We start from the raw sequence: 142625 nt of genomic DNA, 5'->3' as shown, positions 1-142625 counted from the left end.
GTGGCCCTATAGGTTTCCTAAACCTTTTCTTTAAGGGGGAGATCAATATTAGCAGTGCCCAATTCAGACAGTATGCTATCCTAGACCAAATAGCTCCTATGAGGACATTAACAATATTGTCATAATAAACAGAATGAGTTCAAATATTATCTTCAGTATAACAAACAGATTTGCAATAAGGTTTGCAGTTTCTAATGGAGGACAAAGAGGATGCAGAGGGATGTAGGACGTAGCTGTTAATGGGATAAGAAAAGAATATACAGAAGTTCTAGATAATAGAAAGGGTGAGAGTATAATCAAAAGAAATTGGTTGTTAGCATGCAAAAAGGGAGAAAGAGACTCTGAGGGAACAGGTAAACAAAAGGAAAAGAGAGCAAGAAAAGTAAAGAAATAAAAACTTCAAATTGTTCAAAAAAGAGAAAAAAGAAAATCTACTCTATAACAGTCATATAGTATTCAAACCTCCCAGTGTTCAGTAGCCTGATACATGAGAGGTACCTGGCAATGAGCTTCAAGTCTCCAGCAGGCATCTCAGGATAGGATTTGCCCCATCTAAAGATCAGAGCTATGGCTTCCAGGATTATCCAAGATGGCTACTCTGGCTTTCAAATGTGTTGGCAAATGGGGAGCTGCAGTGTGGGGTGTGGGCGTGGTTGGCTGGAGGTCCTAGAGACGGGGTGCGGTTGGTCAGGCAGGGTGTGTTTGGTATGGTTGTGGGATCCTGGAAGCAGGGTGCAATCAGTCGGTTTGGGGGTCCTGGTAGCAGGGAGCAGTCAGTGGATGTGAGGGCCCCGGAAGCAGGGAGTGATCACTTGGGCTGAGGGATCCTGGAGATGGGGCTCAGTCTGGCCAGGGGCCCTGCGGGGCCTGGCTGTTGTCTCAAAATGGCGGCAGCCACGTGTAACCAAACCTGCAGGTACCATAGCAGTGACCTTCCAGGTAGCAGCAGGCAACTGGCGCTCCGCTAGCAGTCGGCAACCAGTTTGCTGACTGCCTTTGGATGATCGGGAGGTGAACTTCAGGCGGTGGGTGATGGGTAGGTGTAAGGCAGGCGATGGATAGGCAACAGGGAAGCAAATGGTGGATAATAGGCACCTGACAGTGAGCAATCTGAAGAAATCCGACTCTTACGTGGAATTATTATGTACTCCAGGAGTCTGCTTTTTGTCTGTGACCAAAATATCCAACAAGAACACTTAGAGGGAGAAATCTTTATTTTGGCTCATAGTTTTAGAGGTTCAATCTATGGTCAGCTGATCCATTGCTCTGGGCACCAGGTGAGGCAGAACATCATGGCAGAAGAGGTTGGTGGAGGAAGCTACTCAGCTCATGGTAGTCAGGAAACAGAAAGAAAGCATGAGGTGCCAGGGACAAAATACAAACCCAAAGGCATGCCTCCAATGGCCTACTTCCTCCAACCACACCCTACCTGCCTACAGTTATCACCCAGTACAGAGGCCAGTCAGATTATCAATCACTCAAATGCATCGTATCCACTGATTAGGTTATAGCCCTCATAATCTAATCATGAGCCTTCAGGGAAAACCTCATATCCAAACCACAACATGCACCAACTTAAAAATTGTGAAAGTAAATAAATGTTTTAAAAAATTAAAAATGTGTCCGTAAGTGAAGATAATATTTCAAAGATGTTTCACTGGTAATCATAGAAATATACATCTAAGCCATTTCATACCCATTAGATTGGTACAAACAAGCTTAAAGTTGAAAAACGCCAAGTGTGATGATGATATAGATCAACACAACTCTAAACCCCTCTGTGGGTTAAAGCAGGGACTCCTGAGCCATTGTGCTTGGTATCAAGTCCCGTCTCTGCCTGCTGTGTACCCCAGAAAGGTGCTTCCCAGAAGCACTTGACTTTGGTCAAGTTATGTATTGTCTTGATGTCATTCATAAAATCTGAGTGATGATATAAGATCCTTCCTCCAGAGGACTAATGTGAGTATTGATAACATAACATTCTATATTATTTGCTGTTATTATTAAAACAGAACAACCACTTTAGAGAGCAAATTCATTAGTGCTAGTAAAGTCGAAGCTGTGCATAGCACACTCAGCAATTTTACTTTAGTTGCACACCTTAGAAAAGTTTTTAGAGGTGCATACAGGAAGCATTTACATTGAAAAGTTTTTAGAGGTGCATACAGGAGGCAAGAATTTACATTGTAGCATTGTTTATAAATGGAAAACTAGAAACAGTGAAAATATCCATCTGTGGATGCTTAGGAAAAACCCAATCTTAGTGTATTAGAACTGACCATCAGGAGGTTTCAAGATGGCGGCCTAGAGGGTGGCTGCATTTCATGTTGCTCCAAGACTCAGGATTCAAAAGAGGAGATATTGAGAGACTTGGGACCAACTCAAAGCAGCCGAGTGAGTCTCTCCCGTTGGGGAGGCGTCCCGGATGGGACGGTCGTCCCGGAACGCAGGAAACTTTGTGAAGTAGAGCTGCCCGGCGAGACTCCCCTCCCCCCGCTGGAGCAGTGAACTCGGACAACTGGGGAGGAGGCCGCTCAGCATAGCGCTGGGACTCGGAGGAACCACTGGGGCTCCGGTGGCTGCCCAGGGGAGGAGCAGCAAGGAGAGCTGTGTGGACTCAGAACACTGGGGCCTGCCCTGAGGAGGAGGAGGAGGAGCGCAGCCACTTGGATTCGGAGTGACTACACCAGAGCTACAGGCGATTGCCAGAGGAGGAGCTGCGCGGCGAGCTGTTTGGACTCAGACCACTTCTGAACACTGGGGCCTGCCTGGAGGAGTAGGAGGAGGAGGAGGAGGAGCGCGGCAGGGCCTTTGGACTCGCGGTGACTGCATTAGAGCTCCAGGCGGCTGCTTAGAGGAGGAGGCAATTGGTGAGTTGTTTGAACTTAAAGCGACCGCTCCTGAACACCGGGGGGCTGCCTGGAGGAGGAGCGCGGTGGGTCGCTTGGTCTCGAGTGGCCGCACCAGAGCTCCGGGCGGCTGCCCAGAGGAGGCATGCAGCGGGTCACGTGGATTCAGAGCCACTCAGAGCGGCCGCTCCTGAACACCCGGGGGGTTACCTGGAGGAGGAGGAGGAACGGGGCAGGTCACTTCAACTCGGAGTGATTGCCCAGGGCTACGGGCGGCTGTCTGGAGGAAGAGGCGTGCGGCGGGTCTCTGGGACTCAGAGTGATTGTACGGGGCCCCAGGTGGCTGCTCAGAGGAGGGGCCGCATAGCCAGGCGATTAGGTGCAGAGCAGGGTCCAGGACCTAGGAGGCTTGTTGGTGGAAGAGCCGCACAGAGACACACTTAGGGGCAGAGCAAAGGTTCCAGGACTGCGGGCAGATTCTCTGAGGAGGGGCACCCTAAGGAGATTCATCTGCGAAGGGTGAGGCTCCCAGGCCCAGGAGGTAGGGCCGGGCCCCTGGGAACTTTGCAGAGGAAGGCAGCCCAACCCAGGCGGTAGCTGTAAATTGAGGGGAACCTCTAGGAGAGGAACTGACCAGCGAGACCTCCCCACCGGGTGAGTCTTCCCTGCCGGGTGAGGTTTCCCCAAAAGGACGGTAGAACTAGAGACACAGGCCCAAACAGGCCTTGCCTCAGGCCGCAGCCTAGTTCCCCTTTGGATGACCATTGGTCAACAAGTGGAGGCACCTCTGCCCACTAGCAGGGAATATACCCCACCTGAAGGCCACCAGTCCTAGAGAGGCAGCTTCCTTGTGGAGCACTGCATTATCAACTTCCTCCAAGACTTCAGCCTACTGAAGGCTAAGAGGGGATATATATATAGAAATCTTCAAGGACATTGTAAGTCAATAGAGGAAATCTGCAACATCTCAGCGGTCCACTGATACCTGAACAATATGAGAAAACAAGGAAAGAAAATGCCGCAAACAAATCTAGATGTTACATCAATAAAACCCAATGACAGCATGGCAGAAGAAATGACAGAAAAGGAGTTCAGAATGTACATAATTAAAATGATCAGGGAAGCAAACGATGAGATGAAAGAGCAAATGCAAGCATTGAATGATCACACCAATCAACAGTTAAAAGAGCAAATACAGGAAGCAAAAGATCATTTCAATAAAGAGTTAGAGATATTGAAAAAATACCAAACAAAAATCCTTGAAATGAAGGAAACAATAAACCAAATTAAGAACTCCATAGAAAGCATATTCAGTAGGATAGAACACCTGGAAGACAGAACCTCAGACATTGAAGACAAAATATTTAACCTTGAAAACAAAGTTGAACAAACAGAGAAGATGGTAAGAAATCATGAACAGAATCTTCAAGAACTATGGGATATCATGAAAAGGCCAAATTTAAGAATTATTGGGATTGAGGAAGGCCTAGAGAAACAAACCAAAGGAATGAACTATCTATTCAATGAAATAATATCAGAAAATTTCCCAAATCTGAAGAATGAAATGGAAAATCAAGTTCAAGAGGCTTATAGGACTCCAAATACACAAAATTACAACAGACCCACACCAAGGCACATTATAATGAAAATATCTAACATACAAAATAAAGACAGAATTTTAAAGGCTGTGAGAGAAAAGAACCAAATTACATTCAGGGGGAAACCAATACGGATATCAGCAGATTTTTCAATCCAGACCCTAAAAGCTAGAAGGGCCTGGAACAACATATACCAAGCCCTGAAAGAAAATGGATGCCAACCAAGAATCTTATACCCAGCAAAACTTACCTTCAAATTTGATAATGAAATAAAATCCTTCCATGATAAACAAAAGCTAAAAGAATTTACCTAAAGGAAGCCAGCATTACAGAACATTCTCAGCAAAATATTCCATGAGGAAGAGATGAAAAACAAAGAAGCAAATCAGCAAAGGGAGGAATTATCCTAAAGGAATTGTCAAATAAAGGAGGAACCAAGTAGTGTCAAATAAATAAATAAAATTTAAAAAATGAACCATATGACTGGGAAATCAAATCATATCTCAATAATAACCCTGAATGTTAATGGCCTGAATTCATCAATCAAAAGACATAGACTGGCAGATTGGATTAAAAAGAAGGATCCAACAATATGTTGCCTACAAGAGACTCACCTCATAGAAAAAGATACTCATAGACTAAAGGTGAAAGGATGGGGAAAACATACCATGCACATGGACTCAGCAAAAAAGCTGGAGTATCCATCCTCATTTCAGATAATGTGGACTTCAAGCCAAAGTTAGTCAGAAGGGATAAAGAAGGACATTTCATACTGCTTAAGGGAAGCATAAATCAGCAAGATATAACAATCATAAACATCTATGCCCCAAACAGTGGCTCATCCTTGTATGTCAAACAAATCCTTCTCAATTTCAGAAACCAAATAGACCATAACACAATAATACTAGGTGATTTTAACACGCCTCTCTCACCACTGGACAGATCTTCCAGACAAAAATTGAACAAAGAAACCATAGATCTCAATAACACAATCAATAATTTAGACTTAACGGACATTTATAGAATATACCATCCAACCAAGAGTGAATACACTTTCTTCTCAGCAGCACATGGATCCTTCTCTAAAATAGACCATATATTATGCCACAAAGCTGATGTTAGCAAATACAAGAAGATAGAGACACTACCTTGTATTCTATCAGATCATAATGGATTGAAGTTAGAAATAAATGACAGAGTAAAACACAGAAACTATTCCAACATCTGGAGATTAAACAATATGCTATTATATGATGAATGGATAACAGAAGATATTAGGAAGGAAATTAAAAAATTCTTAGAGGTAAATGAGAACAAAGAAACATCATATCAAAATCTCTGGGACACTATGAAAGCAGTACTTAGAGGGAAATTTATTTCATGGAGCGCATTTAATAAAAGAAGTAAAACTCAACAAATAAACGACCTAACACTACAGCTCAAAGCCCTAGAAAAAGAAGAACAGAACAGCACCAAAAGTAGTAGAAGACAGGAAATAGTTAAACTCAGAGCTGAAATCAATGAAATTGAAACAAAAGAAACAATACAAAAAATTGACAAAATAAATAGTTGGTTCTTCGAAAAAATAAACAAAATTGATAAACCTTTAGCCACACTAACAAAGAGAAGACGAGAGAAAACCCAAATCACTAAAATTCGGAATGAACAAGGAAATATCACAACAGACAGGATTGAAATACAAAACATGATTAGAAGCTATTTTGAAAAATCTATAGTCCAACAAAATAGAAAATCTCGAAGACATCAACAGGTTTCTAGAGACATATGAATTGCCTAAACTGAACGAGGAGGACATACACAATTTAAATAGACCAATTTCAAGAACTGACCATCAAAAGTGGAAAGTGTTGTAAGTCCAAAGAAAAAGGCAGAGAGATGCAGAATTGCACAATGTGAACTTTATTAGGGACTTAAGAGAAGTGTGACTTCAGTGGCAGCAAGGCAGCAGGATCCCTCCACCCCAAGTCATGAGGAAGGGGTGTATATGCTAAGCTAGGCAAAGATGGGTTATGGTCAACCAGAATCTGATTTTTCTCAAAATCTATTAAATTAAACATCAATTAAGAAACCATCTGAGTTGATAAAACCCATTAAGGCAACTATCCTAACCGACTTTGTGGTGAGTGCTACTGTCACCTGGTGGGCAAAAGTGTGGTTATAACCAAGATGACTAGCTATGTCAAGATGGATCCCTACTGTAGGATAATGGATTTATCAAAATCTGTGGTATATTCTTATAACAGAATACTGTATAGCCGTGAAAAGTAATGTTATTGCAGTGGTTCTTGAACTTTAAACGTATTAGAATCACCTGGAGAATACAGGGTACTGGACCCCACTTCCAGAGTTTCTGATTCGGTAAAACTGTGGGGACACCCAGGGATTTGCATTTCTTAAGTGATGTTGATGCTGCTGATCCAGGACTTCACTTTAAAAATTCACTGAACTGAACCTTCATTAATCAATATGGACAGATCTTACAAAGAGAATGTTGAGTGGAAAAAGCAAGTTGCAAGACAATGCATATACTTTGATACCATATATGTAATTTTAAAACATCCAAATATAATTTTACCACATGTGTATATGTAGTGATAATCACAGGTCTAGAATTGAAACTCTAGTTGTATGGACCTAAACGCCATTCATTCCTCACCACAAGCTTATTAACAAGAGGCATCCTTCCCCTTTCAGAAACAACAGACCTATGTAGATTTCATGTAAAGAATAGCAAAAGAAAATCAGTTAACATTTAGCCTAGCATAGTTATCAGGAAATCGGCAACGATTTCTTACAATTTTAAGCCCCACCTTACCTTTGTATCATTTATTTCTTTTCTAAATATATAGTAAAAATCGCATGGCTACATGCTTTGGGGAATCTGGAGAAAAGACTAATTAGAGGAGCAGGAGGGAACCACTATTATTTTCTTCTATTAGGAAATGAGTCCACAGAAGATGTGTCCGGTGGTGAATACCAGGCAGAAAAGGCAAGCAAGCACTGCCCTGGAGTCCTGGGTAAAATCGTGGTGCCTCCAAAGCTGTACTGGGGGAAATCTGGAGGGTAAGGTCTATTTCTGATTTGTCTGTGAATTCTCAGCACTTGCACATAGTTAGATTTTATATATAAAGAAGAAAGGAGGAAGCTTCAAATACTGCCAGTTCAGCAGTAAACTAAAGGGTCACCACCCGAGTGCAAGGAACTCGGTCCAAGGCCTGGTAGTCTTCGAGGGCGCTGGAACTGCCAACAAAGGGCGCGGCTCCGGGGGCGCGGCTACTTCCGGAGCCGCGCCGGAACCTCTTGCGGGAATTCGCGCGTTTCGGCGGGAAGGATTTGGGGAAAGGACCACTTCCTGCTTCTAGTGAGGGGCGGGTACGGGGAAAGGAAATAGTTCGAAGAGCGGCATCCTGCCTGCGCTAGCGGCGGCGGAGGCGGAGGCGGAGCGGAGAGGAGGGCGGCGGAGGCGGAGGAGGCGGAGGAGGCTGCGGCAGAGAAGAAAGTGTCAGAGCCGGTAAGTGAGCTGCCTCAGAGTCGCGGACCGAGGGCGGCGCACCAGGTCTCGCTTTGCAAACGCGTGGTCCCAAGTTGCCGAGCTGCCCGCCCGGGTCAAGCCAGAGCTCGTCGGCCGCCTGTCAGTCGGCGCCGAGGAGCGGCTGCTGGGGCGCCGGGGCCGGGCCTCGCTGGGCACCGGGCTGCGCTCTCGCTGGCTGACAGCCCTGTCCCGAGGCCGGGGGAGGCGCCGGCCGTCCTGCCTGGGCGCTGGGGTTCCCGCCCTGGACAGCTGCCTCCGACCGTGTTCGGAGTTCGGGGAAGGAAGTGAGCGCCCTGCGTCCCGTCCAACCCTCGGTCCTGGCGAGATCCTGCCAGGCGGGTGGTGGGGCCGAGGGAAGGGCCGGTAAGCAGCGCTGGTCGGGAGCCACCCTGTCTCTGCCCGGTGCAGGCTCCCGGGGCTTCGGAACGGGGCTCTTGGTTAAAGGCTGCGCCTCTTCCTGTGCGGGTCACTTCGGCAAGTCACCCACCTTCAGATCCGTGGTTAAACCAGCCTGCTTCCTACCCGGCCGTCGTGGGTTTCGGGTGATTGCTCTGTAAATGTACTTGTTGGCGAAGGCAGAATCGTGTCTCTAAGCAGTTTCGAAGGGAAACGAGACTTACCTAGCAGTCAGGACTGTTCAGCGCGCTTTCCCACACCTTCGCAGGTAAGCGGCTTAGCCCCGGAGTAAGACAGTCGTCTTACCGCTCTGGACTCCGTTATGGTTTTGCGTCTGCAAAAAGCCTGTGGTACATTATTATATAAAATTCTTGATTACTGACAAAGTGAACGAAATGATTTACAAAAGTTTTTGCTGGAAAAATCGGAAATAGCTTTTATTAAGTTACTGTTTTTTGGGTTTTTTTTTTTAGGTTCGGCTTTAGAGTGTGGTGAAGGATACTTTTCATGGTGCATGGAAGGAAAGCCAATGCGCAGGTAGGCATTAGGAAGAAGACCATTAGTTACACTGAATGAAATTCAGCATGTAATAATTCAAGGCTTCGTTGAAATATATTTTTAAAATGTTCTCAAATCTTATTAAATTCTGCTTAGAACAAATGGTTCTTGTTCTAAAATAAATCAAATTCTTCTTTGTCCAAACTCATTTTATAGTTACTGAACTCTGTTTAACCATTTGTTATTTAACAGCAAAGATAACTCTTGGAGCCCTTTTTAAGGGACTCATTTCATGATGAGGATATGACTAAGCGCTAGGAGCTAGAATCAGAATATATTTCCTTTTCCAGATCTGTTATTATCAATGGACCTTAAGCTGTTCACCCCCGTGGCCCAGTTTCCTTCTCTAGTATATCTGACGAGGATATTGGGAATTCATGAATGTTTGCATATGCTTTGATATTACCAAATGATGTTGTGGAAGTGACACATTCTGTTTTCTTATGTATATCTTTCTCTACCATAGAAATATTTGACTGTAAAGTGTATAAAGAAACATTAAATGCTTCATCACTTCATTTTCTAATTTTGCAAAAACCACTGATTACCTCTCTTCCTCATCTGCCATAAATATCTTATGTGATTGCTAAAATTAAGACTTTTTTAAAGGAAAGGCAGAGTGTGTGGGAATGTTTTTGGTTTATTAGTAATTTCCATATAAAATATTCACTTAATTTCTCTTATCTGTTCTTTTTTTCTTGCTTTATTACATAATACCGTCAGGTATTCAGACTCACATTGGATGATTCCAGTGCCATTGTTAAATAACCGCTCTTTCTTCATCACTCTCACATGCCCAGAGGCTGGCCTGCCTGTTGCTCCATTGTCTTACTTTTACCTGCTGCCTACTTAGTTACAGTCACACTTCCCTACCTGTCTTTGTTTGGCTGTCATTGTTTTAGCTGCATCCCAGAAGGTAGTCTCTGTAAAATAACATTGGGTTCATACTCAGCTGCTATTAAAGAAGCTTTGGATGAGAAGTAACTTTATTGAGATTATTCAAATACATGTTCATTCTCCCTGTTAGATTGTGAGCTAAGTTTCATAGATCTTCATATGTTTGCACCCCTAAACAACTAATGATTACTAAATAATTGAATGAACAGCTTCTGCAGACATTTTGGTAGGGGTTATGAAAAAGAAAAGATTGAGCCACACACAGTGATTCAGATATCCCAGCTATCAAGAGGCTGAGGAAGATGGATGACAAGTTTGAGGCCCTCAGCAACTTAGCAAGACCTGTCTCAAAATAAAATTTCGAGAGCTAGGGGTATAGCTCAGAGGCAGAGTGCTCCTGGGTTTAAACCCCTGTACCATACGCATAAAACACACATACACGCACACAAGATTCAAATTATTGTTAAAGGTATTCTTTTTGTGTGCTTTTTTCCCACTCAGAATTATTTTTAGTTGTTCATATTTATGAAGTACAATGCAATAAATCAGTACATATATACAAAGTATAATGGTTCAATCAAGGTAATTAGCATTTCCATCTTCTAACATAAATTAGTACAGCCATTATGGAAAACATTATGGAAGTTTTTCAAAAACCAAAAACTACTGTATATTCAACTATCTCATTTGAGGTATGTATCCAAAGGAAATCAGTATATCAAAGAAATACCTGCATTCCCATGTTTATTACAGCACTATTTATAATAGCTAAGCCATGGAATCATCTGAAGTATCTATGGGTGAATAGATTCAGAAAATGTGATAAACACTTGTGCACACACAGGAATATTATGTAGCTATAAAAAAGAATAGATGGATGAATAGATACATAAATGTGATAAACGCTTGTGTACACACAGGAATATTATGTAGCCATAGAAAAGAATGGACTCTTGTCATTTACAGCCATCTCGATGGAACTAGAGGACATTATGTTAATGAGATAAGCCAGGTAACACTGCATATTCTCATTCAAACGTAGAAGCTAAAAAAAAGTTGATTTCATAGAAGTAGAGAATAGAATAGTGTGACTAGTTTTGCTGTTTCGTGTTTTAGCTGCCTTTTTTTTTATGTGAGAATGTTTGGGGCTGAACGTAATACAAAGTCTTGATGCAGCCTGGCTTCATCAAAATGGAATCTTATTTGCAGCAAGACCAGAGGTAGGGAGAGCTTCAGGGTTGGTTCATACCATTGCTTGATGATACCATTTGGACCCAAATTCCTTCCTTCTCTCTCATGTACCTCTTATCCCATTAGTTTCTTCCTGGCTTAAAATTAGCCCCCTTTCTACCACTTTCTTGTTAATGCCCAGCAAAATAACCTCTCCCTGAATCATGGAATGTAAGTCCTTTCCTGTAGGTTAACTGCTGTCTTAGGTAAGGGAATGCCATCAGTTCATGATTTAAGAGAATTGAGAATTCATCCTTAAAATTGGGTATGTAGTCAGTTTTCCTTGAAGCCTATGGTGGGGTAGAAGAATAAAATCAAAATTATTTTAAAGCTTGAAATAATTGTTGGTAAAATATGTGATTACTGGAATTTATCTTGAAGTTATGTTTTTCATAAATTCTAAGAGTGTTCAATATCTGCTGACACTGCCATTAGTAGATTTTATTCCCTTTGATTTTAAAAAGACTGATTCTTTCACAAACCTGAAAGAGTTCTTTTATGGGAGAAGGCAAAAGCTCTATTTGATTTACCTAGTTTGTCAACTGTGAATCAGGCCCAGAATAATCCTTTTACTTGCCTTCTGCAATTTTAAAATACATGTAGATTAGGCTAGCAAATTAAGTTAATAAAAATGTTATTTGAATTTAGTGTCTTTTTTTTTTTTTTTTTTTTTTTTTAGTGCTGGGGATTGAACCCAGGGCCTTGTGCTTACAAGGCAAGCACTCTACCAACTGAGCTATATCCTCAGCCCTTCCTTTATTTTTTTAATGTCATTAATTCAGTTTTTGAATAGAAATTCACAGATTAAAAATGCAAGTAATTTGAGACCCCATGGTTTCCCTAGTTGAATTTTTACTTGAACAATAAAGCTTACTCCCTCAAGCCATTAATGACATCTTTACTAGGATTCTCCTCCATCCTGGGGAGCAGTTAAAGCTTCAGTTCCCCTCCTCACCCCTCATCTTTAGAACATTTATTCAGACTCTAAACAAAGAAGTTGTGAACATAGATGTGGCAAGGTGTGAACACAGTCTATTTCTAGGTCGCTCATTATAATTTCCCTTCAAAGGCACCTAGAAAAACATACAGAAAAAAATTGCTTTCTACCAGTAAAAGCCTCTGGACATGACGAGAATGATGAAAGGTGTGAGCTTAGATTTTTTGAAATATGCATTTATAGCCAGGCATGCTGGTGCATACCTGTAATCCCAGCAATTCAGGAGGCTGAGGCAGGAGGATCCCAAATTCAAGGCCAGCCTCAGCAACTATGCAAGACTCAGTCTCAAAATAAAAAATGGGAGCTGGGGTTATAACTCAGTGGTAGAGCACTTGCCTAACATGTGAGGACTGGGTTTAATACTTAGCACCACATATAAATAAAACAAAAGTATTGTGCCCATCTACAACTAAAAATGTATATATTAAAAAATTTTTTACATTAAAAAAAAAAAAAGAACTAAGTGTGTAGCTCAGTGGTAATGTGCCCCTGGGCTCAGTTCCCAGTACAAAAAAAAAAAAAAGTGCATTTACAAAGGTGAGTAGCACAAATACAGGAAAAAATAACTTACTGTATAGAATTAAATACAACTTCCTAGAATATTTAAAATGAGTGCCTCTTAAAATTTTAGCATACCGGTGGTCCCTGTTCTTGTGCCCTCATTTTCCTAAAGAGTAGTATGGTCCAGTCATGTGGCTATGTGCTTGCCTTTTCTCCCATCTGAGAATAATAGCCACATAGACCAGATGTCTAGGTCATTTCCGTTTTAAATACTTGGTCCCCTTGCCTAAGAGAGCTGGGGATAATAAAGCACAGAATTTTATAACTAAACCTAGTCTCTATATATAACACTCTCCAAACCTCTAAACTGCCAACATAAATCAAACCTCTGGAAGCTACTCATTTATAAATTGAAGAGTGCATATGGGCCTATTCTCTTCTCCTGTGATCAGAGTAAAGCCTCACTGATTCAGACTGATTTAGCAGGAGCAATTTGACCTATGTGGTTTTTTGTTTGTTCTGGTTTTTGTAGTGGGGATTGAACCCAAGGGTGCTACACCACTAAGCCCATCCCCAGCCCTTCTTATTTTATTTTTTTATTTTGAAACAGGTTCTCACTAAGTTGCCCATGCTGGCTTCTAACTTGGGATCTCCTTCTGAGCCTCCAAGTCACCGGGATCACAGGCTGCGCCACGGTGCCCAGCTCCTATGGAGTACTTTTACATTAGGCCTGTTGTCATGTTCCGTATTTCCAGACCCAAATGAGTCTCAAAGAATCTTGCTCTATGGGCTCTTCTTTTAAAATATTTTAGTTGTAGATAGACACAGTACCTTTATTTATTTATTTATTTATTGTTATGTGCCTCACACATGCCGGCAAGTGCTCTTCCGCTGAGCCACCACTCTATAGGCTCTTAAGAGTCCTGCTAAATAAATTAATACTTCCCAGCCATCTTCTTCACTATTTTAATTTTCATAAATTTTGAAGAAAGGATTTACAAGGAAAGATGAACTTCAGTCTAGGCTTCCAGATTTGTTGTTAATTCAAAATTTATTTAAATTTTTTTTTTTTTTTTTTTTTTTTTGCGGTGTTGGGGATCGAACCCAGGGCCTTGTGCATGCAAGGCAAGCACTCTGCCGACTGAGCTATTTCCCCAGTCCCTAATTTTTAATATGGATAAGTATAACCACCTTATTTTGAAAATAATGTAGTTTTATTAATATAGTAGCTAAAATTTCAAAATGGTTACTATGTAGCAAACACTGAAGTGAAAGTTTCCGTTTGTGTCTGGTTTAATTTTATTTTATAAGGTAGATCTCCATTAAAGAACTTGTTTCTGAGCTATTTGGAGGCAGAGACAGGAGGATCACAGGCTTGAAGCCAGCCTAGACAAGTTGGCAAGACTCTGTCTCAAAATAAAGGGCTGGGGATTTAGTTCAGTGGTGGAGTGCATGGGACACTCCATATGGGCATGAGGGCAGTGGAGAAGGAGAAAGAAAAACAGTGAAAGCAAGTCTGGAGTTAAACCAGATTTAGGAATTAAACTGCATAGGTTCAATTTGTGCAGAGACAATCATTTGCACATTTTTTTGGTAAATTTTTTAATGTTGTAGGAGATGTGCCCTAAGACAGTCTGATACTTTCTCATTCTGGGTTGAAGAAGAATGACCCTTTATTTTATGGGACTGCATAGTAACAGTGCTCCAACTTGGAATTAAAACCATTCATCCTTTAAGAGCCTTTGAGGAAGTTTGAGTTCTAGCGTTCTTAGAAAAGGAGTTCTTTGAGTGTGTGCTACTTTCAGTAACTGCAGGTTTCCTTACGTCTTGACTTAGGAACACTTTAGTTAGGGCAGAAGAGAGCTTCTAATAATTGTCACCTTCTCTCCCCGCTACCCCCCATCGCTGTAGGTGTACCAGCATTCGCCCAGGAGAGACTGGAATGGACGTAACAAGCCGCTGCACCCTTGGAGACCCCAACAAACTGCCAGAAGGGGTTCCCCAACCTGCCCGCATGCCCTATATCTCAGACAAGCACCCTCGACAAACCCTGGAGGTGATTAACCTGCTGAGAAAGCACCGGGAGCTGTGCGATGTGGTGCTAGTTGTGGGCGCCAAGAAGATATATGCACATCGAGTCATTTTGTCAGCCTGTAGTCCCTACTTCCGAGCTATGTTCACGGGAGAATTGGCAGAGAGCCGACAGACCGAAGTCGTGATCCGAGACATTGATGAGAGGGCCATGGAACTTCTGATTGACTTTGCGTACACCTCCCAGATCACTGTAGAAGAAGGCAACGTTCAGACCCTTTTGCCAGCTGCCTGCCTCCTCCAGCTAGCAGAAATACAGGAAGCCTGCTGTGAATTCTTAAAGAGACAATTAGATCCTTCTAACTGCCTGGGCATTCGGGCTTTTGCCGACACACATTCTTGCCGTGAGTTGCTACGGATAGCAGACAAGTTCACCCAACATAACTTTCAAGAGGTGAGTTGTACATGGTGGTTTGAATGCGTTCTTATTGTCAGAAGGGCAATATGGGTTCATATTCTCCTATAAATGACATCTGCTTGGGTATTTACTATTGGTTCTCATTCATAACATCAAGTCGTTTTAAATTCTAAATCTGGGTTTTTTTTGTTGTTTTGTTTTTTTGGTACTGGGGATTGAACCCAGCAGAGCTTAGCCACTGAACCACATCCCCAGATCCCTTTTTATTTTTTATTTTGCTACAGGGTCTCGCTCAGTTGCTGAGCTGGCCTCAAACTTGCAATCTTCCTACCTTGGCCTCCCCACTTGCTGGGGTTTCAGGCATGTGCCGTGGTACCTGGCTAAACCTGGTTTTTACTTTAAAAGCCAATGTTGTGTTTTACCAGTAAAAGTCATTTCTCACTAGCCATATTCATTAAGGGCTAATTTATAAACAAAAATACAGTTCGTTAGTTCCCTAGAGGATCCCATGGCCTGATAGAATGACTGCAGTCACTCACTCACTCAAGGCATTTTCTTCCTGATTATGTGAATTATTCAGCAGAATAAATTATAGACTAGAGGTTATTTTTGAGTAACCAAAATACCAAACAATAATCAAGAAAAATTTAGATGACATCAAAAGAATTTTCAGTGAACACGATTTTTCACTTATTCATTTAACAGATCTTTATAAAGCTATTGTGTTTCATCCGCTGTGCTTAGGAGCATAGGCTATGTAGTAGTAAACAAAAACCCATAGTCTGTACTCATGGGGTTTATGATTTAGCTAATCTAGATGGCTATTGTGGGCCTGTTACACAAATAATAATCATCACTGGAGTCTACAGAGAAGGAAGCCTTGGGTGATTTGGAAGTGTATAGAAATATTTACTTCGGTTCTGGGACAGCTCGTGCAAAATTCTGAGACAATACAAGCATAACTAGTTTGAAGAACTGAAAACAAAGCAAACGAAAACCCACTCAAGACCTAGAGATTTGGGGTAGGATGTTACCTCATGATTTCAGAAAAGGAAGAAGGCCTAGTCATTCAGAGTTGATAGACGATGTGAAGAATTGGAGACTTAATCTTCAGAGTAATGAAGTTTTAATTTGCATTTCTCTTAAGAAAGTTGATCATCTTTCATGTATTTAAGTATCATTTTTTATAATTCTTATGAATTATGTTGTGTTATCTTTTGCCATTATTCTATTAGATTTTGGGTTTTTCCCCCTATTAAAAATGATCATCTTATCAAATATCAATTATCAAATATATCTGTGATATATTTTTTCCAGTTTACATTTGTTTTTCCACTTTGCTTATCATATTTTTGTTCATGCAGAAGTTTTGATTTGGTTTTTTGGTTCTTTTTTTTTTTTTTTTTTTTTTTTAATATCCTGGATTGAACCCAGGGATGCTTACCCACTGAGTCACATCCCCAGCGCTGTTTATTTTTCATTTTGAGACAGGGTCTTGCTAGGTTTCATACAGCCTCACTAAATTGCTAAGGCTGACTTAAAACCTGCAGTCCTCTTGCCTTAGCCTCCTGAGCAGATGGGATTACAGACATGTGCCACCACACCCAATAGTTTTTGCTTTTTATTTTAATGTTGTCATATGTATTGGTCTTATATTTAAAATTTCAAAACAGAATTGAAAAGCCTTCCCCTATACTCAAGTTACCAAAAAATTCACACAAATTTTTTTCTACTGTGTGTGGTCTGTTTATCTTGTGTGTGGTGTGAAATACAAGTCTAATTTTGTCTTTTTCAAATGGTCAGTTAGTAGAGTGGGGTAGAATGTAACTCAAGGTAACATCTTTATTATGTACTAGATTTATTTATGTATTTGCTTTGGTACCTTTATATTTGACAATGTACTTCACTGTTTTTTGTAATGGTTTATTTATTAAGGCTTTGCAATGTATTTTAATATGTGATAGGCCTAGTTTCCAGTGGTTTCCTAGTTTTCTTGCTTGTCTACTCGTGCCCCCGACCCCCGACACCACCACCCTGCAGTGCTGGGCCTTGAACCCAGAGCTTCCTGCATGCTAGGCTATGCATGCTGGGAAGTGCTTTTGTACCCCAGCACCTTGTGCATGTTTATTTTTCCAGGTGAACTTTAATATTACTTTATCCAACTCTAAGAAAAAAACTTGTTGGGATATTTATGGGAGCATATTAATCTAAAAGTTAAAGCAGTCTTGTTTTTGATGTCATATTAAAGAACAAGATTTCATTTCTTTAACTATTTTGTATCACTCAGGATCATTCTATAGTTTTCTTCGTGTAGATTTTACAGATTTCTTTTTAAGTATATTTCTCAAGTAGATTTATTTTTGTCCTCCTGTATAGTTTTTCTCCTCCACTGTATCTTCTAATTGGTATCATTAATGTATATGAAAGTTACTTAAACTGGGAATTGAACTCAGGCACACTCTGCCACTGAGCTATAATCCCCAACCCTTTTTTGAGAGACGGTCTCACTGAGTTGCCCAGACTGGCCTCAACCTTGTGATCTTCCTCCTTTAGCCTCCTGAGTAGCTGGGCTTATTGGCATGTGCCCCTAATACAGTGTTAAAATAGTAATGAGCTGCTCAGTAGTCTGAGGCAGGAGGTTCGTGAGTTCAAAGTAAGCCTCAGCAACTTAGCAAGACCCTGTGTCAGAATAAAAAATGGAAAGGACTGGGGATGTGGCTCAGTGGTTAAGTGCCCCTGGGTTCAATCCCTAGTACTGAAAAGAAAAGCATTCTCTGCATTAGAACCTTTTGGGGTGCCGGAAATGTTCTATATCTTGATTATAATCATGGTTCTTACCTGAGCATAAAATTTATCAAAACTCATTGCACTGTACTATTAAAACAAGTTTATTTTTTTAAGTTATACTTTAACCATAACTTTGTCTTAGATCTGAAGAATATTATTTATAAAGAAAATTCTGTAGTCTCTTCTAGTTCTGAACTTGCCTTCCAAGGGAATTTGATGCATACCATAATGAAATTGCAGTGTGTTGGTTCACATAGGTGCAAAACAGGGATAACCATTTGGGGGTTAACACTTTAAGACATTTAAATTACTTTTGAATTTTATCAAGTCTGTCCTTAATTTCCTTCTATTTCATTAGACCTTAATGCATATAGTGCCACTCTTATTAAAAAACATACATTTTTAAAATTGGCTTTAAAATCAGCAGCACAAGGTTCACCATATACTTCAGTTAGAAAAACTCTAGATGACTTTGCTTATTTACTCTGCTTGTTTTTAACTTTATTCATTTCTCAAATGGTATCTGCATTCATCTGAAGAAACAGAAAGTAAACCAATTGCCGCAATAGTGTGGGTCTTAAAATTCACACTCCTCTAAACTCTTAGTTAAGAACAGATATTTTTAATTATATTTTCTTAACCTGGTCATTTGGTTCAAGGATAGATTTCAGTGCTAGATTTACCCTAATGGTATATTTCTAATATCTATTTCTGGTTGGTGAAAAAAAAGTGGCATTGTAACCAGACTTTGTCTATCACAAGTGTTATTTTTTACTTTCTGCTCTTATTTTGTGCCAGATATATTTTTACACAAATTTTCATGCCTTCCTGCTGTGTCATGTTTCTGTTAAATAATTGTTAGTATCATAGCAGTTTATTCACAAACTTTAAACCTGCTGATCATTGATATTTCAATAACATTTCATTTTTAATCTTACACTTTGAAAAGATCTTAAAAGATGTTAAGGCACTTAAAAAGATACGTGATACCATACTTGTACTTAAGAGAGGACATCAGAAAATAAAAACAGGGAAAGGAAGATTCAGCTGTGGCTAAAGTTGTGTTTGACATGAAGCCAACACACTTAGAGCTAGACTCCAAACGTCTCTGGATGGTATAGTCCACCCCCACATCCCAACACAGGGTAGCCAGGTGAAATACAGTGCTCCCAGTTAAATTTAAACTCCAGACAAGCAACAAATAACTTTTAGTATAAGAATGTGCTATATTTTTATTTGTTACATCTGGCAACCCTACCCCAGAGAATAGAATGCAACCATTCTAATTGCTGTTGCCTGACTAAGCAGCCTCGGCTACTATTTAATCTATTTCCTGAGCCCTGGAAAGTCTCTCACACAGATAGCTTGAAAACTTGTGCTATTTAAAGGTATAGTCAGCACAGTGGCACCTGCCTATAATCCCAGCAGCTCAGGAAGCTGAGGCAGGAGGATCACAAGTTCAAAGCCAGCCTCAGCAAAAGCGAGGTACTAAGCAACTCTGTGAGACCCTGTCTCTAAATAAAATACAAAATAGGGCTGGGGGTGTGGCTCAGTGGTTGAGTGACCCTGAGTTAATCCCTGGTACCCAAAATATAAATTAATATAAAAAAAAGGTATAACTGACCTAATGGCCCTTAACTGTTTTATTTTGAGATTTGCATTTTTTTCTAATGTGTTTGAGGAAAACACTTTATATATCCTGCTAAATAGTCTGACTTTGATGAGGATGAAAATAACCCAGTCTCAAGAGTACCCTTTGTCTGCCTCAGGCAGCACAGTGGGAACCCAACTCTTGGCCAGTCCTGCCACATCAGCAGAGGTCCCAGGTAACCCGGTCTTGAGGGATAGAGCAGTGGCTGCTGCCTTCTCCAGTGCACCCTACCCTTAGTCACACCCTGAGGAGTAACCTCAGGAGGGCTTGGAACCCGGGGCTGGCTGCGCCTCCATCTGACACTGCACCAGGCTGTTTGCAGTTCTCAGCAGAATATGTGTCGGCCTAGTGTGGTCCTCAGAGGTGTCCGCAGGTCTCCTCATACTCAAGCTTGCAGAATTTCAGACGGCCTCCATCTTTTTTTTTTTTTTTAAACTGACCCCTTGGTATTTCCACCCTAAATACTGCTTTTTATCAACTAATCTTCCTCTGAAAGCTTTTCCTGACTCTTTATGTGCCTCTGACATTTCTGGGATTTTAGTTGGATGTAGTTAATTTGGCTTTTTTTGAATGTGATCTTTATTTTAATATTTAAGGAAGAAAGATGTCATTTTTCTTAAATTGCTTAAGTCGCAAATGATTATTTTCATAAAATTTTAATTGTGTACTCTATGCTTTATTTTTAAAGTCTACTTCAGGTATTATTTAAACTTAAGTTCCACTGCAGGATAGTATTACCCAATAACCCTGAAGAAAAATTAAATCGAATGTGCTCATAAGTTTTCTTTTTTTTTTTTTTTTTTTTTCTTTCATTCTTACTTAACTTTGAACAGGTAATGGAGAGTGAAGAGTTCATGTTACTTCCAGCCAATCAACTCATTGATATCATATCTAGTGATGAGCTGAATGTTCGCAGTGAAGAGCAAGTGTTCAATGCAGTGATGGCATGGGTCAAATACAGTATTCAGGAAAGACGCCCTCAGTTGCCCCAGGTAATACTAGAAGCACATCTCTAAGAAACTGTTTTGTACCAAAAGAAACAGTATGCACTTGTCTTGCAAAAATGAAACAGTTGTATTAGGCATTCTACCTGTTTCCAAGGAAGTAAGTGTTTAGAAGCATTTGACTGCTTATCATTGTGAACTTTTTAGTCTTTACCTCCCTTCTGTTTTGGACTCTACTTTTGAGCTGTAGCACAATTCAAAATCTAAACTTTATAAAATGAAAAAAAAATTCAAGGATACTTTTCCTATAGCTTGGAAATCCTACCACACTTTAAATAATAAAGGATGAATTGGGACAGAAGTGATCACAGAATGAAATGTTCAAGATCCATTCTTGTTATGACTGTACAGTAGTCCCCTTTTATCTGCAGGGGATAAGATCAGATAGATACCTGAAACATACAAACCCAATGTATGCTGAATTTTTTCCTATACATTGCTTACCTGTGGTGAAGTTAAATTTATAAATTAGGCAATGTAAGAAATTAACGACAATAGTAACAATTATAGCAATATATGGTGATTAAAGTTATTTAAAACTTATGAATTGTTTATTTCTGGAATTTTCCATTTAAAATTTTCTGACCAGGATTGACTGAAACCTACTAAAAATTACTTTATTCTTTAGCAATTTAACAGAATATTTTTTCAGATTGTTAGTTAATATGAGTCCGTTACAGAAGAGCTTACAATATATGGTTAAAGTTTAAAGTAACAGTAGAGTGATATTAGTGTGTTTACATCATTTTATATTTTTGATTTGTTAGAATAAGTCTAATTTAGTTTTAGTGTTTATGCCTGCCATCCGTCTTCCTTATTTATCATGTTCAACGAGATCCCGTAACACTTGGAAGCACAGCAGGGGAGCATGGGACAGGTGTTCCTTTGACTCTCTTATGGATGGCCCTGGTGCATTTACAATCAATAGTGTTTATTTTCTCCTAGGTGCTGCAGCATGTCCGTTTGCCCTTGCTTAGTCCCAAGTTCCTGGTGGGCACAGTAGGCTCTGATCCGCTCATTAAAAGTGATGAAGAATGCAGGTATGAGTGGCCCTAGAGGAGAAAAATAAACATTAATAGTTTCTTTTAATCTCTTTTTACTTCTAAAATATTGTGTTTCTTAGGGCTGGAACTGGGGCAGTATTTAACAGGTTTTTCTTCTGGGCTAGGGTCAAGAGGAAGACAATGAAGAAGCGAGGACTGAGCTTCCAGTATCCCATTCCATTAGTTTTTTATGTGTGGTGCTAATTGGTGTAGAAGTGGCAATAAAGAGGTAGATTTCTAAGATTTTAATGCAAGCTTGAATTTGAAGAGGCAATCTCTGCTTTTTTCTCTTGAGATAAAGTGAACAATGCTGTGAACTCTGTGTTAGTGAGCATTCTTTCATTCCATCACATATGTCTTGTTGGGAAATAGGACCAGACTTGCTTTCTAAGATTGTGGACAGAGTTAAAGGCCTGCTGACTCCTAAAGTAACTTTGAAAAGATTTCCACTGGAGCTAGTTTCCAAGTGGTTTTTGACTAAAACAAAACAACAAAAAAACTATTTTACTAGATTGTCTCTGTAATTGAACAAATTAATTTCCCAGTTTGAAATATTTTAAGATTTAGATTGAAATCTAAAACCACCTGGCATTTGTAATGATTTTTTTCCCTTAGAATTTTACACATATAAAGGCAGAAGAACAAGTCAGTACTTGGAACTCCTTAAAACAACACTAACTTCTGTGGCTCCCTCGGTGATTAAAGAAACTTGGAGTTCACAATGATTCTAGAACAGGGGTAGGACATGCAGATTCACTGCATTTCTTCTATGATCCAAAGCCTGTTCATTTAATAGGAGATGCTACAGGGGATTTTAAGATATTTATCTTTTAAATTTTTATCTTAATTAATTCCCCTAAATATTTGCAACAGCCCCTTATGAATTATATGCACTGAAATTTGAAGAAACAATACACAGATTACCTTCCTCCTTCATTAAGCATAAATCAGATTATGTAGAAATTAAAGATGCTTGTGAAATCATTTTTAAAAGAAGAGCCTTCCTTATATCCTAACCTTATAATTTACTAATTTCATGACCTTCAGCAAGTTACTTTAGCCTCTCTCTGCTAGTTTCTTCATCCATAAAGTAGGATAATAATAGTGCCTATTCCATAGGGTTGCTGTAAAAATTAAATGAGTTAATATATATTAAACATGTAAAATAGGAACCAGCGTGTAGCTACTTTGTTGTTACTGTTAATTTTGCATTGGCTTCCTTAGTGTTAGCCCTGTAGCGCTCTTTCGAGGAACCCTTGACTGACTTAAAAACTGGCTATTAGGAGATCAAAGTCTTTTAAGTATGGGAAGCTAGAAAAAACTTGATCATTAACTTTTGGGGGTGTTTATTTTGTTTGTTTGTTTTTGGGTTTGTTGTTGTTCGCTTGTTTTTTGATTATTGGTAGGTTTTTGTTTTTGTTTTGTTTTTCACCAGGGATTGAACTCAGAGGGGCTTTACCACTGAGCTACATCCCTATCCCTTTTTATTTTTTATTTTTTTATTTTAAGACAGGGTCCAGCTAAGTTGCTTAGGTCCTCAGTAAGTTGTTGAGGCTGACTTTGAACCTGTGATTCCTCCTACCTCAACCTCCCAAATCTGGGATTACAGGTGTGCACCATTGCTCCTGGCTTTTTTGTTGTTAATTTTTGTTTTTAGGATAGATAAAGTCAGAAGGAGCCTAAACAAAAGCTTGTGTTGGAAAGTGCATTATTGGGTAATACCTGGAACCCAATTAACAGGAATAAATTACTCTTTGTAACATAAATAACAAGAGCAATCAAAATATAGAGTGTTTCAGGCAACACTTTGAGTTGAGGAAGAACAGAAGAACAGAATTTGCAATAAGAAGGCATTGGATCACCTGAAGGACTCAAGTGAAATAAGTACACACACTAACGGTTTGTCTTAGGGTATTCTATTCACAAGCATAAGTACCAGGTTCTTCTCTTAAAGTAACATAATTTGAAGAAATTTTTAATCATCTTATTGGACTTGTTAAGATTAAATCATTCATATGGTACCAGATAATAAATTAGTACTAAGTGACTCTAGACTATTTCTTTTTAGCAATCCAATATTTGACCCAATTCTATTTAATTAATATAGCAAGTATCTAGTGCCCTGGCTAATGTACTGCTTTTCCAGAATTCTGTAGAATCTAATAAAACTCATTAGACAGTAGTAACTATGCAAGCTGGTAATTGAGTTGTGATTTTTAGTTTTTCATAAATTATTGTTGACTGTAAGCATGTTGAGCTTTAGGCTAAATCCTCATGAGATATTAAGTCATGATGGAAATCTAATAAATCCACAATTCATAGTGTGACTGGCATCACTGCTTCCATGTTTGTGCCAACTTAATATTGGCTGGCATTCATGATTTGGTTTGATTTATACTTATTCCTCTTTGCCAACATATATATATTCCTAAACCATATTGGGACTTGACTAACAATGTTATTTCAACTTTAGAATAAAGGCAAAATCTTTTTTCTACAGAGACTTGGTGGATGAGGCTAAAAACTACCTCTTGTTGCCTCAAGAACGACCACTAATGCAAGGACCAAGGACGAGACCACGGAAACCTATCCGATGTGGAGAAGTACTCTTCGCAGGTTCAAATTTTAATATTCCCATAACTAAGCCAAGTATTTTCCCATGTGATTTGAATAATCATTTGAACAATTGTGATGTCCACTGTCATAAGGAATATGTAATAAATCAAAAGGTAGCTTAACTCTGAACCCATAATCTAACAGTATCCAAAAGAGTGATTTGTTTTTTAAATTTTTTTTAGATGTCCATAGGCCTTTATTTTATTTATTTATTTTTGCATGGTGCTGAGAGTCAAACCCAGTGCCTCACACATGCTAGGCAAGCAAGCACTCTACCACTGAGCCACAACTCCAGCCCCAGGAGTGACATGTTTTTGCTGGGCAAGGTGATACACACCTGTAAATTCAGCTCCTTAGGAGGTTTAGGCAGAAGGATGGCAAGTTCAAAGCCAGCCTGGACAAATTAGCTAGACCTTATCTCAAAAAATAAAAATAAAAAGGACTGGGAATATAGCTCAGTGGTAGAGTGCCCTGACTTTAGTCCTCAGTACTGAAGGAAAGAAAGAATGCTCTATTTTTATACTTCTAAAAATATCATGCAGTGTATGTTTTGTTGAAATGAGTCACATGTATTAATTTATATACCAATGTGTATGCATCACCTCATAATTTCATGGAGTTGCCAAAAAACATAACCTTATATGACACAGACTCTTTCTTGGCTCTGTCATCCTAAGTTGAGCCCAAGACAGCATGCTATATTATTTTACTCCTTGTTTCTGCCCCTGTATCTTCCAATTTCATGTCTTCAGTTCTGCCCATGTAAATTCAGCTCCCGTACCCACGTGAACAGCAGCTTTCTAACTGTTTAGTTCAACTTCTTACATGTCGAGTATCCTTAATCCAAAGCCAAAAAAAAAAAAAAATGCTCCAAAGTCATGTCAGTACTTACACTGTTTTATATTTTGGCACACATTCAGATTTCAGATTTTCAGATTAAGTATGCTCAGCTGGTAGTCTATGCAAATACTTCAAAATCTGAAACACTTCTGGTTCCAAACATTTCATGTAAGGGATACTCAACCTGCACTAATTCATTCTCCAAAATTTTTTCAAATCCTGATTCATCAAGCTGGTTGCAATGTATTATGGTCTTTATATTTACGCTTCCGAATTTCAGTGATTCCATGCTCCTAGATATGGCCTTCCTCTGATTCTGCTCTTCCATGTTGACACATGGAGTGATCTCTTCTTCTCATCAGAGAATTTTATGCAGTCTCTGGGACCCTTTCCTTCCTTCATTCCTTCCTTCCTTCCCCTGCCCCCCTTGTTAATGGGGATTGAACCCAGGGACACTATACCACTGAACTACATCCCCAGCTTTTTTAATTTTTAATTTTAAGGCAGGGTTTTGCTAAGTTGCTAAGTCTGGCTCGAACTTGTGATCCTCCTGCCAGAGTTACTGGGATCATAGGTGTGCTCTACAGACTGGGTGACAAGTTTTTTCTGTGTGTGATTCTCCTTAATAAAATCTCATTTGCCTCTTGATTACATCATGATGTTGATGAAGCTACACTCACTTAACCTTCTTCAGAAGCCTGATAAATTAGATCTGCTTCATCGTCTCGTAGTTGGTTATTGCTGATTTGGTGTCTGGTTCCTCCACTGTATTATTAAGTATTGAGGTCAAGGACCATTTCTAATTTGGCTTTGTAGTTTCCAGGTTGTGTATTAATCTTGTCAGAGTAGGCACTCCCTGAAGAATAACTGCATGCAAGGAACTCTTACTGGAAATTAGCCCTGATCCATCAAAAGTAATGGAAAAAGAAAAACCAAAGCCATGTTCTGGCAGCAGTAGTGATTTATGAATTCACTTGTATATGAAAGATGGCCTATTTTTGTAGGTTTTTTCCTTTTTCTGCAGTGCTGCAATCAGATAACCTACTTTTAAATGACACTTTTTTTCTTGCAATAGAAGTAAATATATAGGTAGTATAGAAATTTTGATTAGCACAGAAAAATATAAAGTAGAAAAGTAGAATCATCTGTCACCTTTCTTACACTACTCAGGTTTCATTTGTGGAGAAGAGCCATTAGCTCTTCCCTTTACCACCAGCATGGGTTTTCCCAACTCTATTCTTTGTTTTTTTTTTTTTTGGTAACAGGGATTGAACCCAGGGGCAGTTAAGCACTGAGCCACATCCCCAGCCCTATATTTATAGTTATATTTATATTTATATTTATATTTAGAGACAGGGTCTCGCTGAGTTGCATAGGGCCTTGCCGGGGCTAGATTTGAACTCATGATCCTCCTGCCTCCTGAACTGCTAGGATTACAGGTGTGTACCACCATGCCCAGCTTAACTCTGTTCTTGACAAATGCTATTCACCAACATAATTTTAGATCAGGACCCATATGTTTCTGATGTTCAGTTTGCTTTGGGTTTTTTGTTTGTTGTTTTTTTGTTTTGTTTTTTCCTTCTGTTTTGTTTATTTTTATGTGGTGCTGAGGATCAAACCCAGTGCCTCATACATGCTAGGCAAGCGCTCTACCACAGCCAGATTCCAGCCCCTGCTTTAGTTTTTATTGCTTTTTAAAAAATCTTTGAAATGCCAAGTCACTAATTCTCATTTAACCTTGGAAAATGGAGTTTTTCTTCATTACTCTGTGGAAATAAACCCTGGAAGCCTAAGATCAGACTGTAATTTTAGCAGTTTTTGACTCAGGAGCCTTTTACTCCTATTGATATCTTTATTTTTAACTTTTCCTCTTATTTTCTCCTAGTCTTATTGATATCTGTCAATTTTCACTTGCTTTCTTTAATGTAACACTTTTGGACCAAATCTTTGTGAAGTGATTCTTTTTAGTCAACATCTCATACATATAAAACTGTATATCCCCTTCCCCAGTGTTTCTCCTTAGGGATTCTGCTTAACACAAATTGAGAGTCCCAGGACAGGGACTTGGGTTTCACTAACTACAGTGTGCAAGTCTTGGGCTACCACAACAAAGTGCCGTAGCCTAGGTAGCTTAAACAATAGAGGTTTATTTTCCTTACAGTTCTGGAAGCTGGAGGCCTAAAATCAAGGTGTGGGCAGGGTTGGCTTCTGGGGAGGCCTCTCTCTTCGGATTCCAGAGGGTGCCTCTGTCTCCTCATGTGGTGTGCAGAGGTGGAAAGAGGACTTTGATGTCCCCTCGTCCTACATGGACCCCAGTCTTAGCAGATAAGGGCCCACCTGTATGACCTCATTTAACCTCGGAAACTTCCTGAAAGGCAATTACAGTGGCAATGGGGCTTTGGCTTCAGCTTGTGAATTTTGAGGTGACAGTCCATGACACCCATTATGTCATCAGTTGCTGCCTTGGAAATCATAATGCACAAAGTAAATCGCCATGAGGCAGTGGAATTTAACAGACCTTTTCTTGCTTTCCTAAGTCACAGAAAAGATTTAATTTGGTTTCCTAAATGCCTATTTTTTTCCTTTGGTATTGAACAACACCATTTATGAAATATTTATTTGATTTGGAACTGTATAATCCAGTGAACAGCTGTTTAGGTTATTTGATAGGTCTCAAGTGTTGTAAACCCTCATATTTCCAGTCTGGCTTTATTTTAGAGTTAAGGATGTTTTTCCTGATACTAAAATTCCTGGTATATATTTAGTTATAGAATTCAAATTTAACAATTTAATGTGCAAAAAACTTGCTGCTAATTAGTATTAGTTGTATATTCTGGTTTAAATGAAACCATAATAAAATAAAATTTACGTCACATTGAAATTTGAAATAAGAAAAGTAAACTTTTAGATTCATCTAGAAGATGGCTAGGAACATTATTGCCTTGGTAGTCTGGCTCAGGAATTTTCTGGAGACAGTAGAAACCAGTAGTTTCAAAGGTTTAGAGGTTACTATACACTGACACTTTATTTTTTTTAAGAAGATAGCTCTTATTTTGGATTGAAATAGAGATGGTTATAAAGAAAAACATATTAAGCAGGGCATAGTGGTACACACTTATAATCCCAGAACCTCAGGAAGCTAAGGCAAGAGGATCACAACAGCCCCTGCAACTTAGTAAGGCCCTGTCTTAAAAAATAAAAAGGGTGGGGCTGAGGCTATAACTCAGTAGCAGATCACTTGCCTAGCATGTGTGAGACACTGGGTTTGAGCCTTAGCACCACATAAAAGTAAACAAAGACATTCTGTCCATCTACAAGTACAAAAAAAAGAAGGATTAGTTGTTAAAAAAAAAAATTTAAAATGGCTGGGAATGTGACTCAGTGGTAGAGCACCCCTAGGGTTCAATCCCTGGTTTTAAAAAATGCAAATTAAGCTTTCCTACCATAACTGCACCTTGTTTTCAGTGGTCATTTAGAGAAGCTTAATGGAACTCAGTTTGAAACTCTTATTTTGAACACTTCCTACTGTATTAATATGTTCAGTCTGCCATAACCAAATACTGGGTAATTTAAACAAAAAGAAATTTACCCTCTCACAGTTGCAAAGAATAGAAATCCACAATCAAGGTCCAAGCCAACTATGTCCAGTGGCCGTAATTTACATTTTAACCAGCTTCTAGAGACATTTGGTTAGTCCGTGCTTCAGGTCACAGTGCGGCTAGCAGTGATACGTTCTCTGTTTAGGACAGGTTCTCTCTTAACCATCTCTGTTACTCCCAGTTGGTGGTTGGTGCAGTGGAGATGCCATATCCAGTGTTGAGCGATATGACCCACAGACCAACGAATGGCGAATGGTGGCTTCAATGAGCAAAAGGAGATGTGGAGTTGGGGTCAGTGTTCTTGATGACCTGTTATATGCAGTAGGAGGCCACGATGGCTCCTCTTACCTCAATAGTGTTGAAAGGTGAGTGAGATCAATTTGAAATCTTTTCATTTTAGATGTCAATTCAGATGTGACTTCTGTAATATTACCCTGTGGCACCAGCTAGCAACCTAGACCACTTAGCATGACATACAAGCCCTTGGTGACCCCACCTCCCTTGCTTGTCTAGTCTCTGGTTGTCATTGCCATTCTCTACACCTGCTGCTGCAGATCCAGCAAGTTCCTTGCAGTCCTTGGGACATGCTGTTTTTCATCCCTTTTCCCTACATGTAAGCATGCTGTTCTTTCTTCCCTGGAATATCTCTGCCCCTTAGGCTTAGAAATCCTTCAAAACTCAACTATTTTTTCCTATATAAAACTTTCTCTGACTATACAGAAGAGTTCATTTCCTGCTCTTCCATAAGTGTTTTATACATGTGTGTACGTATCACCTTGTGCTGTAATCATGTGGTAAAATGTCTTTTCCCGTATCATTCACAATGCCTGGCACATGGAAAGCTGTGTTTGAGTAACTTCTTATTCTCACACACCCTTTTCATTCTACCATGTTGATTTATTGTGTTTTTTTTATATTTCCATAATACATCTATGAAACCCTGTAGCATATCAAGTTCTAGATATATAGATGATATAGCTGGGACAGAGGGAACAGGGGACTTGGTTCCACAGAATGAGGCAGATTGGCAGGGAAGAACTCTTGAAAAATAAATGGATGAATAAAAGAAATCAGAGTAGAAAGGACTAACTATAACAACAGTTAAGCCTGTGCATGTTAAAATATATAGAATGTAACTAAGGTGGTACTCAGAGGCAAAGTTAAATGACTGTTAGCTTATATCCATTCATACAACTTAATGCTTTTGAAAATAAGACATGAAAAGTCCTGTGTTTAAATCAAGATGTTATACAAAAAGCAACAAAACAAAAAAATTAATGAGAAAATATTAATAAAATTGAAAAAACTAAAATTGAGATAACCATAAAAAGAGCAATTTGATAGTATTTTGGGGTGTTTGGGCTTTGTTTTTGTGTTCCTAGGGATGAAAGCCAGGGCCTTCAAGTTCTCTCCCACTGAACTACACCTCCAGCCTGATAATTATTGGTTTTCGTAGCAAAAATGTCTGAAACAGCCTACGGTACATCAGTAGGAATGTGAATAAATAATGGATGGCACATACTGTATAATAAAATAGTTCAAAGGAAGAAATCTAGAGTTACATTAGCATAAGTAAATGTCGAAAATTATTGAGAGAAAAAACAGTGCCTACTATGTGGTATTATTTTATGTAAAGAAACCATGCTTGCATGTAAAGAAATACATATATGGTACATATTTGCCTATATAAAAGCATTTTAATAGAAAGTCTCAAAGGATATATGCCAGTTCAAACTGGATAGAGAACAGATTTCAGGTGGAACTCAGAGGGGATCAAGGCTTTATCAATAACATTCTGATTTTTCAAAAAAGAAATTCATATATAACTTGTTTAAGTAAACAATTTCAGAAGACAAAACTATAGATTTTCAAATTATTAATCAGCCCACATTTTAAAAAACTTTTTTTTAGTTGTAGATGGACACAGTGTCTTTATTTTTGTGTGGTACCGAGGATCGAGCCCAGTGCCTCACACATGCAAGGCAAGTGCTCTACCACTGAGCTACAGCCCAGCCTTATAGGCCCATATTTCGGGAAAGGATATATAATAAAAAGCCTTTGATTTGAAATATGTAAACATATCCAAGCTTCCATTATGCACTACAAGCTCTGCTCTTGCTGTGTTCTTTACAGATATGACCCCAAAACAAACCAATGGAGCAGTGACGTGGCCCCTACGAGCACCTGTAGGACCAGTGTGGGTGTGGCCGTCCTGGGAGGCTTCCTCTATGCTGTGGGGGGCCAGGATGGTGTGTCTTGCCTCAACATTGTTGAGAGGTGATTTTTTTTTTTTTTTTTTTGTCATTTTCAATTTAAAAAGTTTCAGCTGAATTTAGGACACTAGTGGATCTGCTATTCAATAGATTTCCCATATGCGTTCAGGATAATGTTTTTAGTTGATCTTAAAGTCTACAAAAGTGAAAGATACAAAAAAGATTTTTAAATTTAACTTTTAGTCAACAGATTATATAAGTTCATAGTGAACAACATGATATTTTGATATTTGCATACCATGTAGAAGAGCCAGTCAAGCTGGCTAGCATACATATTACCCCACATCCTTAGCATGTTTTGTGGCGAATGCACTTAAAACCTCATAGCAGTTTTCAAGCATATGGTATATTATTATGAACTATAGTCAATGTTGTTGAATGTTGAGTCTCTTGAACTTATTCCTGAAATTCTGTGTCCTTTGACCAGCATCTTCCCAATGCTGCCAACCCAGAAGAGAGCAGAGCACATTCTACTCTCTGCTTCTGAGTTAGACTTTTAGATTTCACACATAAGCAAACTTGCGTAGAATTTATTTTTCTTTGCCTGGTTTATTTCACATAATGTAATTTCCTCCAGATTCAACCATGTTGTCACAAATGACAAGATTTTTCTTTTTTAAGAGTGAATGCTATTGTGTGTGTGTGTGTGTGTCTTTTTTTTAAACTGTAGCAAATTTAAATATCCAGTATAATCTTAGTGTGATTTCAGACGTTATGGAAACAGCCCAACTAGGAACATGCACATCCTGGTCTCTGTCACCACAGGTATGACCCAAAGGAGAACAAGTGGACTCGGGTAGCGTCAATGAGCACCAGAAGACTTGGTGTGGCCGTAGCTGTGTTGGGAGGGTTCTTGTATGCTGTAGGTGGCTCTGACGGGACATCACCACTCAACACAGGTTAGTCTGTCCCAAAGACCTTTTGGCTCCCCCCAAGCAGCACATTTTCCTGAGGAGACTCCCCCCTACAAAAACTGCTCAACATCCAGGTTGTACTCTCATTTAATAGGAAGACGTTTTCTTTTCATTCTAGGAGGACGCAGCTCTTAGCTCCCCTGCAGCCATACTCTTCTAATACATTCCCCCTCAGCTTCACAAGCTGCTAAAAATTTATAATGAATAAAAACTACTTTCTGAATAATTCTTTTCAACCTCCCCCCACAATCACCACTTCTCAAAAACAAATAAAAAGATAAAAGAATATTACAGTCTGAGAATAAATAAATAAAATCTTAGAACCAGAAACGTGTGTCGTCCTCTCTACTTAGAGACAGTGGGTGTCTCTGCCTCAGAACCCGTCAGTGGCACTCCTGTCAGACTTGTCGTCACGTACTGTGTCTTCTGTTCAGTGGCTTAAGCTATACTGGGCTGTAAGCAAGGGAGGTTGTCTCTGCAAAAATAATTAGTGTGAATGGCACTTAAGAATTATATTCCAGTCCCCTCATTTAAGGGTAAGGAGAGCGAGGCTGGGGCTACCCTAAGCTAATCAGTGGTAGCCAGCACTGGAGCTTGAGTTTCTTGACTCAACACATGCCCTTTCCACTCTAACCCACCTGAAGAACAGTCTGTCGAGAGCAGAAGTGGTATTGTTCAAAGTCCACAAGTCCTTCTCAGAAGCAAATATCAGATTGCTTATTGGAAATGTTGTTATCACAGTTCCAGTGGCTATGAGGAAAACTTGCTAAGAGAGGAAGCCATTGAATGGTCACTTCTTGGTCTTTTCCTACAGTGGAGCGCTACAGTCCTCAGGAGAACAGATGGCACACCATAGCCCCTATGGGGACCCGGAGGAAGCACCTGGGCTGTGCAGTGTATCAGGACATGATCTATGCCGTGGGCGGGAGAGATGACACAACAGAGCTTAGCAGCGCTGAGAGATACAACCCCAGGACTAACCAGTGGTCTCCGGTGGTGGCCATGACGTCACGCCGCAGTGGAGTAAGTGCCCAGCTGCAGGGGCTTTGAGCTGTGAAAACAAGGCCCCAGGAGAGCACTGGACAGAAGGGCACTCTGGTCTGTGCAATCCACTGTGCTTGGACAGGGGGGAGGTGACTTGCTGGTGCCTACATGTTTTATTCTAATTTTATACCAAAAAAAATTTCTTTTGATTGCTTTCAACTCTAATAATTATATCCATTCACATCTTTAATTAGAAATTAGTTTTTTCTAATTTACTTTGAATTAGTTGCTTCTCTGGAAGTTGTCTCCTTAGATTACTGTTACTTTCTCTAACTTAATATCTGTTAGAGCTAAGTATTCCTACATAACATATTTCTAGCTAGTAGTTCAAAAAATTCACATACCAATGCAAATATTCAGGCAAAAATATAGCTGGCCCTTCCACCAGTCTCTATACCTGGTTTAAGTCAGTCCCACCCATAGTGTGGGCCAGATCTGGCTGACCCATGTCATGCTCTAAACCATTAATGACCGCTGGCTGTGAGCGGCTTCCAGAGTGGCGTACAGATTCATCCACCCTGGAGCCACGTGCACTAGTGCCTGCTTGCCATTCCAGCAACTTGGAAGGCTGAGGCAGGAAGATTGCAAGCTTGAGGCCAGCCTGGGCAATTTAGCAAGACCCTGTCTCAAAATAAAAAGGGCTGAGAATGTAGCCCAGTGGTAGAGTGCCCCTTGGTTCAGTTCCCAGCACCAAAAAAAAAAAAAAAAAAAAAAAAAACTAAATTAGAACTCATCCATCCTGAAACATTTGGCTTAATGAAATGTAAGCCATTAACCACTGATCATGTCAGGAGTCCATCAGTGTAGGACACAGCCACAACAAAGGACTGAAGCTTCTATAATCTGAGGATAAAATGAATTCAGGTTTGCAGAAATCGAGGCACACCACTGGGAGGTATCAACAAATCAGAGCATTTGTGTGTGGCTTTTTATTACTGGTGACTCAACAGCCTCTTTGTCACATTCCTGTTATTTTCACTGCTACATCCTGTTGATTATATTTTCCCTCATTTAGCAAGAATTTATTAAGTGCTCACTGTGCTAAAAAGCAAAGCAATATGACATGATACTTCTCAAGCAACTCCTAGTTTAAGGAAAGAAATTGAAACATTTGGAGCTGACTAATGAACAGACACTACAGTGCTTTAGGAGAGCATGGCTGGACGTGTGGGTAGTACAGAGCCCACCAGAGGTAGTCCACGTAATTATGCTGGGTCATGAAGAAAGGTTTTCTAGAAGAGGGACAGAAAACCTAGCAACAAACAACATGTAAAAGCCTGGGAGGTGTAAAAATGTACTTTGAGAGACTAGCAGTTCATCCAGTATTTCTGCAGCATGCGTCGTTGAGAGGAAGAAGTGGATGGTACAGGAGGCATGGTGTACAGTGGCCTACAGTGGGTTCCTGAAAGGCCCAAGTCGCATAGTAAGGACTTTAAACTTATCTTTAGGTGGAAGCGAGGCTTATGAAGTTTTTGAAAAGGATAACAAGATTAGATTTCTGCTTTTAAGAGAGAACGTTAGAGTCAGATGTGGAAGTGCATGCCTGCAATCCCAGTGCCTTAGGAGGCAGAGGCAGGATTCCAAGTTGGAACAGTCTGAGCAACTTAGCAAGACCCTGTCTCAAAATAAAAAATAAATTAAAAAAAAGGACTGGAGATGTAGCTCAGTGGTAGAGGGCCCCTCGTTTCAATCTCCAGTACCATAAAAGAGAATTTTAGTTAACAGTTTAGAAAGTGCCTTGGAGTAGTCAAATACCAGAGGAAGTTAGAGCAGTTCAGGGGTTCGTGCTTTCTCCTAATGAATGTTCCTTCTAAAGTTTAAGAAATATGTTTTGACTCTACAAATATTGTAATTGAATATATGATTTTACAGTTCCCATATTTCATAGATTTTCATGGTTACTTTTTTTCCTCTGTGTCCAAGTAAACCAGAATGTAAAACCATAAAGAACTAAAGAAATATATGTAGAAGCCAGTCTAAAGTCTCCGGGTAATTGTCTGGATCTTCAGCAGCCACTGTGCTCTGGTTCTGCAGGTGGGCCTGGCCGTGGTCAATGGACAGCTTATGGCCGTGGGAGGTTTTGATGGCACGACCTACCTGAAGACCATTGAAGTGTTTGACCCCGATGCCAACACCTGGAGGTAACCCAAGCTGTGTGCAGCGCTCCTCACCCTGACCGAGGTCCTTGCAGTCAGGTGGTCAGTGCTTTGAGCTCCCTGCCAGGGTGCTCCAAAGAGGCTGAAGTGGTCCAGATCTGACAGCGTCTTTTGACAACTGGTCTAATGTGGCTGATGCCTTAAAATCCTCCTTGCAATTAGAAAAGGGAAGAACTGGAAAAAAAACACCCTTTCTGTCCCAGTCACATTCACCTGAGGAAACCAGGGCACCAGGAATAAGTGTTAGGATTAGAACTGGGCACTTTGGCCCCAGGTCTGTCACTGCACGTTTTGTTTATTTTGTGGAAAGAAAGTCTTATGCCTGGGATTTTAAAAAATAAAAAGTTGCAGGTACCTTTTAAAAAATATTTCATTTAAAACCATGTTTTCCTAGAACTTTTAAAACCTACTTAGATAGATCATTCTTTTATTTTGCAATCTAGTAATTTTAAACCACATTTAGGGAGGAGAGTGTCTCATGTAAGAGGGGTTAGCAGTGTTGAACTTCACTTGTAGGTTTTCTTTTACGTTACCTTTAAACCCTTAACCGCAGGCTGGAGATGCAGCTCAGTGGTAGAGCCTGGCAGGCAGTGCCTGGCTCCGTCCCCCACACCCAGAGCCAGTGTTCACTTGTCTAACGAACCCTTCCTAAGTACTTACCTGTTTCTTACAGATTCACATCAGTCAAGTGACTTCCAGTTATTTAAATATTCAGAACTTTTATAAACTTAGCAAAATTCTTTTAGATCTTTAAAGATAATCATTAAGTCTAAATCTTCACTTAATTTTATATTTTATATTGGACTCAAAAACAAATATGATAGAGGCCGTAAAATGCCAAATTCTCTTAAACATTACAAGAACTCAAAATGTGAAATATATAGTTAGTTCTCAAACTTAACAAAAAAATATTTTTTAACTATACTTAATTCTAATTCTTCCAATACCTGGGTTTGGTGGTACACGCCTGTGATCCCAGCAACTCAGCAGGCTGAGGCAGGAGGATCCAAGTTCAAGGCCAGCCAGGGCAGTCGAGCAAGAATCTGTCTCGAAATTTTAAAAGGGCTGGGGAAGTAGCTCAGTGGTAGAGCACCCCTGGGTTCAATCCTCATACCACAAAAAAATAAAATAAAATAGAAATAAATTAGGGCTGAGGTTGTGGCTCAGTGGTAGAGCACTTGCCTAGCATGTACAAGGCACTGGGTTCGATCATCAGTACCACATAAAATTATATAAATAAAATAAAGGTATTGTGTCCATCTACAACTAAAAAAAAAAAAAAAAAAAATTAGTCTTCCAAGAAAACAAATTCACCTTCCAAGCAATTAAGGGTGCTCTTCTGCACAAATTGAGCTTCTTTGCCTCAGCAGACCTGAGGTTTCCAGCTCAGTGACCGAGGCTGAACATCCAACAGGGTGATCAGTGTGAACACAGGACCTCAGGCAGCATGCTCTGGGAGGTTTTCTCATGGTCCCTCATGAAAGCCGAGCTGAACTCCACTTGGAGTCCATTCCCGCTGAATCCCAGTGAATCACTTCATAATGTGGAGCGTACAGCCAACTGCCAAAGTTTGTTCATCTCCCTGTTAGATCAACTAATACGTTTACTGAGTTGTCCTTACAGTCTTCACCTCCGACTGACTTGCTTTACTGCGTGGCTCTCAGCTCTGTGAGCTTAGTGGCCACAGTACTAAGCCAGGCAATGACACTGTAGTACTTTTTGCTCCAAACTTCACATTTTTATCACCCTGTTCATTAAAGATTTACTGAGTGTTCTAGGCCTTGGGGACACAAAAGTAAACTAAACAAAACAAAGTTCATCGCCCTCCTGGAGCTGGCATTGTGCTGAGGGAGACAGGGCCACACTGGGGAGTGGAAGTTCAGGGGACAGCAGAGCAGGACAGTCAGGAGCTCCAGGAGGTGGCTGCTGTCCAGGGCCAGCGAAGGCCTCACTGACAAGGAAACATTTTGGCAAAACCCAGTACAGGCAAAGTGTGGGGTGGCAAGTTTCCATGAATGGAAGCTCCTATTTGTGGGATATTTACTTCCATGTATTTTTTTGTATTTTTTATAAGAATTTTGAGTAAGAATAATTTGAGAAGACAGCCAAATTTACTTTTGCCACTTAATGAGTTATAAGCCCGTTTACGTAAGGACTTGCTTCTCAGTAGCCACCACTATGAATTGTGGTTATAGTATTGTAACGTATGATGACATCAGTCCTGAAATTGTTGAGGATCGTCTGTAGAGACATTAATGTCATATTGCAGTGACAAGTCGCCAGCTTAAAACCAACTTCGCCTCCCTGCTAACTGAAGATTTGGTGTTATCCCTGAAAATCTTCAGTGTTGAAGGTGATCTTGTTCATGTGCCGCATCCTGGATGCCAACACTCTTTGCTTGAATCTAGTTGTGTCCTACGTAGGATTTGAGGAGAGTTAGGAGGGTGCATGGAAGACAGAGAGATAAAAATGAACAACTGAAGTAGTTCAGCCAAAGGGAAAGGGGATGGGAAAGTAGCATAACCAGGGGCCAGCTAGACACAAGGTGCAGGGCAGAGAGAAGACTGCCTATCATTGTTGGGTTTTGTTTTTTAAAATTTTTTTCTGTACAATTTTTCGAAGTCATTCTACATGTAAAGTTGTAAAGTTCTGATGCAAAAAGTAAATACAGTGCTCTTTACTCTTTAAATAGCCTATGAGCAAGAGCTTTTCAGTAAGTGTCTGAAGTAATTTTGCTACTTGCCAGTGCCCAACGCTGGCTCCTAGAAATCTTTGAGGAGTTGTATGAAGCTGAAAATAATAGTTGTGATGTAAAACATATACACGTTTGACTTGTGATTATAGTAGAAGCGGTGCTTTTTCTAACTAGAAAATCTGATTTTGTTTCTGTCTTCGCAGGTTATATGGCGGGATGAATTATCGTCGGCTAGGAGGGGGCGTAGGAGTTATTAAGATGACACATTGTGAATCCCACATATGGTGAACATGTAGAAGACTGTCTTGAACCTACTTCTCTATATTCTGGAGAGCTTTGACTTTGAAGCTTTGTACAGCTTGAGAAAACATTAGAACAAATTTTATTCTTTGCCGGTGCCTCAACATACGGGAATGCAAATCTGATGACAGTGCTTCACCTGCAAGACGCCACCTTTGCACAGTAATTTTCAACTCTTTGCAGAAGAATATTTATTTTTGGTTTTAATTTATCATGATGTTTTGGTTTGGGGGTGTTTGGGGCTTTGGTTTTTGTTTTTGTTTTTACTTATCCTTCCTCCCAAGGAAAAGACAACGACTAAAGTTTCAAGCAACAAAATTACTTTGATTTTTAATGTAGTGACTTAATTTTGAAAATACAAATACTGATAAGGGCAGAAGGGCTACTCTGGTCTGGTTGTATCTACTGGACACTCCATCCACATACTCCACCACTTACAAGGATTTCCAGTGATAGAGAAGGGGATGCACGGTGTGTTAGCTACTCGTCATTCTTGCACTAAGCACCATAAGACTTGAAAATCTATGATAAAAAGAAACATCTCATATTAAATAGTACAATTCAGAAGGAGTATTAAATCATCAAAAGCAGGACTCTAATGCTGCAGTTTTCATCAGTGGAAGTTCGTATCTTATTTCCTTCTAAGTGAACTTGTTTTCAACTCTAGTTAAAGTCTTTTTTTTTTTTTTTAATCATAATATTCTCATAGAGTTTCTGCTAGACCTAGAACTTTGATCAGTGCCTCTTATAAAAATGAGAATGCATCTCATTTGCTGTCCTGAGACTCCCCCAACCATGTGCACCTCTGCACGAGTTTTCACTCACAGATGTTACCAATGGAAACTACTTCCCTTGCTGTTCCCTCTTTGCTGCCCAGGATAGCAGGGAGAAATGTCCTCTCCCCGGCAGTGAATTCTGTTGTGCAGTTTACCCTTAATACTCAGGCCTGGTGAAGCTGAGGCTTACCTTTAATAATGGCCTCCAGAGGAATGAAGTCTTCAGTTCATGTAATCAGCTGAAGCATTTTATCAATATCTGGATTATTTTATGCAAACTATATATTATTAGCTTCACCCTTTAAGGCCACTGTTACTATTTCTCTCAAACTGCACTTTCTGGTGAAAAGTTAAAACTTTTAAGGAAATAAATGATAATTTAGTGGGTTTTTTTTTTTCCCTCATTATATTCATAGACCAATTTTTTTCAATTATTTTGCAGGAAAACTTTTAAATAAGACTTTAACTGCACACTGGACATGGTGGTATGCATCTATAATCCCAGCTACTCGAGAGGCTGAGGCAGGAGGATTGCAAGTTGGAGGCTACCTGAGCAACTTAGCAAGACCCTGTCTCAAAATAAAAAGGCTGGGGCTGTAGTTCAGTGGTGGAGTGCTTACCTAGTGCAAGGTCCTGGGTTCAGTCACCATCATCCACAGCAAAAAAAAAAAAAGGACTTTAACTGCAACCAAATGGAAGAAACTTTGCTTTCTCCCCTACAATAAAAAAAAAGAATAACCTTCACTTTCTCCCCTACAATAAAAAGTTTGGCAACTTTTGTGTTTACATTTAAAGATCATTTGCACCTTTTTCAAGGAAAAAAAGTATTTGGTAAATAATTGTTTACATGTATCATTTATGCTTTTTTCTAGCATGTATAACTTTTTTAAATAAAGGTAGTATTTACCATAAATTCTGATGGTTGATTTTTAGTGCTTTTAATACCTTTGCAATTTAATTTGGGTTTTCTTTTTCTGTATCATTTGTGGTACTTTTATGTAAAGTTGGTTATAAGAGTGTTCAACTTGAAAAAACAGGTTGCCAGCTAGAATTAGCACTTATATTTTATATTACCTACTCTATATATTTTCTGATGTAAAACAGAATCATACAGTTAAAAAGACAGTCATTTGGTCTAGACCCATTTATTACACTGATCTAAATCTGAAAACCAAGTAAGTCTGCCTAAAATTCATTAATGATACGACTGACATTAGCTATCAGCTTTCCAGACCCCCACCCCATCTCCAGATGCCACCCTGCCACTACAGGCTTACCAGAAACACGGCCTGGAACAGAATACTAACAGACGCTGTAGTTTGGATCTGAAATTTCCCCACCCCGGGTAGGAGGGGAAGGTGATGGAATCGTGGTCATTGGAGGTGAGTTCTGAAGGGATATCGGGACCCTGGCCCCTCCTCTCTTCCCATGAGGTGAACGCCATCTTCCGCCATGTGCTCCCGCCATCGAGTGCCGTGTCTCAACCGACCATGGGCTGAAACCCCAAGCAATTATAATAATCCTTGTTTCCCTTCCCTCGTCCTAAAGGGGAACAGGATTACCTTTCTTCCCCAAGGTAGGCAGAATTATCTGTCCTTGAGCACACACCCACCACAGCACCAAAGTAATTCATACTTGGGGATGGCACCAGAGGATCTCAGAAATGACAGTCGCCCAAATTAATAAGTGAATTACAGCTCTGACAGAGAACGTGTGGAATGTAGCCTTTGAATTGCCTCTTTAAAAAGCCCCTGTTTGAGCACAGAATACACAGAGACAAAGCCACATACAGTTCTCTCATCCTAGAAAGGGGCCATGCACACACTGGAGAAAAGAGCCTTTTCAACAAATGGTGCTGGGAAAACTGAAAATCCATATGTAGAAGAATGATGTTTAATCCCTCTCACCCCGCACAAAGGTGAACTCAGAATGGATCAAGGACATCGGCTTCAGACCAGAGACCCTGCACCTACGAGAAGAAAATACAGTCTCAACTCTCCATCATGTCAGCTTAGGAACTGACTTCCTCAAAAAACACTCCTAAAGCACAAGAAGTCAAGAATCAATAAATTGGATGATATCAAACTAAAGAGCTTCTTCACAGCAAAGGAAATAAGAACATGAAGACAGAGCCTGCAGAATCAGAAAAGCTTTACCACCTACCTCTACCTCAGCTACAGCATTGATCTGCAGGATACACAAAGAACTTACACACACACACACACACACACAAAAACACCAATCAATGGGCAAAAAAATGGACAGTCAGTCACAGAAGAAATACATATGGCCAACAAATACATGAAAAAATGTTCAACATCTCTAGCAATTAGAGAAATGCAAATCAAAATTACACTAAGATTTCATCTCACTCCAGTCAAAATGGCAATTACCAAGAATACAAGTAACAATAAATGTTGGTGAGGATGTGGGGGAAAAGGCATACTCATACGAATTTGCTGGTGGGACTGCAAATTAGTGCAACCAATCTGGAAAACAGTATGGAGATTCCTTAGAAAACTTGGAATGGAACCACCATTTGACCTAGCTATCCCACTGTTTGGTAGATACCCAAAGGACTTAAAATCAGCATATTACAGTGATGCAGCCACATCAATGTTTAGAGCAGCTCAATTCACAATAGCTAAGCTATGGAACCAACCTAGGTGCCCTTCAACAGATGAATGAATAAAGAAAATGTGGCCTATATACACAATGGAATATTACTGAGCTATAAAGAAGTATGAAGTTTTGGCATTTGCTAGTAAATGAATGGAACTGGAAAATATCATGTTAAGTGAAGTAAGCCAATCCCAAAAAAAAACAAATGTTCTGTCTGATATGCAGATGCTAACACACAATCAGGGTGTAGGGGAGAAGGAAGAATAGAAGTGCGTGGTATTAGACAAAGGGGAATGAAGGAAAGGGAGGGGGGATGAGAACAGGAAAGACAGTAGAATGAATTGGACATAACTTTCCTGTGTCTGTATATGAATACACGACCAGTGTAACCCCACATTGTGCAACCGAAAGAATGGGAAGTTTTACATGTCCATGTATGTATAAGTCAAAATACACTTACTGTCATGTATATATGAAAAGAATAAATTTTTTTAAAGAATTTTAAGAGTTTGAAAAAAAAAACAAAAACCCTATTCCCACTAATGGGCAGAATCACAACCTCTGGGACAGGATTCCCCTGTTTCTCCTTTGCTAGCAAAGTAATAAAATCTTTTCCTTTTTCTTAAAAAAAAAAATTAAAAAATAAAACAGTGGAGCTATTTGGGCTGAAGAGGTGGCTCAGTGGTAGAGCACTTGCCTAGCATGGCCAAGGTCCTGGGTTTGATCCCCAGCACAGAAGGGGGCAGGGGGCGGGGAAAGAGACCCAGAACTGCACACCGGCTTTTCACTGGGGCTCTTAAGGGTTTTTCTTCTTCACTGAAGTCACTCCAGTTTTACAATTAAGTGGAAATGTACTCTGTGGAGCAGAATGTTTAGAAGCCTGCCTGCACAATGATTTCCATAACTGTAAAGGAAGCTTAGGATGGCGGCTGTGGGACGTTCGTCTTCGCTTTGTGAGTGGGTCCACTGAGGCCTAGAAGTTAGGTGACCGGTGGGAGCTGGCCTCACACGTGCACCCCTGCTCTGAGCCCTCTGCCCTGTGCTGCTCTCCACATTCCTATTTCTGATACGATGTTTTCCCCACAATTCTTCACCTTCAGGTATCCACTCTGCAGATGATACCACTTAACCACCGAAGAAGGCCCTCCGGAACAGGGTGTGAGTCGGGGTAAAAGTCTTCCAAACTTTGGTAGGAAATAGAAGGGGCAAGGAAACAAAGATGAATAGGGAAAGAAATACAGGAAAAGAGAGAGACAAGCAGAAGGTGGTTGAGTACTTTGGACAATTGGCTTTGTAAGTCTAGGGCTCCTTTATTCTGGAAATGATTGGTAAGAGCAGCCCCTAGCAATGACAAAACCCTTCAATCAAAGTGTCTTATGGATTCTTAGTATTTTAGTTATTTAGCCCCTTAAGATTCTTTTGTTTGTATTGTGTGCGGTGCTGGGGATTGAACCAGGGCCTTGTGCATGCTAGGAAGCACTCCACCACTGTGCCATATCCCCCCACCCAGATTCTTACATGTAAAGAGGAGATAGTACTTATTGTACCAACATGAAATAGTCTGGGTTATTACAGTAACAATAACCTGTGAACCTTATCCTAGAAAGATGTATAAGAACGTTTCATTAGGTTTCAATTCCCAGGCAAAGAGGATACAGATTCACAGTGTGATTTTAGATCGATGAACATGTGGACTTCTGCTGAGCAGGAGTAATAGTCCCTTATCTTTGAAAAGCTCGTAGTTGCAAACTTAAGGTTCATCAAGCCTCTAGATCAGTGGTTCTCAAAGTGTGATCTGAGGACCCCTGAAGTTCCCCAGGTTCTTCGAAAGCATCCATGAGTCAACGTGATCTTAATGACACGAAGACATCTTGCCTTTTTTATTGTGGTGATATTTGATGGTACAAAAGTAGGTGAGACTGCTAGAGCCTTAGCACAAATCAAGGCAGTGGCACCAAAATGTACAATTGGTTAGAGTATCCTTCACCACTGTGGACACAATAAACAAAATATTTTTTTGCTTAAGAATGTCCTTGAGGAGCTGGGATCATGGCTCAGTGATAGAGCATTTGCCTGGCACTACCTACCAAGCACTATGAGCCACTGGGTTCGATTCTCAGCACTGCATGTAAGTAACTGAATAAAATAATGAAGGTCTATCAATATCTAAAAAACATAAAAATAAAAAAACTTTGTGAATTATTTTAAAAAAAGAATGTCCTTGATTAAGCAATAAAAATTAATTTTTCTCAATCCTCAGAAACATATCTTTTCTAATATTCTGTATGACAAGATAAAAGCATGTATAAAATAATTGCTGCAAACCAAAGTTCAGTGGTTGTCCCAAGAAAAATCTTGTACAATTGTATTGTTACAAGCTGAACTAGAACTGAAACACAAACTAATGTTATTTTGACTTAATTGCCACTTAGAGGCAGACATTTTCTCTGAAATAATAAAAAAAAAAAAAAGAGGTCATCATATCAAGGAAATGACCATTATTTATCGCCAATGGTAAAATTCAAACTGTCAAGAGAAAATTAGCATTTTGGAAAACTTGCATTGACCATGAGCTTAACAGCTAATTAAAGATTTTTATGATGAGATTAGTGATGACATTGTTGAATGTAGTTATTTTTAAAAACTACAGAATGTGTCAACGTGTGGAAGATTTGCATAATTCATGGAACCAGTTTTTATAAATGACTAAAGCCCATTCTAAGTGCAAGATAGACCAATAGCTCTTAAGGGAACAGTATGAAAGGGCCATTGATATGGTTTCAGACTTCAACAAACACTTGTCAAGTTTCGATGTAGTATCAAGTATCCATAATTGTCAGGAAGACTGTTAAAATACTCCCTGCTTCCACTTCATGTTTGTGTGAGCCATACTTTCTTCATATACTTCATCAAAATAATATATTGCAAAAGATTGAATGCAGATGCAGATATGAGAACCTATTTGCCTTCTTTTAGGCCAGAAATTAAAGGGAAGTATAAAAAAGTAAAAGAATGTAACTCATCCCTAATTTTGTTTTTTAAAAAAATTATTTTAAAACTATGTTAATATATAGTAAGTTTATTTTTTGATACACTAATTTTTTTAAATTTCTCAGTTTTAAATCCTAGTATGATAGACATAACTAGATAAAATCCTCATAACCAAAAGCTCTTTAGCGTCCTCAGTAGTTTTTTTTTTTTTTTTTTTGGCGGGCTGGTGATCGAACCCAGGGCCTCCTGCTCTCGAGGCAAGCACTCTACCGACTGAGCTATCTCCCCAGCCCCCCCTCAGTAGTTTTTGAGACTACAAAAGAATCTCAGTGAAAAAGTGAGAACTATGGTTCAAATTCTTCCAGTTTATAGGAAACAGAGGAGTGTGTTAACTTCACAGGAATTCAATGAACAAAATCCAGAATGTGGGAAACTTCACAAATAACTCAGTTTCTCTAAAAAAGTGAATTGTAAGAAAAAAAAAAAAAGTGGAGAGGAAGAAAAAGGAACATAAGGCTCAAAGCAACTAAATACAGTATACAAACCTTATTTGGATGTTTCAAACAAATCAATAACAAAAATTTTCAATTTTTTTTTTAGTTTTCAATGGACATTTATTTATTTATTTATTTATATGCTGTGCTGAGAATCGAACCCAGTGCTTCACACATGCCAGGCAAGTGCTCTAACACTGAGCCACAACCCCAGACCACAAAAATTTTGGGTTAAAGAAATTTTCTTTCTGGATATTTGACATTCAAGGATTACTGAAAAATGTTTCAGGGATGTTAGTATTGTGATTATGTTATTTTAAGTCCTTATCTTTTACAGATGCATGTGAAATATTTGTGGGCTAAATAATTTTGAAATTTAGAGAGGTAGAAAGAGACAGGAATATGGATGAAATAAGAAGGTTGAGTATTGGTCATTGCTAGCCTATGAATACAATAGCATTAGTTATATTTTGGTATATGTTTGAAATTTTGCATTTAAAAAATATTTTTGAAAAAAAATCTTCATTTATGAGTCAGGCAATTTGAAAAGTAATGTATTACAGTATAAAACATGCAATGTCCTAATTATTTAGCCCAGGAGTGACTCAACGGTCACCTGATGTGGATTGAAAGAGCCATCAGATAAAAAGTTGAGCCTGAGAATATCTGAAAGACAGCAGTTTTGTTAAGTGGACAAGAGTGGCAAGGACATGCCTGGAAGATAATGTGCCTCAAGTAAATTATACAGAATAAAGGGCATGAGAAAGCACAGGGCATTAAGGGAAATCAAAGATGTCTGCTTCCAGATTGAAGTACAAAAAGGCCATTGTGCAGAAATAAGACAGGAGAAGCAGCAGTAACCATCATCCAGGCCTCTCAACTCAGCAGTCCTCAGTTTTCTTTGCTGATGCTTTATTGCAATAAGTCTTTGGTTCTGTTATGGCGTGGTGCCAACCTCCTAGTATTCCTGCCCGTGTGCAGCCCTCCCCCACTGCACCACAGCTGGTCAGGTCCGTGTGCTGCACAAGTGACGGTCTGCACTCTGGTAGGAGAGGTAGATAAGGAAGGAGGTTAGCATGTCGGGGAGGGGGCGTATGAGAAATGCCTGCACCTTCCACTAAAGTTTGCTGTGAAACAAAACAGCTTTAAAAATAAGGTCTATTTCTAAAGTGGGGAGAACAGTATAGGGTCATAAAAAACTAGCTTTCATTCTGGGTGTTTTTTTCTCTCATCTTTCACGTTCTGGAAGAATTAAATACATGGAAATATGAAATAAACACATGAGCCTCCATGTACCCATCATCTAGTTTCAAAAATTATCAGCATTTTGCTAATCCTTTAACTATTCTCCCACTCTTTTCCCCGACTAATGTAATTTCAGTCATGTTATTTCATCCACACTTGAATATTTAATTTCCATAGAACTATATTATTATCACTCTTGATAATATTATAATTCCTTAATATCATCTAATACCAATAATATTAAAAGTTCCTTAATTAAAGCTTATGCTCCCTGATCAGTGGTGGGGACTGCAGTCGCCATTGCCCTCACAAGAGCTCTGGTCTGGACTGTGCCCCAGCCTCAGAGCCTCCTTAGTACAGGAGTTCAGACTGCAGGCAGCGTGATGGCTGCAGAACAGAACCCCGGATGGGCTGCTCTGGGAAGCTTTGCTGATTTGCAGCAGTTGGACAATGTTCCTCATTAACACCAATCAACATAGTCATGACATTATTTCACAAATACACAGAGAAAAAGACCCTGAATCCCAGTCTTTCGGTGGTTTCAAGACAACCTGCTCTTGGGGCCTAGTGGGTCTCTAAGAAAAATGTCCCTGGCCATGGGGATGTGCCACCAGGCATTCAGCTCTGATAACCACCTCGAGATCCCATGCCCAAGCCTCTTCCATCAGACATGGAGAGCATGTCTGGGAAGCCAGTGATTCCAGAGCACAAGGATCATTACCTTGCCAAGGCAAAGGAGGAGAAAGCCAGCATATCTTTCTGCCCTGAACTGTTAGTCAACAGTAACTGACAGTACAGACAAGGTCCCAGTGGTGGAGGTTAAAGCTACCCATGTCTTCTTGAATTCTCTATCACCAAACAGACCCAGGACAGCATTTTCAGCAATAGGCAGGGATAAGAGGTGCTGGCTACATACCTGACAATGGCCTTACACTGAGGATACCATGTACCTCCAAGTGGCAGAAAGAGGTACCACTGCTTAGGGTACCTCTTCCCCTAAGCAGAGGCCCAGAAGCTGGTTCACTTCTGGTTCTTCTACAGTCTCACCTGGCCTGAATCCTAGCATCATGAATCCTGGAAGTGGGGAGTATCAGAACTCATCAGATATATGGAGCCTCTGATTCTGGAGGTCTTGCCATCCAGACCTATAAAAGAAAAGCCCTCTCCCATGGAGCTGATCCATGCCCAGGCCAGCCCAACGACTGAAGATCCAGCAACCTTCAAGCCACCCAAGGTGGATGTCCCACGATCGAAGAGAAGAAACGACTGCTGGGGACCCAAAATCTCAAGCCCGGGACTTGAATGTGTTCCCCTTCCAGCTTCTAGAATGCTTTCTATCCAGGGACACTGGGTGGAGGGTTTCTTGCTCCTCACTCCACCCCATGAGATAAAAATGGTATGTTTAAAAAAAAAAAAAAAAAAAAAAAATCTCTTACCTGAAGCTAGAGCTAGGAACATAATTGGTTTTAAGATTGGTGCAAAGCTTGCCCTTAAGTGGAAGAAATCATTTTGAAATTGCTTTAAGATCACACACACACAGAAAAAAAAAAAAAAAAAAAAAAAAAAAAAATCTCAGCAGTGGCTTGAGGCCCTCATTACCTATTATTATTTACTCTAGACCAGAACTTTGATCTTTGCTTACTAGGTGAGCTATTGTAAAACCCAGTCTTCTTGATTTTCTCACCCGTGTCAGCATGCGTGTGGAGACACCTGCTGAGTTTGGGTGCCTTTGGCCTTGACTCTGCCAATGCTGTGCTCCAGCCTTGTCAGTTAGGGAGACCTAAGACCTGTTTCGGGTCTGGGCTTAGTTAACAGCCAGACTTGGCAGGGGTTCTTCTTTCTAGGCTGAAACTGAAGTCTCCTTGCTTTTTGGTTAACTTTGTCCTGCAGCCAGTTCTTCATTCCTCCTGGTACCCCTTGGGTCACTGCTGTTGGAGGAATGCTTTCTCTTTTACATGTCACAGAACAAACACTTGTCTTGCATACCCTTCCCTGCACTTTAAAGTGACAGTGTTTAACTCCTGGGTAGAAACATCTTAAGAGAAAAAATTAAGTCTACAGATTTGATGATGATGAATGGATGTTAAGTTTTGTTTTATGCTGCTGGGGATCAAACCCAGGGCCTCACACATCAAGCAAGTGTTTTACCACTGAGCTGCACCCCAGATCCCAGATGTTCAACTTTTTTAGAATAAAGATGGTAAGTACAGTTACAGACTTAAGGTTCATGTGAAATTAGTGATAATTTGATTTCTTTGTCCTGGTCAGGGCCTGAAACTTTTTTGGAGGGGAGCTGGAAGAATTTAAGTTTTCTCTAACAAAAGCATTTTCACCAAGATGATTCTCATACCTTTAGTGCAACACATATCCTAACTAAGAAAAGGAAACTGAGAAACTTTTTTTCCTCCTCCCTATACATGTCCATTGTCTTTTAACACTCTCTCAAAATACTTGCTGCTTTTTGTTTTGGATAGCATTTTGCTCACATAAGGAGCAGTCATTCACCTAGAGAAGCACTGGAGTCTAAAACGGTCAGAACACCTAACATGTGTCTTCTGTTATCTCGTTTTGACAATTCTTACCATGTTCTCAAAAAATGAAACAAAGAATTGTCCTTAATCACCTTCTTATTTGATGTTTACTATTTGGTTTTCTTTTTTCCTTTCCTTTTGCTCCCTTAATCAAATGTTTTTGTTCCTTTGCCCTATCATCTTGAACATTTTTTCTATATTCTCTATTAGAGTTTTATGTGTGTGTGTGTCTCCATTGTAAGAGACGTGGTTAAACCCGTATTTCTTCCAGGCATAGTGGTGCACGCCTGTAATCCCAGTTGACTCAGGAGGCTGAGGCAGGAGGCTCACAAGTTCAAGGTCGGCCTTGGCAACTTGGGCAGACCCTGTGTCAAAATAAAAAATAAAAAGTCTGGGGAGGTAGGTCAATGGTAAAGCATTTTCCTAACATACTGTTCAATCACTAGTATCACCAAAAAAAGGAAAAAGAAGACCCATATTTTTCTCTTAAATGTTCAAATTTTGTTTAAAAATTAAAGAAGATTCAAATTAAATAATTATAGAAATAGTTCATAGGCATTCTCCCATTGTGTCAATCACAGCATGTTACCTGGACGTCCATGTTAGAGGAACTGAGCACGAGCAGTGGGTTCAGGTGTTACCAGCTGTATCTATCATAAAGTACTCTGATCTACTAATTTTCACAGATATTAATAATGATTGATGCTTAGATATACTGTTTCATTGGAAGTTACAAAATATCTTTTCAGTCATTCCTTTGCATTTATCAGCTGAAATACATCTAAAAAGAAAAACTTCCCTTAACCATTTATCTTAAAATATAATGTATTAGAAAAACAGCACCCCTTCAACTTACCAATTTTCAAAAGTTATTCCATAGCAACCTCCAAGGGCAAAGCATGAGTTTGTAAGATGGTATTTATTATAGTATGAGCTCAATTTTTATATATTCAATATTTGAAAATTATCTTTTTGATAATCATGTTGGCATCTATCCTTGACACACTTTTAGATAGCTACCTTGCTTAAAATATGTTCCACATTTCTTGTTCCAAACCTGAAATCAGCCTTTCTTCAAGAAACCCCAGGGGCTGGGGATGTAGCTCAGTGGTAAAGCACTTGCCTAGCATGTTGACAGTCTGGGGTTCAATCCCAGCACTACACACACATACTCCTCTTAATGGGAAATACTTGGAGGCCACAATCTGAGCATTAGTAATACTCACTGCTAACGAGCTTTCACTGCTTCCTGGTCTGCCCAGTAGAGAACTAGCAATATGTGATTCTAAGCAAAAGAAAAAATAAACCATAAAGCATCTCAATGAATGATTTTTTTTGGTCAAAAAATTTTGACAAGGTCATGATCAAAACCCTCAAAAAACTAGCAAAGGGAACTTCCTTAACCTAATAAAGGGCATCTGTGAAAAAACATACAGTTAACATCACATTTAATGGTTAAAAAAAGACTTACTGCCTTCCCACTAAGATCAGGAAGGAGATAAGAATGCACACCCTCTGCACTTGTTTGCCACTGTACTTCAAGGCAATTTGGAAAGAAAAAGAAATATTGAAAATTAAGAAGTAAAACTCTCTTTATTCATAGAACAAGCAAATCTTGTACACAGAAAATCCTAAGGAATTCAATGAAAAAACTACCAGAATAAGCAAGGTTAACAAGTTCACAGGCTATAACAGCAATACACAAACTCAAGTGTATTTCTATATATTACCAATGAACAATATGAAAATGAAACTAAGAAAACTCATTCTCAAGATCATCAAAAATAACAAAACATTAGCTAAGCACGGTGGCACATGCCTGTCATCCTAGCAGCTTGGAAGGCTGAAGCAGCAGAATCACAAGTTTAAATCCAGCCTCAGCAACTTAGCAAGGCCCTGAGCAACTCAGCAAGGCCCTAAGCAACTCAGCTAGACCCTGTCTCTAATAAAAATATAATATAATTATATAAAACACTTATATGATTACACACTATAACCAAAGCACCTCTGGGTTTGATCCCTGATACAAAAAAAGAAAGAAAAAAAAAACAGACTAGAACACTTAGGAATAAATTTAACAACAACAAAAAAGTGCAATATTGGGCTGGGGTTATGGCTCAGTGGTAGAGCTCTTGCCTAGCATGTGTGAGGCATTATGTTTGATCCTCAGCATCAAATATAAATAAAATAAAGGTTCAGCAACAACTGGAAAAAAAAAAAGTGCAGTACTTCTACACAGAAAAATGGAAAAACTTTTTTGAAAGAAATTACAGACGTAAGTAAATGGAAAGACGTGTTCATAGATTGGAAGACAATATCATTATAATGACAATATTCCCTAAAGTGATCTGCAGATTCTTCAACAGTCGCTCAAAATTCCATTTAACTTTTCTGCAGAGATTCCAAACTAATTCTAAAATTCTTACGGACATGCAAAAGACCCAGAACAGTCAGAACAACCATGAAAAAAATGTTGAAGTTGGAGAACTCACAAATGGTTTCAAAACTCATTACAATGGTACAGTAATCAAAACTATGATTCTGGCACAAACATGTAATAGGATTCAAAGTTCAGAAAGAAACCCAAACATCTAAAGCCAACTGATTTTTTCATATGACAATAATTTTTTCAACAGATGGTGCTAGAACAACTGAATGTCGACTTACAAAAGGATGAACTGAACCCCTACCTCACACCATACACAAAAGTTAGCCCAAAGTGAATAAAACCTAAATATAAGAATTAAAATTATAAAATCCTTAGAAGAAAACATAGGAGCAGTCAGACATGGTGGAGCACACCTGCAATCCCAGCCTTGGAAGGCTGAGGCAGGAGGACCACAAGTTCAAGGCCAGCCTTAGCAACTTAGCAAACCATGTCTCTAAAATTAAAAGGTTGGGGTTGTAGTGCAATGGTACAGCATCCTTTGGGGTAAATACCAGTACCATGGGGGTAAGGGGGGCATTGCCTTGTTTTTTCCTTTTGGATCTAATATTGTTTCATAATTTATTTATTTATTTGATATTTCAGTATTGGAGATTGAACTCAGGGTCTCAAGCATGCACGGCAAGTAACATCCCAGTCCTTGTTTCATAATTATATAAAACACATGATTGTAAACTATATCCAAAGAACATTCAGGTGAGTCTTAACTTCTATTATTGTCGCCTCTACCCAGTTCCTTCCTTTCCTCTGCAAACACATTTATCAGTTATTTTGGTTTATTTCTCCATTGTTGTTTGTTTTGCAATACTGGGGACTGAACCCAGGGATGCTTTACCACTGAGGTATATTCCCAGGCCTTATTTCTTTATTTTGAGAAAAGGTCTCACTAAATTGCCCAGGTTGTCCTCAAACTTATGATCTCGTCTCTGCCTCCCTGCTGGGATCACAGGCATGCACCATCACAGCTGGCTCTTCCCATTGTTTTTGAAAACATGAGGAAATAAACATATATACTCATATTTCCCTCAGCCCTTACATAACTGTAGCATACCATACACTATGTACACCATATACAATATGCCTGGAGATCACTCCATAAGAGCATGTAGATTATCTTCTTCACTCTTTTTTATAGTTACATCATAGTAATTGATTTTGCAATTATATCATAATTTATTCAAACAGGCCCAGCTGATGGGCATTTTAATTGTTTTCATTGTTGCTATCACAAATACTGTGTTGTAATAAATAATCCTTCTTTTGCATTATTATCATTATTTTGCTGGTGAAATTTTAGGATAGAATTTTAGATGTGGAATTGCTGATCAAAACGTAAATGCAAACATAATTTTGCAAGATATTGCTAACTTCTCCTTAAGGGTTGTATCGTTTGAATAATTGTTTGTGTGTGTGGCACTGGAAATTAAACCAGGTTCTTGCACATACTAGGCAAGCACTCTACCACTGAGCTACGGCTTTCAGCTTTGTTTTTTTTTTTTTGGAGACAGGCTCTTACCAAGTTGCCCAGCCAGTTTCAAATTTGCAATCCTCCTGCCTCAGGCTTCAGAGTGGCTGGGATTTTACAAACATGTGCTACCATGCTTGGCTATAAGAATCTTTAATTCATTTTTCCCTTTTTCTACTCTTGTTCACCTACAACTCATTTTTCCTCTTATAAAATATTCCAAAATACAAATTAAGTCATATTACTCTCCTCTTGATCCTTCAGTGGTTCCCCATCACATTTAGAATATAACTGACCTCTTCACAGTACCTATAAAAACTTAGGTCATGGAGATCTTGCCTCTGTATCAAATTAGAATTAGATTTGGCTATGAGCAACAGAGACCCAAAATAACCAGCTTAAACTAGACAGAAATTTGCTTCCCTGACAAATAAGCCTGGAGGAAGACCATCCAAAGCTTGGTGTTCAGCTTCACGAAGTTTTCAGGACACAAGAGGTCATGCTCCGCCATCCCTGAGATCTGACCCTCATCCCCATGACCTAATCGAGTAGCCAGAATACCAGTTGTTTTATCAACATTCTAGGAAGCAAAGTTGGAAGGAAGGAGTGCATGCCACTGTTCTGCTGGAGTACTAGGGAAGAAACCCCAGGGTCTCACACATGCTAGGCAAGCACTCTACTATGGAGCTACATCCCCATGGCCCCCATGTCGCTTACGCTTTAAGAAAGATCCTTAGAAGCTCTACATGACACTTCCATTTATAGCCCACGGCTCAGAACTTACTTACAGACTACACCTAACTATAATGAAAGCTGGAACACGTCTTTATTCTGGGCAGCCAGGTGTCCCCGTCAAAACCTGGCTTAGAACACCAGGGAAATCTGCGGCATACCTGGCCCACTTCATCCCACTGCTCCACATGCCTTGCTCACTGAGCTCCAGCTGCAGGCTCTGTCCTCAATCAGCCAAGCTCTGACCTACCTCAAAGCCTTTTCTGTTTCACCTGCCACCTCTACCCCTCCCAGACCATCACGTGCTGGTTCCTGCTCATGCTTGGGACTCATTTCCTCAGACTGTCTGAACACGGTGTGTAGAGAAGGCCGCGGCCAGCCACACTTCTCCACACCGCGCTGCCTGCCTGCCTTCCTTCGCAGCATTTGTCTCCCTCTGAATTTCTTTATCCTTTGCCTTCTTTCACTGGAATATAATTCCCACAGGACAGGAACCCGTTTTGTCTTCTTCACACTATTTCTCTACTACCCAATGCAATTCTAAGCACGTGGTGGGAACTTCATATTAGCTGAATAAATGAATGTCTGGCTCCCAAACCCAGGCTTTTCCCACTTTCTTGCTATTTCTAGTATATCTGAAATAATACCCCATTCCAGAAGTTAATTTTTTATTGTGAAATGACATCTATCAAAGTTAGTTTCTTTCAAACAAGATTTTAAAAAATAATGTTTCTAAAGTAAACCAAATCTCACACTCAGTAAATAAGGAGTTTTAGATATATTATCATGGGAAAGTCTCTTGGGTTGCTTGATCTGTTTTCATATTTAAAATGGAAGTGTTGATTAAAATTCATTTAATCCAGTTATTTACCAAGCACTGTGCTAAACTAGGGACATAAAGCCTAACTAAGATCATTTCTGCCCTTAGTTTGCCTTTCAACCCTACAATTTGCCTGATTCTACATAATTGTTGGTTTGTATCCCTTGTGCTACAGAAAAAGCCTAACACTCCCTGTACTGCTTCTGAGACATGAATTAAAAGATGTCATAAAGATACTGAGAGACACACTGCTTAATTTTAAAAGTGAATATTTAATTCAATGCTGCTATAAGAATTGAACAGTATTAAAAACAGAAGCATTTTAGTGACTTAAAAAAAAAAGTCTATTAATCTTTATTTTCCTTTTGAGAGGGTTTGGGTTTTGTTTTGTTTTTAGTATCAGGGATCAAACCCAGGGCGCTAACCACTGTGCAACATCCCCAGCACTCTTCATTTTTAACTTTGAGACAGGGTCTTGCTAAGTTACCTAGGGCCTCACTAAATTGCTGAAGCTGGTTTTGAACTGCGATCATCCTGCCTCAGCCTCCCAAGCTGCTGGGATCACAGGCATATGCCACTATATCTGGCATTTTTGAGAGGACTTTGACGGCCTGTTCTCTACAGCAAAATAATGCTAGCAAAATGTCTTTAGAAGACAAAAATTCTCTGACTGCAAGTCTAAAATGCTTTAAAGGGATTAAAGGTTTTAAAGACCTAAATCAAAAATACCCAATATTAGATATCATTTTGAATCCTAAAAGTTTGACATAAAAACATTTTTTTAAAAAAGATAACCAACGAATTAACAACTCAGCATTTTTCCTAGGCACTGGCATCTCAAGTCATCATGACCAGTATAAGCACATGGCTGTGGCTCACCCCCCGCCAGTCCTTGTTCTTCTAAATCCTTCTTGGCTTTCATCTCGGCAACTCCAAAGGCACCACGAGGAAAGCAAAGGCAGATATAGACACCCATTTCTCTTGCAGACTCTCTCAGCAAATAACCAAATAATCAGTGAGAAAGGGCTTATGATCCATAACTTATTGTTCACACAGGACTCATTCAACTTGAAAAATTGCCAGTTCTGTCAAATATGCCAACACACCAATAAGGTATTTATGACACAGAATCTGTAAAAAAAAATTAAAAAGAAATTTAAAATTAGAATAATAGTATAACAAGGCAGTTTGATATTTGAATGATCAGTGTTACACTGGTCTAATTTCTAGATTTAGTTCATTAAACTTGGCACATTCAATACACTATCATTTTTATATCTTCAATTTCTTTCCTTTTTAATGCTAATCTCTTATCAAAATTATTTCCCAGTACCATTACATTGCAGCCTCCATTCTGAAAAAGATGAATTATAGAAATCTGTGCTCTTAGAACCTAAAAGAGTTCAAACCTTGACTCTTCTCCTTACTAACTTATCTTCCATGTATCACTTAAACTTAGCTTGACCTGTTTTCTTATTTTAAAATAAAATGTGGATAAAAACACCTAGCTAAGGCACAGTGGTATACACCTGTAATTCCAGCTACACAGGAGGCTGAGGCAGGAGGATCAAAAGTTAAAGGCCAGCTGGGTGCAATGGCACACACTGGGCAACTTAGCATGACTGTCTTAAAATAAAAAATAAAAGGGCTGGGAATGTAGTTCAGTGGCAGAGTACCATTGGGTTCAATCCCCATAAAACACATACACACAAAATTAAGGTCCACTAGACACAGAAAGACAAATATAACCTCTTCACCTGTGGAAGCCAAAAAAAAAGTTCATCTTATATAAAAAGAGAACAGTGGTCACTAGAAGCTAAGAAGGACAGAGGTAAGAGGGGACAGAGAGAGATTAGATAATGAGTATCAAAACACAATGTTCTGCAGCAAGTAGGGTAACTATAGTCTACAACTATTTATTATATATTTCAAAAAAACTAGAAGAGTCTGAAGGTTCCCACACATAGAAAGGATAAATGTTGGAAGAAATGGAAATGCTGATTACTGTGATTTGATCACCACACATTGTATACACATCATAATCATACTGTACCCCATGAATACATACAAATATGTATTATTTTAAAAAACAAACAAAAAAAAAGAATTAAGGTCTGTTAAACTTCTAATAATAACAAAATGATAGGAAACATTCACTGAGAGTACATCATGGCTGTATATTTAAATATGCTTTAGGGACCAACTCTATTTCTGATGTTTTTTGTAATAAGCACTTCATAAAAAGCAAAACAATGTGTCTATTAGTTCTTTCCAATGGGGATAGAAAAGCATAAAATATAAAGGTGACACCTTTTCTGCATTTCTGGTTATACATTTCTTTCTAACATATGAAATCTTCTATAACTTTCATAATTATTTAAAAATTTTATAAGAAATAATTTTGAAAGAACTATAACACATATTATTATGGAATAACAACTCATTATTACCCAAGTCTAAAGTAAACACATATAATGTTCTTCCATTACAGAGCTGCACATAGAAGGTTGAAGACTTTGGTAAATCATTTATAAAGCATAAAATAGGGGGCTAGGGAGATAGCTCAATTGGTAGAGTGCTTGTTTTGCAAGCACAAGGCCCTGGGTTCGATCCCCAGTACCGCCAAAAAAAAAAAAAAAAAAAAAAAAAAAAAGCAAAAAGTCTCTTTACTATCTTCAATTGGCATATGTTCAAATGTGTTTCTTCAATGTGAAGAATTGAGCCACCACGCATGCTGAAAACCTGGCAACAATAAGAAAAAAATTACTTAACTAGATTTGTTCAAACTAACCTTTATTTTTCCATCAGTATGTGCAGAAGCTACGGACGTTGAAACACGAACCAATCTTGTGGCTGACAAATGAATTTTGAAATGCCTATGGAAATGTGAATAAAGGCAGTCCATAAATAAGTCAACTTCCTCCTGGGTAACCTCCCCAGGTGTTTTGTGGACACTGTCCCACAGAGCTTTTGCATCCTCTGGATGAATTGCATAAGAAATGTCCAGACTTTGAGGGCTACAGGGAACAGACCAAAGAAATTCAGTGGTAGCCATATAGCGGTCCATTTTACATGCAGTCCACATAGCAGCCATCCAGGAAAGATTAAATGCATTGATTGCTAAAGGACTGAAATGACAGTCAAAAGTCTTCTGAAACCAAGTCCTGATTATGGCTGTATTAGACTCTGCTCCATTTGCAAGGAATAAGGGTAGACAAGTAAAATCTTGTGAAACAGTCTCCAGGAGACTATCTCCAAATATGCAGCAGAACCAACCAGTCCATAACACTTTACCTTCTCTGTTCTCAGATGGCATTTGAGATTTTGACAGAATCTACAAAGGAAAATAAAACAAATTCATTAAGTTCACAAGTACATTTGTTCCTAAATTATATCTTCCCAAAATTAGTGAGTACATTAAAAATAAGATGACATTGTCCAAAAGACAGAAAAGGAATAGTTTTGCTAGTCATTATTAGGGTTTATAAAAAATAATTGACCCTTTTAATATTTTATACAGTAGAGATACGTTACATGGCAAGATCTTGGTGCAATGAAAATGCCAAAGAAGAGATGGCTATATAGAATAATCAAGTACAGAATCTTGAGAAAAAAAGTCTCAACTTCAGAAGGGACTGTAAGGTCACCAAATACAATCTGTTGAATTCTCCCACTGAGGAAGATACAAAACATTTTCTAAGGCAACTCCTTCTATCAACTTAAAATGCAATTGCGTATGTCAAGCCCTACAGTTTCCACTGAATGGTCCTTTATAGGCATGTAAAATAAATCAAAGCTAATCTCTCTTCCACAGGAAAAGTCCTCCAACTATTTCATGGTCTCTACCACATATACTTCAAGTTCAACATATCCAGTTTCTTTTGTGGGAGCAGTGTGGTGGGGGGTGGGGGGGCTGGGTCACTTTACCACTGAGCAACATCTCCAGCCCTTTTTAATTTTATTTTGAGGCAGGATCCAAGTTACTGAGGTTAACCCCAAACTTATGATCCTCCTGCCTCAGCCTCCCAAGTTGCTAGGATTACAGGCATGAGCCACCATGCCTGGCTCACATCCAGTTTCTTCAATCATTTTTCCTAAATAGATTCACATTCTCTCACTATTCTGGACACTCTTCTCTGGAATTCTTACGCATGAGTCATTCATAAGTTAACATAATTATTTCAAAAGAGATCTAATTACAAGATTATCATCTTTGATCTATGTTACATTTCTATTAGTGTAATATCAGATTACAGTTTTCTGACTTTTAGTAGACAGTTCTATATAAATTAGCCCTACATATTCAATTTTGCTGTTAATAGGTAAATCTCCCCAGATAAGACTGAGATGTAAACTTACTTCTAAAATTTTAAGTTCTTTCAATTTAGCCCATTGTACCAATCCATTCGGATCGAGGATCTTGATTATATTCCCAGCTTAGTGACTAATCCCTCAAACTTTGTAACATAATAAACATATTCAAGATTTGTTTAAGTATTGACCAAGCCAAGATCACATCTCTTTGGAGATGATTGTTTAAGCAGTTTCTTTTACCATATTTCTCCTTCTTACTTAAGAGATTATGAGAGACTCTTACATACCTTGAAACTCAGATATGCTATGTTTATCAGACTTTCATAACTTAAGAGTTCTATCACTCTGTCATGAAATCAAAATTTACCAGGCTGGAGTTGTAGCTCAGTGGCAGAGTGCTTGCCTAGTATATATGAGGCACTGGGTTTGATCCTCAGAACCAGATATAAATAAATAAATAAAATAAAGGTATTGTGTCCATCTACAACTAAAACAATATTAAAAAAAAAAGAAATTAAATTTACTTTGAGAACTATCAGAACACTGTGCCAGGAATTCAGGTCATTTCTAATCCTAATGAGAACATCTACTTGACTTTTGATATGCAAGTCACAAAATGTCTCTGACATCAGTTATTTTACTTAACAAAGACTGCTGTCTACTTGGTATCCATTTTTCCTTCTGCGATAAAATGGTCCCTTTACTTACAGTCGCAAAGCGCCCACTAAAAAAGAAAATTTTTCTAGCTTCCTTTCCAACTAGGATGTACAGAAGTTGCTGGATCTCAGCAAGATTCACTCTGCCAGGTCTCCCGTTTGTCCCTCTCATCTTCCTCCTACCTCCTGCTTGAAACTTAAATACAATGTCCATACCTCCAGGAGCCACCTTAGACCATAAGGTGACGGTTAAGTGGAAACCATCCTCTATGGATGGCAGAGAAGACAGACAATAGGAACTGGGTTGTTGGTGACTTCACTTGTGGCACATCGTGCCAGCCGTGGACAGTTTGTCTCCATTAGCCCTCTCTCTTCTGAAAGACGAGGAGCCTATCTTTTCTAGTCCACTGCTACTCAGGCTTTATGCTACATACAATTGAACCCAATTCTCGAACACCTTGAGATCTTTCCTAATACCATGACCTATACCAGAATTGGCAAACTTTTTCTGTAAAGGGACAGATAATAAATATTTTGAGCTTTGCAGGTCATGTGGTTGTAACTATTTAACTCTGCTATCATAGCCCCAAAGCAGCAATACACAAGACATAATCGTGTGAAAGAGGTACGTTCCAATAAAACCTTATTTACAAAACAAGGAACAGGTCAGACCGTATTGATTTATATAAACAAATAATTCCACTCGTCAATTGTTTGAGGATTTCATTTTTTAAAGTTTTTTTTAGTTGTAGATGGACACAATATTTTTATTTTATTTATTTATATTTATGTGGTACTAAGGATCAAACCCAGTGCCTCACACATGTGAAGCTAACACTCTACCACTGAGCTATAACCCCAGCCTGAGGATTTCATTTTCTTATGAATGATTAAAATTAATAAACTCAAAAGACTTTATTACAAATAACAAAATAAGTCTGTGTTTTTAATTCATCAAAAGACAGCCTTACTTTTTTGGGGGGATATGGATATTGAACCCAGGGGTGTTTAATCACTGAGCCACATCCCCTGATCCACATCTCAGCCAATCACTGAGCTCTTTTTTTTATATTTTATTAGGAACAGCATCTCACTAAGTTGCTTAGGGCCTTGCCAAGATACTGAGGCTGACTTTGAACTTGGGATGCTCCCGCCTCAGCCTCCTGAGCTGCTGGGATTACAGACTCGGGCCACCACACCTGGCTAACCTTACTTTTATAAGCTACTTATAGAAAAGAATGTAAAACATCACATTTCTGAGAGTAACATGGCATGATCTATCACTACATGGAATGTTATATATTTTACTAAAATTCTACTTACAGGAATTGAATCTTCATAAAAATCATAGAATCATATAGCTATATCTATATTATCTACAATGTCAATTGGTAAAAATGCCATAAATTTTAACTGTGATTTATTTTTATTTTTTTGGCACTGGGGATTAAACCCAGGGGTACTCTACAACTGAGTTATATCTCCAGTCCTTTTCATTTTTTGAGATGGGGGTCTCACTAAAAATTGCTGAAGGTCTCGCCAGGTTGCCAAGGCTGACCTTGAACTGTGATCCTCCTGCTTCAAGCTCTTGAGGTTGCTGGGGTTACAGGCATGTGCCACTGCTCCAGGCTTAACTATGATCATTAACTTTCTTTGTACTTTTACATATTTTCAAAGTTTTATAAAATTAACATGATTTTACACACACTTATGCACTTCCTATACATGTAAGAAAAAAAATTCTTAGTTGGCCATACTCTTATTATTACAATTTGGTAAAACAGGACATAAAATACATTAAAAATCACAAGGTTAGGAACTTAAAAAACGGTAAGAAAATACCACAATTTCCAAACCAAGAAAATGCTGCTGGCCCTAGCAGTGCACACCTATAATCCTAACCATTTGGCAGGCTGAAACAGGAGGATAACATGTTTAAGGCCAGACTCAGTAACCTAGCAAGAGCCCGTTTTAGAATTTTAAAAAACGGCTGGGGATGTAGCTCAACGGTAGAAAGTTTGCCTAGTATGTGCAAGCCCTGGGTTCAATCCCCAGTACTACAAAATTTTAATAAAGAACAGAACAAAAACAAAATGCAATCTCTTTTCCCTAGGAAACAAGAATTGCTTATATACTGTACTTGGACAAGAAACGCTTCCGGGTCCCTTTGTGTTCCTTTCATTCCCAGGAGAGTAGAGAAAATCACTTTAATGTTGAAGTCTTCTCCCACTTCCACAGCAAGCCCTTTTTGCTTTTCAGCAGCAATAAATGCATTCAGAAGTCTAGCATACTCTCTGAGGTTACTATAGGAGAATTGATACAGGGGAGTTACACTATATAAAGTCCATTGTTTATGCAGGAAGAAAGCAACCTTGTGAGGATCAACATCTTCCTAAAAAAAAAAAGAGACAAAAAAAGTTTAAAAATTAACAAACATACATTAGTAAGAAAGAATCATACTATTTAAGAATTTATACACATCTATAACCGGGACCCATATCTTTGCACTCCCAAAGATCAAACTTAAAGTGGGGTTTGCAGTTTTTTTTGTTTTTTTTTTTTTTTTTTGCAGATCCTTGAACAGGCTCCTGCATTTGCTGAACCTTCCCTTCTAGAATGCTCTTCTCCTGGGAGTTCACATGGCATTTTCCTTCACTTCATTCTGGTCTCTTCCCAAATGCCACCCAAGAGTCTACCTGACTAAAGTAGTCCTGCACCCACTCCAACTTGGTCACTCTGTATCTACTGATCCTGCTTTCTTTTTCTTCACAGCACTTACTACCTGATGATAAAATATTGCCTGATTTTTATTGTCTGTTTTCCCCAGTAGAGGCCACACTTTCTGGTATTGTCTCATAGCTCCATCTATTTTTTGAAACTTTCACTACAGTGGTCTACTTGGGAAAAATATTTGTTTTGGCTAGAACATTTACTGAAACAATTACACACTTTTTTCTTACAGTTATCAAAATACAAGGCAAAATTATTATAAAGGTGAAGAGTACAGAATAGGACATTCCAATCTTTACATAAAATTTGTTTTCTGGCTAAAAACTAGCACTTTCATTACCAGCATTAGTAGTTTTTTAAAGAAAGTTGTTACAAAAATGCAAAACTGACTCCTATTCCAAGAGATACTAGGCACGCAACACTGATAAAACTGAGGAATGAAGGTCACAACTGCACTTATGCAGTCTTCCAGCAAAGAAGATGACTTCATTCTCGTCCAAGGAAACATCAGACAAATTCAAAATGAGCAATATTCTATTTAAAAAGGGGAGAAAAGACTGCATTTTAAAAAAGACAAAGAAATAAAAAAAAAACACAAAGAAAAATACTGCAGAAATGATCCAGATTAAGGAGATAAAAGACAAGATATAGTGGTGATACTGTAAAATTATTTAACTGTTTCTCTTTATTTTATTAGCAGAGAAGTTAAGAAGATACTAAAAATAGTAATAAAAATTGAAGCATTTTGTTCAGATAGTCTCAATTACTGACTATCTCAAAGGAACAAAAAGCATACCTGTAACTGTGAACACTGGGGAATTTTCCTTCGAGGCGGGGTTGGGACAAATGAAGTCTGCTTCCTAACTGACTCCAATCGTTTCTGCAGAGGGGTGGCACCTATAAGGTAATCTTTAAGATGTGAGGATGCACTTTGTCTAGGAGTCGATTCAGGTGTTGATTCTGATGCATCATAAGGATCCATGGTCTACATTGGAGGGAAAAAAAAATGACAGAATTCTAAAGATTAAAAGGTTAACTCTTATTCACAGTTCCACAGATGCCTCCCCCCACTATAAAAGAATTCTTTATTTCCTTCCCCTTTGTCACCTTTTTCATGAACTGCTATATTTCTCGTCGGCTACAATTATACATATGAATATCTTATAGATACTGCAAATGGTATGTGCAAAATTAAATTCAACTCCTCCCTTCCAAAAGCTAACTGGCCCACTTTCAAATTCCTATCAATTTTCTAGGACTTAAATGCTTACAGCTCCCCACCTCCATTCTTTCCGAAGTAGTCATTCAGCACATTCTATCAAGTTCTTCCTTCAACAGCCTTTGTCATACATTCCCAAAGCCATGAGTTGGGCTATATTTTTATTAACACAACTAAGATTCTCTAGGAGTAAAACATTCTTCCAGAAATGGCACTCTATTGTTAGTTGCCAGGGCAAAAACCTTAATCATGACCAGATAAATCCTAAACTCCTCTGCCAAATATTTAAGTCTGTCATAAATCAGCTTCTCCTCCTTCTCCTATCCAACCTAGGACATAAACATTTTCATATCTTTGTGTTTCTGCCTATCAACTACATCACCTGTCTGAAGCGACATTTCCTATTCCACCTCCTTCAAGACCATGTTTGAATGTGACCTCCTTTCAAGTTCCTTTTGAAAAAAAATTTTGTTGCAAAAATTCCTGTTTGCAAATTCAAACAGGAGGGTTTTTTCAAACCTTTTGCCCCTGAAATATCAACCTTGTACACTTCTGTATTAGTGGCTCATTCCTGGAAGCTGTGTGTGTGTGTACAACGAGATCTCATTTCCAAAGGAGTCCAAAGAAAGTCTTCAAGAATGTTCTATAAAATCTTTGGAGGATACAGCAGCCACATAGCTCTCCTCACTAAGTCTGTACCACTCATTGTGGCCCCTGTTCATTTATTTTTTTGGTGTGAATTTTTTGTCTAAACTACCTTGATTGAAATAGTACTTTATAATTCTCTTGCATAACTGCCCTAATAAAAAGCTGAGTGCATTTTGTTAAGTATTGGTTTAATCAAACAAAAGTATTCCATACAGCTCCAAAATGAAAATACAATTTCCATTGAAAGGAATTTAAAAGTTATAATTACTCACTACTGTACAGTTAGTCTTTTAAAAGAGTTTTTCACAAATGAGGTTACATTTACAGTTTCATTTATTTTTGCGGTACTGGGAATTGAACCCAGGGAGCTTCACCACTGAGCTACACCCCGTCCTTATTATTACTTTTTTAAATTTTGGTCTCGCTAAATTGCGGTGGCTGGCCTCCAACTTGCGCTCCTCCTGCCTCAGCCTCCGGAAAAGCTGGGATTACAGGTGTGCGCATCACTGCCTAGACACAGTATTACTATATTTAAATGACATAATATCTAAGTATCGTTTAAATTTCATGACAGCAAAGCAGGACACCCGTAGCTGTCCGTCCTGTGGTTAGTCCGCGGGGGTCGGGGCTTAATCCCTGGGTATACCTCCACCATCCCTAAATTCAACCGCTCAGAAGCCCGAGCTCGGCCGGGCGTCGCCCACTTGGTGCGAAGCACGTCTGGGCTTAAGACAAGGACAGCCACAGGCCAAAGGCCAAGTTCACGGCCAGTCCTGCACCAGCACAAAGCAGCTCACCAATACAACGCAGTGCTGACGCTGTCACCCATTCCGCGTGCACGAGTCATTCTTCAGTCGGCTGCAGAACTGCGTCGGGACTGTAAGCTCCTGAAGTGGAAAGGCCGCCAAAGTGACAGCTGAGGGAGAGGCCCGAGTGCCGCCCGCGCTCCCCGGGAGAGCTCGCCCGGAGCCAAGGCGCCGGCTAGGAGGCCGCCACTCGCTCCTGGCCGCCGGGGGCCGGTAGGAGACAGGAGACCACCGGCTCCGCAGCCGAGCCCTCCTGGGGCAAAGCCAGCTCCGAAAGCCCGCGGCCAAGCCGGTGCAGCTCGGCTCCTAGCGCCCTCCTCAGTTTAAAATCATCTCCCGACTCGCTCTGCGGCCCGACGCAGGACGTCTCCCTGACCCCCCGCCCATTTCGGGTCAGTGAAGCAACCCAAGACTCCATTTTAACTGAGGTCAAGGCCGAACGGCTTAGTCATTGTCAATTGCGCAGCCTGCTTTCCGGTTTTCCGCGGGTGCGAAGCTTTCCCTCTCATTTCCGCCCGTAGTAGGCATGGCGGCCGCACCGTCTTTCTGATTGGTTGAAGGCCTTCTTCTAATCCTGCGCGCTGGCTGGGCGCGCAGAAGGACCATTGGCTTCCCTCCGTGGTGTGTGCGTGGTTTCCGGCCTAGGAGCGCTCGGGTTTGGTTGCCTTCCTCTTGCAGAAAACCCTAGGTCGGCCGCCAGGTCTGCAAGACTTGGCTGTTTCTTCTTGTTTTCCGACTCTGCCCGTGGGAGTCTTGGAGAAGGCGGGAAGAAGGCCGGGTGACGGGCCTTTCCGCGTCTGAGGTCCCGGGCTCGCGCCCGCGCTGCGCTGCAGACTCGCCCTGTGGTCACTTGGCGCGGCGGCATTGATAGAAGTGGAAAGTGATGCACTGAAGCGGGAGAGGGCCTTCCCCTGTCCGCTCACCCATGGACCTCCAGAACCTTGCAGATTTCTGTCGTTGGTAGACGCTCGTACCCGGACCTTCAGCGGAGGAGGGCTTAAATGTTGGAGAAGAGTAGGAACTAGAATTTTAAGGGTCTTCGGTGCATTTCCAAAGCAGAGTTTTGACCACTGTTCAACACCGACAGCGTGGGATTTGTGATCGTCTCCCGTCATCCTGGGGTCTCAACATGTACTTCCCTTCTTGGTTAAGTCAACTATGCAGGGGTTTATCCCGACCCATCGGAAGGACCACCCAGCCAACCTGGGGTTCTTTCTCCCGAAGTCTGGCGCTGAGTTCACAGAGGAGAATTCCAGGTGAAAACGGGGAAGAACCTGTTTTCTGCAGCCATTTCTCCCCAGTCTTGATAGCTGTATGTATGGAGAAGCGGATCATTTCCTCCTTACTTTCCTTATAATGCACTTTTTTTCATTTTTTGTTGTTGTTGTTGTTGTTGTTGTTTTAAGAACATAGAAAGATAACCGCATTGTAGGCTGTTCTACATTTGGTTGATATACAAGTAGGAGGGGGGAAAAAAAACTTTCACATTTTTAATAGTTTTCCTGTGTGCAATTGGCTGTTACACACTAGTTTCATACTACAGCTATACGGTTACTGCACCATCAAACATCTGTAATTCCTAAGATCATATTTCACTTGGGAAAGAAATGTGTAAGATTTAGAATTGGGCAATTAGGATTTTAGGTCAGTGCAAGTGCTAGATCCAAAAGAGCTAGATTTTCTAATGCAAGGCCAAAATTTACATTCAGACAGTTAGTCACTTGGCTTTTGGCACATTTGCAGGTAAATTTAATACTGGATGAATCCACGTGCTCTGACTAATTTTACACATTTTTACCTGAAATGTTTAAGATTCTGTGACTTGAAAATCTTTATTTTTAAGCAATCTGCAAATAATGTATTTTTAATATTGCCTTTTATACTTTTTTTTCTTTTTTCAAGAATTCAGTAGCTTTATTGCCAGAACCAACACATGTGGAGAGTTGCGTTCTTCTCACTTAGGCCAAGAAGTCACCTTGTGTGGATGGATTCAGTATCGAAGGTAAATTGAGGTATAAGAGTATGGTGGGCCAGGATGCAGTGGCATGTGTGTGTAATCCCAGCAACTGGGGAGGCCTCAGCAACTTAGCCAGACCCTATCTCATAATAAAAAAGGGTTGGGGTGTAGCTCTGTAGTAGAGCACCCCTGGGTTAAATCTCCCAATACCACAAAAAAAAAAATGAGTGCATGGTGATTGTTTCCCCAAAGCACTTCCAAACCTTTACTAATGTTTTAAGTGGTCATGAGAATAAAAAGCTTTGATTAACTCCTGCAGGACTCTCAAAATACACTGAATTTTTAGTTTTTGTTTTGAAAGATCTAAATGGTGTCACTCTTAGTAAGTACCAGTACCAGAAGAGAATAAAAATGAAGGTTGATCCACCGTGGACTAAAATAGCCCTGAACTGACTAAATCTGAAGAGTTCCTATGACCAGTAACTGGAAATAGGCCAAAATCCTATAAACCAACTTGGAAGCTCCAGTAGCATAGGGAAAAGAGCTTATTTCATCCTAATATTAGGTAGGGAAAAAAAACCTAAAAGCATCAACAGTGATTTCTTAAGATCAGAGCCCATTTTTTGTTGTTCATCTCTCTATTCCAGACCAATTGTGAGTAGTATGTCCAGGCTAAAGAGATCCAAAATACATAGGCTGTGTAACCTTCCTAAAGTATGTGTCCCAAGTGGGTGGATATTTACCCTATAAATTTGGTGGTTTTGTTACCTGAACCCAAAATCTGAAGAGGTTTTCTGTACCTCTTTCAGGTACTAAAGACAGCATGAAAAGTGTAGATTGAATGTTAAAATGTTGAAATTCCTGGGACCTTTTGATGATTTGTAGAGTTGTTAAATTAGTAGTTGGAACTCTTTCAGGAAATTTCAGATTGTATCTTTTTTTAGGAAGAAAAAAACCTTTACATTGCTATATTTCAGAAATGACCAATCAGATTTCTAATACCTTATTATGTTATGTTTGGATTGCACCATGTAAAAAGTTTCCAAATTTCATAAAATTTTCTTATGAAGAGTTAAGTCAATGAAAGCTTCTTTTAATTTTAAATCTGCTTTTTCTTTAATAAACATCTGTAGAAGATTAGTAGGCTATATAAATAACCAATAAAAGTTGAAACTGAAAAAATCACTTGTTTTCATTAATAAGCAATGTAGATAACAATTACATGAATGTAGTAATGGGAGTACATACTTATTTGTAAAAAAGGAACATGAGATATTGCTTGCGGTTTTTGTTTGTTACTGAACTGATTTTCTCTGCTTAAATTTTGGGCTCAGAGATTTTATCCTCAAATGTTCATTTTCTTTTTCTTCAATCAGGCAAAACATCTTCCTAGTCCTAAGAGATTTCCATGGTCTTGTTCAAGTTGTCATTCCCCAGGATGAGGTAATAGAAAGTGTTCTACTATTAAAAACTTTGATGCTGTGGTTACAGTACACTGAGTAGTTTGATTGATAAGTATGTTTGGGATTTTAAATTCAGGGACTTATTGTTAATAAAAACTAAAAACTACCATAAGCAAGATTAACATGCAAAACTAAAAAAATCTGTGCAACTCATGTCACAGACAAATGGCTTCTCTAGTAGCTAAAAGGCTACTATAACCAGGCATGGTGGTGCATGCCTGTACATCCCAGCGACTCCAGAAGCTGAGGCAGAAGTATCTCAAGTCCAAAGCCAGCCTCAGCAACTTACTGAGGCACTAAGCTACTCAATGAGACCCTGTCTCAAAATAAAATACAGAAAAGGGCTGGGGATGTGGCTCAGTGGCTGAGGGCCCCTGAGTTCAATCTCTGGTACCAAAAAATAAAAATAAAAGATTACTACAAATCAATTAAAAAAAAAAAAAAAAAAAACAGACCAGTGGGCTGGGAATGTAGCTCAGTGGTAGAGCACTTGCCTTGCATGCATAAGGTATTGGGCTCAATCCCCAGCACCAGAAAGGAAAGAAGCAAGCAAGCAAGCAAACAAGCAGGGAGGGAGGGAGGGAGGGGAAGGAAAGGAAAGAAGAAATTTACAGAAAATATAAATGACTTCCAGGCACATACCCAGCCTCACTTATAGGTAGAGCAATGTGAATTAAAACTACTGAGAATTGTTTTTAACACATTGACTGGACAACACACTGTGTTTGGGAAAGCAGGTGCTCATGCATTCTTGGAAGGAGTACAACATCATCACTAGCTGTATGGAAAGCAACTTGACAGTATCAAAATTATAATTGCATATATCCTTTGAACTGTTCATTCCACTTCTGGAAAGTTATTTGACAGTTATCTTACATCTAGACTTACACAGATGCAAAATGTCATACATACAAGGATATTCATTTCAGGATTATTTTTAATAGAAAAAATTTGGGAACAATTTCAGTGTCCTCCAATAAGATACTAGTTTAAAAGACAACGTGCATACTGTACAATGGGATATTCTGTTCAGTCATGGGGAAAAAAATGAATCTCTTTACTAATAAGAAAAAAATCAAAGATGCATTGTTAAATGAACAAAAAAAAAAAAGAAAAGAAAAGAAAACCCACACACACACAACAGGACATAGAAGAGCATGCAGAGTGCTGTTATCCAAAATGAAAACGAGGAAAGAGATGGAATGTGTGTTCACTGCATGTGTGTGTGTTTCTATCCATTGTGAAATGAATATGCTAACATCGGGTGCTTCTGGGGAGGGGAGCTGAGGTCCATGAGGACAAGGATAGGATGGAAACTTCTATTTTTAATCTTTCTATACCCTTACCTTTTTGAGCCCAGTGAAGGGAACACCTGCTCTAACATACTTACTGTTCATATTAGCTAAAAGAACTGCTATCATGCCCATCGGGCACTGCTGGTGCCTAGTTGTGGTAGTTTTTACAAATACTTATATGCCAAAGGAAAGTAAGATTCACTCAGCTAAGTGAAATAAGAACGGTGAACCATTTGGAGAATGAGAGCTTAGAGGTGACTATAGCTAACCTAGACATGTCCATTCACTGTGACCCATTTTTGCTGTTGGATTTAACTTCCCCTTAGACCAACCCTGGAGACAGTTGCCTTTTAAGCATGAGGGAGTTGTTTGCATTACTAATAGTTGTTCTTATTTTCCTTTGAGGAAGTTTTTAAAACTCTTTAACTGATAGTTTTACTTGCTATATTGCATGGAGTCAAAATGAGGGTGCAGTTTACCAAGTGTTACATAAAACAGTCATTTTGTGGGAAGTATTATGGCAGGTAAGCTGTGAATATTAACATTTTTCTAAACCATAAACTTTCAGCTGCTGAAGATACCTGTAAGTTCGTTTTTTTCTTGAAATTGTTTTCCTCTCATGTAGTCAGCTGCCTCTGTAAAGAAGATTTTATGTGAAGCCCCTCTGGAATCTGTGGTGCAAGTCTCTGGAACAGTCATTTCCCGACCTCCAGGACAGGAAAATCCAGTTAGTAGTTTAGAAACTGTTTATATAAATTTTACCTGTTTGCATTTGCAATGTCTTTATATACATTCAGGCATCATAGACCGAGTACCTGTTGGCTATTAGGCACTAAAACCTCAATAAGTTCTACAGATGAACCTATAGATTTCAGCATCTTCGTTACAAACACATCAATATAAATATGGATGCTAAGACATTTGTTAAGTTGACAAAGGCATGGTGATATTTGATGATATCTCAGTATCAGCCATGGATAGGCACAAAAATGTCAAAGCTGTGCACAGACATACATGCTTTTATACTATACACTCTAAGCACCTACACATTTTACATCTATAAATAAATGCACGTGTTTTGTAAATGTGTATTGTGTACATGTCCTGATCAGTGATTTTTAAACTAGGTCTTTTCTATCTTTAAGAAAATGCCAACAGGTGAAATAGAAATCAAAGTTAAAACAGCTGAGCTTTTGAATTCCTGCAAGAGGTTGCCGTTTGAAATTAAGGACTTTGTGAAGGTACCAACTTCTGTTATTAATAAATGAGAATGTCTGGAAAATGTTGATGACCAGAATTTTCAGAGCTTTTTCATGAAAAAGTTTACCTTCTACAAAATTAAACATCTTACTATTGATGTATCACATATGGTTCTGTTAATTCTATAATTAACAAATTATTCTTAAATAGTAGCAGTTCATTAAACTGTTGCAGTCTGTAAACACCTAGAGTTTTTTCAGACAGGTTGAAATATGAGTCTGTTTTTAAGACTAGAGGTGTTAAAATAAGTTTTTTGTTACTCTTTAACATTTCAAAAGAAAATTTATATCTATCTTGGAAATTGTCAAATGGTATAGGGGAATCCTGCACCTATTAAATTTAAGCCTTTAGCAGTGATAAAATTGTGGTTAGAGCAACTTCCCAAGCCCAAACATAAAGAGAATCACTATAATTTAGGAATTCTTTGTCGAAGTTTGAGGGGTCATGGGTGCTAGCCAGCACTGGGTAGGTGTACCCAGGTGATTTTCAGCTGGGTCACAATTACAGACTTGCATGGACCTCTTTTTTATTTTTCACTATGGTGCTAGGGATTAACCTGGAGGTCTCACATGCCGTGCCAGTGCTCTCCCCAGCCCTACATACCTAATTTTTTTAAAAAATATTTTTAGTTGCTGATGGACACAATACCTTTATTTTATTTTATTTATTTTTATTTATTTTTTGGGGGTGCTGGGGATTGAACCCAGGGCCTTGTGCTTGCAAGGCAAGCACTCTACCGACTGAGCTATCTCCCCAGCCCCTATTTTATTTATTTTTATGTAGTGCTGAGGATCGAACCTAGTGTCTCACATATGCTAGGCAAGCGCTCTACCACCGAGCCACTACCCCAGCCCCAATATATACCTAATTTTAAAGTGATCTATTAAGGAACTTTTAAATAAATTATGTAGCCACTTAGTCTTATATTTAAGTTCTCAGTACTCAGAAAAAGTAATAATTACAGAGTTGACCTTATTATGAAAAAGAAAATATATAGTTTTCCCAAGATAAGTATTTAGAAAGAAGTTAGAGGTGGGCTGGGAATATAGCTCAGTTGGTAGAGTGCTTGCCTTGCAAGCACAAGGCCCTGGGTTCAATCCCCAGCACCCCAGAGTGGGGGTGGGGGGGTATTTCTTACTATTTCTGTTTCTAGTATCTAAGGAAGGAGCTATTCCAGATGGAAAGTACTTTTTTAAAAAGTTGCTCAGCACAAAGAGGGATACAGATTTACAGCCTTGAACATAAGTGTACCTTACCACATTACTGCCAGTACAGCAGAGGAGGCTCCATCTGCCATCCATTTGCATTCCTTATACTTGTAGTCCAGGGTCCATCCAGAAAATAAGTCAGCAGTTTTTGATGTGGTTGGTTTTTTTGTTTGTTCGTTTTTTGTTTTGTTTTTGTACCAGGGATTAAACCCCAAGGGCACTTACCCACTAACCACACTCCCAGCCCTTTTTATTTTTTATTTTGAGACAAGATCTCTCTGAGTTGCTCAGGTTGGCTTTGAACTTTCAATCCTCCTGCCTTAGCCTCCCAAGCCCACTGGGATTACAGACATGTTCCACCACACTCAATTGATATGTCTTTTTAAAAGATCTTCAAACACTTAAAATTTTGTTTCACAAGTCAACTGTGGGCTTTAATGAATGGATAAGTGTTTAATAAAATAGGTAAGTTTCAATTAGTGAAGGGTGATGTTAATACTCATAAATGGTAAGAAACGTGAAATCTGTACTAGTAACAAAGTTAGAAGTTGTAGGAGTTGAGACTAGAAGGTGTACACGAGTGCAGACAGCATGTTGTAGGCTACCTGGTGATCGAAGCTGAAGACAGAGCTTAAGATAACACCTGTAAACATTCAAAAAATAAACAGAAATCTTTTCATTCGTTAGAAAACAGAAGCTCTTCGTTTGCAGTATCGCTACTTAGACCTGCGTAGTTTCCAAATGCAGTACAACCTGCGACTGAGGTCCCAGGTGGTCATGAAAATGCGGGAATATCTTTGTAATCTGCATGGTAAGGTAAAGTCTGGATATCCTTTGGGGCTTTTTAGCATCTCTTAGGTTTTATTCAGTTTTATTTTATCCTCCTCCTATCATGGGTCAGGTATTGGCAGAAGTTTGGAATTAACTCCGTGTGTAGTTTTTGAAGAAAAGTTCATATACAGGTGTTATACCCTAGAGCATGATTTAGTCACCAGTTGTTCATGGATCACAGATATATCCTTTTAAAGGTAGTAATGCCTATTACATTGTTTAGCCTAGCATTCTCCATCACTATTGAAGGCAGGACAGCATTTTGGTTGTTTCTACAGTATAAGTTTGCCTAACTTTTTATTATGCTTATACATCATTTGTTGGAACTTTGGAAATGGCTTGTGTATTTAACTACATGCCTTGATCAATTCTGGGGTTTTTCATGCTGTGTTTTTGTTATTACAGTTGCTATAATAGCAGAACATTTTGAATACCAGAACAGTTTAGTAAACAGGAATTCATCAAATATTTAGGATTATTTCACATCAAAAGTATCAGCTTTATGAACAAAACAGAATCTTTTAGAAAAACTTCAGATTCTTAGACTTGTAAAAACCAATAAAATTAGGCATGATAGCTTATTTTAGCCAAAATTATTAATTAAAGAGGAGCCTCTCATTTGTTGGACTGTAGTATAGACATATTTGACAGATTCATATCTATTAAATTCTGATGTTTCTTTCTTTTTAGGGTTTGTGGATATAGAAACCCCAACATTGTTTAAGAGGACCCCAGGGGTATGTATATTCCTGAAGTAATTCTAATAATGTCCTATTAGTTTTAAACTGGACCACCTTGCTTTTATATTTACTTGGTCCACTTTTATTTTTATTTTGTTTCATTTTACTTAATGCTACAGGATGGTCACATTAACTAGAGTTTCTTAAGAATTGAGAAAATTTTTGAGTCAGCATTTCCAGTCAGAACTCTTTTATTTCACATGAATTTTATTTCCCTTGCAATTCATAGATGCAAATTATTAATGAATTGGTTCCTTAAAAACAAAATCCTTGTTTGTTAAGAACTGACATTTCAGCCAGGTATGGTAGCACATGCTTATATCCCAGTGACTTGGAAGGCTGAAGCAGGGGGATCACAAGTTCAAGGTCAGCCTCAGCAACTTAGCAAGATTCTGTCTCAAAATGAAATAAAGAACTGGGGATATAGCTCAGTGGTAGTGTCCCTGGATTCAATCCCCAGTACAAAAAAAAAGAAAAATGTAAAAAACAAACTGACATTTCTAATTATGTGTCAACTGAAAATTTTATATGTGTATAAAATTTTATATATACATGCTATCTCTTCTCTGTGCTGGGAGCAACTCTCCTGAAACATATATTGTAGTCCGAGCTTCTCTCCACCCCCATCTTGGTCAGGAGCACTTCTCTGTTGTCTGTATTGGCGCGGAGACAACAGACACTGACAGATGATATCTCAGCAGCTTGCTGGTCCCACATTCCCTGACCTCACTTATCCCTAGCCACAGCTTCCAAGAACATTGTCCCTTTCAAGGAACATTGACGTAGCACCCAGTACATTGGGGAATGTTGCTCTTTAATTTCATCAATGAGCTGAAGTATCAACTTCCATCAGTCAGTTATAGCTTGGGTTTATTTTTTTAATAATGTCTCTCCTCTCCCTCTCTTTAAAAGGGTGCCAAAGAGTTTCTGGTACCATCCAGGGAACCTGGAAAGTTTTATTCTCTCCCTCAGAGTCCTCAACAGTTTAAGCAGCTTCTGATGGTTGGTGGTTTAGACAGGTGAGTTTTTTCTGCTATTAGTTGTCAAAAAATGAAAAGGGGAAAATGAAAGAAAGGGAAGGTAGTAGGCCTGCTCCGGGGTGGCGGTGGCTGGCGGAGAGGAGAGTAGCAATAGCGAGGATGATGGCTGGCAGATCGGGTACCCCAGAAATTAAAAAGGCCGTTGCCAACAGAAGAAGCAACATTCAAGAAGGCGTTGACCACTGGAGATCCTTCCTTAGTGGAGCAGCTCCTGGATTCTGGCATTAGTGTACATTCCAGCTTTCAATATGGACGGACCCCTCTTATGTATGCTGCTAGCGTTGCCAGTGTAGAGATTGTTCGGCTCCTTTTGGACAGAGGTGCTAATGCAAGCTTTGATAAGGCTAAGCAAACTGTTTGGAGGACTGCATGTTCTGCTTGTGGCTCTGAAGAACAGATCTTGAAGTGTGTAGAGCTGCTACTTTCAAGAAATGCTGATCCAAATGTAACTTGTAGGAGACTGATGACTCCCATTATGTACGCTGCACGGGATGGTCATTCTCTCCTGGTTGCACATGGAGCAGAAGTGAACGCCCAGGACAAGAATGGTTATGCTGCTTTAACATGGGCAGCACGTCAAGGTCATAAAAATGTAGTTTTGAAGTTGCTTGAACTTGGAGCTAATAAAATGCTACAAACCAAAGATGGAAAGACACCGAGTGAGATTGCAAAAAGAAACAAACATCTTGAGATCTTCAACTTTCTTTCTTTGACTTTTAATCCATTGGAAGGAAAGCTTCAAGAGCTAACTAAAGAAGAGGCTATTTGTAAACAATTGACAGCAGATTCTGATAAAGGAAAAGATCACATATTTGGTCCATACACAGCATTTGGAGATCTGGAAATATTTTTACATGGTCTTGGACTGGAACAGATGACGGACTTACTAAAGTTTGGGATTACCAATAAAGATCAGCAGAAAATTCTGGCTGCTGTTAAAGAACTGCAGGTAGAAGAGAGAAATTTTGGAGAGTTACCTGAAGTGGCAAAGGTGGAAATTAGCTGCAAAATGAATGGGAAAATGATCCAACTCGTACACCATTAGTGGAAGAAGTATCTACATGGAAGAGTAGAATTTTGAAGAGGACAGCTATTACAATATGTGGATTTGGGCTGATTCTTTTCATTTGCAAGCTAACATTTCAAAGAAAATAACCCTAATATTTGTTTTAAAATTATGTATGCACATCTTATTCAAATTATCCTCATATTGCTTTTAATCACCATCTGTGGTACAATATCATTTCATTCTTTGCCTATACTCCATAGGAAAATTATGATAATATAAAGCAGAGAATTTTTCTTTAGAAAGTGATTTTTCAATTTGAGTTGTAAATATAGTTTATTATATTTTGTTAATTTTGATGAAGCAGTAAATTATACCTAATCATTTAGTTTGAACATACAACTAAATCACATTCAAAATAAAAGTTTCATCTAATATTCTTTTATTTTAAAGTCTATTCATCATAGATAATCTTAGAGACTTTGTAAAGAGTTCATAAGTCAATAACTTTACTTTAGTTCTTATTTACCCCTTCTATTACTACAAAATAAGGACTTTCTTGCTGCATTTTTTGAGTTATATTTTTAGGAAATTATTGATTTTGAAAACATTTCATAAAATGCAAAAGATGAAGGTAGAATGTAAAAGTTTTTAATTGTGGATTAAGTACATAGGAAAAATATTCCAGATGTAAAATACAAAAGCAGAAAATCAGAATAGTGTGAAAAGCATAGAGTACATTAGAATTTTCCATGTAAAGTATTTCTGAAATATAACCAAACATGGGTATAACATTCTGAGGGATATTCTGAAAGTGGAATTTGACATAAATTTTTACACATGTAAAACAAGATTTATTTTATCATAATCAAAATATTGATATTCAGATTTTTAAAATGAAGTGAATAAAAGGAACAGTCCCAATTTAGCAGGCAAAATGGTATTTAAATCTTGCAGACTTAAAGCTGATGCAGTTATTTAAAATTGCTTGAGAAGTAAACATCATGTAAAGGGAAAGAATTCTTGAAAAAATCTGTGATGATTTTAAACTCGTATTTCTGTAACTTTGTTGAAAAATGTGGAAATTGTACTGCTCAAAAGTAAACTGATCATACTGTAAAAAAAAAAAAAAGAAAGAAAGAAAGGGAAAAATTCAAAAAATTGGCCTCTTGAGGTTAGAAAATTTATAGGAGTTCAGAGTACTTATAAAATACCCTGAAAACTTTATAGTAGTCATCATTTAGCAAAAAGTTATTGCCAGGCCCAGTGATGCACACCTGTAATCCCAGCAGTTCAGGAAGCTGAAGCAGGAGGATCACGAGTTCCAGGCCAGCCTCAGCAACTTAGCAAGATCCTGTTTCAGAATAAAAGGCCTAGGGATGTACCTCAGTGGTAAAAAACACCCCAGGGTTCAATCCCCAGTACCAAAAAATATGTTTTTAAAGGTCTGGGAATGTAGTTCAATGGTAGAGCACCTCTGGGTTCAATCCCCATTACTGAAGGCAAAAAAAACTTATTTGGTAGCTACCATGTACAAAGGTCTATGCTAATAGATTTGACAGGGGTTAAAAAGAAAAGGGTTCTGTTGTCATAAGTTAATGAGACTGAATAAAAACAACTGTAAAATAAACCAAAATATAAATGCATGGAAATTTGAAAACTGTGATCTGGACTCAGTGGAGTGAGTCTGTAGTCACAGCTACTTGAGAGGCAGGTCACTTGAGACCATCCAGCCTGAGCAACAGTGAGGCCCTGTCTCAAAGAAAAAAAAATTGGCTGGCAAACTAAGTATGAAGAGGTTTGAAGTTACAGTGAAAGCATTGTGAGCCACACCCTCAGAGACAGCTGCGTTTTAGCAGAGGAGGAGGAGCATTCGATGACACAGAACAGGAAGCCCCCTTGTGTTCTGCAGCAGCGGCACCTCAGCCTGCCAGAGCGGAAGAGTAAAATGCAGAGAAGCACTGACTGGAAGAAAAAGCATCGACTGGTTTGCATGACACTCTAATTATGACTGTCCTAAGGGGCCAGAGAATATTTTAGAAACAATATATAGAATAGTAACTTCTTCTGGATCAGCCGTGTACCCAATTAAAGTATCATAAAAAATAAGTTTCTTATGTCCTTTAGGTAACAGGATTAATTTATTTCATAGCCTGCATTGTGATAAACTTTAGGGAAAGATTATCATGACTCAGTTGATGCTGTCTTTCACTTGTAGATACTTTCAGGTTGCCCGATGTTATCGAGATGAAGGTTCAAGACCAGACAGGCAGCCCGAATTTACTCAGGTACGAAGTTACATGAGCACCAGGGAAGTACCTTTATATACCTTACTTCTCATTACACAGTACCCCATACATACTCACCTGTATCCCCCATATAAACTCACCTGCAGTTGAGGCTCCTGTTATCCAATTTTTGGTCTATTGTATCCTTTTCATGAGGAACATGGTCATCAGCTGAGGAATGCCAGAGGTGCCTACAATGTTGGAATGTTCCTGATATGAAAGTTCTTAAGGCAGATTTCTTGCACATTTAAAAATCTCATAATTCTGTATATTGACATTTAATCTGTCTGTGGACATATCAAAGCCATTATGATTTGGTTTCTGCATGATAGTATATTGATCAGTGTGATAAAGTGCAAAAAATCAAAAGCTATGGAGTTGGACAGACCTGGGATCACATATAGCTTCACAACTTCCTAATGGCAGGTACACAGGCAAATCACCCAGGCTCTCTGAGCCTTAAGCCATGAGTTGGTTGTGGGAACTAAGCAAGTTGATATAAGACATTAGCATGGTGCCTGACTTAAAGCAGATATGCAATAATATTTACACTGTCTCCATATATTGTATTTTTGGTGCAGAATCCTGTGGTAATTTGAAAGCAGAGAAATGTATATATACATATAGTGTGTGTGACTGTTCAAAATAGTTTCCTTGTGTTATTTTGATTTCAGATTGACATAGAAATGTCTTTTGTAGACCAGACTGGGATCCGGAGTTTAATTGAGGGTCTGCTCCAGTATTCCTGGCCCAGTGACAAAAACCCTTTGGTGGTTCCTTTTCCTTCCATGACCTTTGCTGAGGCACTGGCTACCTACGGAACTGATAAACCTGACACTCGCTTTGGGATGAAGGTACTTCTCCACACTTTTCCAGAACCTTGCTCCCAAATAGTTCATTTTAATGAAATTTGCAAGGGTTATACACTGTTAGATCACATTTTTGTTACCTTGTTAGAGAACACAGCAAAAAAGAATAAAATAGCATGTTAGCATTAAATTGCTTTTTTGTTTCTAATGTGTTTCAAGATCCATTTCTAAGAGCAAGATACTTGTTATAAAGTTTTTATTACAGTACTTCCTAGTTGTTGATTATATGGACATGAGTAATAACTTGAAAGAAAAAATAGTATTCTAATTCAATTTTTTTTAAGCCAGAATGGTTGTTGGAAGGCAAATGATCCAGAGTTCTTCATTTTCCTTGGCCAATAAAGAACTCAAACACTTGAAGACATTAATTCAGATTATTAATATCTGTGTGTATGCAAGGACAGGAGTAGAATTTATATAGAGCACTTTCATTACCAGGCCTTTCATTGTTTGCTCTGAGAGAACAATATCCCTTGAACTTTTTAATGCTGGTGACATTTCTGAATCTCAGTTCTTACAAAAATTCCTTAGAAATTGAATTCTGCCTGGTCTTTAAAGTCTGTACTCAGTTCTTAGAATGGAAGATAGGATGCACACAGTCATAACTGTACGTATAGCTACCATTTCTCCCTCATTTCTCCCTTTGTAATATGGAATAGTGGGTCTTAAGTCCCAACTGCTTGGGTTAAATTTTGGCTCTGCCACTTACTGGCTTTGTCATCTTTGACAAGTTACTTCCTTCTCTATGCCTCAGTTTACTCATTTATGAAATGGGGATAGAGTGTCAACCTACTACTCTTGTGTGGATGAAACAAATATTTGTAAAATACATGTTATAGTGTTCAACCCTTGAGCATTGTGCTTAGCCCTCTATGAATGTAAATATTATCCTGATCTGTTTCCTTCTTTGAAATCCTATTTGTTTGTAAAATGTTTTGAGATAAAAATGACTTCATGTTTAATTACCTCTTTTTGTTGCCCTTTTCCCAGATTGTTGATATCAGTAATGCATTCAGAAACACAGAGGTCAGATTTCTTCAAGATGCACTTAGTAAGCCCCAAGGAACTGTCAAAGCCATGTGTGTCCGTGAAGGCGCAGTAAGTGAAGCACAGTTCTGTTTTCTCTATTATGTGTGTTTGGGAAGTAAATATGTTTAACACTGGCACATTTAAACTTGAGGAAGGACTATTCTTTTTAAACAAAATTATGTATTGAAAAGTACATATTTTTATTCAAAGTCTAACAGTGTCCCTAAAACTTTAAGTAGAGAACAATAAACCTTAAGAATGAGAGTTTATATTCGAGATCTTGGGCCCTTTTTTTGTTCTTTCTTTTAAACAGTGCTGTTGTACTTCATTTGGATAATTTCATCAGAGATACTTTATGAGCATAAACACTGAATAGGATTTAGTATTTCATCCATAATCTCATTTTATCCAAAGGCTCCTTAGCCCCATAGCTGCTCTAGCATAGTCCTCGCCTGTTGATTTTTTTGTGTTCTGAAGATTCTGGCCTCAACAGGCCTCCTTCTCTTTAGAAGGAGGTGGCGCTGAAAAAGCAAAAAGAAAGAGAGGTAGGAGGAGAAAGGAGAGCATTTGGGCTGAGCATGCACCACCTGTAAAGTGATAGAACACGTCTGTTTACTGTATTCATTCCAGAAGTTTCTTGAATCAGAACTATTTTCAAAGACTGTACTCATTTGGATACATAAGTATATTAGTATATTTAGAATGGGGAAAGAACTGTGTCTCATTACTATTTATTCACTTCCTGTGTTCAGTGGAAAATAATTTGGTATCCTACTGTAGTTTGGATAACAAGTTATGTTCAGGTAAGCAAAGGATAACTTATTGCCTGTTGGTATTATTCACCGTGTTTTAAGTGTGTCTTTTCTTCCCTAAGTAGACCTGGGACCTACAGGAGTACATATCATTTTTTCTTTGTATCTCTTGTTCCTAATGAAATGCCCCATGAGAATAGCTGATGATGACAGTGTCTCACTTAGAAAGACATTGACATAATTTGAAGTAAGATGCAAAGAATTATAAGAAACTGGGGCTGGGGAGATAGCTTAGTCGGTAGAGTGCTTGCCTTGTAAGCACGAGGTCCTGGGTTCAATCCCCAGCACCCCCCCAAAAAAAAAAAAAATTATAAGAAACTTAATCCAGTTTAGAAAAAGCAAGATATAAAGAATTTTTAAGAAACCTGAAATACAAGAATGGAGGAAGGAGGGACTGTATAGAGGGAAAAGAGGGGTGGGGAGGAAGGGAAAAAAAATAACAGAATGAGTCAAAAACTATTACCCTATGTAAATGTATGATTACACAAATGGTATGTCTCTACTTCATGTACAAACAGAGAAATAAGATGTATCCCATTTGTTTACAATAAAAATGAATTTTAAAAAAATAAATAAAAAAAGAAAAAATTTTTAAAAAAAACTAAAATAAATTCTGAATCCTTTTGTGGGTGTGAAAATTTTTTTCTTGCACAATTCAGTTGTATTTTAATTATTTAGCCTTCATATTCCATATCCAAAGCCTTCTGTGGAATACAGACAAGCTATTTCCAATGAGACCTGCATAATTGGGAAAAATAAGATCTGTAATAAGCTTTAAAAACATGTCATATAGCCGGGCATGGTGGTGCTTACCTCCCAGTGGCTTGGGAGTCTAAGGCAGGAGGACCACAAGTTGAAAGCCAGCCTCAGCACTAAGCGAGGCACTAAGCAACTCAGTGAGACCCTGTCTCCAAATAAAATACAAAAAAGGACTGGGATGCGGCTCAGTATTCAAGTGCCCCTGAGTTTAATCCCCAGTACCCACCTCCTCCCAAAAGAAAGGTATCATTTAGAAGCCTCTTGAAGTGGTGCATGCCTGTAAGCTCAGCTACTCGGTGGACTAAGGCAAGTTTGAGGCCAGCCTTAGCAACTTAGTTAGGCCCTGTCTCAAAAAATAATATTTTAAAGAAGGACTGGGAATGTAGCTCAGATGTAGAACACTCCTGAGTTCAATCCTTCATACTGAAAAAGAAAAAGAAATTTTTTGTCATTTAGAGAGTTCCAGTGGCTTTGGTGGGGTTGGGTGAGGTTAAGGCAGATGAGATGGGGCATCTGGGACCTGGTTTTCTGTACCTCTTCCTGCTCCAGTGTGGGTCCTCCTAAAGGACAGGGTCAGCCCGAAAGATGGCAGGAAAATTTATCCTTTAGTAGCAGAAATTAAATTTTTATTAAATCCCACTACTGCAATGAAAAAACACAAATATATTTGTGTTCCATTGATGTCGTAAACATGTTTATGAAGCTAGAGTGTTATATTGATGAGTTCACTTTTATTTTTCATCAGAACTACTTAAAAAGGAAAGACATTGAATCCATTAGAAAATTTGCAGCTGACCATTTTAATGAGGTAAGAAATTAATTAGAACTGATTTTTTTTTCCTTTTGGGAATTCAGTATTTTTAACTGATTGCTTGAACTTTTAAGATATCATTAATTTTGGGGGTCTTGTTATTTCAGATCACTCTTCTACTTTTTTTTCTATTTATCTTTTAAGTTATGTTTCCCCAGGGTGTAACTCTTAAGACTTCAATTTAATTGGATTAACATTAATCAGAGTATGAAAGCTCAACCAACCACTCTCTTTTTAAATAAAGGTATTTTCATTCAATTCAGAAAATACATAGAACCCTATGTGCTCTATGTATAACAAAAAGCATCACAAGCGTGAATGATCTCCAATATTTAGGTTCTTCCTATACCTGTTTTAAAACTCTGTGTATACCTTTGACAGACACATCTTGTGTTCGAGACCCACCTGCCAACACATTGAGACCTCACCTTCAGACAATCTCATTTATCTCCTGTTTGTTTATACCCTATACCTTTTGCTTCAGCCATATCAACATTCTTCCAAGCCTGGCATGGTGGTGCAGCCTATAATCCCAGCTACTCATGAGACTAGGCAGGAGGATTCCAAGTTTGAGGCCAGCTTGGACAAAACTCTACCTCAAAAGAAAATAAAAGCATCGATCGGAGATCTTTCTCAGTGGTAGAGTGCTTGCTTAACATGTTTGAGGCCCTGGGTCAATCCCCAAGCACCAACAAAAAACAACCACAACAACAAAAAAATAACCTTGCAAAATTCCAGTTCTTTTTGAGGAGGATTGCTTTGAAACAGCATCTCAATATGGTGCCCAGGCTGGTCTCAAACTCATGGGCTCAAGTGATCCTCTTGCCTAAGCTCCCAAATAACTAGGACTACAGGATGTGCTGCTGTTATTTTAGTTGAAATTAAATAGCCATACCACATGGCCATGATTATTTCTTCTCCCATCTGCTGTTACTGATGAGAAGTTTGTTGCTTGTGTAGATTTTTTTCTTTAGAGCAGACATCATTGTTTATTTTTTCTTCTTTGGAAGTTTTCAGCCTCCTGGTCCTTTTTTTTTTTTTTTTTTTTTAATGGTGCTGGGGATTGAACCCAGGGAATCGTGCATGCGAGGCAAGTGCCCTAATGCTGAGCAACGCCAGGCCCTCCTGAATCTTGATGTTCTGAAATTTCAAGTTTGTACAGCTTTGAATCACTTTTTTTGATACCAGGGATTAAACCCAGGGGTGCTTAACCACTGAGCCACATCCCCAGCCCTTTTTATTTTTTATTTTGAGACAGGGTGTTGCTGAGTAGCTGAGGCTGGCTCTGAACTTGCTATCCTCCTGCCTCAGCCTCCCAAACAGCTGCGATTACAGGTGTGCCACACCATGCCCAGCCTGGAGCATATTTTTACTCAAGTGTTGCACACTTGAAGGGCCCTTTCAGTATGAAAGCTCATGTCTCCATCTGGGGAAATTTCTTTTACTATTTTATTATTTTGTTGGATTGTTTTGTTTTGTTTCTAGGGCTAGGGACTGGATCCAGAGACTTATACATGCTGCATACCAACTCTACAACTGACCAGCTCTTATTATTTTGATATCCTCCTTTTTCCTGATTTCTTTTTAGCATTTCTACTAGTTGTATGTTGAACCCTTTCAGGTAGTTTATATCGCTTTTTTCCCCACGTCTTTTCCTATCTTTTTCCCTATCCTTTATTCTGTTTTCTAGAAGTCCTCAAGTCTTCTGTTGAACTTTTCTTTTTTTCATATTTGTATTTCCAGTAGCCCTTTTTCATTCTATTTTATTCTGGTTTTACTGATTTTTTTTTTTTTTTTTTTTTAAATACTGCAGAATTTCAATTGTGGTGACTCCTGTGCATGTTTAAGAATAAGGCATTCTGAAAGCTGATTAGAAATGCAGGGCCATGTGAATGGGTAGGTTTTGGGTGAGCAGCAAGGATACTGGCTGTTACCCTAGGGGCTCTAGGTGTAGAGTCCTTGGCCTTTCCAGGATTCTGCTGGGTAAAATCCGTTCCTTCCTGTGCTGAGGCTGCCTCCATTCCTCCCAAGGCCAGAGCCTCCTGCATCTTGCTTCTTCAGTCACTCCTATACCATTCACTTGGAATCTACCAGAAATTTGCAGAAATTTCTCATCTACTGATATTATACCCTACACTTCATTCCCCCCGCCTTCTTTTTTTTTTTTTTTTTTTTTTCACTGTGGTGAAATTACTTTTTAAAAATTCCTTTCTGGCTGGGGATATAGCTCAGTTGGTAGAGTGCTTGCCTTGCAAGCACAAGGCCCTGGGTTCAATCCCCAGTACCGCAAAAAAAATAAAAACGAAATAAAAATTCCTTTCATGCCATGCTCAGTGGTGCACACCTATAGTCCCAGCTACTCAGGAGGCTGAGGTAGGAAGATCACAAGTTGAAGACTAGCCTCAGCAATTTAGCAAGACACTGTCTCAAATGAAACAGGATGGGGGATATAGCTTGTTTGTGATAGAGTTCCCCTGAGTTCAGCCCCCAATACCACGAAAAATAAAATTCCTTTCTTATCATTTTGAAAGGATTTAGGGAGGAGAATCGTGGTAGTCTCATTTAAATTCCACTGGGAGCAAGAAATCTTTGTACTATGAGAAAATAAATCAATCTCACTTTTTAAAAAAAATATGAATAAGGATTATAGATGTAGTTTAGTGGCAGAGCATTTGCCTAGTACACACAAGGGCCTGGGTTCAGTACCCAGTATCTCACACACATACACACACACACACTCACACACACACACAAAATAAGTGATTAAGTCTTTTTCTTTTTCACAGGAAGTCTTACCTGTATTCCTAAAAGCCAAGGAAAACTGGAATTCACCAGTTGCCAAATTCATACTGGAGAAACAAAGATTGGAATTAATTAGACTAATGGAGATTCAAGAAGATGATGTGGTCCTACTAACTGCTGGAGAACACAAGAAAGCAGTAAGAAAAGTTACCTCCAGGCATCTGTGCTACCAATGCTGAATGTTGCCTCTCTTCTCCTTTCTATATGCACATTTAAAATGACCTGTTGATTTCATGAGATGGAGCTGCATCCACTGTTATGTGTCTTTCAGAATTTTTAATGCACCGTATGAAGACTGCAGTCTTTTCATCAGCTGCCAGCCTCCACTGGCATTGTCACACAAAATAGATCTGACTCAGATTAGGAAATCCACCTGAGTAGAGGGTTAATGGTTTTAGTTACATAACCATGAAACACTTTACATTTTTAAGGTCTTGCAGATGAAGGAAATTTAGTAGTTGCTGACTTTTGTACATAGTACAAAGCTAGCCTGGGCAACATAGTGAGATCCCATGTCAAAAATAAATAAATAAGGGCTGGGGATATAGCTCAGTTGGTAGAGTGCTTGCCTTGCAAGCACTAGGCAAATGCTCTTGCAAGCACAAGGCCCTGAGTTCAATCCCCAGCACCGCAAAAAAAAATAAATAAATAAATAAATAAGATCACAGTAGTCTCTAGGGTTAGATATATTTATCCCCATATTCATCCCTTCTATGATAAGGGCACAAAGCAGCATCTGCTGCTTACCATCAAGAAAGCTAACTTAGGGCTGGGGAGATAGCTCAGTTGGTAGAGTGCTTGCCTTGCAAGCCCAAGGCCCTGGGTTCAATCCCCAGCACCGCAAAAAAAAAAAAAAAAAAAAAAAAGCAAGCAAGCTAATTCAAATGTGTCTTCTGTTTGCAGTGTTCTCTGTTGGGAAAATTACGACTAGCATGTGCTGACCTTCTGGAAATGAAGGGTATGGTGCTTCGTGACCCAGCCCAGTTCTCCTTCCTTTGGGTGGTAGATTTCCCACTCTTTCTTCCCAAGGAGGAAAATCCCATGGAGCTGGAGTCAGCCCACCACCCATTTACTGCTCCCCACCCTGGTGACATTCACCTCCTGTACACTGAACCTGAAAAGGTACTATATTTCTATACTGCCAAATAAAAAGGACACATGTAAATAAGGACAAAGAACTTCAAAGTTTATAGTCTAAAGATAGCTATGACCCAGTTCTGGAAGTTCCAAGAGAAATTGAGCCAGTGGTTAATACATTGTCTAAATAGCTACAGTGTCTTTATCTGTAGAACAGAAAGCTAGAAGTTTTTCCTAACATAAAGACTCTGAATCTAGGTTCGCAGCCAACACTATGATTTGGTTTTAAATGGCACTGAGATTGGAGGAGGTTCCATCCGAATTCACGATGCAGAGCTACAGCATTACATCCTGGCAACACTACTGAAGGTAACATACCATCTAACCTAGCCTCACTGTTTTGTCCTCAGTTTCGTTAAACATATCATGATTATTTGCTAGATACAAAATAGTCTAGCTTATCTCTTTATCTTTAGTGTAGGAATTGAAAAAGCAAGTAAAAGGGTAACATTAATGCTTACAATATGCCTGTAACTGTTTTATGTACTTTCTATGCATTAATGTATTTAATCCTCATAGTAATCTCATGAGATAGATACCTTTATTCTTTGAAATTTCAGAGATGAGAAACAGAGGCAGATAAAGTACCTTGACCATAGTCGCATAGCACAGAGATAAGTAGAGCCAGGAATTAAAGACTGGCTCTTGAGCTCAAGTTGCTAACCACTACACTACTTGAAAGTCACTTCCAAGTCAGGCACAGTTTCTATAATTCCAGTGCCTGGAGGTTGAGGCAGGTAGATTACAAGTTCAAGGCTAGCCTCAACAATTTAGCAAGACCCTCAGCAACTTAGCGAGACCCTGTATAAAATTAAAAATGTTTTAAGTGGGCTGGGGATGTAGCTCACAGGTAATGCACCCTGGGTTAAATCCCCATTACCATCCCCCAAAAAAAAGTCACTTCCAGTAACTGAAAATGTTGAGAGAGTGAAAAAATTTTATCCCTTTTAAAAGATACTTGAGCTGTATGTAAGGTAGGATATATTTTAGTGATATAGAGAGTCCGATAGTCAGTATTTTAAAAATTGAAAAAAAAGGGTCTATTCCGTTGCAGACATGAGAATTTGCAGTTTGTCAGCGATTCTCTAGAAGGATAGGGTAAGTTTCATGAAGGAAACCATCCAGATATCTGGTCCTATACACTAGTTTTGTGGGATTAAGGAACAGGTATGAAGTAGATGTGAGAGTAGAACTCAAAACATCAGCGGCCCTCTTTGATTTTAAGGACGTTGTGAAACCTGTGCCCTTTTCTGCCCAAAGCTTCCAGTCGTCAGTTTCCAGCCTACCTTTTCATTCCTTTCACTGTCAAGCTTCTCAGAAGAGCAGGAGTACACTGCTTCTGCTTCTTCCTTACACTCAGCTGGTTCTCAGCCCTGCTCTACTGCCCATTAGAACAGAATCATCTGGCTGGAGCTAGTGGCTCATGCCTATAATCCCAGCTACTCGGAAGGCCGAGGCAGGAGGATCATAGGCTCTAGGCCGACCAATTTAGTGAGACCCTGTTTTAAAGAAGGCTGGGGGTGTGGTTCAGTGATAGAGTGCTTGCCTGGTATGTGCAAGGACTTGGGTTCAATCCCTAGTACTGAAAAAGAAAAAATAAAATTGAACCACCTTTCCAGCATTAAAATAAAACCCCAATTCCTGGGCCCCACATAAATAAAATGCTGTAGGCATGAAGCTTGGCACCCATTTTTTGAAACACCCCACTAGATCCTGACCTGTAGTCTGGCTGGAGGATTGTTCTCAGACACTTTGAACACTGCCCCACAAGTTACTCAGCATCATCCATCTGGTGGCCTGTGCTTGGCCTTCAGGCTCTCCTGCTTCCCAGCAGCATTTGACACTGTTGCTTTTCCCTTGGTCCCTGTGACAGGACAGTCCCTGCTGCTCACCCTGCCCTTCTGAGCCTGCACCTCCACTTCCTTGGTCTTACTCTGTTCATATTAGCAGAACAGTGACAGTGGCATTCACCAGGCCCCGGGCATTTTTCTACATGTAGCTGTGATTTGTCTTGTTCCCTTGCTGAACCGTAAACCTCTTGAGTTTTTTTGTTGTTGTTTTAACTTTGCCAATGAATCTTTACGATTACTTAAGTCTCGTCAAGGTATTTTTTCCTAACTCAACTTTATTTTCCCACTAGCACCTAAGCCTTGGATGTGGTACTTAGTGAACCTTCAGTATACCTTTAAATGGAATATCTTTTGAATTTCAGGAAGATGTGAAATTGCTGTCTCATCTGCTCCAGGCTTTAGATTATGGGGCACCCCCTCATGGAGGAATTGCCTTAGGTAAATAACTTGTCCTTTTTTTTTTAATTAAACTTCATTCCATAGCACCATCTCAAATTTGGGCTTTCAGCCTATTGTAAGTAGAGGGTGGAGTTCAGTCCAAGAGTTCTATGAGAATGTAAGTTTGTTTTAATTTCAGTATTTTTATGTATTTAATTTTTGGTGCTGGAGATTGAACCTAGAACTTCACACATGCTAATAAGCACATGTCCTAATTAATATTTTTAAAATATATTTTACCAGTTAAAAATTTGCATTTGAAGATCTTTATGGTCCTGGGAATTGAACCCAGGGGTGCTCTACCACAGAGCTACACCCCTAGCTTTTTTTTTCCCCCCTTGAGGCAGGATCTTGCCAAATTGCCCAGGCTGGCCTCAAACTTGGGATCCTTCAGCCTCAGCCTCCCAAGTCACTGGGATTACAGGCACACACTACTACCACGCCCACCTCAGTTCTTTTAAAAACATGGAAAACTGAGAGATTCTTATTTAGAAGTTCTCTGTAGAATTGTAGTTCAGCATTAGAGTGCTTGCCTAGCATACTTGAGGCCCTAGGTTTGGTCTCCAGTACTACCAAAAATAAAATTCTCTACAACTTTTATAGAAAAACAAAGTAATTGCCAATATTAGATTTCTATATATTTTTCATTTGCTAACTGTATTCTACTCACAGGACTAGACAGACTGATGTGCCTTGTCACTGGAGCTCCAAGCATCAGAGATGTCATAGCCTTCCCAAAATCCTTCCGGGGACATGACCTCATGAGCAATGCCCCAGATTCTGTTCCTCCTCAGGAACTGAAGCCCTATCACATCCAGGTGTCCTGGCCAGCAGACTCAGAAGCAGAAAGGAGCTCATTGAATCATTCACACCATCCAGAAAGTTGAATTTGAGTTTTGTCCTCTATGCTTCACCAAGGCTAGAATCAAATCTGGATCTGTCACTCATCTGAAGTCTGCAGGTGAATGTAACCCAGGCAGGATCCTTCACAATAACATATCCAAATTTGACAATATGCTTTTTCTGTCTGGGACTTTTTTGTAAGTTCCTTTTTACTTAGAGTTTAAATTAAAAAAAAAAAAAAAAAAGACATTGGAGTAATACAGTGGCTTAGTGTTTTCTAATCATGTTTTTTCATGTCCATATGGTAGATTTACTCAGGGCAGGCAATCAAATCATATAGGAAAATGCTTGTCTCTATGGACTCTCAGTTGATGGAGGGTTCCAATTCATCCAGCCCTGATCACATTTCAACCATCAACATAATGCAGTAAAGTAGTATAATTTAATGCACAGTCATAAGTCCGTGTTTCACATTGAGCAAATTATATAGCCCCCCCTTATTTATGTATGTTACTTCATAGGGCTTTAGTAAAAAGAAAAAGGATTTATGAATCAGTATTCTTTATCTCTCAGTTCTTAAGGATAATCATTAGTCCCTGAATATTTTCTTTCAGTTATAAATACCTTAGACCAACCTCAAATATAAAATGTGATTTTAAGTTGATAAAAATAAAAGCTTTAATAATTACAAAATGAGAATAATCTCAGTTCTGAAATTCTGTTTGATCTTCACTTCTGCCTTGAGATTCCTTTGATTTATAGTTTGCAAACACTAAGTTTTATGTCCCTACTTTTCTCAACACTTTAAGCAATACAACACTATAGTACTTGAAAATAGACTCCACCCTAGGTCTAAACTGTGACACCTACAAAGCTATGGAGTGCTGGGCATAGTGGCGCACAGCTGTGACTCGGGAGGCTAAGGCAGGATCACAAGTTCCATGCCAGCCTCAGCAGTCAAGCAAAGAACTTCTCAAAATTAAGTAAAAATGGTTGGAGATGTGGCTCCATGGTAAAGTGGTGCCGGGTTCAGTTCCCAGTAACCGCCACACACACCCAAAAAAAGCTATGAATGTCCTTCCCTACAGCAGCAAATTGATTCACTTTTAGGTAGAGCTTTTCCCGGAACTTTTACCTGTGTGTCCCTCATTTGCTGGTCCTTGCTGGCAGGGTTCCCTTAATGAGGTGTCCAATTCTGTCTGCCCTTTATTGGTAGAATTTCTAGAGATGCCCTTTATTGGGTAGGGAAATAAAATTTTACATCCATCAATGCCATCCAAGGCTATTGGCTTATTTCTAAATACATATTTACTGTTCAATGCCTAACTTTCACCAAACTGTCCTAAAAGCAAGTTGTATACAGAAGAGAATCAAAATCCAGATGATCTTTTCTAGGCTACAAATACCAAAGACCCTAGGTCCCCAGGAGACAGTCCTGCCCTGACATGTCAAACTCACTTTGGGCATTACTCAGCTTTTCTTCAGATCAGAGAGGAAAAAAAAAAAAAAAAAAAAACCACGCACACAAACCTGTCTATTCTGAAATCTAGGGAAGTATTCCTATTTAAGATATTCATCATTGGGGTAAGGCGATATTTGAAATTAAGCATTTTCTTTAAAAAATTAAAAATCACCACAAACAGGACTTTGGAATGCATAAACCATAGACCAGGAACCAAGTTTATTTCAAATCCAATCTCCCCAGCCTCCAAAATAATTTAAATTTTATTCTGTTGCTCAGTAGAGCAAGCCTTTACCTAGTATGTGTAAGGCACCAGGTTCAATCCCCCAGCACTGCCAAAAAAACCAGCATAAGCAGTTTTCAGCCACTGCAGCATAAGTATCATTGGCTGAGAGCTTTGTCCTTGGAGCAATTTCTCCTTGCTGGGAAGACAGGTCAGGTGATGAGGCCGCTGGGCCTGTTCCTGTGTAGGCTTTGGTGGCTTAATACAGTGGATGCATACCACTTCATTTTACCAGTTCTTATCTGAAGCAGATCATGTTCCTTTTTAATACAACTGAAGGATGGCTACCTTAAGGACATCTTTTTCTTATGCCCAAGTATTTAGTAAAAATGTTAGGTGGGGTACTGGGGCTGTAGCTCCCAGGCAGAGATTGCCTGCGACGCATGAGGCACTGGGTTTGATCAACAGCACCACACAAAAACAAAGGCATGCCATCCATCTAGACCAAAAACGTTAGGTGGACGCCTGGGCAACTGCAGGTACAGGCCATGTACTAAATACACATCTAAGTCAGATTTCTGTACTTGACTACTGATTTAAGATTTTAAGATATACCTGGCAAATTCCTGGCTGCTTCATTCCCATATGGTCAAGCAAATCTCTCAATCCATCTAGTTATATGCTGGATTTTTTCTGGATATTGGAGTGTTCTGCCACTGAGCTGCAGCCTCACCCTTCTCATTGGAAACTCGGTCTTGCTCTATTCTAAGTTGATGGGATTACAGGCCACCACTCCTAATTCTCACATCTTAGAGTCCTTATTCTCTAGGAATTAAGAGCTCTCAAACATCAGAGCCAATCTAAAAACCCCAATAAGTGAGGAAAGCTAAATTTAAATTGGCTGTCCTGAAATACTGTAAGGTGGATGCAGAGTATAAGGACACCTTTACTATGGGTGCCCTTAAGATGAACAAGGCAGAAAAATTCAGGGCCAGTCTGTTTAGTAGACAACCAAGTATTATAAGACATAACCACCCCATTATATGACACGAATAGTTTATGAAAGATAATTGCCAGACAGTGGCACACACTTGTGATCACAGCTACTAAAACTGAAGCAGAATAATTCCACATCAGGATTGGTTAACTCTCAAAAAGGATAGGGGGACTGAGAATGCTTACTTAGCACATGCCTAGGCCTTGGGTACAATCCACAATAATGAAACAAATTCATGCAGAGCTAAGGAGTTTGTTCAGGAAACGAGTTAACTGGAAATCCACTCACCCAAGTACATCACTCCAGAAACATTTGCCATTTCCTGGATAGGGTTTTTCAGTAACTTTGAACCCGAGGTAAATGCTCCAGTGCTAAGCAATACCAATCTATTATCTCTTAAGGTAGACCACTTTGACATAACCAGTTATATCCCTATTGTCCACCAATTTCAGCATCAATACTTGCTCAATGAACCCACCAGTTTAAGAATGTTTTTATGTTAAAAGTGGATCTTTTGCACTGGCTTAAACATTCCTTTCTTCACAATTGGTCAAATAAGGATTGCAATGACCTGACAGTCTCAAAAAGCAGATTCCTTTGAGAGGTCTTAACAGTGATAATCCAAATTTTATATTTTCCCTCACCTCAAGTTCTCTCCATGACTACTTTTCAGGTACTTCCCACTGAAAAGCAACTGTCCCAGTCTTAAGCCCCACAGAGAATCCTCCAAACATGACTCATCCTGAGCACATCTTATTTCTGTTGGCACTAAATATGGCATTACTATAGTAATGGCTGTGTGGCAATTTAAGCATAAAACACCCATGTAAAATTAACTGCCTACACAGATAATGAAGCAATACCATAGTTTTTCTTCATGACTTGTGCAAGCCCTTTTTCCACTCAAAATGACAAAGCACAAAAACTTTCCTCAATTACTTTTATTAGGCATATTTATTCCCTTCCCCATCCTACTTGAAATACACTTCATGGGTACAACCCTCAGCCCCAAGAACTTTCAGAAACTGAAGTGATGACGCATTCAATCTTCTATCCCAAGAGAATCCATTCCAGCTGCCTGCAACAAAGACACCACTTTTAGTCAATTTCCACATTACAACTTAAATGGTACTTGGGGAACAGAGAATATCAGATCTTTTACTGTCATCAAGTGATCAGTGAGAGAGTTCAAGCTGGGGTGAGATCATCATGTATTCAGCAATAGGAATAGTGCTAAGTATGTTCAATACTCACCTTTCTAAGGATTGTGATGTGCCTGCAGGTGCCACAAAAGCCCTAAAACCAAAAAGTCTGTATTAATCATAGCAAAAAAAAATTATGTGATGCTTTTCAATGTAGTAACCTCAGAATCAAAATGGAACGGTTTTATAAGTGATATCATTATATTCATTTGGCAGAATCATTACATCACTGGTTACACTCAAAGGTATTACATATACCAAATCGTTACATACCTTAAAGATCTCAGGATTTCACACACCTGTTTGAGGATGGAAAAAAAAATACCCACTTGAAATTTGGTCTGGGTCTGTAGCTCTATGGTAGAGCACATAGATTAGCATTCATGAAGCCCTGGGTTCAATTCCCATCATCCCAAAGTGAATGATAAAGGGCCTACCCACTTTCACCTTAGTGGTACATTTTTATCTTTAAAAAATAGCTAATCACTAATTTGGTGCAATCTGGGTAATTTGTGAATATGCCATAAAAACATCCTAAGAAAATTTAAGCTACTAACCTGCACTTTTCCAATCGTGAGGCAACTATATTGCTTCGGCTGAACCACTGACTCCTGGGCTCAGGCAATGGTTATGCTAATGAAGATGGGATTACAGGCATATAAAAACCTTGCCCAGCTTCACTCCTGCCTTTAAAGGAGAACAGGGTAGGACACATTTAAACAAGATGTAATACTCCAGTTCCTAAACATTTTGTATGGGGACAATAAAAGGCCATTTTCATGAGAATGAGTTGGACTGTTGAGCCAGATACATCAGATAGGAGCGAAAGACATGTTTGCTCATCAGTGAAAGTCTGCTGAACTATGTTATCATCATTGTATCGGCTTTTAGGCCATGTAGTCTGTCCAACTTGAGGCCTAGGGTGCCCACCTAGCATTTGGAAGGCCTTAGTTCACCCCCCCTCACCAAAAACCTTGAGATTGCTATACCTTTGCTTACAACTTCTTACACACTTCTTCACAAGGTGATTCTTTGTACCTGCAGAAATTTAGTGTGATTTAGCAATAGGTAGTTAACAAATAGATTTCTACATACTTTCCAACTACTGTTTCAGTTTTAAATTAATCTTCATTCTCTTTCAGAGAGATTCCCATCTGTTTTAACTTTAAAAGTCATCACTAACAGCACCTTGCACAATAAATATGTAAGATAAATAAGATGCATACCTTTATTTAAAAAGGTCTCCAAACTGGACCTGAAAAAGTTATTTCTTTAGACACTTATTCCCAACAGCTGCATACTAATTTTGAAAACAATTATTTACATTATTTAAAAACTTGCAACCCTTGTTCAAACTGTTATAAAGTCTTCCTTGTACACAGTATATTAATTCTGGTCTACTGGTTTAACAAGAAAGTCCTTAACCCAACAATGTTGGTAAAATCATGTTTCAGAATTATAAGCCTAAGACATCAGGAGTCAAAGAATTTTATTCATAGTCTTACCCAGTCACACCATCCAGATCAAAATGTATGTCCAGTAACTATAATAAAAGAAGGAACTTCATTAATATGTTAAATGTCATCAATTCTTTTCAAACTGTTTATCTTGGGTTCTTCAGTGTAAAACTTGTCAACATGCTCACTTCAGGTCAGACATTTGAACAACATCATTACAAAAACCCCACTCAGCATGCTTAAAGATGCCAAGTTTTCATTGTCAAATATTAACTATGCAACAAGCATGCACTTCACTGGCATTCTCAAGGTGATGGTTTCCAATACTTACTAGAAAAATAAAGCTGGTCCAAACAAATCAGACTCCACCTAATAAATAAGAGTGATTTTAGAATAGCCAAAGATGCAATTTCTCCCAGCCCAAACCAACAATGCCTGCAATCAGCTAGAGCTAATTATAAACTTCACATTCAGTCAGTCATCTGCTTATCATCATCCAGGCCACAACGACAAGTCTTACAAACGGTAGCAGGTAAGGTACTGGTATTTAACTAATTCATCCCTCAGGCATGAGTGCTTACTATGTAAAAATGCAATCCGAAAAAGCCACATGTGCCTTCATTTGACCAGCTACCGATGTTTAGTTGGACTAGTTTTACTCACCATTTCTACTTCTGTTCTATCTAGAACCTACAAAAAAGAATTTTAAGATAAAGTATTAGATCTTAGAGCTACTTACTGGACATTTCTTGTGCTAATTAACAGCAATGCACAACAATCCCAGATACATCAGAAGTGGTTAATGTCTTCATGATTTAAATCTGCTGAACTATGCAACCATCATCGTATCTGCCTCTTCCTCCTCCCCCCAGCAATTTGGATTCACAATTAGAGCAGATCACATTTGAAAAGGGAAAATACAAGATTTTTGTCTACTTTCTAATCCTTAAATTCAAATAATGCATGAGTAGAGTATATAAATGTTTCTAACCTTGTGCCCAGATATTGAGGCTGTTTAGGACCTGGGAAGAAATAATTTCATGTAAACTAGGTGCAATCTCTACAAACCCCAAATCATCATTTTGTGTGCCTCAGTTAGGATAATGGTGGTGTAGACTATCGTCATTCTTGCAGTCAAGAGTAGCAAATAAATGTCATCATTGTAGCACATTAAGTTGTAAGTTTAAATCCCCAAAGAGGAAATTTCAAGTGTCTCACCTCCGTACTCATTCCTTTGGCATATAACTAGAAAACAAAATAGTAAACAGTGAGAAACATCCTTGAATTAAAAATCAGATTCCATGTGAAAATTATTAAAGCCTCAGAATAAATTTTTTTCAGAAACCTCTTCTGTCCACTACTCTTACACCATCATAGGCTTAACACAAAAACCATCTCTAGGCATACTTCATTCTTACCTGTCCACAACATGCCATGTGGAGCCATACTGCTGCTACTCCGGGAAGCTGAAGCATTTCAGAGGACACCCTGTCTCAGAACAAAAACTGTCTGGGTTATGTAGATCAACTGAAGACTGCTCCCGCGTTAAATCCCCATTCTCCATCCCAAAATAACCCACCATGCGTCCCCACCCCGTGCAATTCCTAGTACACGTTAGATTTTTAATCCATTCGTTTCACAATTAAACTAATGTGGTACCAACTATTTAGGGCCGGTAGTTCATTTACTTCCAAGTCAATGATGCACTTCGTGTTGCAAAAAAAAACACTGCAACCAGAGCCACTGATGAAAATCGTGCATGTAGGAACACGCAACAAACACAGCAAATTATGCACCAAAAAAGGGACGGCTGACGAAAAAATGGTGCACTGCGGAATACTGCCACCTAACCAAAGCACGTGCACCCTTATCTGTCCTTCCCTCAGATCGAGCCGCTCGACGCTCGGAGCGCCGTCTTTAGAACAAAGGCCTACTCTGGTGACTCGGCACCCGCCACCTTCAGAGCCGTTGGCATTCTTCAGCACTCTCAGATGTCCCTACCAACACAGGCTTCATCACAGGCAGGGCACTCGAGCCGAGTCTTCCCCATGGTTTAGACCAAAAACCCCAATGGCAGTTTAGCTCGCACCTGTTCCCAACGCACCACCACCTCCCACCACCTCCGCCTTGAGGTCCCTGCAAAAGCACGCCACAGGCCCTGCAAAGCCCTCCAGTTCAGCGATGCCTAACTCCTAAGGGCTGCAAGATCCGAAAGAGAGCGCTTCCAACGACCACAAAGCAAAAGCCTACCTCCCACCCGGCAGACTCGCAGCCCCGAAAGGCCGATATGGCGCCCGAACTCCTGTATAAGAATGTTCTTCTCCGTGACGTCATGACGCACGCTCCTCGCCTGCACCGCCTCAGCCCCGCCCCGCCCCCTCAAGCTCCTCCCCTCCAGCCCCACCTCCTGCCGGCGCCTGAAGCCCCGCCCGGCCTCGTCATTTTGGGCGGGGACGGGACTGCCGGCGTGACGCGAGGCTCCGCCCTCCTCCCGGCAGGGGAGGAAACGCTGAGGGGAGGGGGCGCGAACGGAAAGCGCTGGGGGTGGGGGGCGGTGTAAGGGTGAGTGATTTCCTTCCGGCACGTCGCCCGCTCCGGGGGAGGGGGCGGGGGGTTTCACTTCCGGGACGGTGTTCCGGCCCATTCCGGCCCATTTCCACCCCCGGAGGTAGGTGCTGCTCCTCGACTGGGCTCGGGCCCCGCTCCCGGCCCCGCCGCCCTGCCCCGTGGCCGCCCCGCCCGTCCGAGCCGCAGCCGCTCCCGCGGCGCCCAGGCGCTTCCCCGCACCGCCCCCACGGCACCGGCGACCTTCCGCCCCTTTGGCCCCGGGCCGGCCGAGCCGCAGACCCGCCCCCTCGCGGGGCCCCTCCCTCAAGACCCCGGGTGGGCGGCCCCCTCCCCCGCGCCGCCGGGACACACCCAGATGCACACACCCACCTCCGGCCGCACCCCGCCCGCGACGCACCGCCTGGACCCGGGCCCGGGGCGCCGCCCCCTTCCCAGTGCTCTGCCCTCACCTTTGCGCTGCGCCCGGCTGTAGCCTGGCGCCCCTCTCCTCGTTCCTCCGTGACTTGTCGCCCCGCAGCCCGTTCTCTCTCCCCACGCTTCCCAACGCAGACGAAAGCTGCTCAAGTTCAGAGCGGCCAACCCCATGGCGATCCCGATTCTCCCTCTTGCAGCTCTCACTCCTCCAGTGCCGACGGTAGAGAAAGACTTTACTCCAGGGTCTTCCTCCTCACTGGGGAATTGCCGGAAAGAGCAAACAAAAAAGGCGCTGGTGTAGGCTCCAAAATAAACACATCTGAATTCATGATGGCATCGACAGAGGCTCTTATTGGATTAAAAGTTTCAAAACAAACAATAACGCTTTGGAAAAAGGTCAGATTGGCTAAAGTTGGTTCTTGAAAGCAGTGTATACACTTCCCTGTTTACTGATAAATGTGTTGTCAATGTGGTGCAATGCTGTGAGCTTCTCGGGATAAGTTCCTGGAGGCATATGCAACTATGAGTATAAAGTTATAGATAAATGGAGGTACACTGGACTTAAAGCATTGCCTTCCTTTGGGGATTTATACAAACTGTACTCTAAACTTTTGAAGACAATCGAATGCAGTTGCACTCTTTCTGTGTAAACGTTTTGGTCATACTTGTAAATGTTATATTGTTACCAGCTCTAGGGAACTAAATTTTAGGATCAGAGTATCATCACCACTCTGAAATTCCCAGTTTCAAATTCGAATAGAGGCAGATTTCATAACGTTACCTAACTTTGAGAACTGAACTTTGAAGTTCTCTGCGTTTTGATTTCAGTCCTGACAGTTGCGGGATTTTTCCTAAAGTAGTGTTCACCTCAGAGCCCCATATCCAAGGGCTTACTGTGGAAGGTCTGACTCCTAAACTTAAAAATATTGGCCTACATTCATATGGGATATTAGTCACTTTACAATGTAATAAGCATAACTCATGCAGCATGTTGTAAAATGTTGAGGTGTATCCAGTAAATCTATCCGTATGTAGTTACATTGATTTAAAAAGCTCTCCTCCTCCAAAGAAAGTTTTAACATTGTCATGAGATTTTATATTCCATCTGCAAATACATTACAATTAATGCCCCTGCTCCCTTTTGTTGAATTTGTTTTGCTATTGTATAAAGAAAGCATAATCATAATTTGAATTTTTAGAAGTCTAATGATTGCTTTTTTATTTTAACTGTATCTTTCTGTGAAATAGACTAAAAAAACTGTTGGTAATATGATTTCTGTATCAACATAAGGAAGGTATCTTTTGGTAGTTGGAGATTTTACCAAATAATATATTTTTAAGGATGTTTGAAATAGAAAGCATCAGGGTAATAAAATTATAACTACTAATGAGAATTTGGTTTTTTTCAGCAGGGTTGAATGCCTGCCTGCCCCTTCAGGCACGACCATGGAGAAAGGTGGGAACATACAATTGGAGATTCCTGACTTCAGCAACTCTGTCCTGAGCCATCTGAACCAATTGCGCATGCAGGGCCGTCTCTGTGATATTGTGGTCAATGTGCAAGGACAAGCTTTTCGGGCTCACAAAGTGGTACTGGCTGCCAGCTCCCCCTATTTCCGGGATCACATGTCCTTGAATGAAATGAGTACTGTCTCCATTTCAGTCATCAAGAACCCTACTGTTTTTGAACAACTCCTTTCTTTCTGTTACACGGGGCGGATATGCCTGCAACTGGCAGATATCATCAGCTACCTTACAGCTGCCAGTTTTCTACAAATGCAGCATATTATAGACAAATGTACACAGATCCTAGAGGGCATTCATTTCAAAATTAATGTGGCGGAGGTTGAAGCAGAGTTAAGTCAAACAAGGACAAAGCATCAAGAGAGACCTCCAGAGTCTCACAGGGTTACACCAAATCTAAACCGGTCCCTTAGCCCACGACATAATACCCCAAAGGGAAACCGGCGAGGACAGGTTAGTGCTGTGCTGGATATTAGAGAGCTAAGTCCTCCTGAGGAGTCCACCAGCCCTCAGATAATTGAACCGAGTTCTGATGTAGAAAGCCGGGAGCCCATTCTTCGAATCAACCGAGCAGGACAGTGGTACGTGGAGACAGGAATTGCAGACCGGGGGGGCCGGAGTGATGATGAAGTTAGGGTTCTTGGAGCAGTGCACATCAAAACCGAAAATCTGGAGGAGTGGCTTGGGCCTGAGAATCAGCCTTCTGGAGAAGATGGGAGTAGTGCAGAGGAGGTCACAGCCATGGTGATTGACACCACAGGCCATGGTTCTGTAGGACAGGAGAGTTACACTTTAGGGTCTTCAGGAGCCAAAGTGGCTCGGCCAACAAGCAGTGAAGTTGACAGGTAAGTTCTGGGGTTTTTTCCCTTCTAATGGCTGTTGTACACACATTACTAAAAGGGTCCTCTGTGTGGTTCAGACACATCTTTACCAGATGTTCTTAGCTAGAATAAGTTGATGTTGGGGAATTGAGGTGTCCAAAAGACCTGCATTCTTATTTTTCTAAAGCAGGAAACTCCTAGTCATGATGTATTCACGATGTTGTGAGAACTGTGGTAAAGTTAGACACTTCCGTGAATCAGAATAGCATCTGCAGCCACACTAGGATCAGTCATTGCCAGGGCTTCCTCAAGGTTCCAGGAAGGGAACTGATCATCAACTGGGAACCTGGCAGCACTGCCCTTCCTTGGTGTGTACACAGGTAGGTGGCCTATGCACTTATTTTTGTCCCCAACTACCAAATTAGAGGAAGTATGGTGTCATCAGTGATTGTTCTTTTCGCATTAGTGTCAACACAGTACAGTAATTCCAGAGAAAAGCTTTTTGGATATTCTTCATTCTTATTATCACTTGTCATTTGGTGCTCTCTCACCTGTTATCTTTCACAGATGAATGTTGCTACCACAGACCCTGAGAGTGTCCTTTTTTCACCTGCACTACTGTGGCATGTCTCTAATACATCAAATCTGTTAGAACATTTCTCTTGTGGAACTAGCACTAGTTTTAATCTAAGCCAATTGAAAGAAAGAAAGAATTTAGATTTTAATATTTGTTCTTTTGCCTTTTAAAAATAAATAAAAATTAGCTGGGCACAGTGTGCACATGTAACTCTGGCAACTCAGAAGGCTAAGGCAGGTTTAAAGCCAGCCTCAGCAACTTAGCAAGATCTGTCTCAAAATGAAAATAAAGAAGGGCTCAATGAGTAAGCGCCCCTGGATTCAATCCTGGTGCCAAAAATTTTATTCATTAATTAATTAAAATTGAGCAGCGAAAACTAAGGAAGCTGTTTCTTTGGTGTATAGTTGATCTTAAGAGATAGTACTGTTCCACACATTCAGATAGTATACTGTATCCACTTCAGGTTGAGGTTTTTTTGTTTTGTTCTTTGTTTTTTTGTTTTGTTTTGTTTTGTTTTGTTTTGTTTTGTTTTGGTACCAGAGATTGAACTTATGGGCACTTGACCACTGAGCCAGAACCCCAGCCCTATTTTGTATTTTATTTAGAGACAGGGTCTCAATGAGTTGCTTATCACTTCGCTTTTGCTGAAGCTGGCTTTGAACTTGCAGTCCTCCTGCCTCAGCCTCCCAAGAAGCTGGGATTACAGGTGTGTACCACCGCACCCAGTTCAGGTGGTCTTGATTTGAGTACTTAATAACTATTAAGTGTATCCTTAGTAGTTAAAATATTCTTGAGCATTGAACTTATTGATCCCAGTGTTAGCACTGTGTTTTCCTATGTTAGAACTGTACCAGAAGTAGTATCAACTTAAATGCAAGGATTTTTATTTTCTATGATTTCTATCAACAGTCTGAAATATGCAACAGGTTATAGTGGGGCCTAGGGGAAAGAAAACCAAAAACCCAATAGTTATAGAACCAGTTTTTAGTTATACTTTTACCCCTTTCCCAGTACTTATACAGGGTTATATTTAGCTATAGCTTCACCAGCTCATACGATTCTACTATGTCCTTTTTTTTTTTTTTTTTTTATTTAGTAGGACAGACCTTTCGTCCCTTTCTTCAAACCAGGTCCTACATTGACTCTGAAAGTATCTTTCAGTCATCAGTTGCTTCGTTGTCCCTTCCTCAGCCACCACTTTTCTTTTAGTACCTTTATGCTCCTCTCCAACAGATTCAGCCCCTCCGGCAGTGTTGTCCCCTTGGCTGAGAGACACAGAGCCCGAAGTGAGTCTCCTGGGAGAGTGGATGAGCCCAAGCAGCCAAGCTCCCAGGTACGTTGTTGTGGGCTTACAGCTGCTGTGTAGTTGGAGGAGTTGCCACTGTGTCTGAACAGAATGTAGTAAATAAGAAAGGAAAGATGTAGATGGCAACATTGGCCCTGCCAAATAAATACCATATTTGATTACTTTATTCTTGTTTATGAGCTTGCCAAAAATACATTTTTTACTTCAGTAGAATTTGGGAAGCAAAAAAAAAAAAAAAAATAGCAAGATTGTGATACTCTTTCCTGATTATAGGGGCCAATCCATATCCCTGAGAGTAAAATTAACCCCTAAAAACTACATGCAGGTAATTTAGAACCCAGAATAGAAAGAGTATGATTTTGTGTGCGTGAGAGTATGACACTATACACAGTAGCTAATTTATAACAGTATGTATTTGTAAATAGAATGCTTTATGCATTTTCAAATGTGTGCTATTTTGTATGCATTTATTTTTTTCATTTATTCCAGAATTTTTTGTAAATTTTGTATTGAGAATTGAACCCAAGTGTTCTTTACCAATGAGCTGTGGCCTCAGCTGTTTTATTTTCTATTTTGAGAGAGTCTCGTTATGTTGCTAAGGGTCTCACTCAGTTGCCAAGACTGGCCTCAAACTTGCAATCCTTCTGCCTCAACCTCCAAGTTGCTGGGATTACAGTTGTGCACCACTGTACCCAGCTTCCTGAATCTTTTTTTAGACTAGTATTCTAGAAAGGACAGGAATGATATCTTCTCTTTTCTTTAGCAACTACTATAAGTGAATTAATATTGTCTGTTTTTTTCCTCAAGAATTTCTATCATTGAAGATTGAGCTTTTAGAAAGTGGTAAACTCACCAAATAGAACACAGTAAATTAAATACTTTTGCCTTTTAAAAGAAAGCACTAGTAGATTAAGATTGCATGGATAATATTTTTAAACCTCTGCATTATACTTGTATTTTGTTATTTAAACCACTGGATATTTATGGTGTACATGGTATAGTAATAACAGTTGTTGTAACAAACTAACTTTTTAGTTTTGATAAGGTTTTAGAGAAAATGTGAAGAGCTTGGAGGAAAAATAGTTTACTTTCTTAATTGGGGCCCTTTTTCTTTTTATCTCTCAAATATGGTGTGATAACCATATAAAGGTAATTGGTTAGACAGATAAATACAGTAATGAGACAATTGTAGCAGCTTCAAGGGGGAAGAGATAAGACAGATCAGTGAATACAAAAAAAACACGTATCTATCTAAGACATACATAGACTTCAGTAACAGTTTTCTGGAAATAGTTATACTTAACATCTTAACTAAAATCAGTGTCAAATCAGTTACTAAAATTACCGAAATCAGTAATTTAAGTTTGTTTGAGTCTTTTTGTTTTTTTGTTGTTTTTATTTTTTGTTTTTTATGAGGTGTCTTACTATGTTGCCCAGGCTGGCATCAAACTACTGAACTTAGACAATCCTTCAGCCTCAGCTTCCCAAGTAGGTGAGACTGTAGACACATACCACCCTGCCCAGCTATAGATGCAATTTTTAAAGAAATTAGGAACAGGTAACTTACTCCATTTGTAGATGGGATAAAGATAAGAATTGGATTATGCAAGATTGTTTTACCTGGCTGAAACAAAAGGTATATAGACTATTAAGGAATAGAAAATTTAAGCAGTACTGTCTGGAGATGATATTAAGGGTGATATGGTGATATGTATGCCTGAACATGTATGAAAGCGTATTGAGTCTGCTCCCCAGTTAGTTTAGCCTGCCACAGAGGACCAGAACAGGGCAGGGTTTACATTATGAGAACTTTATTATTTTGTTTTTGTATTTTGTTTTTTGTTTTTTGTTTGGAGGGGGTTGTACTGGAAATTGAACCCAGGAGTGCTTTACTACTGAGCTGTGTCCCCAGCCCTTTTTATTTTTTATATTGAGATAGGCTCTTGCCAAGCCACCCAGACTGACCTCAAACTTGTGATTCTCCTGCCTCAGCCTCCTAAGTAGCTAGGGCTACAGGTATTTACTATTGCACCTGGCATTGAGAACAAATTTTGATAAACTCGAAGGACTTCCTGATTATAGGGATGAATCAACTACAACAGACTACTGAAGTCATTCCTGGGCGAGATGGCACATGCCTATAATCCCAGCAGCTTGGGAGGCTGAAGCAGGAGGATCTCAAGTTGAAACCAGCCTCAGCAAAAAAGAGGTGCTAAGCAACTCAGTGAAAACCTGTCTCTAAATAAAATACAAAATAGGGCTGGGGGTGTGGCTCCATGATCAAGTGCCCCTGAGTTCAATCCCTGGTACTAAAACAACAAATAAAGTCATTCCTTTACTGAAAAACCTTCTGCAGCTTTCTCTTTTTTCTGCCATTGAAAGTTAAAAATACTTGACCTAATTTTCTACATAATTTGTAATCTTTTCAACCCAACAATTCCTACCACTCATCGGCGTTTGCTGTCCATCTCAGTTAATTTCTCTGTGTGTCACAACCCCATCATATTATTTCTTTCACTGTGTGTGTGAGAGCCCTCATTCTTCCTGGGTCCTCATTGAGCTCAACTTCTAGTTCCATCGGCCATAATTAACCCAGTTTTTTATTCTTGCTTAAACCACTATTTAGCATTTACAGAGGGTGCAGTGTAATTCTTCCTACTTCTCATCTGACTCATGTGAGTTGTTCCTTTCTCATTTGCTTTCATAGTGCATCTCCTGTTGAAATCTCCTTGAAAGCACATCTCTGACATTGTTTTATCAGATCTTTATATTAATGGCACTGTTTCTCTGTCAGGAATTTTACCTCTCAGTACAGTAGTGCTTTACTTGGTCATTGTGCACATGTCATAAGGTGGCTGCACCTGCTAAACAGGAGTTATTCAGTTGCTTGTGAAATCCACGATTTGGAAAAAAGATGGAATTCCCAACTTTGGAGATCTTTAAATAACATTAAAGTACAAAGTCATTATTTTCAAAGCCCCTTCAATTCTTTGTGATTACTGTTAATAAAAACATAAGGATGATGAGAGGCTTTGAAGTCCTCGTCAAGCATCTGGACTGATAATGGTTTGTTTTAGAAAATGTGGAAATCAATTACTTATATGGAATATATTCTTTTTATGAAATAATTCACTAAGAAGTAGTTATTGAAGCTGGGCATGGTGCCATACCCCTATATTCTAAGCTACTCAGGAGGCTAAGGCAGGAGGATCATCAGTTCAAGGCCAACCTGGGAATTTAGTGAGACCCTGTCTCAAAGCATAAACTTAAACAGCTGTGGATGTTGCTCTGTAGCAGAGCACTCATGGGTTCAGTCCCCATTATGGAAAGAAAAAAAAAAGTTACTGATTGAATCCCTGTTTGGCAAAGCAGAATGTCCCTATGCATACAGAGTTTACAATCTTAATACAGTATTGCCATGTGGGGGAGTGAAATAATTCACCTTTAAGGGGCATCTTAGAGAACAGGAGACAACCATTTATTGCCATTATCCCTTTTTAAAGTTCAAAGTAAGAAAACTATGAAAGATACATTGCTGCCTGACAAGGACCTAGATAATAATAACTCTAGAGTTTATGTTCATTTATTTTCTCCTATTGCAGCTTTACTGCAATAGCCTTTTAAATGAGATTGATCATAATGAATGATTTTTATGATCATAGCTCATCAGTATTTACTAAAATGCATTACCTTCTGCATGTAGACAATACTTCTTTCCTTAATGTTGGGAAGGATATTTATGGAATCATACTCTCAAGGTTACAAATAATATGAGTTCGAAGTTGGTCAGGTGCTGCTGAGCAAGGAGGAAACAGGTCAGGAAAAAAATATTTTTTCATATATATGCATGTGTATATGCAATGTTTAATAATAACTAATAGTTACTGAGCTACATTAAGCACTTTACTCATTCAGTGCTCAAAGCAGCTTATGAGAGAGATGGTTATTGTTATATTCATTTTGGAGATAAGCAGACTAAGGAATAGAGTAGTTAAATAACTTACTCAAGGTAATATAATAAATGGAACTTGAATTTGAATCCAGGTGTCAGCACCCTTAATTGTATGTAATATTATGTATTCATGCCAGGTGCAGTGGTACATGCCTGTAATTCCGCGGCTCAAAAATATTATGCATTCGAAATATTTCAGGGTAGCTGGGTGTGGTGGCCAGCATCTGGTCCCAATTACATAGGAAGTTGACTTAAGAGGATTGTTTGAGTCTAGGGCAACGTAATGAGACCCTGCCAAAAAATAAATAAATAAGCAAAATTTTAAGAATTTATTCCAGGGTACACTTCCCATGTTTGATTCTCAAGAGAACCTTAAAAGTTGGCAAAGCTTATGAATGGGAGAACTAAGCCTATAGAAGTTATCCTGTGCTTTGTCCTTCATCACCTAAGACTTTTTAGTGGCACAATTCATCTTTCTTTCTGTGATTTTTGTTTTGCTTATCCAGGGAAATGAAACAGAAAGAAATGTTATATAAAACAAATCAGAAATAATCTTAAAACTTTCAGTCTTCCTCTTCAGCCTTTGACTTAACTTGCTGCTTCTCAAACCTGTTAAGAACTGCCTCTGTTGGAAATGCTTTATAAAAAGAGCACTTTCAGCTAACATGAAGAAGGAGACCAAAATGCATGTCTAGAAATTAAAAGACAGGAGATTTGGTTGAGTTGTAGCTCAGTGATAGAGCACTTGTCTACCTTGTCTGAGGCATGGGATTTGATCCTCAGCACCACATAAAAATAAATAAATAAAATAAAGGTATTGTGTTCTTCTACTGTCCCCCCAAAAAATAAATAAAAGGCATGCAATTAATAGGTTAATTGCTAACCAGGAAGACTTTCTCTAGTTAATCTAGAGTCAGCTCTGACATTTTATCCTATTTGCCTTGGTACTCCAGCCTCTGCTAAACATATGTAATTCCTTCCAACATATTTTTTAAGTTTTTTTTAACATAATAACTTTAGAAGTTAACAGGCTAAAAAGTCAGTAATTTCTGAGTGGTGACAGCTTAATATAGAATTTTTTTTTTTTTCTTTTTTGTCTTTTTGCAGTGCTCGGCATTGAACCCAGGGCCTTGTGCTTGCAAGGCAAGCATTCTACCAACTGAGCTATCTCCCCAGCCCTAATATAGAATTTTGAACCAAAAGCATTTATAAATCTAAAACTTTTAAATAATCTCAAAAGGAATATATTCCTACTCCCTCCCAGAAACCTCACTCTAAAGTCAGGTGAACTTTGAGTGATCTTATTTTTTCTTTTTTTAATATATTTTTATTTTATTTATTTTTATGTGGTGCCGAGCACATGCTAGGCAAGCGCTCTACCACTGAGCTACAACCCCAGTCCTTATTTTTGTTTTGTTTTGTTTTTTTGCAGTACTGGGGATTAAACCCTGGGGCACTCTACCACTGAGCTACATCCACAGCCCTTTTTATTTTGTTTTGAAATAGGGTCTCACTAAGTTACCAAGAATGGCCTCCAACTTATAGTTCTCCTGCCTCAGCCTCCCTAGTAACTTGGATTACAGACATGCACCACCATGCCCAACTTGAGTAGTCTTTAGAATTAAGATAATCGGTAGATATGGTATCAAAATATTTTTGGGTAGAAGGGCATACCATCACCTACAAATTTATAAAGTTAGCTGCTGCTGGTTGAAATATGGTAATAATGATGTTATAATTTATATTATGTTTGCTGTTATATATTCTGTACTGTCTGACATCATAACCATTGGCTGCATATCATATGTGGTGTTTGAATTTATATTTTAGTTAATCAGAAAAAACTGGGTGTGGTGGTACATGTCTGTAATCTCAGCTACTCAGAAGATTGAGGCAGGAGGATGACAAGTTGGAGGCCAGCCTTACCAAGACACTATCTCAGAAACTAAAATGTAAGAAAAGAGCCAGGGAAGAAGCTCAGGGGTCAAGCACTTGCCTAGCACTCATGAAGCCCTGGGTTCAATCCCCAGTGCCATTTAAAAAAAATACATATACATACATATATGTATGCACACACACACACACACACACACACACACACACACACACACATACACATATATAAATATATAGAGAATAATATGATTGCTTTTAACATATATGCTTAATAATATGTGTTTGTTCTTGCTTATTTTTCTCTCCTGGCACAGGTAGAAGAATCAGCAATGATGGGAGTAAGTGGCTATGTAGAGTATCTCCGAGAACAGGAAGTATCTGAACGGTGGTTCCGATACAACCCCCGTCTCACCTGCATCTACTGCGCCAAATCTTTTAACCAAAAGGGTAGCCTAGACCGCCATATGCGCCTGCACATGGGGATCACGCCATTTGTCTGCCGCATGTGTGGCAAGAAGTATACCCGGAAAGATCAGCTAGAGTATCATATACGCAAGCACACAGGCAACAAGCCCTTTCACTGTCATGTTTGTGGCAAAAGTTTCCCCTTCCAGGCCATCTTGAATCAGCACTTTCGTAAAAACCACCCTGGCTGTATACCCCTGGAGGGGCCTCACAGCATCTCTCCTGAAACAACTGTCACATCTCGAGGACAAGCCGAAGAAGAGTCACCTTCCCGGGAAGAGACAGTTGCTCCTGGGGAAACTGCCCAGGGCTCTGTGTCCACAACTGGGCCAGATTGAGATATTGAGGGGGAGGGGGCAGACCCTCTTCCCCTTTGGTCCGTAAGCAGCCTGCATCAGGGCCATGGACTCATACTTAGATTCACAAAATGCCACCTCATTAGACCAGAAGATGCTCCCAAGATGTTGCCAAACTAGAGGATCAACAACACACACAGAAGCACTAAAGGCTCCTCCCCTCCTCCTTCCCTCCTCACACTTTGGAAAAAATCAAGCAAATCAACTTTCTAATTCAGGGATCAACAGCCTTGGTTTGTTAACTTTATAAGAAAAACATTTTTTTATCAAAACTATGATAAATGGTCATTTACCTACCAGTTGTGTTTGAACACTGTACTTTGGTCCATATAATCTTGCTGGCTGTAATTGCCCGGATCTGAAAATTGCAAGAGGAGCCTTGGCCATCTGAAGCAGCCAACTACAAGAGAGAAGGAGGTAGTCATGATGGTGCGGAGGAAGAATCTCTCCTCTTCCTTCCCTGCCGGAATGTGCATTTTCACATCAAGAAAAAAAAACGAGTGAATACTGGTGGTTCTTGCTGTTCTGCAAGGTTAGACTTTATCTTTGCCCTGACTAGGCATCTGATACTTTGCCTGTTCAATTCGTGTCCTCAGCCATGTTGGAGCAGTATTCTAGTGGGCAGCCTCACCTGAAGCACTTTAGGCAACTGCAAGTGAAATGAGCAGCAAAGTGTTTGCAGTAGGTACAGCTGCACTTGGGGGCTTGAGTGATGTGTTGAGGAGAAGCAGGGAAGGAAGTATTTTATGTTGAAGAGCACAGAGCCAAACTGCAGCTTCCTGACTGGTATTTGTACAGCATAGTACTCATGCATCCTTTGGTGTTAAGGAAATGGCTCTAGTTCAGATGAATTAACATGTTAGGCTGACTACCAAAGTTTCATCCAGTCTCTTTGGCTCCTAGTTTCACATTACAGCAATATTGTACATCAGAAATGTCACTTTCCAGTGAAATGAACCTGGGTTGTATTTTTAAATCCACAGGTCTTCACATTTGATAACTTTTATATGAAGTTTTAAACACATTTTTTCCTGCAATATTGTGGTTGAAGAGATTCAGCACTATTGTTCTTACTGCAACCACAATTTCATTTACTTCTACATATGTAGTAGTTTATATTTTCAGTCCAATGAAGAACCTCACTTAAATCTATGTCTCGGGTCTGCAAACCTAGAAATTCATAAACCAACCATCAGCAAATTGCTGATGACTCCAAGAACTTTGATTTTTAATAACACACTACAGGGCACTTACCAGAAAACATCATGCACAATCATGTTGCAATAAATGATCAAGGGATCAGTTTTGATCAGGTTTGGTTACTTAATCATTCCTAAGATTTTTAAAACTTCAAGGGACCTTTTTAGTAATTCTGGGTTTTTCCAAGATTCTTAATCCAGCACTGAGAGAAAGAATTTACCAAATGTGTAGAGCTTTTGATGCCCTGTTTTGCACGCAGAGAAAAAAGAAGGAATATTGGAATATTTAGGGATGCAGGCAAAGAGATGCTTAAAACTCACAGTGCAAATAACAAGAGAAAAATCTCTCACCTTTCTTGATTTTTAAAAAAAATATTTAAATATGTAATAGTTTAAGAAATTGTTGTGGTGCAGAGACATAGATGATTGTAAAAGAGATTTGGGGGAAGGCTGGTCATTCCTGCACTGGTGAGCCATTTGTGAGAATGTTAGTTATGTGCTCCTTTCCTGAAGATACTTTGTGGTACATGGAAAGGTGGATAGAAAAGGTTTTTTTGTTTGGTTGGTTGCTTTTTTTGTTTTGTTTTTGTTGTGTGGTTTTTTTTGTCTTGTTTTGTTTTTTGGTTTTTTGTTGGTGATAAATTAGAACACAAAGGGTAGCTTTAAGCAATCTGAGAATTGTACATATGCACACAGCTGCATTCTTTCACTAAAGGAAGGTTTTCTCTTTTGGAAAAGTGTAGAAATTCATTTTTTAGAGGACTGCGATGATGCTGCCATTTAATAAAAGCCTACCCTGGAGGGCAGCATTGAGGTTGTGTCTGCCTTCAGGAGACTCCATGGGGCCTCTCCTCCCTAGCTGGGCAACAGCATGCTAGGGTGAAGGATTGCCTGTGTTCTGTGGCCTAGAAAACATGGAGTTGAGATTAGACTCAAATCTTTAGGGAAGCATCTCAGCTAGCAGTCCAGAGGCTTTCAATGACAGAATTTGCCATGATTTCATAGTTAGGGAGCTGGAAAGGACAGAAGATGGAGCTTATAAGCCTACCAAAAAAGTTTTTAAGTCCCCCATATTTCCAAGAAATAGTATGCTGAAAAATTCTTTAGTGCTTTGTTAATTTCTTAGAATATATATGAGAAAAAAGAGCTTTTAAAGTATTACCAAATTACAAAGGTGAAGTGCAGTAATTTCTGTAACAAGAAACTTTGCAGCATCTGTCAGTGCTCTATCCAGGGTTAGCAAAAATGTCCTGCATGAAGTAGGGTCTAATTGGTGTGGAGATGCTGTGCATTTGCTGGGTTCCCCTCTTCATCCTCTTACTGTGTTGATACTGTGAACGGAGCGCTTCCTGGTTATCTTGGACCACATCAGCACAATCAGGTTCGCTGGTTCTCTACTCTTAGGTCTAGCGAGAGCCATGAAGTTCATGAAAATTCGAGCCAGGCTAGCCTTTAAACAAATTTAAAGCTTCTAAAAGCAATTTCCGTATTTTAGTTAGAAGAGATATTATTCTAAATATCTATCCAGGATTCTTATCCAGGTTCACTGTGATTTTGTCCTACTTCTTAGCTAACATCACTCTAGGGTCATAGGAGTTAGTAAAGTTCTGTCTACATTAATGAATACCTGTATTGGTGGGTGCATGGACAATACCTCTTAAGGACGTACTAAATGGACTGAAAACTCATTACCAAACGTTAACTTGCACGTGTTACCTTGTGAAGGGAATAGCATTAGCAATGAGAGCTGATTCATCATTAAGTGCCAGTGCCATGAAATTGCAAACCCTGGGACTGTTTTCATTTACTGAGTGGCACTTAATAGCAAAGGAGCTATCCAGTGTTCTCAGCAGAAGACGACAAATGGCAACATATTGATGTATTTTCATTCTAGGATATACCTTTCATTCTCTCTTAACTCTGATACTTGTATAAAATGTAGCATTGGCATGCCAGTGACACTGTACTTAGGCAGAAAGGCTCTTTCTGATGACTTGTTCTCTCTGTACTCAGAACCATATGTACCTCTGAACTGAGTTGAATTTTATTTTAGGTAAGTTGCAGGCTACCCAACACCATTTTATTACACTAAAGAGTTAAAGCTAAACTTGAATGTGTAAAAAGTAAGTTAGTTTGTAAAGGATCAAGATAGGAAAAGAAGAGAGATAGCACTTAACACTTTCATGTGTTTTGGCACTTTCTGGTGTTTCGAGTTCCCTCAATCAGTGAAGCAGGACTTTACAAAGGTGGTATGAAAGTAGACCTAGGCTGTTTCCTCATTTCATAGTTGAAGTCTGACTTTGTTTGGTGGAGTGTGAAATTTAGAACTTCCTTTCTTATAGCTGAGTGATCTGTGGATGGGAAATAATTTTTACAAAGTTTTAGCTGTTACATGACACTATGTTTCTTTTAACTGGTGAAAACTTGGATTTGTTTGACTAGAAGATCAAATTTGTTTGACCAGAGGATCAGAAAGGAGTCAGAATCCTAGATGTTCTTGTTTCAGATCCAACAGGCATGATTTTTTTCTCTTCTCAAATGTCCTTCTCCTTATTTGTTCAAAGAATAACAGATGAGTCTTTACTGATCGTAGAACAGTTCTTTACTTATGCCATATGGGAAATTGTTTAAAATATTGAAGTGAGCAGGGTTCAGTGGCACATGCCTATATCCCAACAATTTGAAAAGCTGAGGCAGGAGGACCACAAGTTCAAGGCCAACTTTGGCAATTTAGTGAGACCCTGTCTCAAAATTTAAAAAAAGTCTGGAGATGTAGCTGAATGGTAGATTGCCCCTGAGTTCAATTCCCAGTACTCAAAAAATAAGTTAATGAACTATCAAACTATAAGATTCAGAAACAGGACAATAAGCAATTGTCAGGTAAATTCTAAATTTGAGAACATATCCATTACCAAAGTACATCCCTAGGACTTATAATTTAAGTCAAGGTTCAACAAACCATAGCCCTTGACTCAAATCCTAAGGCCACCTGCTATATGAAGAAAATCATATTGGAACAGGGCCACATCCATTCATCTAGATATGGTTTACAGTTTCTTTCTACTATAATCATGAAGTTGAGTCCATGGCCAGCAAAGCTTGAAGATATTTACTGTCTGGAATTTGACAGAAAAAGTTTGCAGTCTCCTGAATTAGAAGATTTGCTCCCAAAAATTGCTACAATAGTTTGGTTGAGGTTTTTTATTCATACTGTCATGTTAGGTATACATATTTCTTTCTCCTCACCCCCCTCGCAGCTTTCTCTCTTTCTGGGCAGCTTTGGGGACTGAACTCAGGACCTGTACAAGCTTTACTACTGAGCTACATCCCCAACCCCTTTTTAAAAGTTATTTTTAGACAAGCTTTCACTAAGTTGCTGAGGCTGGTCTTAAACTTGCCATCCCCCTGCCTCAGCCTCTTCAGTCACTGGGATTATAAGGCATGCCTCCAGAACCAGCCAATGAACAGGTATTTTGATTCTTATCCAAAGCACTGTTTTCTAGATTAGAAACCTGTACCTTTTTCCTCTTCAGTTTAATTTCCTCAAGTAAACTTCGTCTATTCCTATGTGAAGTGGTAAAAAGCCAAATTTTTCCCCCTTTTTGTTTTTTCTGGATATTTTAAAGTAGTGAAACATTCTTTGACTTGTCTTCCTATCTGTCGTTGTCTGTAATTCTTTTGAGCATATATTGGACCATTACATTTTTGCTTTATGAATCTTCATTCTTAATGTTCAAATAGTTTACCTATATCAGATGGGATAAAATGGAAAATGTGAGGGTGTTAATAAATAGAAATCCATGCAAGAGGAGAATATAATTGCTCCCCATTTGGAAGCAGTATGTGAGCTTCTGAATTTATTTGGACAAAGCGTTCCAAGCTATGCTGAAACAGTACCATGAGTTTGATTTTTTTTTTGGAGGAGCAGGTGCCAGGGAGTGAACTCAGGGGCACTCAACCACTGAACCACATCTCCAGCCCTATTTTATATATATATTTTTTTTTGAGAGGCAAGGTCTCACTGAGTTGCTTAGCACCTCATTTTTGCTGAGGCTGGCTTTGAAGTTGAGATCCTCCAGCCTCAGCCTCCCGAGCCGCTGGAATTACAGGCGTGTGGCACTGCCCCTGACCGAGTTTGATTTTTTGTTGTGAGTCCTACCGGCATATGCGAAGTTCAGGTGAGTGACTATCTCTTATAGGGTACCTTTTCATTCTTAAAGTTGCCTTCTTTCTAATTGGATATTTGTAAGTTTTAATATGACAGAATAATAGATAATCCTCATCAAGTTCCAGAATGTTTGCCTAGATTAGAGCTACCTTGTCTTAGAGCACTTATACCATAGTAATCATGGGTTCTTGGGATTTGGGAGTATTACTTTTCTGATTAACCTGGGATTCTTTTTTTTTTTTTTTTTTTTAATTTTTTAAATTTTTAAATATTTTTAGTTGTAGATGGACATGATATCTTTATTTTATGTGGTGTTGAGGATCGAACCCAGTGCCTCACATGTGCTAGGCAAGCTCTCCACCACTGAGCCACAACCCCAACCCCTAACCTGGGATTCTGATTAATCTGGGATATAGGATTTAAGAGAGAAATTGAAACTGAAAGAAAGCATTGGAGTTTGCTCAACATTGTGACGCCTTTGATAATTTAAAGTCTTCTTCCTTCTTTGCTTTCTACCTTTATTTTTTTCTGGTCTTCAGATTTGTTAATTTATTTTATATTTTATGTTTTGCAGTGGGTGCTGGGATCAAACCCAGGGCCTTGTGCTTTACAGACTTCTTGTTTTCAGTGGTGCTTTTCCCAGGGCCAGTCTCTTTACTTACAAAGTAAGTAGGCTTTCTTGCTCAGGACAAGCTGGAGTTGGATATTATGAGTACTTTTGAGACATCTGAATTTGTTACATTCCAAAGAAAGTAATTATTGATAGGGACTGTGATATCCAACCTGAAAGATGTCTGCACAGACTATCCAGTTCTTTTATGTGGGCAGACTGTCTTTCTTCAACTGTGACACACAACAGGGCTTAGGAAATGTTACTTGAAATTCATTACCTGATAGAGGGTACCTATGTAAATAAACTTATTGTCTCATACCTTTCCCATTACCTGAGTAACAAATACTTCCCATCCTCATCAGCAAAAGGAACCCCACTAGCTCAAGTAGCAGAAATTTTAAATAACAAAGCTATTTGAAAGAGTGCTTAATGGAAAAAAAAAAACCACTTTTCTGATGCTCGTTACTTACATGCCTACTCAGTAGGTCCTGTTGAGAAGGCTAGGATGCACCATCCAGTTAAGAGAGTCGTGTTCAGCATCTTGTATGACCTACACCACAATTTAATATACTGTGAATCTTAGGATCTGAATTAATCCATAATGCCAGAAGTTAAAGTATCTTGTGGGACCCTGTTTCCTATTCTTGGAAATCACTTGTCTTCCATGATGGGTAATATATAGGAGAAACTGTTCCATTAAATAAATATTCAGTACTTTTGGTACCAGGCAGCATGCCTGGAATTTGTATTACAAAGTTGACTTTAGACATAGTTTAAATGTGACTTCCCAGACTTGAGAGTCCTAAACCCACTTGCTTGGAGTCTGGAATACATGCTTTTAAAAAGCCTGCACTTTTCACTACCGAGGTAATAGTTCAAAAAGAAGAGTCCAGAGCACTTTAGTGGCATAACTGCAGTCCATCCTCACAGTAATCCTTCAAGGTGATAACAGTATTAAAAACAGCCAACTGTTTTGCATGCTTGTGTGCCTGGTTCTGTGTGCTTTACCTTACTTAACTCATCCAAGACTTAGGACACTCCCATAGATGGACGTTGCTATTATCCTCATTTTAGAGGAAAAGAGTTGGGCACATCTTCAGCACTACGATCTAACCTGATTCTTAATAGACTGTTACCTCTAGTAGGTAAAATTATAGCACATTTTATAAATGAGGAACCCAGCAGGCCCAAGATTACACACTGGTAAATTGCAGAGCCAGTATTTACCAATCTGATTCCAAAGCCCTGACTGTCTTCACTACTAGCATCACTTGCTTATGAGTTAGGATGAACTGGATTATACACTAGCCAGTGCGGTACTGCTTCTTGTGAACTTGTAATTGAAGAGTAAGTGATTAGAAGAGCTCTTCAAAAGATAATGCCACTGGTCTCTAAGCAGACCTGAATGGTGAATATTTGCTGGGGATACTGCCCACTGATTCAGATTTATCACCCATTTGCTAGGTCTAGTTGTGAGTGTGTAAATTAGTACGAAGGCAAATACTAAAAGATATTTTCCAGTTACCTGTCGCTGTATAACAAACTACACTAAAGCTTAGTGACTTAAAGCAGCCACCATTTTAAATGTCATGATTTTGTGAATCAGAAACTAAGGAAAGGCTTACTGGAAATTTTTCTGCTTCCTGTGGTGATGCCTCAGCTCACTTGGTGGTATTCAGGAGATGTGGACTGGGCTGGAGGGTCCAGGATGATCTCATTCACGTGTGATGCCTTTTGTAGGGAGAGCTGTAAGGCAAGACCTAGTAAGGCTTCTCTCCCTTTTCATTGAGTATCAGGGACTCTCCATTATGTTCCTCGTGAAGGTAGTCAGACACTATGTGGCAGCACAGGCTTCTGAGAGACTGGGCAGGAAGTTCCAGTCCTCTTAAAGGCCAGGTCCATAACTGTCAAGAGTCACCACCATACTGTTGGTCAAAGAAGTCTGGTCAGCTCAGATCTGAAAGTGGAGGAAGTACCCTACCATTTTATGAAAGACAAGTCAGGGATTTGGGACCATCTTTAATCTCTTACATGTAGCATTAGGTTGTTTTGTTGATGTTTTTTCTTGATTCTTCTGTCAGTTGTTAGTGCCATGGAAACCATTTATTGTACCTACTGTTGGTCAGTAAAAGATCTACAAGGAGAATGAGACACCTGGAGCATGTTTCCCTAGCTGCTCACCTCCTGCCAAGTTTAATTTATAGCAAAATTTCCATTTTTTTTTTTTCATTTTGTGCTGTGTTCAAAATTGTATTTGCCTGTATTTGGCTGTAAAGCTACAAAAGTATACATGCTGAGCCAAATAAACTCCAACTTACTGTTGGAGTATTCGACTTATTAGAAATGACAGTCAAATTTTAGATCTACAAATAGGTGAAAAATTCCTATGGCATGGAACAATATGGCTACTAAATTGTTTTTAATAGGAGTTTCCATTGTGTAACTGGATGAATCATACTGTTATAATAGTAAAAGTTTTACCTATTTGTCTTCGTCCCATTTATACCTTCACACCTCTGGCATAATTTTGTGCTTAAAGATGAATTGGTTCATCCTATTCTTACTACCTTTCATACAGGAAAGTCTATTGCCCAGTTTTATATGTCATTAATCTTTATAAATTAGGGATTGCTACCAGCCTCTGTCATTCTAAATAACACATCACTGAAGTTTTGTATTTGGGACTACATCTGTCCAATTTAGAATGCTTTATTTAAACTCCTGCTGATTCATAATAATAAATAGATAAATAATTAGAAAAGAAATGAGACTGTTCCTGCCTTGAGAAGAAATATGGGCAGAGAATGAATTCTATTCCATGAATGATCATCCCCAAATCAATACATGAAAAGATTGAGATTATCCAATCCCTGTGCAGTGGATCCTGGAGAATTAATGGTGGAGTCTTCTTACTGGTCAACTCTGGTTATTACATAGGAGGAGGTCTCTGTCTAAAGTCAGGCCTCAAGAATTGCAAATAAAGGAAATGAAAGAGGTGCTCAGGGCCATAGACTTAATTTCAGGCTCTACAAAATGCTGGAAAGGGAAAAAGACCCCTTGGCATTTGCAGTGGATAACCAGAAAGGGAATGGTTTAAGTTTTTTCTAATCACATTTCAGCGAAGCACAGTAGCACACACCTGTAATCCCAGCAGCTCAAGAGACTGAGGCAGGAGAATTGTGAGTTCCAAGCCAGCCTCAGCAACAGTGAGGCGTTAATCTACTCAGTGAGACCCTGCCTCTAAAAATATACATAAAAGGACTGGGGATGTGGCTCAGTGGTTGAGGGCCCCTGAACCACTGAGTTCAGTCCCTGGTTTTCCACCCCCCAAAAAATAAAGATTAATCACATTTTATCATATTAAGATCAGGGTAGATTTTAATGTAAATAACAGAGTCTTAGAACTTTCTTTTTGATCCTCATTTCCACCATAGCATAATCCACTCAGCTCAAAATCTGCCCTGTGTGACAGTGAAAGCCTTTGAAAACAGTCCCAGGGGATGAAAATCGGCCGTCCTGTAATGTCTCTGGAAACGTCTACGCTTTGTGTTTTAGCTTTGGGTCCTTCTCTAGAGGCTCTGTGAATCTTAAGTTTGAATTCATTTGCTGGTTGTGTGAGAAATAAGCTCTGTGGTCTTGAAATGAAAAACAGAACAAGATCAGAAAAAAGGGAATCCTATAAGATTGACATTATTTTCTTTCTTTTCAGCATCACAAGTCTAAACCATTTCAAGCCAATCACAGCAACCCAAGTGAGTAGAAATTGCTTAAGGTTTAGATGTGTGCTTTTAGCCACTTCTTGAAGCAGATGTTGATGACATATTTGAAGGTGATCCACCAAGTTTCCTATAAAGTCATCAGATCCCAACTCTAGTGGTTAAGAACCACTCAAACAGAAATGCGCTGCAGGGAGCAAAGCTTAAAATGTTTCCTCTGGAAGTCAAGTGCTAAATCAGAGGTTACTAAAAGTGTGGCTAAAATCCACCTCTGAATGGCTATCAGATAGCATAAATATTTAGAATTTATATGGTATTTCTAATATTTTTACAAAAATAATTTTAAATCATGTAACTTGAATTTTTTTTTAAAAATTAGCCTGTTTTCTTTCTGGAAAACTGGCCCAGTAAAAATAGCACTAATATAATTCCAAATGTATATGCATGTGCATTGAACACAGAATGGTATACTAAAGATAGTTCACACAAATAACTTTTATGGGAAGTTTAGCTATTTTCTTAATATCTTTTCATAAATGTTTATAAATATATTTAGTCATCCACCATGACCTTGGTAGCATAGAAGCATTTTGTTAGTTGTCTTATTGATTCTAAAAATTCAATTCTTGGCATAGTAGGCTGTGACAGCTTTTTGTTAACTTTGTATTTGGGCTAACAAAATTATTTCTTGCACTTTCTATTTTCAAAGATGTTATAACACAGTGTACCCACTGAATGCAGCTGATCTTTAGAGACAAAAGATGTAGGCGTTACAGTGAAATATATGTGTTTAGAACCCTGGCAAAAGTAGAGACCTCAGAAAAATAAACTTGGCTTGCATCTACAGATCTGAGGAGGACTGGGGTTGGTGTGAGATTTAGGTGGAAGGAGCAGCAGGCAGGCTTATAGTTGCTGGGAGTGGCAGTGCTGTGAGTCGCCAGCTGTGTGTGTGCAAGTTGTGTGTGTGTGTGTGAGGAAGAGGCATTTAACGAAGACAGGTGAGTTGGTAAGAACATTCTACCTCCCGCTAGAGACTGAGCACATTCAAGATGGCCCTTGGACAGGAGCTGGATTCCCTCAGCCTCTGTCCACCCGCTTCTCTTCCGTAACTCACTTCAGCTCCTCTACCTCTGAGCACTTGGCTGAAGAAAGAGTGGAGCTTTCTGTAGCAAGCAAAGGACAACCAGGCCCAGAACACAGAGGCAGTTGCTGAAATCCTTCTTGTCACGTGCAGGTGATAATATTTGATTTGTTGCCCAAATGAAAAGTGTCAGAACACTGAGGCTTAGTGCTTCTATCCTCTGGCTTCTGCTTGCCAAGAGTAGCCTGCAGAGGTGGGCTCCGTTTGTTTTTGAGGATGCTTTTGAATGAGGTAAAAAATTTGAGTGCCAATTTTCTTTTTTAATTGCCATTTGTGGTCCATTTTGGCAGGACTGGAATATTATCCATATTGTCCTGATAATGAGGCTCTGCCGACGTCTTACATGGACATATGCATGATATGGGTTTTCAGATGAGCTGTTTTGCTTGTTAATCACTCCAAAGAGAAAGAGTCTTGTTTTTAATGCTGATACTGTTGTCATAGTCAAGATGGCTTCACTTGAATGAAATTCAGTTTTAGTAATAGAATGCCATTAGGCAGACCTGATCTTAAAATCCAGTGCAGCGATCAACTGATTTCCTGTCTGGGGCACTAGCACATATCACACTGTCCAGCCGGCCAGCCTACCTGTAGCCGAGGGACTAGGGCTGACCCTGCGACAGTAATCCTCGAGTGCATTCCACTTCTTCATTCCAGTGCTGTGACTGGTGGTGTGGTACCTAAGAAGGACTCTCTAGTTAGGAGTGGAAATGAGGGCATGGTCCATTTCAGATGTTTTAGGGTCACTTTGGGTACTAATGGGTAAGTATTTACTCTGCTGGTGGGCAAGTGGGGAATACAGAGCATGTAAAATTCCAAAGAATAGGTGACAACAGATAGAGTAATTCCTGCTGCAGTATGAATCCTGTGAGGAGATGAGGTGGCAAACTGTGTGAATCTGTTCCCCACAACTGTGTTTTAACTGTAGACTAGTTCTGAACCTAAGAGCCATGCTAACTGCTAGACTCAGGAATTAATTCCTGCTTAGGAAAACTTTTCCCTCTGGCTTATTTGATTGATTGTGCCCCAAGTTTTGTCCCAGGCCTGCTCCCTTATATTTTGCTATGATGCATACTTAAAAGTGCAGACTTAACCTACATCAGTATCTTACTGTTGGCATTGCTGCCTATTCAGGACAAAGGAATTAATTTAAAAAAAAAGAAAAAAAAGGCGAGAAACCGGTGTAGCAGCACACAGCACACCCCTGTAACCCCAGTGGATGGGGAGGCTGAGGCAGGAGGATTGCAAGTTCAAAGCCAGCCTCAGCAATGGTGAGGCAAAAGCAACTCAATGAGACCCTATCTCTAATTAAAATACAAAATAGGGCTGGTGATGTGGCTCAGTGGTCAAGTGCCCCTGAGTTCAATCCCTCGTATCAAAAAAAAAAGTAAGAAATATGTAGGTAATTTCATTGAAGCATATTAAATTCATGAGTCTGGGAGGAGGCCTTAGATTCTTACCTCCCTCTGGCTTGGACGAACACTGGCCTTATGCTTTCTGTTAAGAAACCTGTCACCCTAAGGCAGTAGTTCTTTATCTTGGCTGCATAGTAGAATTGCCTGAGACCCCTTCCAGACATTCACATTTAATTGGATGGTTGTACAGCCTGGGCTTTAAAAAGCTCCCTGCTTTCAGGCATGGAGCGCACACCTGTAATCCCAGCTGTTCCCAAGGCTGAGGCAGGAGGATTGCAGGTTTGAGGCCAGCCTCAGCTACTTAGCAAGACCCTGTTCAAAATAAAAAGGTCTGCAGATATATCTCAGTGGTTGAGCACCCCGAGCATAATCCCCAGTGCCAAGGGAAAAAATTCTGATATGCAGCCAGGGTCAGAATCATTGCCCAGCTGGATGACTTCAAGCTAGTTGTCTTGACATAAACTATCTTGATTGCTATCTTGGCATTATAGTGGGCCAGGGGTCAAATGATAAATGGTTCGTTCATTTCTCCTCAGAGTAATTCTGGAGCGAGATGCTGTGATCCATCCAGCTTCCTCTCTATACCAAATACTGAGTGCCTGAATAAGCAAAGCAGATTTGTAATTTGAATAAAGTTTTGTTTTTTTTTTTTCTTTTGAAACCTTGGATTGAACCCAAGGGGTGCTCAACCACTGAGCTACAGACATCCCCAGCCCTTTTTATTTTTGAGACAGGGTCTCACTGAGTTGTTCAGGGCTTCGCTAAATTGCTGAAGCTGGCTTTGAACTTCCAGTCCTCCTGCCAAAACCGCCCTGAGTCGCTGGGATCACAGACTTGTCGGGGGTGTGAGGGTTGAGTAGAGACTTCTCAACTCTGGTAGCTGAAATAGAGTCCTTGAATGTATTAAAAGAGCTGTGTGTAAAGAGAGAGGTAGCATTGTTAACAGAGAAGAAGGATCCTGCTCGGGCGATCGCGGCACATTTGACTGTCTCGGAGTCTGTCTTCTAAGTGGATTTCTGTGTCAAGTGACTCTCACTCTTCCTTTGCTTTTTTTGTGAATGAAATGAACTAAGGCATAAATATTTCTGAATATTCTGTGAAATATGAAGCGAGTCATTTTAGTGTCTGTGTTCCAGGATGACAAAAGACCCAGCCCAGCCATTCCCACATGAGGCTCCGTGTCTCCCTTCGCTTCACCCCGGTGGTGAAGGTGGTTTCACGGCAGTGAGGTCTGTTACTGCCTACGGCAATCTCACATCTGGTGATGGGGAGGGAGAATTGTTGCATTACCCATAAAAAGTGAGAACCACTGTTCAAATTAACTAGCTACCAAGTGACTTCTAGCTCAAGAAAGAAATTTGTGTTTAAGAGAAGGTTCGAGCATAGCAGTCTGTCTTCTCAGTACTCTCAACACCACAGAAAATTCCATTCATGCATTGCCTGTAACTCCTTGATAATTTGAACTTCAAATGGGTGGTGTGTGCAAGAAAAAGTCAGTTGAGGAAAAAGTTGGTAAGTGCAGAAGACTGGATTAGCATTTGGCTACCAAGTTGGTTTGAAGCGCATTGAGGCCTTCTGTTGCTCAGCTTGTCGATGCCAGAGTGTCAGAGGACAGGCCTTCTGGCCTTAGATTTGCTGAAGTCTTCCTTGGTGGAAAGACAAAAGTGTCAGCCTGTGGGACTCCAAAAAGAGTAGCCCCTGAAGAGCATTGAGGAGTACTGTGAAACGTTGCTGAACCTTATGCAAAGTGCATCACACTGGAATTTTAAGATTTTTGAGCAGGGGAGAGTGGTGGGGAAGGATGGGGAAGTAGTAAAAGGTAACTATATAAACATGTACTATGTTTTAAGCAAGGAATGAAACAAACTCCTTAAAAGGAATTCCGCAGCAGGACTGTGAAGTTAGGTCAACCTAGTGAGTTGGCTTGCTGATCCCTAACCCTCTAGGAAATCCTTCTGAAACAGCTAAGCAGATTCTAGCCCGACCACAGTTCCGCCACTCTGCCCACCCCCTGCCCTCGGCAAAGGAAGACGTTCCTGGACTCCAGGCTACAGAAATGTGGTCTAGCTCAGTCCAGCTTTTCATCTGCCTGGACGTGCATTCGCAGTTTAGCCTGTTGCATTATTTTGTGATCCAATGGCAGAACTTAGAATGGATTCACGGTTCAATCAGGAACATCAGTATCTTTTAAGGTTTCTTTAAAACCTTGAAATGAGAACTCTGGGTTTTTGGCCTGTCAGCCTACTTGAGTGAAGGGAGAAGAATCAAAGAGCATTTAGTTTTCCTGGTTCCTCATAATTTGGGGATGGGACCCACTCATGCACTGCCTCCCAAGAGGCAAAGAGAAGCTTGAGGGTTCCAAGATAGAAAAGCCAGTATAGCAGAAATTTGGCTTCCTTCAGATGGACAGTCTGGAAGAAATCCAGTTGTTCCCTATGGTGCTTACATGATGGGTGACAGCTCTCCCCATCTGCCTGTCCCTGGCACTGTGCCTTCCCACTGGTCACTGTGAAAAGCAGATCACACTGGACTCAGAGGCCAGACCCCAGGACGAGTTCCCCTTCTCATCTTGAACCCATCACTTCTTTGTACAGCGGATTAATGTAGCATTTCCTTCTCTTTGGAAAACTCGGTTCCCCCCCTAGCCACACCAATAAGTGATAAAGCATTGAAAGTAAAATAGAAAATAAGACTCTGGTGGTAGCTGTCAATAAAGAGATCATAGGAAGATTCCATTTCCCTCCAGTTGATTGATAGCAAGAATCAACTGTGCCTGCCTCATCCCTGCATTTCCGAAAGCTACTATAGTATGTATAAGTAACAGATTTAACAACAGTTCTCACAACTTGCTATTCACAACTCGGATTCTTATTAAAACAGACAATCAGTTTCTAAAATGTTACCCTGGAAGGGAATGGGATAGAGTATTTTTAACTCTAAGAACCTACCAATCTGTTTTTTCCCTTTGAAAAACCCTAACGTTTGAGATTTGTGTCTTCCATGGGCAGCAGTTACTCCATTAATAATAAAGATGCACAGAAAGGCCAGCAAGCCAGGATGCCGCTCTACCACTGAGGATGCTGGGCTGGCCTCGTGCATCTTGTTTCCTGAGACTATCTGTTTTTTCATGTCCTTAATTATAAATACCTATATATAGGGTCAGGACTTTCACCCCACCCTCCGTTAATCATAGTCACGTCAGTGTGAATCGCCACCTCTCCCCGTCCCCTTTACTGAAAAATGCACTTTAATCCCTAAGGAGAGTGACTGTTCTGGCCCTGAAGCCGGAGCACGTCAGGAGGAGAGTTGAGGAGGGAGAACTCTTGCCAGACCATAAACTTAACCAAAAGTCTTCTTGTGAACACACAAATAGCATCCGTTTTTAAGCTGCCCCCACCTACTACTCCCTGCCAAAGGGAGAAAGAAACGACCACCACGTAGAAATTGTTCAAAATGCCTACTCTGATTTTGGAAATTTCTCTGGAGGGAAAAAAGAAAAAAAAAAACTAATACTAGGTGATTTTGTCAGCTACCAAATTGTCAGGAACAAAGTTGTTTTGTGGGATGCCAGGGGGTTTTTTGATAAAAATTCAACTGATATGGTCCAGAATTGCATCATCCCTCAGTATCAGGTTGGTTCTCCCTTACTTTGACAGGTGTCCTCACACTCTCCTCCTGCAGACTGTCCTTCCCCAGGTGACAAGCCAATAATTCTGGAGGGGTAGCATGTCTCCTAGAGCCCCAGGAGCCCTGTGGTGTCGGGGAGGGGGGCGGGCAGCAGGGTGGGGGAGGGCAGTTCGCAGAAGAGTCAAGGCGTGGGTTTATATGAACATATTTAAAGCAGTTTAGCAAAAGCTTTCTCGTCGAACAGCTTTAAGAACAATGTGAATGAAATCTTAGCAACTTGGTTAGTAATCTGAAAAGTCTATTAATGTATACTTGAAATTCTGTATGAAAATGCATTTTCCTCTTTATTTTAACACTGTGTAAAAGACTATTATGCATGTGAGTGGTTTGAGAATTAAATGGTTTAATACTCAGATTTGAATCTCTGTCTTTTCTGTATATAGAGATTAATTCGTTTATGGTTTTTTGGAAGTTTTTAACGTGATGGGAATACTGAGGATTCCAATTACCCCTACCTTTTCAGGATATCTATGATCTTTTGTTTTGTTTTGTTTTGTACCAGGGATTGAACCCAGGGATGTTTATCCATCAAACCACATCCCCAACCCTTTTGAGACAGGGTCTCATTAAGTTATTTAGGGCCTCGTTAAGTTCCTGAGGCTGACTTTGAACTTAGGATCCTCCTGCCTCAGTCTTCCCAGTAGCTGGGATTACAGGCATGTGCCACTGTGTCCAGGTTAGTCCTTTAGTCCTTTTGTTTTTGTGCTGGGATTTAACTCAGGGTCACTGCACCACTGAGCCACATCCCCAGCCCTGTTTTGAGTTTTATTTAGAGACAAGGTCTCACCGAGTTGCCTAGCACCTTGCTTGTGCTGAGGCGGACTTTGAACTCATGATCCTCCTGCCTCAGCCTCCTGAGCCACTGGGATCACAGGCTGCACCACCGTGCCTGGCTCAGCTTAGTCCTTTTAAAATTTTATTTCAAGACAGGGTCTGGTTAAGTTGCCCAGGCTGGCCTGGGACCTGCAGCCCTCCTGCCCCAGCTTTCAAGTCACCGAGATTGCAGGCCTGAGCCACTTGCCACCTCTTTCATTTTCTTGACCTAAGATTGGTTATGGGGGAGAAAACAGTTGAAAGCATCATTTTACCAAATGCCCCAATAGCATCTCTTTTTCCTCCCCTTGTCTTCATTTCAGGTGGCAAAGTCCTTTCACAACTGTGAGGTGGGAGCAGCTGTATTTATTTTTACTTCTATTCACAAACCAAACAGGAAGAGAATACGAATACTTCAGTTAACGCAAGGGTTTGCTACTCTCCCCATGAAGATAATAGTGTTCAGAGCAACTTCCCTTATAAGAACGAGGAAGGGCCTGTTGGCCTTGAAGGTCACCCTGTTGGGGTTCAGTGATCGGCCCGCGATGCTGACGGCAGTGCTCGCTGCTGCTTCGCTGCCTTCCTCGTTCACCTGCAAGTCACACAGGAGACAGCGCTGCGTTAGCTGCTCTAGGCCCTCCAGAGGCAGGGCCTCCGTCACAGGCCAGCAGTTCTCGAAAGGCTGTTTGTGTCCCAGTGGTAAGCACAGGGTCAGAGCAACTCCCTCCAGAACCTGCTCTGCTCGCTCTTTGATCCAGTGACTGTGACACACCTCTGTGCCTGCAAGCCTTGCAGGGGTCCCTCCATGCACCCCTGAACCAGCAATCTGAGTGTGCACAGGGTTGTCACGTTTCCGGCTGGCATCATTGAACGTGGTGTCACAAGGTTATTTTGTACTAACTGCCAAGAGAAATTCTGACCAAGATCAGAGCTCTGTGGTTTTAATAGTTCCACTCAGAGCATCAAAGAAGCTCCAGGTGTGACTACCCCGTAACTACCCCAAACAGCCACTCGGGACTCGGCTAGTGGCGAGGGTCCTCTGGCTGGACAAGATAGGTTTTTCTCCAAGTAACAGATTGAGACAAGGGTATTTGAACTTGGTTGATAAACAGAATCACCACTTCTAGAGGGACTTGAGAAAATGTTCCCTGACTGCCCAGAATATCCCTAGCTTTGTCCCTGAGAAGGACTTCAGGTCCCTGAGCTTTGTGGACCCAGTTAGTGATGTTTCTCCCTCTCCTGGTCTTCCCCCTCCTTCCTTCTCCCTTCCTTATCCGCTGTCTCTCCATATTATCTTCTTCACACTCATCCTGGGGCTACACTTTATAGCAGACAGAGCTTTTACTAACAGGTTCCATCTCCTTCCGCCTCCAGACTTCCTCCTGTCCCATGATCCACTTTCCTCACCACCCAACATTTCCTGCTGAGCGTGGAGCCTGGAACCGAGTGTACTGGCACCACGCTCTGAACCTTTCTCTTTGACCACAGCCTCGTTTCTTTTCGGCTTCCTCAGTCCTGGGAACACTGGAACATTGGTCCGTCTCCTTTGCCTCACAGTCTGGCTTCCATGAAGAACGGTCTACACTGGTGGTTCCCAAACCTGATGGTACAGCACAGTCCCCTAAGAGTTTGTAAATAAACAGATTCTCAGGCCCCGGCTCAGGATCTCCAGTGCCGCAGAGCCCCAGATGGCACACTGTCGGTCCCAGGTCACCCTCGGAGCACACAGGCTCACAAGGTGCCCAGAGCCATCATTCTGTCCAATCGCCTCGGTCTGGGGAGCGCAAGTGAAGCAGCGGGGGACCATCTTCTTCAGGAGGGCCTTCTCCGACCTCCGCGTGGCGGTGCGCATGGTGATCTCCCAGGGAGAGGGCCCACCGTTGTGTTTCCTGCAGTGCAGGCCGGTGCTCCAGTTCTCCAGAGCCCACCTCGGGTGATCTACACTCACCGGCCCCCTCTCCCACCTTCCGCTTGCTCTTCCACCAGTGCAAGTGGGCTTGTGCTCCCCGCACACGCACCTCTGTCCAAGTCCCTCAGGAAAAGGTGACTTTCCACTTGCCATCTTCTTGCTAGATGCTGTTTTCTTAAAACTCCTCCTCCTTCTCCTCCTTCTCCTCCTCCTCTGAATTCCTTCACAGTGGCCTTCGATGGCTCCTTTTCCTGTGTCCCCCTCCCCCTAAATGTGTCCCTGAGTGACCTACTGTGGGGAGTGGGCAAGGAGGCGGGGACAGTCCCATCAGAGGAGAGCAGAGCCCAGGGAGGAGAGGTGGACAGGTTGAGCTGAGGGTGTTAGAAGTGCCCCTCCACTCGTCCTGCTTCCTGTGCCCCTGTGCCTGGAGAGCTGGTGCAGCAGCACTGCCCAAGTTACACATGGCAGGAGACACAGATGCATGGAGTGGCAGGAAAGCACACCGGAAGAGAAAGCCAGGGCGGTGGACTCACCTCGAGAAACGCCTTGTGGAACGCATCTGAGACATAGAGGTCGTTCCTGCCGTCTGCAACAATACCTGGGAGCAAGTCCAGAGAAGTCGACTTCAACCCACAAACAGGGACTCAGTTGGAATTAAGAGGTCCTTTGGGACGTTTTGAAAAAGAGAAAGAAATCCTGGGCCTCCAGTGAATACGTGTTAAAAAATAAGGCAGTACTTTGGGTTTGTTCAGCCTGGCTCTTATGGATCTAATCTCATCCTTCAGCTCTTTGGAGAAGGTGGGGAAAGATGGAATTTTTTTTCTCCCCTTGGTACTGGGAATTGAACCCGGGAGTTCTACCACTGAGCTGTATTCCCAACCTTTTAAAATTTTTATTTTGAAACAGTCTCCCTAAATTACTAAAGTTGGCCTTAAACTTGGAATCCTGCTTCAGTCTCCTGAGTAGCTGGGATTATTGTGTGTACCACAGGATCAGAAGGATTCTGTTCTTAAAAAAAAAAAAAAAAAAAAGACCTTCACATTTTGAGGGAATCTTTCTTTTCCATTTAGCCACATTTTTAAAAGATGGGTCGACTTTCAGAAATAGTTTATAGATAGCCCAGTAAAGATAAATCCAATTACCTAACATCTTGTAAACCTCTTTTTTTTTTTTTTTTTTTTTTTTTTTACTGGGGATTGAACCTACAGGTGATTTGCCACTGAGCTCTCCAGCCCTTTTTTTCTTTTTTATTTTGAGACAGGGTCTCACTAAGTTGACAAGGCTGGCCTTGAACTTGCCATCCTCCGCCTCAGCCTCCTGAGTCTGGGATTACAGGTATGTGCTTCGGTGCCTGGCTTCTAATTCCTTTCTTTTCCACTTGGTTCCATCTCCTCTATCAGCTACAGATTCACAGGGTACCAGGGCTGACCGGAAAAGTGGTGATCTGAGAGCAAGTCCCCCCTTTTATAGAAGAAGAAACTGAGGCCCCCAAAGAGGAAGGACCTTCCACAGTCAGCAGAGAGCTGGGGTCAGAATCTAGGCGTCCTGACCCATGGCTTTGTCCTGGTCTTTCTTCAACTCCTCCACTTTTGCCACACCACCTCGGAACAGAGAGAGGAGGAGACTCCCTCCCACACCCACCTGGGAGGCTGGATTTCTCAGGGCTGAACAGATCCACAAGACCCATGTCTTGCAGCTGCTCCTTCAGACTGAAGCTGTCCTCGATGCGGAAGCGGGGCACGTGGGTCACCAGCATCGTCTCCACCAACTCCTCCAGCCACTCCTGCAGGACCTCAGGGGTGAGCTCCTGCTCCACCTTGGCCAGGCTCTTCTCGGGCCTGGGCAGGATGAGCACCATGGTGATGTCATCTCCCTTGAAAGGCAGCTCGAGCACTTGGGTGCCTTCCGCCACCCGCCGGTACCGGAACTTGCCCTCCTGGTACATCATAGACGCTGGGCATGACTTCCCATCGGCCTTGTAGAATGGCTCCTCCCTCGTGTTCTCAGCACTGAACTTTGACTTCCACAGGCCCTGGACCGAGGCCAGGGAAGATGGTCACAAAGCAAGAACAAAAACATTCACAGGAGAATACTTGTGAAACGGGAGCTCTCTTGTTATATTAATAGACGTGAGTGTAATCGTCAGGAAAAACACCGAAGGGGTGGGCAGGAAAGGGTTAATAACAACTGTGTTGAGTGATGGGATTATAAACGGGTTTGGTTCTGTGTGCCTTCCTGTATTTCTCACATTTTCGGCAGTGATTATTGCTTTCACAATCAGAAAAAATAAAAGCTAAAACCAAGAACAACGGTAAGTGTCCTTGCAAGTTCTCAGGTGGAACTCAAGTCGTCTTTTGCTCTCTGCCTCCCACCAGCCTTTCTCCAGGGCCAACCTCCAAAGTCCTGTCTCTGCCCCTGACGAGGAGAGGCCGGACTGAAGACTGAGGGCCACCCCGGTGGTGCCAAGGCAGGGCCTGGGGTCTGGCTGCCTGACTGCACCTTTCCTTGTCACCTTCTGGCTCTTCGCTCTTGAGACAAGTCATTTAACTCTGAATGGCGGCCTCTCTGGGCAGGGTTAGGAGCTGGTGACAGCTGATACCTATAAAATGCTTCCCGTATACAGTACGGGACAGGGGACTACTTCATGCAGTGTACGTGGGTTAATTCGTTCCGTCTCCTCGGTTACCCCGAGGTAGGTGTATCATTATCATCTTTTAGATGCCGAAGTTGCGGCATAGGAAATTCCTGGTGGCTCTCCCAGATTCTTGCACTCGGAAGAGTCAGGATTTGAAACTCATCCACATAAATGAGTTCCTGCTCCACCTCTGCCAGGCTCTTCAGCCAGCCAGACCCCAGGCCCTGCCTTGGCGCCACCGGGGTGGCCCTCAGTCTTCAGTCCGGCCTCTCCTCGTCAGGGGCAGAGACAGGACTTTGGAGGTTGGCCCTGGAGAAAGGCTGGTGGGAGGCAGAGAGCAAAAGACGACTTGAGTTCCACCTGAGAACTTGCAAGGACACTTACCGTTGTTCTTGGTTTTAGCTTTTATTTTTCTGACTGTGAAAGCAATAATCACTGCCGAAAATGTGAGAAATACAGGAAGGCACACAGAACCAAACCCGCAAGTGACCAAGTTCTCTTTTTTAATTATTTTTCTATGTTTTTAGTTGTGGATGGACACAACACCTTTATCTTATTTATTTATTTTTATGTGGTGCTGAGGATCAATCCCAGGGCCTCACGCATACCAGGCAAGCGCTCCACCTCTGAGCCACAGCCAAGCCCCAAGGTCTCTTTTTGATGTTGTATCAAGAGAGCTACAGGTTCTGTCTTCTGTGTTGGATCCTCACTACCTTTAAAATGACAGAACTCTTGGGGGGAAAAAAAGGAGAGAGCAAATAACTGGCAAATTCTGAGACCTTGAGGGGCGACACACATTGCAGAGAGGCCACCTACTCTATTCTTGCGGAGGGGTTCCCCAAGAGACAGTGTGAGTGGCACGGCGGTGACCGGCTAAACCCCTGGGTGGCATGGAGGAAGGAGAGGAGCATGTGTGTGGGGCACATCCCACCTTCCGCTGTGGTCCTCTTGGGAGTCAGGGATCTGTTTGGCTTCTCCTAAATGCAATCTGTTAGGAAGTCTTAGAACTCTCGACTCAGGGGAAGACAAGGCCATCTACACCATCAAATAACGGGGCCTCTGCCCAGTCTGAGGTGAGCCTGGCATGCGGAGGGGAGCTAAGACTCTACACAAGCCACTCCAGACACTGGGAAAAATCTTGTCACTAAGGATCGTCAACAGATGCTGCCATTTTGTTCCAGATTTCAAATGGAGTTAACTGGACAGCAGAAAGTGTCACGTGGGGCTTCCAAGTGTGTCCCCAGGCCTAGGGATTTGACAAAGCCCCCTGGACCTCAGCCCAGCTGCCATGGTCCTAAAAGTTCTGTGCTCCCTGCAAATATGTCTGCCCAGTCCACACAAGAACCGTTTTACAGCTGGGAAACGTCTGCACACGCCCAACAGTGTGAAAGTGGGTGAGCAGAAGTGCCTAGCGTCCCCCCAGGGCCACTCAGTACCTTGAAGTAGATGGTATTGACCAGCACCAGAACAGTGAGCTCGTTGATGGCGTCCGAGGGAATGACATCAGTGATCCGGCCTTCAGTCTTATTGGCCACCCAATTGTTGATGGTCACTCTGGCCTGCTCTGCATTTTCCTAAGGAGATCAGGAAACAAACCTGTGCTGTTCAGTCGCTTCTCCATGGTTCCATGAAGCACTTCATTCTGCTCACCGTCCCTCTGCCCTTTCCCACCATTTGGTTTAGAAGCATCGCTTTTCCCCAAACAGAGCAAATCTCATACATCTAATACAATGCCACCAAGTTTCCACACAGCAAATTAATCTTAAAGAAGGAAAAGGAAACAAAAAGAGGAAGGAAGAAAGGAACAGATAAAAGGAAAAGAGTCTGGGAAAAAGAAGATAAAGTACTATCTTTTCTGACTTTGGAAAACCTGAACTCACACGAGCAGTCTCCACACATGCACATGTGGGAAACAAGGAGGCCTGGCAGGTTGGGAGGATGAGGGGAGGGACTGCCCAGGTGGGAACAGCAGTTGGAGAAATGCTGACAGAGTCCAGCGTTCGTCGCAGAACTCCTCAGAACACCTAACAGCTGATGCACTGGGTGAATCTCTAGGGACGTAAAATGAAAATCATATCCCATGTTATTTGACCAAGGTGATTGTTCACATGAAACAGGTCTCTTATGGGACTGGCATCTCCAGAATAGCCTTTGGTGTATATTTGAACATAGTGAAGGAAGTGAAGAATCGATCATTTATGCAACTTCTCCAGAGCAACCTCTGCAAGCTAAGCCACAGATACCACCGATTTCTGAGGTATAAGTGGAACTATGTATCCCAGGGTACAGACTTGTCCCCCACCAGTCTTTAGCCTGCAGAGCAGAGTTAATTTGGACCCTGCTTTTCTACCTCTTCAGTCTCTGAGTGGAGAGGAAGAACTCAGGTTAGAGATGACACCTGCAACTCACCTTGAAGTTCAAGGGCTGAAGTTTGGCTCCATAGACCACCTCACTGATATCCTGGTAGGTCTCATTGAAGGTCAGAGATTTGTCTCCAAAGAGGCGGTTAGCTGATACCAACTTGGAAGATTTGTTGGCTTTTCGATAGAGTCGGCAGTTCAGTTTGGCAAAGAAGAAGTGGACTTGATCAGATGTTTTCTCAGAAATTGTATCAAACTTAAAAACCTACAGAAGCAAGAGAAGATGCTGGGTTTGGTGGGCAGCCTGGCCGACGTGGGTGGTGAGCACAGCGCGGCCCTGGGTCAGCTACTCTGAGCTCGCGCCTGGCGCAATGTGAATACCCGGCTCATGTTTCTAAAATGAATAAATGAATGAAAGATCAAAGGGCAGGAAGGATAAAAGGAAAGGGAAGGACGGAGACTGGGTGCCACCTACCCTCTCTAAGGGGCACCCACCAACACATGGATGCTTTCCCACCAGAATGGGAAACGTCCTCTTGAAGGTGCTGGACAGAGTGGAGCAGATGACCAGGTCTCTGCTCATGACAGACACTGCCATGGCCGCCTCTGGGACACTGGTTGTGTTAGGGGTGATTCCACCAGCCAGGGGACAGATGGCCCATAATAAGAGTCTCCGAGCCAAGAAGGTCTCAAAGGTTGTCTGTGACAGAACCAGAGCTGTCAGACGCCCAGCCCTGCCTTCACCATTCCAAGGTGAACTGGGGAGGGTGCCCTTTCCCCTCCCGGCCATGCGGTCCTCGGGTGACGAAAGGCCTTTGGTTTTGTCCTCTTTGGTTTACCTGATTCATTCCAGTATGCCCCCACCATTTTTTTTAAAGATTGTTCTTTTGACTAAAATCTGGTGCTGTTTCTCTTTTGTCTAGTGATAGAGCCTGACCCCACTTCTCTAATATGTGGTATCTTGTCTTGGAAGATTTTGTAGAAAGAAGGGCCCAAAGGATTTGGAAACAGTGTTCTGTTTCATTTTTTCTTTTTTTCCCCAGCGCCAGGGGTCAAACCCAGGGCTCTGTGCTAGCCAGGCAGGTGCTCTACAGCTGCAGTGGTACCCCCAGGCCTCGCTCTGGTCTAGTGGGAAGGTTCACATTGAAACTCTCACCTGGGAGAGAGGCAGCCTATAATCTCAGTGACTTGGGAGGCCAAGGCAAGAGGAGTATGAGTTCAAGGCCAGCCTGGGCAGCAAGATTCTACCTTAAAGTTAAAAAGGACTGGGGATGTAGCTCAGTGGTGGAGTGCCCACTGCACCAAAAAAGAAAGCACTGAGAATACTTCATAGGGAAAGGAAAGGAGAGCCGCTTCAGTAGGTCTCTTTTGTGTTGGGAAAACACACAAAAATCAAACCGGAAGGGCTAGAGGTGGAACTCTGCTGTACAAGGCTTTCTTGGCATTCGTGAGATGCTGGGTCCAATCCCCAGTACCGTGAAAAAGAAGAATGAGAAAGGAAGGAAGGCGGGAAGGAAGGAGGGAAGGAAGAAGGGAAGGAGGGGAAGGGGGAGAGAGGAACGAAAAAGAAAACCTGAAGAAAGCCAGCCAGGCACCATGGCGGGATGAAGGATCTAGGGTTCCATCTGCAACCTCTTAGAGTGGTATCAGTGGCTACTTAATTCATGGCTTTTTTTGTTTCTTTTTTTAATCTTTTCCCACTTCCCTCCCCAAAAAAAGCAAAGCCGGGAGACTAAGTCACTACTATGATCGATTTTGCCCAGAGCAAGGATATGTTCTCACACCCTCGAGGTCCCTGGATACCAGGTCTCGAGATAAAATCCTAGAGTCCTTTTTTTTTTTTTTTTGGTACGGGGGATTGAACCCAGGGGCCCTTTACCCCTGAGCCCCATCCTCAGCCCCAACACTAAGTTACTTAGGGCCTCACGAAGTTGCTAAGGCTGACCCTAAGCTTGCAGTCACCCTGCCTCAGCCTTCTAAGTCACTGGGATTGCAGGTTGGGCCACGGTGCCTGGCAAGCCTAGAGTCCTTACCACAGAGCAGAGCCTGAGCTCCCCCCTAGCAGGGCAGGAACTGGGCGTCCACACTTGTGGCCACGTTGTCTGGCACAGAGATAGTGCTGACTATAACATACAGATATGATCGATGACTAAAAAGAAGTTGTAGGAGGGCTGGGGAGATAGCTCAGCTGGTAGAGTGCTTGCCTCGCAAGCACAAGGCCCTGAGTTCAATCCCCAGTACCGCAAAAAAAAAAAGAAAAAAGAAAAAGAAGTTGTAGGAAACCCAGGGCTGCACCCATTTACAAACCCAGAGGAGGAAACGTGGATTTACAGAGCGGTCACCCAAGTAGTGATTCTCAGCGATTCAGGAGGCTGAAGCAGGAGGGTGGCAGATTTAAGACCACTCTGGGCAACTTAGTGAGGCACTGTTTTGAAGTTTTAAAAACTTAGGCAGACTGGAGATGCAGCTTAGTGGCAGAGCACCTGTCTAGCTCGTGCCGGGCCTGGGTTCCCTCTGCAGTACAAAAAAATAAAAAACCAAACAAACGAACAAGAAAACTGAAATTCTGACACATTAAGTGGTGAGTCAAAGGAAATAATCCGAACGAGCTCCCGATGTGTAGGTTTGGGAGCCCAAGGTTCTCCCAGCAGGGAAGCTGAACAGAGGGCTTTGGGTTGTACCTCCATTAGCTGCTTGAGGGTGTCATTGCAGGCACCCAGCTTGGTCATAGCAAAAGCCGTGGAGACACTCAGGGGTGACAGGAAAATGTTGTCGTTGTCATTCTTGGAGTCTGCCAGGTGCTGATAGAAGGCGGTGGCAAAGCGGGAATTGGCCTTGGACAGTTCCCAGACCCGACGGTTGGTGGCCTCAGGGACCTTCTGCTCCAAACCCTCATCCTCAGCCACTTTCTTCTCTGGGGAGCGGTAAATGCACATGGGATTCACGGGAATATCCCGGGGCTTGGCTGTGCAGATGTCCTCCACAGGATTCCCATGGCAGGCCACACGGCCCCAGAGGCCGATGAGCAGCAAAGAGAGAAGACACACTTTCCTACAAGGGACAGAGGCTGTGTCAAGTAGGCTGGGAGCCCCTCCCCACTGGCCACCACAGACCTGCCCCAGGAAAGCTGAGGATGGCAGCCCACCTGGCTGGCCAGGAGGAGGGCTGGGCTCCAACTGAGCACAAGCCCAGTCCATCTAGTCGGGGCCTCCTCAAGTGGACGGTACCACTTGCCTGGACATGGTTGGGCTGCTTGACGCTCAGTGGAGTCAGCTGAGCGGCCATGCCCCTTGCTGGGAGAAACAGAGAATGCAGCTCCTGCAGGGAGACCAGTGCAGGGCTCTGGGGCCTAATGAGGAGTTGGGGCAGTAAGGGAGCCACTAGCCAAGGCTGTTGAGGGAAGCCCTCACAGATGGACAGGTTTACCTGGATCCTGAGGGTGTTTAGGATTCAGAACAAAAGAAAGATGGAGTGGAACCAAGGCAACTTGTGTGTCCTGAAGACTCCCAAGTCTCGCCCCAGCTCCAGCCCTCTGCTGAGCCCCAGTCCCCCTGCTCCCCTCCGTCCTGCGAGTCCCTGTGACCCATGACCCACCGCAGTCTCATTCTCAGGAGCACCTTGTTTCCCTTCCTCGCCTCAGTCAGGGAGTGGGAGCCCCGTGAGCCCCAGGGCCAGAGACCCCAAATCACCTGGATTCCTTCCTTTCACCCTCTTCTCTAGTCAGACCCCAGATGTGAGGACTTCTGCGTCCTTTTCCTCTCACCCCTCACTGCCCTGCCTTAACTCAGACCCTCCTCCTTGTTTGTTTCTTTGCTTTTTCAATCTACAGTTTGTGCCCAGGGCCTTGGTGCATGCTTGGCAAGCACTCTGCCACCGATCTACACCCCCGGCTCTTTTATAAAGTCTTGTTTTGAGACAGGGTCTCACCCCCCGAGTTCCCAGGTTGGCCTTGGACTTTGTGAGCCTCTATCTGAGCCTCCCAGATTGTTGCGATCAGGCCTTCATCCTTTCTTTACCTGAAAATTTTAATAGTCCCAACAGGAGGTCACTAAATGTGAATGAAGCTAATCTCCGTTTTTAGGAAATTTGACAGTGAGACTGGCAAATAAATAAATAAATAGAAAGAATTGGGACACCCAATAAAGTAGACTGAGAGAGAACATCTCATAATATCTCTGTAGATAAGACAGGGGCCAGGGCTTCCTGCTGGGGGTTTGGGGTGCCTGTACAGAAGGGAGTCTGTATCTGGGGACTGAGGTTTCTCAGTGTCCTCCTGGAGAAGAGACAGGCCTGCAGTGCAGAAAGACCCACTGAGGTACTCTGCTGGGCAGGCGGCCAGTGGGGGGCCAGAAGTTGGGAGCAGCTGCTGAGGGCACCTGTCTTTTTGTGTAGTCGGAAGCCATCTCTTCACAATGGGAGAGAGGTGGCGGAAGGAAAGCAGGAAGAACTCCGCTCCACTCCCCAACTCCACTGCCTGCCAGTTCCCGTTCTGTCCTTCGGGTACATTCGAAAGTAGACTGGAAGCTGGGGGCCTTGGAGCTGGGTTAAGCATACGAAACCATGATGAACTGAAGCCCCCTTTACTCCTCGCCTCCAGTGACAATTCAGATCAAGGAGGGACTGCGCGTGGCATGGGGGAGGGGACGTCTCACTGAAGGACAGGATGACAGCCATCGAGTCAAAGAGGACTTAGCGGGCAGGGGAGCTAAGCGGAAGGAGGAGCAAGGAGGGAGCCCGGGAGGTCCTCCTGGGTTGAAGTTGCCCTCTGTTCAGTGCTGGCACCTGGGAAGTCCCCTCTCGCGTCAGCTCTGCAATCTGCAAGGCACCTTGGGCTGACCAGGGTGTGGCTTAGGGAAGGCCTTACCCCAGGAGGCCTGCGGGAGGGAGGAGGGCGCCTGCAATGACGTCTCACAGGCCTCCAGGTAAGGGCCAGCCTGGTCTCCTCAACGGTGGGGCAGGTGGGAAGGCAGCGAGAGCGTGCGAAGGGCAGGCCGGCCCTCTTACCTTGCCCCTGCAGCTGCAGTTCCTGTCCCAGGGGACTCCATGACCAAGGTCCCCACAGGGCGGGCTGGTGGAGACGGTGTGGTCTGAGGCAATCCCTTGGAAAACTGGTTCTTTCCTCTAGATCTGCCTGAGGTTCCAGAGGCCAGGTGGGGGAGGCAGCTGGATAGGAGAGAGGTCTGGGGTCAAAGACTGATGACCGCTTCCCTGGGTTAAGCAAGCATAGGTTCTGGTGATGTTCAATCAGCAGAGAAGCTGAAGCTGTCAGGCCTAGGAAGCTGTGCCACCTTTCTTGCCCACAGTCCCTCTCACGCTTCTCCACCTTTATAGAAGAAGAAAAAGAATGTTCACGAATTCGAACATGGGTAGGAAATACCTGATCTAACTTTGCAGGATTTTTTTTTTTCCTGGTTAATCAGTTCAGGGAGTAAGAATAGGTGAATATAACTACCAAGTTGAATGTCCAGAAACTTCTAGACCTCTCCCTGTTCAGTACATTCCCTCTCTCTCATGGCTTTTGGGAGTGGATACTGTCTGATTTGTGGGGAAAGAGGTACAAGGGGCAGGTCCTGGCCCTAACCAGGACACACTCTGGCTACACCCAAGGCACGATGGGCCCATTCCCCACTCAGCCCCAAAGTGGTGGGAAGGAGACACAAGCACAAGAGCCTCAGGTGCAGCCAAGAGTTTCTCTGAAGAGTAAGGAGCTGGCTGGGAGTACTTAGCAAAATGGCACTGGGGGATTAGGAGACAGTGTGGGGTAGCTGCTGAAGTCCTCCTCTACCTCCTTTTTCTATTTTACACCAAAGGGGATGGAACGAACCCAGGGGCCCAGGGGCCCACTGAGCTACATTCCCACCCATTAGTGGACCTTTATTTTATTTCTTTATAGGAGGTGCTGGGAATCAAACCCAGTGCCTCACACATGCTAGGCAAGCGCTCTACCCCTGAGCCACAGCCCAGGCCCCTGGCTTTGCAACTTTTTAAGCAGTTTTCCTTCTCTTCCCTATTATTTGTTTCCCCAAAAAGGGTTATCACAAAGCCCTTGGAATTAAAAGAGATAAAGATAGACAACACACTGTGGCTAGGTTGTGACAAAATGGGTCTTTCTCTCCATTACTGTTGGAGTAATGCTGCTATGAATCTTTGAAGGGAAATTTGGAAATCCAATATTACAAATGCACTTGCCCCGTGAGCCTGAATTTCATTGTGGGAAATTCATGCTATAGACACATTCGCCTGGGTGTGAACAAGGTCGCAAATTATAACCTGCTTCATAATAGCAAATGATTGGAAATAATTTCCATCTAAAAGGGACTATTTATTTATAATAACTAATGACAACTATTTATTCACAAGGAAACATTAAGGGTACTAACTTCTAAGTGAACCAAGCACCACGATGGAAAAACATACCATTGTCAGAAAGAATGAGGGTTGTTTTTTTTTTTTTTTTTGTGCAACAGGGTCTTGCTATGTTGCTGAGGCTGACCTCAAACTTGCTATCCTCCTGCCTCATTCTCCCAAATAGCTTGGAATACAAGTATGCACCACCACGTTTGGCTGACAGGTGCCATTTTGTAGTACATAGCAGGATCTATGCTAATTGCCTTCTAACGCTCTCTCATGAGCTCTACCATGAAGATATTACTATATCCAGCTTACAGATGAAAAACTGCAATTTACTAGGGTTCATTACTTGTCCCAAATCACAAGGAGAGCAGAGCTGTGAGACTATTTTTCTCTGTTATGAGTGGAAACCAGGTTGGAAGGAGCACAGTCTCCCTGGGCTCTGCTGTTGGGGGTTGGTTTGAGGAGCCATGGAGAAAAAAGAACAATTACTTGGTCACCCTCATTTCCAGAGCTTTCAAGGTAAGACCTCCTTACCTAGCCTGCCACCTGCCTCGTAGTAATTCCCGTGAGCAGGTCATTTCGCTGGTCCTTCCCGGTTGCCTCATATCCTGGGCTGTCGTATTATTTTCTTTGGACCCCAGTGTAAACCCTTGGCGAGAAATAACAGCAGAGCCAAGCTCTTTCTGTGGTTACTGAGTAACTCCAAGCTCAACCCTTCCATGGAATTTGGCAGAACATCAGGCACAAAAAAATGAAGAAGAGTCTCCAACCCCACTGGGTTTCCAGTTTATTAGGTGATGACATTTTAATTAAGATGATTTAAAGTCAATCAAAATAACACCCACATTATCATTTGGCAGCTTTTAGCTGAGACTCAAAGCATCTCACTGGAATTTGTCCCAGTCCTCACAACAGTGAGAAAGTTCAGTTTGGGTTTCAGGGAAATCAAATCAAGACAGTAAATATTTATTGAACACACTCAGTGCACACAGCATGAGGCCTTGAATGTACCAGGTACTCAAAAAACATTGGTGATTGAAGAAATTCAGATCCAGAATGTCCTGTTAACAGAAAAGACATTAAATTCCTCCTAAATGGAAAGTTCAGATTATCGAGTCAGATTAAAAAAAAAAAAAAAGCAAGCAAGCTTACTCATCCAGAGGGCTGTTTGCTCACATGAACAGAAACAATGTGCAAGGGTATTCGTAGAAGGTTGAGCAAGAGGGAGTTGCATGGGGTCAAAGCTCATTGCTTTTATATTAGTTCACGAGTTGAGGGTGGAGGAGACAAGCAGAGCATAGAGGCAGATGTAGTGGAGAAAGTTCCTTGGAGAGAAACAGGAGGCTGTGGACAGAACTAGAAGTAACTTGAAGGAACTCAGAGCAAGCGAGGGTACAGAGTTCTGTTTTTAAATGCAGATCAGATATGTGACTGGAATATCTTCCAGGGCTTGCTGTAGCACAATGTGACCACGTTCGTTTGATGGTTGGGGAGGACATGAGTGTCTGTCTGGGAATGAAAGTGTGGCAGCTTATTTTTATTTATTTTTTGCAGTACTGGGGACTGAAGCTGGGGGCACTCACTGAGCTACATTTCTAGCTCTTTTTTCCCCTATTTTGAGACAGGGATTCGCTAAGTTACTGAGGCTGGTCTCGAACTTGCCATCCTCCTGCTTTGGCCTCCTGAGTCACTAGGATTACAGGCATGTGTCACTGTGCCTGACTCAGTGTGGCAGCTTTGAGCCCTGCCTTTCCAGATGGCCAGGGCTGAAAAACAACAGATGCTGCTTGGGAACAAAAACTAGCATCAGGGCTGGGGTGTGGCTCAGTGGTGGAGCACTCACCTGGCATGCGTGAGGCCCTGGGTTTGAGTCTCAGCACCACATATAAATACACAAATAAACAAAGGTTCATCAACAACTAATAAAAATATTTTTAAAAAACTAGCATCAGGGCTGGGGACGCAGCTCAGTGGTAGAGTGCTTGCCTAGCATGCGTGAGGCCCTGGGTTTGATTCAGTACTGCAAAAAACAAATGTCACCCTAACTTCAGGGATCTTTACCTTGAATGGCTGTGGCAGCTCAGCTAACCAGGAAAGGGGGCTGGGGGCAAAACCCTTTAGCTGCCCCCAGGCAGAGCCAGGCAGTCTGCTCTGGGGAAGCAGACTGTACTCTGTCATGTGTTCTCAGGTTCCCTAACTTGTGGGGAAGCAAAAGCCTGTTATTGACAGAAGTAAGCATAATGACTGAGGAAAGTTAGAGGGGTCCTTTTAGATCACGTGAGCATTTGGGCTTGAGAAGACAAGAGGGTGATGGAAACTGAAGTGACCCCAGGTTTCCTCACACAGAGCAATTCGAAGGGCTTTGGTCCTGGCAATATAGGAACAGATCTAGTGCTTGGTCAGGGGAACCAGAGAAGCAGCTGACTTTGGTACAGCCGCCTGTTTTCCTGTTTGGTAGTGAATTGTGCTTGTGCCATCTGTTTGCACGAACGTGTCCATGTCCTGGTTTAGGCCCCGGGCTTTGTCTAAGCCTATTACAACAAACTTTATTATTATTATTTTTGTATTGGCAATTGAACCCGTGGGCACTCTACCACTGAGCTACATCCCCAGTCCTTTTTATTTTTGATACCAGGGTCTCACTGGCCTCAAATTTGTGATCCTCCTGCCTCAGCCTTCGGAGCCACACATATCACAGGTATGCACCACTGCTTGACCTATTTTTAAAGATAGACCTAACTCCTTTGAGTTCCATAAAAAGGATACTTCTTTAAAAAAATTCTTTTTTAGTTGTCCATGGACTTTATTTATTTAGCTGAGAATTGAACCCAGTGCCTCCACTCTGCCGGTGAGCCACAAGTCCAGCCCCGGGACACATTCTTTTGACTTTACATACATTCCCATAACCCCCCTGGCATTGCCACCCCACCTCTTCATGATGTGAACTCATTTCAGACCCCAGTTCTTCAGATGTAAAAACTTTCTCAATCACCTTGCTCCTCCCATTCCTTTCCCTTTGAAGTCTCCAGAGTCTGCTGTTGTCTTACATATCACTCTTTACTGGAATTTAAGTCCCTGCTAGGCAGAAACAGATCAGATCTCTCTGCTTCTAAAGAACCTGACAATACACATCACATTGAACCTTAGTACCCAGAAGCGTGCTCTTCAACTAAAACCAGCACGGGCACCATCTGCAGCGTGATAACCTTAGCTCCCCCACCCCCGCCTTGCAGACCCACTGAGACAGTCACTGAACTTCACCAAGACCCCAGATGAACAGCATGTGCACCTGGAAGTTTCAGGCATTGACACAGAACCCACTCAAGAACTGTTTCAATAGGCACACATCTCGTCCCGCTGTTCCCCTGCTTACCACCCTTCCTTGCATTTCCTTTACTCTCAGAATAAAAACCAAACATTTTAGCATGGACTACAGGCCTCCATCATCCTGCTCTGCCTCCTCTCAAGCCACTCACTCCTGCTTTAACTGCAACGACGGAAGTTTCAGCTCAGGCTCTTTCTTCCCTCAGAGTTCACACCTCCTATCTTCTCACAGGAGCCTCGCCTCCAACATTCCCTCTGCCTTTCCCCCGATTCCTCAAGTCTTACCTTCAAGGCAACTTCAAGCTGACCAGAAAGCCAGAGTTGTCTTCCTCGTGTAGGCTCAGGGCTCCTTTGCTGATGATGACATGGTTGAGTAACATAGTGATTTGTCACCAATTATTTTAAAACTGTGTACTTGTCAAATTCCACAACGGAAAGTACCTTGAGTGTAGAGGCAGTATTTTCTCTGTCTTCTATATTGTTATCCACATGGAGAATAATCAATAAATTGAAGAGAGTATTCAGGGAGTAGTTGGTAAGTTCACTTCCACATGCTAGTTGTTCCAAAAAATGATGGTAGTCATATGAGCAAACTTGATGGAAAGCAAAGGTTTTACCAGTGCAGATTGCTCGGCACTGGGATTGAAACACTAGTACACACAAGAAGCAAGTCCATACTAGCCTATGTGTTAGCCTAAGAGGTCAGAAAGTGCATTACTGCTTGTGAGCAAGGTAGGCCTAGTGCAAATACAGCAGGCCTGGTTTTGCAATTCCCACTCTTGATTTTTTATCAAAATCCAGGGATGCTGCAGCAAATCTCATATCCTCTAAACTTTCTTTACTCTGGCCCCTTCCCTCAAGGTCAGATATGATACCCCTGGATACCTAACTGCTGAGGGTAGGGTTTATAACCTTCACTGGTGATGTCTAGTATCTTTTTAAAATATTTTAAAGGAAACTCCAGCCATTGTCAGTTCATTGGAGATTGCTTGCCTACCATGCATGAGGCTCTCTGCATTCAATCCCCAGCAGCATCACCAACACCAAAAAAAAAACAAAAAACAAAACAAAACAAAAAAAAAAAAACAAAAACCAAAAAACTATGTTTGTATATTTGTTAGAATTAGGTGCAAAGTTCACATATTATATTTTTAAGTTTTAAAGTTATAATCATCCCTTCTCCCATTT

The 142625-nt window shown here is 40.8% G+C and overlaps 7 protein-coding genes and 1 long non-coding RNA gene across 36 annotated transcripts; 4 read left to right on the top strand and 4 right to left on the bottom strand.

The window, feature by feature from the left end:
- Positions 1-7903: 7903 nt before the first annotated feature.
- KLHL20 (kelch like family member 20) lies at positions 7904-39529 on the top strand. Of its 3 annotated transcripts, none has more exons than XR_013758336.1 (13): positions 7904-7979; positions 8870-8933; positions 14491-15064; positions 20300-20458; positions 21416-21510; positions 24014-24129; positions 28750-28933; positions 30702-30845; positions 31607-31740; positions 32570-32778; positions 34834-34940; positions 37854-38112; positions 39169-39529. XR_013758336.1 is itself a non-coding variant. In XM_079107258.1 (12 exons), exons 2-12 carry the CDS (start codon positions 8911-8913, stop codon positions 37936-37938), a joined length of 1830 nt encoding a protein of 609 aa, XP_078963384.1. In that variant the 5' UTR covers positions 7904-7979; positions 8870-8910; the 3' UTR covers positions 37939-39529. The 3 variants fall into 3 exon arrangements, 1 of the variants encoding a protein (XP_078963384.1); XR_013758337.1 differs by having other exon boundaries at positions 37854-38285; XM_079107258.1 differs by having other exon boundaries at positions 37854-39529.
- A 10618-nt stretch (positions 39530-50147) lies between these two features.
- Positions 50148-64778, bottom strand: CENPL (centromere protein L). 2 transcript variants are annotated; one of them, XM_079106411.1, is made up of 6 exons: positions 64437-64778; positions 62569-62757; positions 61183-61434; positions 57367-57406; positions 56864-56948; positions 50148-55203 (listed from the first exon to the last, which is right to left on the bottom strand). In XM_079106411.1, the coding sequence occupies exons 2-5, from the start codon at positions 62752-62754 to the stop codon at positions 56893-56895; spliced, it is 534 nt and encodes a 177-aa protein (XP_078962537.1). In that variant the 5' UTR covers positions 62755-62757; positions 64437-64778; the 3' UTR covers positions 50148-55203; positions 56864-56892. The 2 variants fall into 2 exon arrangements, with proteins under 2 accessions (XP_078962537.1, XP_078962536.1); XM_079106410.1 differs by having other exon boundaries at positions 50152-55203; positions 56864-57406.
- Positions 64779-65042: 264 nt separating this feature from the next.
- On the top strand, positions 65043-90381 carry DARS2 (aspartyl-tRNA synthetase 2, mitochondrial). The gene is given in 18 exon segments (XM_079106398.1): positions 65043-65701; positions 66348-66447; positions 67779-67845; positions 69786-69887; positions 70306-70401; positions 72316-72439; positions 73150-73196; positions 74112-74218; positions 77464-77533; positions 78208-78387; positions 79393-79500; positions 81748-81810; positions 84600-84752; positions 85519-85737; positions 85951-86061; positions 87965-88040; positions 88713-88892; positions 88895-90381. Coding segments are annotated over 18 exon segments (2028 nt in total). The 5' UTR covers positions 65043-65574; the 3' UTR covers positions 88993-90381.
- Positions 74290-76385, top strand: LOC306641430 (ankyrin repeat, SAM and basic leucine zipper domain-containing protein 1-like; the record flags this gene model as incomplete). Its single annotated transcript, XM_079106488.1, is given in 2 exon segments — positions 74290-74359; positions 74362-76385. Coding segments are annotated over 2 exon segments (993 nt in total), but the record flags the coding sequence as incomplete, so codon positions are not given.
- Positions 90382-92488: 2107 nt separating the features above from the next.
- On the bottom strand, positions 92489-97404 carry LOC306641317 (uncharacterized protein). Of its 19 annotated transcripts, none has more exons than XM_079106446.1 (10): positions 96482-96578; positions 95643-95712; positions 95443-95469; positions 94888-94914; positions 94556-94593; positions 94273-94310; positions 93757-93805; positions 93321-93454; positions 92820-92876; positions 92489-92643 (listed from the first exon to the last, which is right to left on the bottom strand). In XM_079106446.1, the coding sequence occupies exons 1-6, from the start codon at positions 96556-96558 to the stop codon at positions 94277-94279; spliced, it is 273 nt and encodes a 90-aa protein (XP_078962572.1). In that variant the 5' UTR covers positions 96559-96578; the 3' UTR covers positions 92489-92643; positions 92820-92876; positions 93321-93454; positions 93757-93805; positions 94273-94276. The 19 variants fall into 19 exon arrangements, 11 of the variants coding, with proteins under 11 accessions (XP_078962572.1, XP_078962567.1, XP_078962571.1 ...); XM_079106441.1 differs by lacking the exon at positions 94556-94593 and adding an exon at positions 93994-94022; XM_079106445.1 differs by having other exon boundaries at positions 93321-94022.
- ZBTB37 (zinc finger and BTB domain containing 37) lies at positions 96859-121305 on the top strand (the record flags this gene model as incomplete). 8 transcript variants are annotated; one of them, XR_013758116.1, is made up of 6 exons in its annotated part: positions 97464-97602; positions 98619-99575; positions 101362-101461; positions 107597-108635; positions 114045-114135; positions 117793-121305. XR_013758116.1 is itself a non-coding variant. In XM_079106405.1 (4 exons), the coding sequence occupies exons 2-4, from the start codon at positions 98653-98655 to the stop codon at positions 108083-108085; spliced, it is 1512 nt and encodes a 503-aa protein (XP_078962531.1). In that variant the 5' UTR covers positions 96859-96892; positions 98619-98652. The 8 variants fall into 8 exon arrangements, 5 of the variants coding, with proteins under 5 accessions (XP_078962531.1, XP_078962532.1, XP_078962529.1 ...); XR_013758115.1 differs by lacking the exon at positions 114045-114135; XR_013758117.1 differs by having other exon boundaries at positions 107597-114135.
- Positions 121306-124518: 3213 nt separating this feature from the next.
- On the bottom strand, positions 124519-137007 carry SERPINC1 (serpin family C member 1). The gene is made up of 7 exons (XM_079106408.1): positions 136764-137007; positions 134441-134810; positions 131809-132024; positions 130836-130973; positions 128406-128796; positions 127298-127362; positions 124519-125447 (listed from the first exon to the last, which is right to left on the bottom strand). The coding sequence occupies exons 1-7, from the start codon at positions 136802-136804 to the stop codon at positions 125271-125273; spliced, it is 1398 nt and encodes a 465-aa protein (XP_078962534.1). The 5' UTR covers positions 136805-137007; the 3' UTR covers positions 124519-125270.
- On the bottom strand, positions 133512-134428 carry LOC306641331. Its single transcript, XR_013758151.1, has 2 exons — positions 134043-134428; positions 133512-133930 (listed from the first exon to the last, which is right to left on the bottom strand). It is a non-coding gene; the product is annotated as an uncharacterized lncRNA (long non-coding RNA).
- Positions 137008-142625: the final 5618 nt, after the last annotated feature.

This window comes from Sciurus vulgaris (genome assembly GCF_902686455.1).
Source record: "Sciurus vulgaris genome assembly, chromosome: 12".
In the NCBI taxonomy this organism is placed as follows: Eukaryota; Metazoa; Chordata; class Mammalia; order Rodentia; family Sciuridae; genus Sciurus; species Sciurus vulgaris.
Note: the sequence above shows the minus strand (reverse complement) of the source record. Positions and strands in the feature narration are given on the sequence as shown.

Excerpts from the sequence above, each read along its gene's own strand:
- SERPINC1 (XM_079106408.1), bottom strand. The coding sequence starts at position 136,804 with ATGGAGTCCCCTGGGACAGGAACTGCAGCTGCAGGGGCAAG. Across the intron at positions 130,974-131,808 it reads TTCAGCCCTTGAACTTCAAG|GAAAATGCAGAGCAGGCCAG; the intron begins GTGAGTTGCAGG and ends TGATCTCCTTAG. Across the intron at positions 127,363-128,405 it reads TGAGAAATCCAGCCTCCCAG|GTATTGTTGCAGACGGCAGG; the intron begins GTGGGTGTGGGA and ends ACTTGCTCCCAG.
- LOC306641317 (XM_079106436.1), bottom strand. The coding sequence starts at position 96,558 with ATGACGTCACGGAGAAGAACATTCTTATACAGGAGTTCGGGCGCCATA. Across the intron at positions 95,713-96,481 it reads CGGGGCTGCGAGTCTGCCGG|GGTGTCCTCTGAAATGCTTC; the intron begins GTGGGAGGTAGG and ends GTTCTGAGACAG. Across the intron at positions 95,470-95,642 it reads ACATGGCATGTTGTGGACAG|TTATATGCCAAAGGAATGAG; the intron begins GTAAGAATGAAG and ends TTTGTTTTCTAG.
- CENPL (XM_079106410.1), bottom strand. The coding sequence starts at position 62,754 with ATGGATCCTTATGATGCATCAGAATCAACACCTGAATCGACTCCTAGA. Across the intron at positions 57,407-61,182 it reads CGGAAGCGTTTCTTGTCCAA|ATTCTGTCAAAATCTCAAAT; the intron begins GTACAGTATATA and ends TTTCCTTTGTAG. Across the intron at positions 55,204-56,863 it reads ATACTGATGGAAAAATAAAG|ATTCTGTGTCATAAATACCT; the intron begins GTTAGTTTGAAC and ends TTTTTTTTACAG.
- KLHL20 (XM_079107258.1), top strand. The coding sequence starts at position 8,911 with ATGGAAGGAAAGCCAATGCGCAG. Across the intron at positions 15,065-20,299 it reads CCCAACATAACTTTCAAGAG|GTAATGGAGAGTGAAGAGTT; the intron begins GTGAGTTGTACA and ends AACTTTGAACAG. Across the intron at positions 32,779-34,833 it reads TGACGTCACGCCGCAGTGGA|GTGGGCCTGGCCGTGGTCAA; the intron begins GTAAGTGCCCAG and ends CTGGTTCTGCAG.